This window comes from Neolamprologus multifasciatus, chromosome 17 (assembly GCF_963576455.1).
Source record: "Neolamprologus multifasciatus chromosome 17, fNeoMul1.2, whole genome shotgun sequence".
NCBI lineage: Eukaryota > Metazoa > Chordata > Actinopteri > Cichliformes > Cichlidae > Neolamprologus > Neolamprologus multifasciatus.
The window spans coordinates 3,725,962-3,868,731 of NC_140455.1; the positions used below are offsets into that span (position 1 = coordinate 3,725,962).

The following is a 142,770-nucleotide window of genomic DNA, read 5'->3' on the forward strand; positions in this document are numbered from 1 at the left end:
CGGCCCCGCTGGCCCTCGACACTGTCGGCAGATGACTGCGTACATTTCTGCTCCCCTCTGCTTGAGCAAAGAGCCCAGCGCACTCACTCTGTTCCTGCCTTTTCATTATATCATGTCCATGTGACACGCTCAGGCCTCAGTCGATGGAAACTTAAAGGGACCTCCCACGTGATGGCGCGCTCACGACAGAGAGCGCGTCCAGGAGAATTAAGAAATAAGATGCAAGGCAGCAGGAAGCAGACCCGCTCGGGCTGGTTAAGGACTAGTTTGGGGGGTTTGTCTGTTTTTTATCTGGAAGGTTTTGCCGCCGGCTCTAATGGTCGTTGTAGTAACGTCGGTCATCTCTAACAGTAACGATGATGAAGATAAGTTGATGCTGCTGCTGATGAAGACTATGATGAAAATAGAGCGTGGTGTTTTATTGTAACGACAATGACAACTGCTATAGTCAGACAACCATTTGTGGTTATGATGATGATGATGATGATGATGACAGTGAGCCTGTAAAAGTTGTGATGATGATGATAAAGATATGAAGATAACTACATTTATGGTCGGACTGGTGAAGATAACGATGATGGTCGTGGTGATGAATGTGAGAATGATGATGATGATGAAGATAATCCTCACTGGTTATAATAAAGATGATGATGATAAATAAAATGATAGTAAAGAGAATCCTTATTAGACGTGACGATGATGATGAAGGTAGCCTTAATGAACAGGCTGATGCTCTTTGTTGGCTTTTTTTCCCATCAATGAGCTCATGGCCTGTATGACGTCATCACAGGGTGACTAACGTTGTGGGGAAAACACCTGATCTCATATCAGAGGCCGATTACCGAAACTGGATGTAAAACTGTGTGTGGGCAGAGTGACACTTTGTGTGAGTCTATTTACACTGACGTTACATTTAGATTATTTTACATCACATTTGCATTTTGTTTCTTTTTATATCCTCTGTGAATGTGTTAGCATGGCTGAATACAGGGTTCAAATGCCTCATCAACACATCTGACTGAAAAATCTAATGTCGTGAATATAAACAAGGATGTTTTTGGAAGCTGAGGCTACGGTCGTAGACTTCAGAGCTGATCTGAAAAATACTTTTACTTTTACCACAGATCAAACTGCCACGTCAAAGGGTCCCCTCACGGTGACATCACCCCACTCTACCACTGTGGACCAAGAGACAAAAAAATCGTTTCTTCCTTGTTAATTACAACTGAACAGCAGCCGTGCCCAGAGCGGCTGGACCGACATTAAAACTGAAGTTATTCAATAAAGTTATATTCAAAAACAAAATGAACTTTTCACATTAAGAGATGCACCTCATCAACCTGCGCCAGCTCTAAAGGCTTTAAACCAATAATCCATAAACTGGTGGATGACTTCACTGTGGCCACAGCCATCCTTTATATACAGTCTATGTTGCTTCTTACCAAGGCAGCAGGGAACAGTCTAACAAAGCCTGTGTACAACAAACACACATTTACTCACTGGCGGTTTAACGCAGCGAGGCATTAACACGTCCTTAAGGGTTTCACTGAAGAGTTGTTGGGAAGCAAAGGCCGAGGAACCGCAGGATAATGAATACTGGATGCAAACAAACCTCGAGACAGTGCTAACGTCTCTTTGTCTGCTTAATGTTGGCTGTAACACATTATGAGCCGTCACTTTAATGGTTATTCCACAGTGGTAAACCACGTCTCACTTGTGTTCCCAGTTTACATCCATGCACAGGAAACGAGCGTCCTTTTCCATTTCTAGTAAGTGGAAGTAAGGGCTTGCCAAGAGCTGGAAGACACACTGTTATCACTCTGCACACCATCATCAAGCCTGGATGGAGTCCACGTGTGGACGAGTCATCAAACACTAACACGTTTGCTGAGATTTGAGAAAATATTCCAAAGACAGACTGGGCCGTGCTGGGTAGCCGTGGGTTTCATTTAGCACATCTTTATGTCTTTAAAGCATGTTTTTGCAGAGTTTGATTTAATTCAATTGCTATAGAAACCAATAATGTAGAACTCAGTGCCTTACACTGACTTCAGGAAAACTAAAACTGTTGTTAGCTCTATTATCTCCTGTTCGCTGCTCATCTTCGGTGCGTGTGACCTGTTGTCTCTGCCTTCTGTAATGTTGGACTCTGCTGTCAGTGGATGGGTGAACACTAAGGACAACAATGAACTTCAGCCGCGTATCAGATGCTCCGTGGTGTTGTTGAGTATTGGACTAAATTATAAACACAGGTTGATAACGGTATCGTGTATCGCAGCTGCCACAAGGTTAGCGAGTGCAGCAGATTAGGCTCAGTGCATACGGCTCTTTGAAGTCTATGTGCGATGTGTGATGGAGGGACTTGGCGGCAGTCGGGACCGTGTGAAAATACCAGAAGTCTGAGGGTCTCTGAGGCTCACAGACCCCCTGTGGTTTGAATTAGAGTGGATTACAACTCTCAGCAACAAAAGACACGTCTCGGCTCCCCCTCTGCGCTCGTCTCAACGAGTGACATGGCGTCAGAAACGTGGATGCTTTCATGCAGCAAAGCCACAGCGCACTGCGAGTCCAGCAGCACGTCCATCGCCGTGTGCACACTGCTAACTTTAAACGATCAGGCCGAAACTCACAATCGTTGGTTCGTTTATTTTAAGTAACCAATCTAAGATGAAGCATGAAAGACGTGAAATCAGCTGTTGAAGCAAAGCTTTAATTTTCACTTTTATGAACTTATTTAAAACGTTTTATTTCAAATACATCATATAACTGTTACGGTCCAGTGACCCAGTGTTTATTTCCATCATCATCATTATTAATATTAATCTTGCTCGCTTGCTTACGTCGTGTGTATAGTTTTGTCTTATGTGTGATTCCTCCCAGCTGTGCTCTGCTCCGGTGTCCCATTCCCTGCTTATCCCTCAGAGTATTTCCGCCCTGTGTTTGGTCCTCGCTCCACGCTGTGTGCTTCTCCTTCCATGCTTCCCTGAGATCCCCGTCCGTAGTTTCCAGGTTTGTCTTTGTTATTCGTTTCTAGTTGTGGTTTTGTAAAATGATGCTGCTGCGATGAAGCAGCCTCTTTTAGTTTATTCCCCTGAGTGTTTTGCGTTTGGGTCCCACATCCCGCCCGTCACACGGCCGTATCAAGACAATAACATCATCGCAACAATTTGCATTGATTGTTTTAGTCACCGTTTAACTGTCGCTCAGGAAATGAGCTTCGATTTCTTTTATAAGAAAGAAAATAGACTGAAAACACTTGAATTGCATGATAGGAAGTGCATGCTGCGACAGCTGAATATCAACTCAAACTAATATGGACAATAAGACAACGTGTGGAGTGAATAGGGAACAAAGGGGGAAGAGGACACAGCTGACTGATATATGCAGGGTTGGTTAATCCACAGAAGGGTTAGCCAGGCTGCCAGAGGCGAGAGGACTCATTGCACCGACTGTTTGCTACAGAACCATGTGCCGAATGAGGCACATATGAATGCTACAGCTTTCCTTCTACATATGCAGGAGCTGGAACAGCTCAGCAACTGGTTTGAAGGTCACTGGTTCAATCCCCGACATTCTCCAGCCCATGTCTTGAAAGTGTCCTTGGCAACATACTGTTATCCCCGATGAAGTGTCCCAGTATGTGTGTAAGTGTTAGAAAAGCTTCTGTGTCCATGGATGAATGTGGCTCGCAGTGCAAAGTGCTGTTCAACGTTCAGCGAGAGCAGAAGAGCACTCTGTCTGCACAGTCCCGTGCACTGTGTCACTGTCAGGCCTGAGATTTGGCTTTAAAAAATCTTCGATAGCAACAAATTATTCTGGCACAACTTCACCTACGTCCAAGGTGCATGGAGACAAACATCTGATGACGTGAAGACTCTTAAAGGAAGAGGAAACAGCTTTATCAGGTGACCAGCGCTTCTCACCAGCCCAAACTATTCGACCATTCGTAGATCTGGAGTGTTCGTTGGTACAAAGTGAGTATTATGATGGTTTCACTTTGATCTCACATTTTTACAAAGTGTTGCTCTCAGGTCGGCACAGATATCTGTTAAAACAAGCATCCGGTTGCAGAACTGAGCTGTCATGTGAGATTTTTGAGTGCGCAGTGTGTCTTCAGTCAACTGACAGTAAAATGTCCAGTTGCAGCAGAGACAGCTTGTGGTGATCCAACATAACCAGTCAAGAAAACCAGTGTTGACGTTATGGCAGCTGTTACTAGTTGTATGTTAATTCGTGGAGGTAATTTACACAATCAACTACATACTGGCTTAATGACAAGATGAAAAAAGTCGAGTCATCTTCTTTCCAAGTGTATGCTGTAAATTAGGAGGCTGAGTACGCTTTGTCTAACCGGAATAAAGCGCATTAGTCACCAGATGACTCACCACTCTCTAAGCTAGAATGACTTCACATATAGTAAAACAGTATCTGCTGTTTGAAAAGGGACACTGCTGTCTTTGTCTCAAAAAGGAAACACTGCAGTCAACTGTATGATACTGTATGATCGGCTCATTATTTCTGTGGGAGTCATTATTCTATTTATATGTATGTATTCATTTGAAACCCCTACTTATGCATCAGGTTTAAGGAGTTTTGGTTAACACTTCCAGTAGCTGTGTGTGTGCAGCTGTGTAATTAGGGCTGATGTACATATTTAGGAACATGCTGACGAGAGATTGGGAGGAACAGGGCTGTAGAAGATCATTTTTGGGCCTGTAGCCTCAAAGCACATTAATGTGATGGAGGTATTGTTATTATTTTATTATCATTCGCTTTTTATGTTTTATCGATTGAAGTTAACATGTTTCAGCTGAAATGATATTTGGAAAAAAAATGATAATTTTTTAAATACGAGTTTTGTTGCGATGAATATGAAGAGCTGACGTGATAACTGTATCGTGCAGTGTGTGCAGGAGGCTTCGTAAACAATACAAATATGTGTACTGTCTCTTTAAGAGCTGTCAATATTCGCTCCTTGCTAACCTCTCGCTGTCTGTTATTTTCTGCAACAAGATGGCTGTCGCTGCCGAGAGCAGAGTCCTCACTTTCAGCGTTTTTAAATGGAGCTCTTACTCGTCTACATATTTACCTGAGTGAGTATCTTTCCCATCCTCTGGCCCAGCGTATGCATTAGGTTTTGCGGTGGAAGGTGGTCTTTTGTCATCTCGGCGCACTTGTGTTTCTTCCACCCTGCGCGACTGGCCTAGCTTGTCTGCGAGTCAAGCAAGCTAGCGCTAGCTACCGTTTGGGGCGTTTGGTTTCGGATATTTAGCCGCCCGATAATGATAACGTTGTTTTTACGCTAAACGTTTGTTGGAAGCAATAGCTTACGATGTTACTTTCTGTGTGATGAAATGACGCTCAGTAATTTCTGTGAAATGTGTGGGTAACTAAGGGGCAGTTTCCCACTTCAGTGTAGGATGTCAATTGGAGCGTTATCTCAAAACGTAAACAAAGCAACTGAATGGTGTATTGTTCTCTTATAGTTATATTATTTAGAGTGACAACCCCGAAAACTTGGCATTGGAACACGCCCAGATTATTCTTTGTTACTTCCGTTGTCACAGCTGTATAATATTTTACGCTTTGATTACGTAGTGTACACTTCGGTATCTTAATACGTGAAAAACGAACGTCCACGTTAGCTAACTGGACTCCAGAGCTGAAGTAGGCAACTGGCTGTTGTTATCTAACCATGGAGCTTTGCTTTAGCAGCTATGCTAATGAGCTTGGCTATCTGAAACTGTTGCAACGAAAGGAAAACTTACTTATCGCTCACGCCAGCACCATTGTTATAATCTAATATAAACGAAGTCACCCATAGTTTCGCGGCTTTCGCCTGTTGCGGGTTCAGCACTCAGTAAACAGTTCAGCAGTAGCTGACTTGATGCTAGTTGGCTAACAACAACAGCTACCTAAATGAGCTTTCTAACAGAATGTAGCGTGACTACAAGAAAGTAGTTTTGTTATGTGATAAATCTACCGTCATAAGCTTCCAGGACACACAACCTTGCACTGCTGTCTTTCCGCGTTTTCTGCTCACTTGGTGGGATGGTATTCCACAGTGGGTAAATACTTGTCTCGTTATTTTGTTTAGGAATATCTTGGTGGATAAACCTAACGATCAGTCCTCCAGGTGGTCTTCTGAGAGCAACTATCCTCCACAGGTAGGTTCATTTCTGGTTCAGATGAGCTTTAATTTTGTTGACCTGGAACAGCAGTTGTCCATGAAAGTCGTGATTTGTGTAGGTTCATAGGGTCACAGTTCATGGGTCACAGTTCACGGGTAATTGGCTTGGCTAATTAATTAACATTAATATTTTAGAGAGGGGTGGATCTTGTGAAGGTGCATAAACAGGAAACTGTGCAGTCTGCACAGAGAGGCCAATGGGATCGAGAAACCCTTTGCTTTACTGGGAATGCTCTTAATTCTTTGGGAAATTTTGACATTTTAAGATGGGGCATTTGAAAACATGTCAAACACACTTCTGTGTCACGTCTGTGTTATTACTCATACAATAACCAGTACTCCATTTTCCCATTTTCTGTAACCTTCTCCCGAAAAAAGTAACTACATGTCAGGTCACCGTACCTCAACAACTTTAACGGTTTGGCAGGTACTTGAACCTGTCGAGTAAAAGTAAGTAAAATATTCCAAAAATGATCATTAATAACAGTTTAATGTAGTCAAAGCTCAGCTGTGTTGGGAGGTTTGTAAGGGAAAATCTACCTGAAAAAGAAAGTGGAAGGTGTGGGTGCTGCCTCACCTTTGCCTTCTCTTCCTGTGTGCCCACCTTTGTTTGTTTGTTTTAAACAGGAAACACTTGTGGGAATTCTTCCTTTGCATTTAACTTAATGGGTTTTCATCAACTTCTGTAACTCCACTTGAACACTTACGTTCTTTGGCTCGACCTTGCTCCAGCTGTTGCTGGCAGACCATCATTCATCATGTCTGGTGCTTTTCCTCATTATAGGCTGTTAGACTTGTTTTTCTTGCAGATGTGACTTCTCAACAGTTTATGCCGTTTGTGTTTTACAGTTTAATAAAAATGAATCCAACGTTGTTCAGTAGAACTATTAATGTTTATTTACACAGTGTTGTTTTCTAACTGAATGGTAAAGTCATGTGCTTTCAGTTGTTTGGGGGGGTTGGCCTCGTTTACAGTGTCTTCCTGGGCTTGTTTATATTTTGAGTGCTCAGTACATGGGATATCTCAAGGCTGACCTTGATCTGCCTGAATGTAACATGGTTTTAAGCCAGGCCTCAGTTACTCAAGTTGATGTAAGAGTAGTGAGTGGATTAAAAGCTTCTCAGCAAGTGTGAATGTGCCTAAATGTGATATTTTAAAAAAGTCACAGTTATACACAGACTAACTGAAATAATAATGCAAAAGGTTGGACAAAGATAAGAAACATCAAGTGGATGTTTGTAATTCATAGTAAGGAGATGAGATGCAGCTCTGTCATCAGCTTTTACTTTAGGTCAAACAAATGTAACAATGTTATCAAAAAGGACGTTTATTTTGTCGATTACAAATAAGATGATAATAAAGTGAATAGGAATTGTCTTGATATAAGAAAAACCTAAAAAAAAAACCAAACAGTAATGTTTTAATACCAGATGAGACAAATATGACATTTTTGGCAAAAACGATTCTATGTTTGGGCAGAATGAAGGCCAGTATCTAAACTTCACATGTGAAGCATCATGGTCTGGGTCTGTTTTAACTAGGCCTGTGCGCTATGACCAAAATCTCATATCCCCATAGAAGACATTTATCGCCCCGACAACAATATATGTATCACCAATTTTACATTTTCTGTAAATTCTGTGGATCCCGGGCAGCTCGACTTGTGTAAAGTGTGTATGTGTCGTGTAGCTGGAGTCGAGTGTTTTGACTGTAACGGGCGCCATTTTCTTTGTATTTACTACAAAGCGTGCTCTAACCTTTGAGTCTGAGGTTTATTTTGAGCACCTGACGGCTCTTTGTTGCTTCTCATCCGTAAACTCTCTCACATGATTCTACCGTAGGTGTAAGAAAAGGTTTGTCGTGTTTGAGTCTGAGGTAGGGCTGTTTGATATAACGATATATATCTGATGACGATATAAAAACATCGTTTCATTTTACGCTGTCGTTTGTTTCGTGTGTCACAAAGTAAACTGTTTACAGCAATATTTTTTCATGTTTTGATGTCACTGTAGTTATTATTAATTTCTTAAAGTTCTCTCTTTCTCTTATATTTAATATAACCACACTACGGACGGACAAGCGCCTGTTTTTATGAGTTGTCGTTAGCAACAACGACGGTAAAACCACCGCGTGTCCGCTTGTTTATGTTCCACATAAACCTTTCACAATAAAGCTCAAGATCCTGTTGAGACTTTTCAAAATAAACGGAATCACGTGAAAGAGCAGATTATTTATGGATGAGAAGTAAAAAAGACGCCAGGTGCTAAAAAATAAACCTCAGACTCAAACGTTAGAACAGGCTTTTCCCCGCAGCACGCCGTGTAATAAATACTCACAAAGAAAACGACGCCGTTACAACTTATGTCTAAAAATGTATCGTTTCATGCATCGGTTAAAACACTCGACTCCAGCTACATGACGCACAGCTGGAAACACTTCACGCAAGTCGAGCTGATTCACAGAAGTTACAGAAAATGAAACATTTTTGTGATTTATATCGTTATCGTGACGATAGATGTCTTATATCGGGATATGAGACTTTGGTCATATCGCACAGCCCTAGTCTGAGTTGGGGTTTGTTTTCCTGCATAATTTTACAGTTTTCTGGTCCGTGTCAGACTTTTCATAAACAAACCATGTCCATGTTACAGAGGGAGCCCTCGTTTAGGAGTAAGGTTAGAGAACTTTAAGGAATGAATGTAGCCACTACGGTGACCATCAAAACCATGAATAAAACAAATGATAGCGTAATATGAAACAACAGACGTTTTCACATCGTCTTTAGATATATGTCGTTCCTTAAATCAAACAGCCCTAATTTTAACTATGACCTGGATGACTGAGAGCCTACACAGACGGTGTAGATAAGCTACTCTTAGTTACTCTCTTATTTCCCAGGGGGTTACCACAGTGCACGGATCCCCATTTCGCACCAAATACAACCTTCCCATTTATCCAGGTTTGTGACGGGTCCTAGGACAGCAGCACGACTCCAGGAGGCTTCGTCTTTAAGGCTTCAATTCTGTAGAAGTTCTAGTAATTCCAAAGAGTTCACTAACTTTATCTTGCAGCTGTACGAGGAGGTCCCACCTAGCAGTAAGCAGCAACAGCAACTGTTTACGTTCACAAAAGTTCGCCTTCCTCTCTCTTGAACTCATTGACTCTACAACCAAACACTGTCATAGATAGTTGCACGACTTTGAGGTTAAATCTGAAAGTTTGCATTGACTGACAAGAGGAAGTGAAACATTGCAAAACAATGGTTAACCACTCACTTGGAGGACTGAGCACCCCAGACTCAAAATACTCTGTTTCTAGTACAGCAGCTGGGTGTTACGCAGGCTTCACAAATTCTAATAATTCTGCAGCTCAGGTATGTCCTTTAAATGAAGGAAACTGCAGGAATCTGACTGTAATTTAGAGTAAGAGGTGTTTGGATGGTAGAAAACTGCTGGTTAAACACTTGATTTGTCAATCTAAAGTAACAATCCCCATGAGAAATGATGCAGAACCTTTCTTTCCATTTTTGTATAAGACGTGGAGCATAAACTAGTTTTGGGGCATTCTGTCCTCCCCCTGGGAGATTGCATCCTTGCCGATGGGATCTGTTCATAAAGAAAACAACACGAACATTGTTCATTTGTGCTGCTTCTGAAAACCATATGATCGAATCCCAGAGTGGAAGCATTTTCACACGAATCCACACTGACAGCAGCAGGTCGTGTAGCTCACCGTCCAAAACCTTCAGCGTTGGGATACGTTTTTAACCCTTTAACCCTTTAAAACCGGTCGGAGCGGGCACGCTCTGTTTTGCATAACTATTTTTAAATCCCGGTAGCTCTGCAACCACGTGAGCTAGCGCAATCATTTTTTTTGCATATGAAACTGGAGGAGTTGTACTTACATCTTATGCCATCAGCTTGTCCTCGGTCACAGTTTCCTTCCACATATAGTTTTGCAAAAACTGCATAAAAAGCACTTGCAGCAACAAAAACATAATATTCCAGAAACAGGCTTTGCCGATCCGATCAGCTGTTCATAACACTTCCTACGTCCATCAGCGCGAACCGTAGCATATCCGCCATGACCTGCCCGAAACCGGAAGTGACGTCATTTTGCGGAAATGTAGTTTTTTTTTTTTTTTTTTTTTTTTTTTTTTTTTTTTTTTTTTTTAAAACCATCTCACCACCACCTCATGAGCCTATACTGGTGTTTTTAAAAGTTATGTTTGACTTTATGACTTTCTGTGTGGTTTCTGGGATGCTTAGGACTCATATTGCTGCTGGAAATAGTTTATTTTGATGCATATGCTGCTTTTTTGCAAATTTGCATCAATATTTATTTTCGTTTTTCCTGCAGTATATAAAAATTGGTGTATTTCAAAAATAAAACTATGAAGACACTCAAAATAAATTTCCTGTGGTGGGAAACTATTTTGTGCAACTTTTTTGTATTTACAGTTTTGAGGGATAAGTTTTTGTAGTTTTTTGCAATTTATGTAATTACTATGCACTTAATGCAGACATATTATTAAAATTTAGGCTGTAATGGTTGTATTGATGTATATCAACTTGAAATGCTCCCAAAAATGGCTCCACAGCATGTAAAAATATAATATAAGCTCTGGCGGACTTGGTTCTATGGTAGGTCTTAAAGGATTAAATTCAAATTGGTGTCATTGTCCAAAACATGACGTTCAAATCAGTAGCGTACCCCCACCTCCATCGACTAATTAAAAAAACTGTGTGACAAATTACTGGTGAGTAAATTATAACTTGGATGTGAGTCGTCACGGGAGGGTGATGGGAGGAGTCATCACATGTTGTCTCATTACAAACACAAAATGGAAAGTCACTCAGTGTTGCTACTTTATTTACCGTGAAGGTGGGGAGTTTGTGTTCATTTCAGATTGATATCGATGCTTTTACAGCGGATGTGAACATGTTGGTCTCTGTGGATTTAAACGCTCTCACATTTCCTGTTTAATCGGTGCCGTGGCCTGTGGCCATGGGTGGATTGTCATTTGATGTCTTGGCTTGTTAGAGCACCAGTGACACGTGGATGCAGTTCATAGTGTACTGCCTGATGTAGTCGTTTAGATAATGAGTGAATCCCTTCACAGCGACTGGGCAGGCATAATTGCAGGCAATTTCCTGGAGCTGTCAACAAGCACTAAACACATCATAACTCTGCTCTGTGCTTTCAGTCTGTTTCACCTGTCTTGATCTCTTTCCACAGTTTTTAATCTTAAAATTGGAAAGGCCTGCAATTGTTCAGAGCATCACCTTTGGGAAATATGAGAAGACTCATGTGTGCAACTTGAAGAAGTTCAAAGTGTTTGGTGGGATGAGTGAAGAGAACATGACCGAGCTTTTGTCCAGGTGAGATGCCCCTCAGGGTAACGTGTTTCTGTGTTTGTCTGGTCCTGTAGTGTCTTTATTAGTAGACACAATACCAGGAGAATGACAGTGCCATCAGCGCTCTCAGTTGTGGCTGTTGAGACGACTTCTAGTGGACAGAAATTCACTGGTTGAACAGATTTTTTTTAATTGGCTTAAGTAATAAATTGCCTCGGGTGTTATGGTGAATTTGAACTTCAACAAATACAAATTCAAAGAACAGGATTGTAGTAGTTGTAAATGTGCAACTTCAATTGTTGCAAATTGTTTCTGGAGAACCTGCAACTGGCAAATGAGTCCATCCAGCTGAAGAGCTGCATTAGCAGGCTGCGTGTTTGACCTGCAGCTGCAAGGCCACACATGAAGTCCAGTTAGCTGCCAGAGGTGGAGGCTGTCCAGCAAATGGGTTCAGTCGTATCTCAACTCACCAGTAGGATTTGTGAAACAGCTGTGTCATCTTGATCGTCTCTCTCCATCTGCCAGTGGCCTTAAGAATGACTACAACAAGGAAACGTTCACCTTAAAGCACAAGATCGACGAGCAGATGTTCCCCTGCAGATTTGTCAAAATAGGTGAGAGCAGTTTGGCACACTTTGTGTTGTCATGTGTTTGTTGCTGTTAACACTTGTTTGTTTAACTTCAGTGCCTCTGATGTCTTGGGGTCCGAGTTTCAACTTCAGCATCTGGTACATTGAGCTGCATGGAATTGAAGACCCAGATGTGGTGCAGCCCTGCCTTAACTGGTATAGCAAGGTAGGCCTCACCTGGATGTTAGAGGGGGGGGGGCAGAGGTGGAAGGGTGGATTCCTGCGTAATATCAGCTGGAATGAAAACGTCTGGGACGTCAGAGGTGCTGATTACAAGATGAAGTACATTTAAAACCCACAAACTCAGTTTGTCTCTGGGACAGTTTCTTTAGTTGCATTCACATAGTTTCACTTCTGTCTTAAATTCATGTGTTGGATTCCATGTAATTTATGAATATCATAGTTTATTACTTAATTACAAAAGATAGTTTGGCCTCTGTGGATTTTAGGCCGTGCCTTTCAAATTTAAACAAAGAAAAACTTGCTTTTATCTGCTGATTCGAGTTTAGGCTTAAACTTCTGTTCTAATCCTGTAAAATCAAAGAGCTGCAGTTTCTTTTGGTTTTTCCTGTCTGTCTCTGGACATTTCCTGTGATGTCTCCAGTGTCGGTTGTCGCCATTTGCTTCCACACACATTGCAGTTTGCGTTTTGTTAGGACTTTAGATATTTTACATGAGACTTTTTCTCAGTCCTCCTCCTCCTTTGACGGTTTAGCAGAGCCGAGCTGGCAGCCTCCTTTACTTTTGTTGTCTTAAAATATCTCCAGACTGCTGACAATTCTCGTCGTCCGCCTACCTGCTCACATAAGTTAATGTTGCTGTAAAGTGGTATCGTGTGGTCTCTGTTGTACACGTGTTGCTAGTTTAATCATTAACTTGCATATGATGGAGCCGGGACATTATAACCGTGCTTCTCACGACCATCATTTCTTGTATATTTTACTACAACATGAAGAACATAAAAAACTGTACCTGCTACTGTTCACGTCCAGGGAGATTCCTGGAAACAAAGAACAACAAACGGCTGAAATGTGTGGTGCTTTTGGGGCGATGTCAGAGTAGTGACCAACATTAACAGTGCTAACACAAGCCCCGTAACCATCAACATATCTGTGCATGTGGTTTGTTTTCCAGTTTACTTTAGTTTACAAATTATAGCCGATATACAGCTGTTTCTTTAAACATCTCCGAGTGCACCCAAATGCTTGATGGAGCTGCAGAAGCTGGTGTTAGCGTAGCATTACTCAGCCGGATGGTGGACGTGTTCATGCTCATGCAAGTTAGTCGTGTTTGAGTACTTTGCTCGCACTTTACATCTGCACAAGCAGCACACTGCTTTGAGTGCATCCTTAGGTTTACCCCTTTCATGCAAAATTGGCGACTTTATATATTTTTTAATGCTGTCAGTGTTAATGTGCCGTCATCACGACTAACACGATTAATAATTAACCCACAGACGGAGTCAAAATCCCCAAAATGTCTCTGTTAACACATTTCAGGCAGTTTGTCTAAAGTTTGTTCATTCTGCGCTCAGATGGGGTGTGTATTTATTTATTTATGTTAAAAAAATAACATAAAAAGAAGCTATAACTTAGATGTTGTCTTGTTCAGAGTTGGCTGAAGGACTAACGACATCACACACAAAAACAGAATTTCCCAGAGACGAGATGTTCCACATATTTTTGATGCTGCCTCCTTGTGACAGTACACAGCCACAGCATGGTTCAGTGCACACGCTTTGTGTAGGACCAATGCACAGATACACCGGCCCCTTAACAATGGCAGAAACATTTAACTAACTGTATGAAGCAGTCATGCACGTTCTTGAGGACGACAGTAGCCGCTGCTCTGAACAACAGTGTCCTGCAGGTTTTGGCAGGCTACACCTGTCGGGTGTTTGCATGGCCGAGCGGCTGCATCTAGTCCTCCAACTGTAAAGCATCCGGAGCGGTGGTGCAAAGCACCCACCCCTAGATGCTATAGAGCAGCGGACACGTGTTCTCTGGAGTGATGATTCAGGTTTCTCCATCTGACAATCTGATGGATGAGTCTGGGTCGGTGGTTGCCAGGAGAATGCTACTTGTCTGACTGCGTTTTGCCAAGTATGAAGCTGGGTGGAGGGGATTGTGGGGCGGGACTGTTGGCTCAGCCCGTTAGTGAGAGGAACTCTTAATGCTTCAGCAAATCAAGACACTCTAGACAATTTCATGCTCTCAGCTTTGTGGGAACAGTTGGGGATGTCCTGTTGGAACATGGATCAGGGAGTTTGGCCTACACAGGTCCTGACCTCGACCCCAAAAAAGCACCCTTAGGATGAGTTGGAGTGGAGACTGGGAGCCAGGCCTCGTCCAACATCAAGGCGCTTCTGGAACACGATGCTCATAACCACCGTATGGATTAAGAATCGAATGTATAATGTAAATACTAGACTGGTGGCATCATGCGCTGCGTTTTTGTTTGTTTTTAAAAGCTTTGAGGCGTAATACTCGAACCTTCAGTGTCTTTTGGTTTCACACATGTTCGATAGACCTGATGCTGTGAGTCAGGTGTGGTCCAAGCATTCGTGCAGTGATTTGAACTCCTCAGTTTGCTCTCCATCGTGTCCTTGTAGTACCGAGAACAGGAAGCCATCCGCCTTTGCCTGAAGCACTTCCGACAGCATAACTACACAGAGGCCTTCGAGTCGCTGCAGAAGAAGACTCGAATAGCTCTGGAGCACCCCATGCTAACCCACCTGCACGACCGACTGGTGCTGCAAGGAGACTTTGATGCCTGTGAGGAGCTGATAGACAAAGCTGTGAGAGGTATGCAGCCAGTGTTTGTTCTGACTGAGAGAAAATGGGATTACGCTTGTTTTCTTTCTAATAATGATTTTTATTTGATTCATGTGTCCTCTTGCTAGATGGCTTGTTTAACCAGTATATCAGCCAGCAGGAGTACAAGCCCAGGTGGAGTCAGATCATCCCCAAATGCAACAAAGGTACAAGCGGCCAAGACATCAACCGAGACGACATGAACAGTGAGCCCATCTTTCCGTGGGAAACGTTCCTGTTTATCACACGTTTCAATACATGCTGATAACTTTGCCACCTGTCTAAAGCAGCGCTGTCTTTCTTGTCTGTTTGCTGCCCCGCCCATCCCTTCGCTCCACGCCTCACCTCTCTCCCCCCACGCTCACACTCCATCTTTGTCTTTTCCATGCTCTTTCTTCTTTGCAGGTGACGGTGACGACAACAGGCCGGGGATGAGGGGAGGACATCAAATGGTCATTGACGTCCAAACTGGTGAGACCCACACAGCGCACTGTTATGTGTCCTCCTGTGCACACTGAGCTCGCAAAGCTCTGCTGCTGTTTAATCAAATGAACCCTCCACAGTTCCTCCAACGTTCTCCTTCTATTTGTAAAAACACATTAATCACTTTTGTTTCGACAAACGGCTACTTTTTAATGAATTACTTTATTTGAACCCTTGGATCTGACAACATTGTTGGTAGTGCACTTCCCTGCTGGCTGTCAGGAAAAACCAAAGGCTGCATTGTTAGTGTGAGACTGAGTGATGTAGTGTCTGCAGCTCGTGTATGAGCTGGGAGAAGGCAGCACACACTGACCTCTGTGTCCCACCACAGGACTCGGTAGCAGAAGTTGGTGCAGGACGTCCCCAGTATCGTTTAAATTCTCGTAATTTTTATTTTATTTTATTTAGAATTTCTTGTCAAGGAGTTTGTTTTATTTATTTAAACACAAGGAAGGACCAGTTAAGCTATGGTGTCCCAGTCCCTGATCTGAGTCCCTGTACTGGCTGTTGGGATTTGTACTGTACATTCGGTTATGATGAACCGCTCTCTATTTTAACACAAGGCTTATCTGGTAAATGTTTACGGCATGAAAGGGACAAAGGGACAGGACACTTGGTTATGCAGGTTTTCCTGAGGTCTCTGGATGATGTGCAGCATTTGTTGTGGTTGTGTGGGAGGCTGCACTGATTGTGTTTTAGTGAAGCCTGTTGGTTTGGACATTTTGTTGTCATTACAACGATTTACATGAAACGAAACAAACACAAAGAAAAACTCTGAAAGAGCTTTTAGAAAGCTTTCACAAGACGACAGTTTAAAAAACGACAGTTTGGCTGCTCGGAGGCAAAACACAAAGAACGCAGTAGATTTTTTAACAATACACTTAAAAAGTTGATGAATATATTTTACTCAGTAATTTAACAATAAATTTATACCATATAAAATTATATTTCTATCACATGAACCTCGAGTCCTTTCAGACAGTTGCCACATGGTGGGAGTTATTATAGCGTGACACGTGGAAAGCTGCAGTTAATAGTAGGGCTGTGCGATATGACCAAAGTCTCATCTCCCGATATAAGACATCTATCGTCCGATAACGATATAAATCACAAAAATGTAACATTTTCTGTAACTTCTGTGACTCTCGGGCAGCTCGACTTGCGTGAAGTGTTTCCAGCTGCGCGTCATGTAGCTGGAGTCGAGTGTTTTAACCGATGCATGAAACGATACATTTTTAGACATAAGTTGTAACGGCGCCGTTTTCTTTGTGAGTATTTATTACACGGCGTGCTGCGGGGAAAAGCCTGTTCTAACGTTTGAGTCTAAGGTTTATTTTTTAGCACCTGGCGTCTTTTTTACTTCTCATCCGTAAATAATCTGCTCTTTCACCTGATTCCGTTTATTTTGAAAAGTCTCAACAGGATCTTGAGCTTTATTGTGAAAGGTTTATGTGGAACATAAACAAGCGGACACGTGATGATTTTACCGTTGTTGTTGCTAACGACAACGCATAAAAACAGGTGCTTGTCCATCTGTAGTGTGGTTATATTAAATATAAGAGAAAGAGAGAACTTTAAGAAATTAATAATAACTACAGTGACATCAGAACGATGAAAAATATTGTCATAAACAGTTTATTTTGCGACACCACGAAACAAACGACAGCGTAAAATGAAACGATAGATGTTTTTATATCGTCATCAGATATATATGGTTATATCGAGCAGCCCTAGTTAACAGTAATGTGATTTAACAAAATACAAACTAACACCTGAAACATGTCAGCAGAAACCAGTTGGTCTTACGTTGAGCTGAGGATGTCAGCAGCTCTCAGCTCCCACGCCAGCTGGTTGAAGGTTGCATTGCAAACATGGTGCCAACCAAACTAAACCAATCATACTCATGTCCTGCTGCCTTCATCTAACAATACCTGCAAGAAGATGGACTGACAGGAAGGCACGGAGGCAGAAATGTTGATTTGCTCTGTAGCTTTAGCTCGGCCTCTAGATGACGATACAAAATAGCATTTTTGTTATGCACTTTCAAATGTTGCTTTATGGCAGAATTATTAATTATTGGATATAATTACATATATTTGCCTCATTCCAAGTTTCCAGGCTTACGTACACTCGCTCATATACGTCGGCCCTCTGCCACAGATGCTGATATGCTTAAAAAGAGCTTGAATAGGGGATTTCCACTTTATATGAAGCAAATACATCATGATCTCATGGTGAAACCACGTTTTATAAACACCCTGCTCATATATTCCTTCTCTCTCCCGTCACCTTTGTTATGTTTTTGACAGCTTAATCGCCCTTCTGGCACAAAACGGGCTATTTAACAAAGCCGTTGCTTCATGAGCTGCGTATTTACCTCCACACAGTGTGTCACTTCAAAGGGAGAATGTGATCTGAAAGCACTTTAAATCCCAAATTCCTGCTAATCCTTTACACAAATCAACCGATTGTTAGTCGTTTCCAGTGACTCATAATGCTTTGTGTCTTTACAACTCGTTCTCGCAGCTTCCTACATCTCCCATCTGCCTGAGCCACACTGGCCTGAATTTGACCCAAAGTTTCACAACAAAGAGCTTTAAAGAGCCACGCTACATTGCAATGCACCATCTCTTGGCTTGCTTGTCAAATCATGGAAAATGTAGCTTTAGCTTTGCCCTGTAAGCGAAAGCATAAATCATCCCCAGGTTTGCATGCTGACCCCGTCTGACCGAAGAGTCCGCTGTGCAGAGTAGACCACCGTTTGAACCCCCACCACCATGTGTTATTGATAAAACGTAGTTCTGAACAGAGACTTGTGATGGTGGGTGCTGTGAACTGCAACACAGATGCTTATTTAACCTCCTAGGACCATCCACATATGTGGACGTCACATTTTCAATTCAATTCAATTTTATTTATATAGCGCCAAATCACAACAAAAGTCGCCTCAAGGCGCTTCATAGATACAGAGAAAAACCCAACAATCATATGACCCCCTATGAGCAAGCACTTTGGTGACAGTGGGAAGGAAAAACTCCCTTTTAACAGGAAGAAACCTCCGGCAGAACCAGGCTCAGGGAGGGGCGGAGCCATCTGCTGCTACCGGTTGGGGTGAGAGAAGGACGTCATTTTGGGACGTCTAGACCAAAATACTTAATTTTTCTCTACAAGGGCCTGATATGCACTTACGAGGACGTTATGCTGCCACTGTTCTATCAAAATTTGTGGATATGTGGATATATGTGGATATATGATCATATGTGGATCTCATTTTTCTCAGGAACATAAATTAGGTAAAAATCTGGTGATTCTGTGTTTTTACATTCTTTAGGTCCCAATCAGCCCAAATAGCAAAGACAAATTAAAAATGCTGCCATGAAAGAGTTCGGGTCTTAGGAGGTTCAGGGAAAAACAACAACCTTGTTTGCATGGTTACAAAAGGCTCAGTGCTGGTCGTTTCTCACCCACAGAGACGGTGTACCTGTTTGGAGGCTGGGATGGGACACAGGATTTGGCCGACTTCTGGGCCTACAGTGTGCAGGAGAACCAGTGGGCCTGCATCTCCAGAGACACAGAGAAAGAGGTGATCAGACACTCAGCAGTGTTTCCTGATTGATCACGGTCTGGTTGTGTCACTGTTAGACACACGTGTAAACATGTCTCCTGTGTAACAGAGTGGTCCGAGTGCTCGCTCATGCCACAAGATGTGCATCGACTCACAGCGGCGACAGATCTACACGCTGGGCCGTTACCTGGACTCCAGTGTCAGGAACAGCAAGTCGCTGAAGAGCGATTTTTACCGCTACGACATAGACGCCAACACCTGGACGCTACTAAGCGAGGATACGTCGGCCGACGGAGGGCCAAAGTTGGTGTTTGACCACCAGGTAGCTGCAAAACGATCTCTTACACTCCACTTTCCCTCCATATTCAACATCCTTTGTCCCGTCCACTCACCGTTTAGACGTTTCGACTCGTTTTAGAACTAGACTCTAGTTCTAAAAGTTAAGTTTTAGTTAGTTTGACTCCAGTTCTTTAAATGTACTCACTGCATCTTCAGCGCCTGCCATTCATTCAAACCCAAGTCTTCTGTTTAGCTTCTGCTGGTTTTCTCCAGTTCTCATCCACTTTGCACTCTCAGTGTAGACTACATGTTTCCCGTCATTGGTTAGGAGCTGGTGATGACACAGTGTGGTTGGTGTTAGTGAGTTTGACAGTTCCACACACCTTTGGCGGGTGGTGCTCTCCATTTTCACACTGGCAAACCTCAGAGAAGTGACGGCCCTGTAGTGGAAGCTGATCTCTGTTGGGGTGTGCCGATGTGCCCCAGACATCGTGTTTGTCCATTGTGTCCAAAAACCACAACAGGTGCCTCCACTCTGAACCAACAGGTGTGATGGAGGGACCGTGTGTAGTCTGAACCTGGCTTAAGTTGAACAGCTCAAGGAGAAGCCTTACCTTCGCTGCTTAGTAATTGCAAATCTTTAGTTTTAGCTTTAAATGTCTTTAATTTTTGTTCGCACATTTTTAAACATTTCCAACCTTCATGTAAGTGGAGTAAAAGTATGTTTACAGTAGGTGTTCACTCCGTGACGTATAAATAAATACAACTCTTGTATTCGGTGCATCGTTTCCTGGCATACGAGACAAAAGGATTCAAAAATGTTTTCATCAAACCTGTACATCAATAAAGACCACAGGGGGAAGGGTCGGTGCACCTTGTGTAGTTTCTTTGTGTATGTCAGATAAAGGAAAGTGGCACAGCTAATGTTAAATATACATTGGTTTCATTTCACTGCTGCGTTGGTTTAGTCTTGCTGCCACTTTTAGCTCCAGCAGAAGTCGACTTCAGACCTGCCCGAGCTGAAAACACGAGCAGCTCTTTGTGGTCGTACTTGTGCGGTCTGCAGCTACTGTTGGCGTTCATGTTTGTTTGATCGACAAAGCTGTGACGTCCACGTGACCTCACAGTGGAGACTTGTCTGTGACTCTCCTCACTCTTTGAGACGCAGCGTTTGATGCTGCAGCTGAACTATTTTTAACATCATCCAAAAGCAGCTCTGAGATGTCACCTTAGGGTGAAACTACGGCAGATGTTTTTCACTTTGGACCAGGGATGCTGCTGGTGACCAGGAAGCATTCAGGCATCAAGTTAAACTTGAAAACCAACCATTTTAAACCATTTTCCACATTCTTGCTGCTTCACTGCGCAGCTCCTCACATCCTGCATCATCAACATCACATGTTATACTAAAATATGATATGAAAGTGTGAAAACAGCTTAACTTATTATTAAAATATACCAAATATAGATCCGAAAAGTCCTAAATATTGATAAATCATCCATCCATTTGCTCCCACTTATTTTGAAGTCTTGGGTGCAGCAGGAAGCCCAGACTTCCCTCTGGGCCCTCCTCCTCCAGGGAAACATCGCCTAGGCCAGTCGATAGGTGTAGTCTCTCCAGCGTCTCCTCCCAGTAGGATGTGCTGGGGCTGAACCCAGGAGTTGACAGCCTTAGCCTTAGAGGGCCTATCTCATTCTGATAGTGTTAACAATATCAGCCTATTAACAGATTAGTTTTTTTAAACAACACCATCTGGTGGCAGATGTCTGCATAACATTCAGGACAATAATTGACCAGCATTGGGCATCAAATTAAAATTTTAACAGTTAGATTAAACGACTCGTAAGAACAGCAACGAGCAACTGATTAGTCGTGCAGTCGCACACATCCCCACTTTGGACATTTGTCGTGTCCAAGAAAACACGAGGCGGTTAAAAAGCTTCAACTCAACAAATGCAAATGGAGAAAATGTAATGAAGGAAGCTTTGATTTCATCTGAAGCATTTAAATCAAACTTGTTTCAGCTCAGAGATGCATTTTGTATTTATTAACAGTGACAAACTGCTCTTCCTGCAGATGTGCATGGACTCTGAGAAGCACATGATCTACACGTTTGGGGGTCGGATCCTGACGTGTAACGGAAGCGTGGACGACAGCCGGACGTCGGAGCCGCAGTTCAGCGGCCTGTACGCCTACCACTGCCAGCTGGGGACGTGGAGCCTCCTGCGGGAGGACTCGTGCAACGCTGGCCCAGAGGATGTTCAGTCCCGTATCGGGCACTGCATGCTCTTCCACACTGTGAGTGCGTCATCGGATCTGTTTCTGAGGATAATCCCATCGGCGACTGACTTTAATGTCGGCCATTATTTCTGTTTCTTCGCCAGAGGAACCGCTGCCTCTACGTGTTTGGTGGTCAGAGGTCAAAGACGTACCTCAATGATTTCTTCAGTTACGATGTGGATGGAGATCACGTAGAAATCATATCGGATGGCACCAAGAAAGACTCTGGGATGGGTAAGAACATGTCATATTGGATGATGAGGTCCACTGGTTTATAAAGCTGCACACAGGGAGGGACGACACAGATCAAGCTATCGGTAACAACACATACAGGTGGCCTGTAATCAGACATTTTTTTACACTCCCTTGTTTCAAAAGTGGTGATTTAGATTTTAGTGGAGTCCCTTATTAGTCACCGAGTGTCAGTGACGTCACATTTTCAGCTCGACTCACCTGAACAACGTACTTGGTACCATCACTGAGAAACCCTGAAAAGCATGTTGAGCCAAGGTACCGTTGGAAAAGGGGCATTAGCTGTTTTCTTTGAGAGGAATCACAGATCCTGTATTCAGGGCAGTGCTCCACTTTAATCGTATGTTAGGGGTTTGTCCCAACCCTGAAAACGAGGCGCTACTGAACACATCCCTGGAAACAAATATCACCCTTTTATTAAATTAAGCTAACTAGCTCGCTAGCTTCAGTTCTGAAACGTATTGATAAATTCTTACTAAAAACCTACAGCTGTGTTTGAGAGCACTCCTCTCGTGGTAGATCTTCATTTGCACTTTTGTGGTAGCTGCCTCGTAGTCTTCTGGGCTCTGTTTGACTCAGCTACATGAATAATGTGATCAAATGATCGAGGCTAACAGATCCTGTGAGCTATCAGAACAGAGATGACGATCGTCTGGTTAAGGAGCTCCACCACTCTTCAGACACTTCCTGCCAGTGCCACTTCCACTAAAATGTCTGCTACAGTCTGAGCTTCACCTCAGAGCCAGTATAAATAGACCTTTGTCTACCCACCACTTACCTCTGTCTTACCTCTGCTGGAGCGATCATCAAATCTGTGATGATGCGCAGGAAAGAAAAATGTGAGCAGGAAAGAAAAATGTGAGCAGGAAAGAAAAATGTGAGCAGGAAAGAACCGAAAGGATTTGATTATGAAGCCAAACACGTCTCATGTTGATGTGAGCTCAGCACTGAAACACCAGCTTGTCCTGTTGTGCTGACTGGTAACTGTGGACTATATAAAAGACGTCGTTTGCAAGGTGAAGCTAACACATTCAGTTCTTGAAGTTGTTGGAGGTTTTTGTTTGTTTGGTTGGGGTTTTGAGGGCAGTGCAGGCAGGTTGGTTTGTGTGTTTGCTGATGTTTGCTGAGCTGATAGAAACGTTTACAATGACCTGACAAACAGAAAACGTCACTCCCTTCATGCACGCTCCTCTTCAGTATCACCAACTAGCTGAACTGCAGTCACAACATATGCACATCTGCACTTCTTCCAGTGTTGTGTCAAAGATACGTTCCAAAACACCAAAGCGGCCGACCCCTGACTGTGACTCTTCATCTGTGTTTATGTGACATCCGCTGCTGAACACACCTGAACACACCTGCCTTTCATAAGGCCCAGAGGCCTGAAAGAAGTCCAGCCAAAGTATAAGAGCCTGTTTAAGGAGTACAAAGTCCAGATATGTGTTTAAGGAGTAAAAGTATAAATAACTTATATTATTACCACTCATTGACCCAGTATTGGCTCCTCTCACAGAGCTTTACAGTCTGCTGCTCTGTCGGAAACATCATTAATAATTCATTAAACACACACTGGTTGAGTTTCACACATTTAAATGCACTGGTAGTTTTCCAGAAATGAAATCAGCACATCACCACAGCATGAGTCAGCTGAGTGCTGAGCTGTCAGCAGCTTATTATGAGTTTCATGCCCATCGTGTGAACAGTTGCTGCTGTGAGCTGAGCTGTGGCTGCTGGACATTTAGCATGCGCTGCATTAGACTGACCTGCCAGCGTGTGAACTTTTTGTTATAGCTGACCCAGAACTCCACATTTGTGCTTTTAATTGAATTCGTGATTTTATTAAACGGCGCCGTATGAAGATGTAAACAACGTGTGCTTCAGGCCTGCAGGCAGACTCAAGCTCCTCGTTTAGGATCTCATATCATAAACCGTGCACAGTTCCTCCTGTGCATGCTTCAGGTGCATGCTCCTGTGCATGATTAGAGTCTGCATCTAATCATGTAATCTAATCATTGATCTGCAGAGACCCCGCCCCCCGTGCTTGTTTAACCTGGCTCGATCCTTGAGCCCGCCGTAATCGTAGAAGATCAACAGTGTGTGTTGGGACGTGTGATCACACCGAGCTGCATTTGCATGCTGTTCATTGTTTCTTTCTGTGTCAGTCCTTGTTGCCATGGTGCTCGTTGCTATGTTGTTGAGTAGTTTCCTTTGATAGCCCCTAACGCTGCCGCTTTCTTTCATTTTGCTATTATCAGCATGAAATCCTGACCTGATTGAGCTCAATCAGACCTGCAGGAGGAGTAAATGTGTTTCTCTTTGACCATCTGGTTGCTCCTCTTGTGTACGCAGTGCCGATGACGGGCTTCACCCAGAGAGCCACCATCGACCCCGAGCTCAACGAGATCCACGTCCTGTCCGGCCTCAGTAAAGACAAGGACAAACGCGAGGAAAATGTGCGCAACTCTTTCTGGATCTACGACATCGCCCGCAACAACTGGTAGGAGACGGAGAGATAAACACTCGCTTCGTCCTACTAAAAGCTTCCTCTGATCGTAACCACAACAACACTCACAGGAAGTACTTTCACACACCAGCTCTTTGTAGCCAAGATGTTCACCACAACACACAGCAGAGCATGCGTGCAAACACTACTCGTGTGCGCTTCGCACTCAACGTTTCTATACAAACGTCACTGCAGAGTATTTCACGACCTCTCCACACACAGCGCTCGTAATCCCTGAGAGGTGTGTGTGTGTGTGTGTGTGTGTGTGTGTGTGTGTGTGTGTGTGTGTGTGTGTGTGTGTGTGTGTAAGAACAGGCTGCAGGCCTCCGTGTTCCTGAACATTGAGTTCAGTAAATGTTCTTCTCTGTCCAGTGAAATCCTTCAGTGAGACACTTGCAGCATCATGTCAGGGTTTTAATAGTTTTGCAATTTTCATTAGTTTTTATTTTTATTTAGTTTTGACTTCAGATTTTCAATTTTATCAGTTTTAATTAGTTTTTACCAATTGTTTGCTAGTTTAGTTTAGTTTTTATTTTTTGAAAATCCTTAGTTTCAGTTTAGTTTTGATTAGTTTCAGTTATAGTTTTAGTTGTGTTTGCAATAATTAAGTGTAACAAAATCCCAGTTTCATCATATCAGTCATTCTGCTCATCCTTGGGTATGTTGCTATTCCAGCTACCATACTGCACCCTGGACAGGTCGCCTGTCTGTCGCAGGGCTAACACGCAGAGACAGACAACTCACATTCCCACCTATGGGTTCTTTAAATAAATAAATAAAGGCAGATGAACAACCATTGATACCAGGCAACTATAAAATGTATATCTTGGCCCCAATGAGACTATTAACTCTTGCAGCACCGGGTGTTCGTAATTTTGGTTCAAGTGAATTGATAAACTTTTTGAAGGTAATTGACTCACACAGTTGTGTAGATATCCCCGTCCTGTTGTCTCGGGATGCATCACGCTGCCTTGCCTGGGGTTAGCTTCTGTTTTCTGGGGATGAGGGTTGAGTGTGCTCCCTTACCTTCTCAAGCTAAGCTAGGTTAGCCTTCTTGTGTGAGCTTTTCAAGTGCACTTTAAGGTTTGTGGGATTTTTTTCCCTTTAGAAATGTCCCTCATAATTTGTCTCTTTCCACTACAAGACATTTGCTTTATCCAAAACACAGTCATATTCAAAGTAATCCCAAATTGGACTCTGGCTCCCGACTTTTCCTGACATGATTCTGCGCGTGGATGGAGCAGCGACACAGACGACTCGACTAACGTGCTGCCACCTGCTGGCATAATGAGACACAGCAAGAAAAAAATCTGGAAACTAAACTTCATTTTCACCCTTGACTCTTGTATGACACGCACACATCTATGAAAACTAAACACATTTTTGCTATAAATTCAGTTAATTTTAGTTAGTTTTGTGAACACTCATTATAGTTTTAGTTAGTTTTCCTTTTTTTGTTTTTATTTTTATTTCCGTTAACGAAAATGTTTTTTTCACTTCTAGTTTTCGTTATTTCGTTAGTTTTCGTTAACGATGATAACCTTGCATCATGTGAGGGACTCATTTCTTTTAAACGTTGGGGCGTAAATATTTTTCTGAACTCGATCAAATGGTTGTTTGAGGCTTCACACTTGGTTTTATGATTAAGGTTTAGGTTGGAGTTGTGGGTTAATGTGACTGGAATAATATGCAGTGTTGTCAATAATGTTTCTCACAAACGTGTGTTTGTGCTGTAACAAACAGTTGTTCCTGAGGGCTTCAGGAAGTGTTGTGTATCTTTGATGTAAATTGTGCGTGTGCTCCTGCTCAGGTCTTGTGTGTACAAGAACGATCAGGCAGTGAAAGAAAACCCCAGCAAGGCTCTGCAGGAGGAGGAGCCATGTCCACGCTTTGCTCACCAGCTGGTCTACGATGAGATGCACAAAGTAATTACACTGTTACACAAACACAGCCCAGCTCACTGTCCAGTCACACATCTGGCAACACGAAGCGCTTGTGTAGAGTTTCAGTGTTGCAAAAATTCAGTTAATGATGCTTTAAACTGTTTGTCGGTCGTTCCCCTTTTCCTTAATAAAGAAGGAGAATCACTATGAACAAACAACTGTCACTTGCAGAATGATTTACGCAGCTTGACTGAAGTCCAGCATTTTTCCCTTTGACATTCTGACCGATGTTAACCTAACAACAAGTCTGAACTTTGACCTTTCTTTTTATTTGAAATGCTTCAAACTGTATTGTAAAAGTGAGACTTCCTGTGCAAACAGACAGCAGGTAAATGTGAAGGAAGTGTGGATTAACAGTGGAGTGGGACGAAGCCTCGTACAGGCCTGGTCGAGCCTACAGATCAACATGTATTTTAGAAGCTAAATTCAGAGCGGTGTGTTTTATTCATACTGCAGACACCAACAGGCAGATTTATCTTGTGCACATGTCTAAAACATACTAAAGAGTGAATGATGAATGTATCTTATACTTGTTTGTGTGTTTGCAGGTGCATTACTTGTTTGGGGGAAACCCCGGGAAGTCTTGTTCTCCTAAGATGCGCCTGGATGACTTTTGGTCCCTCAAACTGTGTCGGCCCTCCAAGGAATACCTGCTGCGCCACTGCAGATACCTCATCAGAAAATACAGGTCTGTGCCTTTAAAAGCTACCAGCAGCCATCAGTGTAGTCTACACCCTGAACCCTTTACCTTAGAGCAGGAATGCTCAGTAAGTATCCATCTCTGAGGTGAACAGTTTAAGTTTAACGTGGAATCTTCTGGATTTCTCTCACGATCTAAGAATCTCATGTTTAATTTTTTTATTAAACATGAGTTTAATAAAAAAGGGTCCTTTTGTCCCTCTGTGGGGGGACACTCCCACTAGGGTTATATCTGGGACTCTCCACCATTTGACCTTAGAACTGAAGAAGCCTCTCGGATGAGAGGTGAAACGTCTTCAAGTAACTTAAAGAAGTCCAGACGCTTTTCTTTGCAAGCTCCTTTGACTACGATGACCTGGATGACTGAGAACCTTCACAGACATTAAACATGAGATTCTTCTTCTGCTTTCATATTATTTCTTACTTCACATATAAGCTGTTTGTCACTCCCAGCTGCAGCAGAGAGCTGCCTCTTTCATGAACCCAGCACTCCTGGAGGGTTTCTTTCTTCCCGCTGTGACCAACGGGATAAACTAACAATAAATAAGATTTGTTAATTGCTTCATTTATAATTATAAAGTTATAAATTGGGGCAGCTTTTGTGACTGTGGTGACATGATTTGCATACGTAAAGTTAAAAAGAGTAAGTGTAACTGTTTTCAGTAGCAGGAGCAATGCAGAGGTGCAGATCTGTGTGAGAAGGGAGGAGTACTTCCTGTCTAGCACCTTTGACTTGACTCATCTTTGGGAATCTAGCACGCACTCAGTTGCTTTGCTTCTGTTGCCATCAAGTTGCCAGTAGCTGTAACTGCAGCCTCCTCTGCTGGTGTTCATGCCATCACTGTGTGCTGGTTTCACAGGTTTGAAGAAAAAGCCCAGTCAGAGCCACTGAGTGCACTGAAGTATCTCCAGAACGACCTGTCTCTCACTGTAGACCACACAGACCCGGATGAGACCAAAGAGGTACAGGATTCAACTTAAACGTCAACGTTTGTATACATCCCAGTCTTTTAATGCATTCATATATGAGCAAATATTAATATTAAAAGTAGTGCTGTCAAAATTAACGTGTTAAAATTAATCCGCCATCACGGGCAACGGGATTACAATTTTAACACACCTGGAGTGCAGAGTGACTCAAATCCCTGCAATGTTTCTATAAACATTTGGGGCAGTTTGTCCAAGTAGAGTTAGCTTCACACGGGCAGCTGGTCTGTAGTGACGCAGCTGAACCAATCAACTCAATGTGGAAGATGATAAACGCCCTTCGGCCTCTCCACGGGAGATTTGAGCATTAAAACAATAAGATGGAACAGTCGACCCTCATAAGAAGGAATTCTGTTTTCACCGAAGCGCTTCCAGCTTTAAATGTCACATTGACTCGAAGCACACGTTAGCCAGGATGCTGCTAGCTCTTTGGCTAACGCCTCACCCAGCTTGGACACTCGCGGAGCGTCGGGGCCTCAGGAAGTCGACACATCGACTGACGTCAAGCAGAACAAACTGCAGAGCCGTTAACATCACTGAGAACCTTCACACAGCTTTGGTTCCTCGTTCAAGGACTGGAAGCCTCCCCAAGAGTGACAGAGAGAGGACACATGTTTACAGTTTTTACATGAATGTTCAACATGTTTAGTGCAGATATTTTCCCTTTTTTCTCGAGTCTGTTTGCTCATGCAAAATGAAACGTGATTAATATAGAATAAAAATAAACGATGTTTAATCATTAATCAAAGTTAATCCACAGTTCCCCTGTGATCAATCTGCATGAGCATTTGAATAGTTTGACAGCACTAATATATATTAGTGTATACTTCCCTGTTAGTATATTGGAACTGCATAAATGTCAGTTACAAGCTTAAATATGAAGTTGAAATGTCATTGCAAACAGCCTATATGATCAAGTAACTGCGATTAATTGCGATCTATTGACAGCACTACTTTAAACACTTGCTGGTTTGTGAGTAATGCAGACGTTAAGCCTCTGCTGCAGTTTGCAGGTTCAGTCTGTAGACAGATGTGAGCTCAGGTGTATCCTGCCCTCATCTGTATTCAGACCGTGCAGCACCTGCTGCAGCAGGACTCGCTCTGATCAGTGCGTTTGTTCGTTGCTGTTGAAAGTTTAAAGTGACTCAGACGCTCGTTCTGTGTGCTTCAGTTCCAGCTGCTGCCCTCGGCGCTCTTCAAGTCCAGCTCTGACTTCATCCCTCTGGGTAAGAACCTGTTCAGTGTTCATAAAAGCTCTGCACACATGGGAAACATCAGGTTTATAGTCTTTATAAAAGTGTGACAGAAACTGCAAGTGGAGAGGTTTTCAGAGTAAAAGTTGCACTTAATGAAACAAGTTGGTTGCAACGCTGAGGCACAACTTTTACTTTGAAGGCAAATGGTCTTCGTTTCACAGTTCCACTCCTGCGCAGAGGGCCAACCAGTAGGGGGTAGGCATTTTTCCCTAGAGACGAGTGGTTACCATGGGATGGGACCATGGGTCACTGACTGGTTTACAGTGAGACTGAAGCTTTACCAGCGACTGCCACTCACAGTCTGCTGGATAATAATCTCTCTTTTCCCCTCATTGGTGCTCGTTATCGTGTCTCTGGAGAATGATTCATTGATTGTCACATGTCCAAAATGCTGGACAAGTTAATGTCACATGGTCACAAGTCATGTGTCTGCAAAACCTCAGTATTTCACTTCAGGCAGCACTTTTGTTCAGGTCGATGAAGGTGCAGGATTACTAGATCTCTGCACAGTCGGTCTTTACTGGACACTGACTAAAACCAGCTGGTGACAAACGTCATCAATAAGCTGCTGAAATGATATTTGATTGCTTCCTGTCTGTGTTTCACAAAATACTGATGATGTGAAGCCATATATGTGTCTAAATGATCACTTTGAGAGGTTGTGCTGAAGCCTGACTCTGTGCATCCACACAGATGGTTTACAGTCAGCATTCAGACGTTTCTGGACCCGGCCTGAGGAGCAGAAAGCGTCCGCGCTCTGCTCTGTACATGCATCACCTGCGTTTTCTTTCTCCCCCTCAGGTTTCTCAGACATAGACCAGACGTACGCTCAGCGGACGCAGCTCTTCGATACGCTCGTCAACTTCTTCCCAGACAGCATGACTCCACCTAAGGGCAACTTGGTAGACCTTATCACGCTCTAGCCCCTCCCAGCCTGCCGCTCGCCACACTGCTCTGACTGACAGAGACCAGTTATTTTTCTATTCTGGAGCGCCCCCTGCTGGTGGGATTACACTTCACCCTCCTCCACCCCACTGATCTGCTGCTATCACGGGCTGCATTATCATGACGATGAGGGCAGCAAACACACACACGCTGCTGTCCTTGTTGAATACGTGAAATTTCTACAACAGCCTGAGGGTGTGTGTGTGCGTGTGTGTATACACGTGTGCTTTTTTCCTTTTGTCTTGCTGATGAAGACTGCAGGAGCATGCCAAGCCCAGTGCATCACTTTTGTTTTTGTTTGTTTTTTGTTGTTGAAGCTAAACAAAAAGAATTTGCACATTTGTTTGCGGTCTTTTTTTGCTGACTCTTCTTCGATCTGTGCTTTCAGACTCACCCACACATGTCCATCCACATGTTTACATCTGAGGCCAGTTGTTAAAATTGAAGATTGTGTTGTTTTTTGTTGTTTCTCCTATAAAACCACATGTCAGCGTCATTTTAATGAGTCGGTAAGCTGGCTTTCCTGCAGCACCTGCCCCTATTTATGAGCGCGACGGCTGCACAGGCTGAAAAAAGTCCGCAGTTTTAAGCATCGTAGGAACATTAGAGGAATGATTCTATGAGATAAAGTTTAATATATATATTAAATATATAGGTATATAGGTTTTGGTTGCTATCCCTGTAAAACTGGCTGATAACAGTGAAATTATTGGCCTGTCATTTAATTCTGAGTGGATGTACAGAATATGTAAATATACATACAGGAATTTGCTCCAAGTGTCCTGGACTCGTGTGAGGTCCTGCTCTTTCTCCCCATCCTTATCAAAAAATGTCAAAAACAAAAAAACATCAGGGTCCAGTAACTCTGTGGCTCTGGATTTAGCTTTTACTTATTAAGGACAGTTTGAACGAGGCGTGAGCGAGGTGCTGGTGCCAGTTATCCAGCTGGTCCTGTGCAGAGTAGCTGTTTTCAGTTTGGCAGCGTGTTCCTTCACTGGGAGGATGAAGGTCTGGTTATCAGTCAGTCACATATACAATCATGGAACTTCCAGCTTATAATCTGTGTTGAATATTAAAGTCTGGGTTATCAACTTTTCTGTACTGATAATGATTAGTGCTGTGAGCGTTAATCTCATTAAAATGACGTTAACGTCATACCTGAATTAACGCGGCAAATCTCCATTAGCGAGTTAGCGTGGCTCGCCCCGTGCGTGGGGCTGGACAGCACTAACCCGTTAGCGTTAACTCGCTAACGGAGATTTGCCGCTTCATTAACTTAACTCACAGTACTAATAGTAACTCAACTGGGCTGCAGTTATGATTTTCATGACTAATCTCATCGTGTAACCAATGAGCTGCTGGCTCGGCCCAAGAAAACGGAGAGCAACTTAAAAAAAGAAGCACAAACGGGTATCGCTAATTAATCTTGTTGATTGAATTCCTGTGGTTGACCTGGACGTGCTGCAGTTAGAAACGATCCTGTTCAGCAGCCTGTTCTTCAGGCCTTTGTAACTTCTTTCAGCTTCCAGCAGAGTCTGTGACATAAATGCATGCTGATTGGTCAGGTGGCAAAATAATGTGCTGGGGTCACCTTTCCCACCTTTTAAACTCCTTTGTTGTCGTGAACACACACAACCTTCCTGATCATCGGCTGCGGTACCTCCTGATCACACAAACACAGATCCTGAAGCTTTGGGAGCTTCTCGTTGTGCGATTAGCCTCGCTGAGGACTCCTCGGTCCACTGCTAACGAACAGGCGCATCATCAGATCATGGAGACATTTCCAGTTTGTAAAACTTATTTTCATTATCCGCCTGAGACTTTCCTACCACCCATGTTTAACACACAGACCTGATTGTAACCTCACATAAGGAGGGAAACATGGAGCTGGGAAGTTTGGATAAAATGCTTTTGGAGGATGTGGAGGGTCAGAGTAGCTGGACATGTGTAGCAGTGTTGAAATGGACTGAAGCAGTTTGGCTGTGGTAGCTGCAGTTTCTCTGTCGCCTACTTTCTCTGAGGGGTCCGTGTGTCATGCAGGTGCTTACTCCCCATTCGCTTTCCTGTTTGCCGTCTTCCCTGACTCAGTCAGACTCACTAATTGTATTTCACAGGAAAATGTTTGCTTATATTTCTTCCAATGGTTTGTTTCTGATAACTGTGATGCAGTAGAGCACTACAGGCGCAGTCACACAGCTGCTGGGACTCTTGAGCACCGTCCATCGAGCGTATGCCGTACTTGAACAGACTTCCTGGGAGATTGAAAGAACAGCACAGTTTAACGAAAGAGTGGATTCTTTTACAGTCGTGTAACGCAGGCCAAATTTACGTTTCACTCTTTTCCTCATAGTTTGAATCAAAGATGCCAACTGAATCAATCTCATCCATCGGACACATGAATTATAGATAATGCTCTTATTTTGAAATTAAAGAACCTTAAGAACTTTTTTGTTTGTTTTTATTTTTTTAATAAACTTTCATAATTGACTTTTCTGAGCTGTGGGGCTTAGTGTTAGTCAGCTGTTAGTCAGCTGATGCACGGCAGTGTTCTTGCTTCCTTTGTGCTTCACACTTACAAACACCTGGATTTGTCATCACCTGCTCGTTTCTTTCGTTGCTCCAAAAAGTGTTTTAAAATATGAACAAATCAAATTCATTCCTAAAATGAGAGCAGTGAGTAAAATTATAGCACACTCGACCATAAAGTTCCCGACCTCCAAACAGCGTGATGATAACATGAGTAACTGCTTCCATTGACTTCCTGCTGCTATGACGACGTCAGTAAACAGTAATATTTCCTGCCTCGGAGGATACCACACTACATCTGTGCACTACATGTGTTGATGGAGTGATACACTCTAACAGGAAGCTTCACTTGCAACACTGTTACGAGCTTTGTAACTGTTAACATAGCATAGTTTTCTGGTTGCCTGGCAACCATAATGGTAGGACACTTCAACAGGGTGCAGTAAATGAATAATATTAATCTGAGCACAGCTTCTGTACAACCATAATAAGTGTTTGCCCACAGGAACATAGCCACTGCACCACCACACAGATGAGTTTGGAAATGTATTGATGTTTTTGGGTGGTGTCAGGACACCTGCTAAGCAGCTGAGCCCCTAACTCGGCCTCACCAGTATACAGCTGGGACGAGCTATGTTGTCATGGAGAACGTGTCCATAAAGGCCAGAGGTTTCAATGCTGTAGAGATGAACGATGGCGAGTGTGTGGAGACAGGCCTGACTTGGTGCTTCAGGCCTGAAAGTTGATGTTTGGTTTTACAGATTAAACAAAAGAGACAAAGATTTCGTCTTTGAGCGTTCGGACAGACCGGCCGAGCTGCTGCTTCCCTCCACACGTTGTGTCAGCTGTTCTTACACGATGTATGGTTTGTAACAAATGGCCTACTGTGTGTGTGGTCACGTTAATGACTAACCGAGGTGATCCTTTCAGCTTCTGACATCAACACACCACCTACAGGTCTCCATGTGGAATTGGTATCCAGTTATTTCAGCCACGACTCCTCACTGTTCACCCTTTTATTCCTTCTATGGACCCTTCCCAGGATGCAGATGCTCTGTTCTATGTTCACGTGGGACTAATCTCAGACAGGTAGCAGGGATCAGCAGCAGTGGCCTAAACTGAGGAAGTGTAACCGTTTACACTAATAACTCTTTTTGTGTGCTAATCTGTTTGGGACGAGGAGAAATGTGAAGAAGTAAGAAAATGATGACATTTTGATAACATGCAGGGCTCACCACACTGGCTGTAGCGTTAGTTTTGTGTTCAAGACTAATTCAAAGCACCTTTGTAAGAACACACAATGCCAAATACGACTTTTCTTTGTCTTTCTTTGGTGGGACTCAGGAGTTTTAAAGCTGGTACTCTGGATTACAGTGAATGTGTAGAAAGCCTTGTAGTATTGCATTGTATGTACTGTATATAATGAATAAAGATTGTATTTTGTTCAAGTTTTCCTAACTGCCATCTTTGTGTGGTTCATTTCAAAGGAAAGTCTCCAAAGTGGGAAAAAACGCTTTATTTTCAAACCTGAACAGAATAACAGTCGAGACCATCCATGCTGTACAGCTTCCAGTGTGTCAGACCCCTGCTGTTTGCCTTCGGCAGCAAACAAACCATAAATACACAAAATCCTGGTACAGTAATGTACGTGAAAAACTATACACAACTATGATAACAGTGGCAGACGCAAACAATCACAGCAGTCACGCAAACGTACTGGCTGGACTGGAGAGCCCAGTGTGATTGAGTCACTTGTACATAATATAGGTTGAAGTGAAAGTAAATATATATTCATGGAAATTATCGGACTGATGAGAATTTCAAAATAAAAGTGTTAAACTGGGGTTCTGCTGTGAGGGTTTAGCCCACAAACAAAGAGTGTGCAGCTATTTACAGCGTGGCTCAGCTGACTGAGATGGGCGCACATCTGCTTACTAATAATGCAGCTAACAGCGTGTAAAAGGTTCTTTACGTGTAGTTAAAGTAGTTTGGCATGATTGTGTTTATTGGACAACAACCACACTTGACATGGTAGAGTCCAGCATGAGCAGGTCACCATGAAGAGTGAAATTAGATTTCAGGGTAACAACTTAAAACTCACTAACATAAAAAGATGAAACGACTTCATGGCTCTGCTATGCAAACGCAAATACAGGATTTCAGATGAACAGAAATGACGCCTGTTTGCATCAGAATGACTTTAAAGGACAAGAATTTGTCGTCTCTGGCTTTCCATACACGACAGAGTCAATATGAGGCACTTTGGGTTCAAACCGGTCCTTTCTCCGCCCAGTACAAGCAGCATCTCTGTGGCCATGTCCTGTCTTCTGTGGGGTTAGTGCACAGCCTCTATCTTTAAATCACTGGGGGCTTTAAAGCGCCCCCGATCACATTTCTATGTTAGTAACTCTAGAATGGTCAACGCAGATGATGTTCCTCAAGAGCGAATGCAAAGTGATTGGTTTGTTATTGCCGCTCCTTCGTCAGATGCAAGAAAACACTCAAAAACACGTCACAGTGTGCGACCTCTTTGTTAGTACAACAACGAACAGAAATATGTGTAAAAACCGATATGAAAAGTTGTGCTCGACAGGAAGTCACACGTATGGAAAAGTGCAGCATAAACATAACAGTGATTGATGTTTCAGTTTACAGTTCGCTACATCGAACCGAGCAGCTTCTACACGCCACGCCGTCACCTGCTCTGGAGGAAGTGTTGCCTGGCTACAAGGGCATGAGAGACAAGAGTTTAAGATGCGTGGGTATAGTTCGATTTGTTGTGGCGTTGTGACCCGCCTGTGGCCCGCCCCTCTCCCACCCGTCCTTACAGGTGGGTGTCCTCCTCTTCGGGGTGGTCCTCTTTCGACAGGTGGTCCAAAGGTACCATCCAGCTGTCGTTGAACTCTCCGTTCAGCACCATCTTCTTCTCCAGCATCTCCGGCTGCACTTCCATCACTTCCAGCGTGGGGTTGTCGTGGTAACCGTTTTCTACAGTGTGCAGCTCTTCTGTTAGGTGTTGCTGTGGAGATTGAGACATGCCCACTGTTACTTCCTGTTACACAGACCCAGTCGTAAAATTCATAAACTGCCATCATGATGAATCTGAGTGGAATCGAACTGCGCTCACACGTCTGTTGTTTAACTTCTAAACATACAAAGTCCACGAATCCAACAACTATCCGTGGATGAATCAGGGATTCAGGCTACCACAGCTTTACATGAATGCACTGCACGATACGACACTTTCCTTTTGGAAAAGTATTTGGGCACAGAAGGAATTTTGGCTAGAAGAAGAGGCCAGAATCAAAACAGAGAAAAAGGAGGCCTTTGCTCCTGCCCAGTCCCCACACGGTCATATGTCCTAGAAAGTTTTCTCCACAGAATATTCAGACCAATTAAACACCGAGTTTTGATCCTGACAGTTCTGAGAGTGTCAGGCCCCCCGCAGGTCACCGCTGCTGGAGCTCCTGTCAGCTGTTTGCAGTGTTGGGGAGTAACGGAGTACATGTACCGCTGTTACGTATTTAAAATACAAAATATGAGTAACTGTATTCCGTTACAGTTACCGTTTAAAAAGGTGGTATTTAGAATACAGTTACTTTGTTGAAATAAATGGATTACACGGCGGTACTTCCCTGTTTCATATTGTGGCGGGTCAGGACTGTTTGGGTTTTGTTTGACAGCTACGTTCTGTTGTTCCAGGCAGTGTTACGGTTGCCATGGTTACAGGGTGACGCTCTCTCTCTGCGTGTTTCCTGGGTGAGAGAGCGCCTGTTGTTGTTGTTGTGCTAAGCTAACAGGCAGAATGCTACAGATATAGCTCTAAAGAATGTAGCATCATAGGCAGTGTAGTCCGTGCTGCAGGGAGAATGGACTGCCATACCCGTTATGTGTCTGTGAGCGAGGGAGGGAGAAAAAGGAAAAGTACGAGCTGTCATCGAGCAGAAACGGGAGCTGGAAGCATGTAAATATAATAATAACCACTGCAGCCAAGAAGAGAGCCTGACGAGCCCAGCTGTAAGTAAGCTATTAAGACTCGACTGTACACCGTGTTCGTGTTTTCCTCTGAAACAATAAGTTCTGTTGGAGCAGCCTTTCAACGCCTCTCTCTGTCTCTGCTAGCAAAGTTGACCCAGACAACAAAGTAAAGCTAGTTTTCAGCTACGAGCCGACACAGAACCCACCGTATTAGCCAGAGGTCCCTTTACTACGGTTCGGAGCCGCGGACCTTCAGTAACAGTAATAAATCACAGCAATAGTACATTCATGTAGTTGTAAACAGCATGATAATATATTAAGTAATCCAAAGTATTCAGAATACGTTACTCTCATTGAGTAACGTAACGAATACGTTACGTTAGTAAAATTTTACTTTTAGCCACTGAACTATTCTACTGAAACGATAGTCCCATGATATCGACACAAAATTTAAAAAAAGGAAAAAGAAACAGATTGTGAATTTGAGGGGGTGAAAAATCAGGGGAAACAAAAAGCCCAGAATCCTAACCTCTCTGCTTTTTAGCTTCCAACATGTGTTAAAAAGTACCAAATAAGCTGAAAAGGATGGGAATCAAATCCCTATCAGTGGCATTAAAGCATGAACCAAACCAGCAGGGACGAGAATACACAGATTCAACACTGCAGAAGTTAAACATGAATCGATGTGTCATCGTTTTTCTATCTCCGGTTAGCTTCATGGGACAGAAGATAGTTCGCTGTGCTTGTGGAGGCTGCACTACTTTTCTGATAGCTTTAGAGAAAAATTGAACGTGTCCTCAATTTGAAAGGTGCCGTTGAAATAATACCATGTCTGGAACAACCCAGGCCAGCGCTCATCAGAGATTTTATAAGTACCTAATAAGCACATATGATTGGCTGCTGTAGCCTTGAAATGTGAAGCATCTGAAACATCTCTTTTCCCGTTTCATCATCTCTCTTTGAAAGAGGTCAGATTATAAATGACGAAACAAAGCGAGCAGCTAATACGTTCACTAGTTCTGGAAACTCAGACTATAATGGAAGCATACTGGGGATACTGGGATTGGATGTCTCTTCTTACCTGGTTCTCATTGTACGGCTTGCGGTGGTGGGAGGCGCAGGCACCGAGGATGACGATCATGATCAGAAGGGCTCCACAGGAGGCCAGGATAGCGATCAGCGTTTTGTTATCTGTCTTTACCTGGTCTTTCTAGGAGAGGAACAAACAGAGTAACTAGTTGCTGCAGAGGCCGAGGGTCCGAGGCTGATCTAAAGAGCCGAATCCTCACCTGGGTGAGCTCGTCATAATACTGCTGCGCAAGGCTTTCGTTCACTGAAAGATCAGGATCACATTGATTGATTTGCAGAGAAAAATAATCTGCATTATAACCTCAGTGAACGTCCCTTTTCTGAACGGATATTTTTTACCTTTGCCATTTATCTCCACAGATCCGATCTTCACTGACCCGTTTTGGACGAGCCAGTTCAGGGTGCAGGATCCGTTGTCCATGCTCTCCATCAGCCTCTCGCACACTTTCCTGAAATGTTTCTCCTCATCTTTTTCCTTGGTCTGCGTAAAAATGACACGTCTGTAAACGCCGTTAAACAAAAACACATTGATGCGCGCAGCACACGTCCTTTTTGTTTCATGAACCAGAAAGCGCTCTACGCTGCTGCGCTGCCAGAGGGAGGACAGGAAGGTCAGAGGCCACAGCCAAGGCCGTATTTTCCTGTGTTGTGATGTGTTGCTTATTTCTGGTGCACTATTAAAGGGCACGACTGAGGGTCAAAGCTGCTTCAAAAAGAGTTGTGGGAACAAAGGAAACTAGAGAAAGGCAGGAAGGGTTCCCACTAAGACACTTTTTCCACCCAGTGACTGAAATGGTTGTTTTGTTTTAATAGCAGGCTTCACTGCTTCACTCAGACAAAGCTCGCACGCCTCACAGATCCACCCAGCGCCTGTCTGACATTTCAAATATGAACACAATCATCAGCTGTTGAATCTCGTAAAGTTTCGAGGCTCAAAGGTAAAAAGTTTCAGTAATGCCTTCAACTCCTCGAAATGCAGCATGTGACATCATCCTGTGCAGCCACAGATCCCTCAGTGATTCGTTATTTTACTCTCTCACACTTTAATAAACTCTGCCCTGCACAGGTGACGACACTCTGCAGGCTTTAAATGGATCAGAGCGAAACAAAATCTTACCTCCACGTCGCCTTTGTGGAAATACTGCAGAGACAAACGAGAAGCATCTCAATCAAAGACGCTGACATTTAGATGCAAGTAATAATGACAACATGGAAGCTGTGTGTGCTCCACGTCAGTGCTTACAACAAACTTCTGTGTGGATGTTGGGGTCTTGATAGTGGCCGTGGGGGCTTGCACGGCTGAATCTGTAGTTGTTGTATGAACTCCTTTTTTCACACTGGAGGAGGTGCTGGAGGAGGTGCTGGAGACCCCTGGGTTTGTAAGCTGAGTGGTCCCTCTGGCCCCTCCAGGTACTCTTGTAGATTCAGGGATTTCGTCGTCGTGGTGATGCAGATGCTTCTCAGCCAGCTGATCAGTGACATCTACGTCACATTTTAGGGTTTGGAGAAAGTATTAAAAGAACAAAATACACCACAGTCAACACCTCCTTTAATTCTCCAGCTGCTTGAAGAGCTGAGCAGACGGACCAACAGGGTCAGGACTGTGTGTGGTCTGCGTCACATCAGGTAACAAATGCTTAAAGTAGGAACTCGAATAATAATAAAAATGCGTATCATGAAAGAAGGAAATACTGCTTCCCCCAAAATTACTAAGAAATTAAGAAGCACTTAAAAGTACGTAAAGTGCAAATTGTGTCTTCTTCCCTTTAAACACGACGTTAAAATCATCCACGTGGCACCTGAAGCTGCGTACGCCGCGCTTCCACGTGGATCTTTAACCCTTTTCACAGTCGTTCACATCCAAGTTTTCATTTCCTTGGAGTGCAGTTTGAAAGCCTCTGCAGGCCATCACAGTCTCATTATACTAGTTTGGTCAGGGTGAAGTATTTGTTGTGGTGTCTCAGATTCAGGGGACAAACGTCCTTACCTCTGGGAGGCGTCTGTCCCGCGGTCACAGTGGTCACAGCTGGAGCCCTGGATGGTGGTGCTGTTGGGCTGTTTGTGCTCTCGCGCCGCTCGTTTGCTGATGACACATTATATGGTGCAGTGATTTTACTGGACAGAGGATATGGCGATGTCGTTACTGTGGAGGGCTTAGTGCTCAGCGCTGATTTGGTGGTGGGGGTAGCGACTGTTTTTGATGGGGCTGGCGTGGGTGTAGCAGCCAAGGTTGAAGTGGTGACCGCAGTCGTAGTCTCGTTAGCAGTACTGGTGGGAGGAGTCAGAGCTGCTGTGGTTCCTGTTGCTTCTGCTGTGACTGTGCTCTGAGTGGATGCTGGGATCGTCTGTGTCGTCTGCACTGCTGCGCTCTGTTGGTCGATGTTGTTCTGACTGGTCGTGACTCCTGTTGCTGTTGTTGCTGACACAGTTGTGGCTGCAGTCTTTGTAGGTGTATCTGAGGCAGCAGCACTTGTGTCATTAGCAGGTGCATCAGTGGTTCCCTCTGCAGCAGTATCTGCATAGCCGCTGTGACACAGGAAGCCTGAGGAGGAGAAGACACGAGCTGTTACCTCCACAGCACAGCTGCATGAGGCATCAAACCCATCAAGGGCACAGACAGCATCTTATAGACTCACGGACACGGTAGTTGTAATCGTCACTTGGGGGCAGTACAGTCATATTAGTGCACACAGTAGAGAACTGTAAGCTAATATATTGGAGTATCCAGAAAAGTTTACCTGTATGTCTATTTTAGTCTCCGCCTACTCTGAAGACAAATGTTTGGACCACTTCCTGTCGCGGTCGGTCTGCTCTTTGCTACTGACCACGTGGTCTGGTTGTAATTTCATGAACATTATCTGCTGCTGGCAACGAACGAGAGACTGTAAAGCAAAATAAAAGTACGCATCATAAAAGCTCGAACATTTCTTCCTCTGTTGTTGTTCACAGTGATGGATCCTCACTGCAAGAATCAGCTTTAACTTCAGAGCCTCTCCTGAGCCGAAGCAGCTGCTCCTGGGTTTCCTGCTGTGCTGACAACTGTAAGTTATCTTTTTCTCTTGCTCTATTTATAGGACAGGATGCTGTACACAATAAACTTGGAGGCACCACACCCTCGACCACAGCCTGTTTGGTGTGCCCTCTGCGGACACTCCTCAGCACCAAGAAAACAATGGCCGTATACACCCTCGTATGACCTCATGGCACCTTCACTGCTCAGCCACCACACATCTCTGCTGATACGTGCAAACACACAGACAATGAATGAGAGACCAAACTGTCCTAAGTAGACGAGACATGAAACGAGGGGCTGACTCGTGGTTTAGTTGTTATTATTGTGTTTATTATTTAATGTTTGAGCAGAAAGCTCGTGGCGTTTGTACGCTCACATCCAGCTTTCATCCAGCTGACTCCTCTTCAGCATCGTCTCTGCATAGAAACTGAGCAACATATTTCCTTCATATTGCAATATTGCATCTGTGTTTCAAGCTTCTTATGTTTCAATGTAAGTTTAGTAACAACAAGCAGCTGCTTTATACTGTAAGATGAAGACAATCCTGAAAACCCATCGATCAGATGACTCCTGAGCCGGGCGACGGTGGGAAGGATAAACTCCCGTTCAACAGGAAGTAACCAGAACCAGGATCAGCTTGTGGGTTAGAGGAGGGACGGGACAAAGGACAGACTCTGGGAAAGATGAATAATACCTCATGATTAAATCCAAACTGGTGCATAAACAGACAAACCAGTAAACCTTTTACAGACAGTGCACGGCCCATTTCCCAGACAAACGCATCATCACGTTAATGATCAGTTTGTTTGCTTCATTCTGAAATATTGCTGAACATATAATTTTGTGTGATAACATCAAGCAGATGTGAGCTGTGCAGTCAGTTTACCATCTGCTGCGACGTCTCGGTCAGACGGAGGCTGGTCGAGCCGAGCCTGGCCTGTCTCTGTGCACCACGTCTCCTATCAGCCGCTGCCTGTTACACTGTTACTCAGAGACTGAGAGTGTCAGCGTTATCTGCAGCTGAGTCTCCTGACAGCAGATAACCTGCTTTTCCTTCACTGGAGTTCAGAGGCTCTCCTAATAGATGCTCGGATGTTTTCTTTGTGTGGCAGAAATTGATCCACAAATACAAACATATCAATCAGCTGAACCACTGTTACATGAGTCAGAGGCGCCCCCTCCCTGTGTGCTGTCTCGTTGGTCTTGACCCCGCTGACCCCACCTGTCACTGAGGTATCTGCTTCGTAACATGCAGCAGCAGCTAATCCTGCTGTTATCTGCACCACGCCTCTGTTCACCTCACCACACACACCACCTGTTCATCACATTTAAACATCCACACAAAGAGCTGACACATGAACCCCCAACGCTAGCTCACTATGTCAAACGATCTGCTCATTTTATTCATCAGATTTTATTAAATATAGTATTTTCTGTCATTTCATGATAAATACTAACTAACGTCTCTAAAAAGTTGAGACGGAGCAACAAGATGAGAGAAAGCATGTAGTGAAGAAGCAGGACGACCTGATTGGGTTTCCTGCCATCGTAGAGATGGGAAGATGCTCACTGAACTAAACTGCATCTACAAATTGTGGAACTGTGTAAAACTGTGAAGGCTTTGAATGTCTCGTCATCTCCAGCACATAATGTCGTCTAAAGATTCACGAGACCACGAATGGTCATGGGACAGCAGCGATCTCCAGGACTCAGGAGACATAAAAACACGACTGTCATGGAAATCGTTGCAGTTTGACAGACCGGCCACAAAAGAAGCCACGTGTTGATGTAAATAAGAAATCAACCGTCTGCTGTGGAGCAAAGGTTATTTAAACTGGACTGAAAACTATTCTGTCGCTGAAGCTCGACGTTTCTCTTTGAGAGAACATAGACGGTCTGTCCTCAGGACTGTAGACTTTACATACAGTGAAGCTATAAATACACTGTTTTGTATTAAATGCCACATTTTGTGTTTATATAAATAAAATGTTACAAACTGTCACTTTCATTTGAGCAGCTCTCAGTAACAGAAGTCCTTTTCTGAGCTTGGACACTCGTCGAGCTCTGAATTTTAAAACATCACCTCGATCTGTTTCCTGCGAACATCGTCCATCGTCTGACCTTTCTGACCTTTCCGATCTGAATTTTGTCCTGACTTCCATCAGCCAGCTGACTCTGCTTCAGTGATCTCACACTGTCAGACATCACTGGGCGTCAGACAGCAGCCTGTGTGTGAAACAGTGTTGGTCAAGTTACTTGAAAAAAGTAATCAGTAACTAATTACTGATTACTTCCCCCAAAAAGTAATCCCGTTACTTTACTGATTACTTATTTTCAAAAGTAATTAATTACTTAGTTACTTAGTTACTTAGTTACTTTTTAAAAACACGATTTACAACCTGAATAGGTGATAAAGTGATAGATCTTCAGCCCAATTCTACTTTTTCTACATAATCATCATACAAAATGTAATCAAATGGAAAAGTCTCTTTTTAAAACTTGTTTTATTAGTTTTAATCTTTTAACTTTATGCATCAAGCAAAAATTTAATTATCTGCAACATTCTCTGACTGGAAGAAATTTGTTCAATATTTAAACCTATTTTCTGCACATTCCAGCACATAAAATAAAATATTTTGTGTGTTTACACTCAGTCTTTCAAATAGATGCAAGTAAAACACAGCAGAAAATAAATAAAGTCAAAGACTAGCGGTCCTGTTGCTCTATTTTCACCTGTAAAGCAGGAGTGAGGCAGGCGGAGGGTTACCCTGGTGCAGGTGTGCAGCGGTCAGTGGAAGAATCCGCGAGTTTCTCTGTGAGTTTCCCATTACGTCGTAGCTACTCGGTGCTTGCTCAGAAGTTTAGGGTTTTTTTTCGCTGTAAAAAGAAGTTTTCTTCCCACGCACAACGGACACTAATGTTTTTGTCACTTTTTATGGAATCAAACTCAAAGTAAGGTCAGTACTTCCACGCTTTAAACGCTGCACGCTCATACTCTCTCTGCACTCGATATATGATCCATTGTTGATCTGCACACAGCTGTTGTCACGAACGTCGCACTCGCTTACGTCACTGTCATGAGACATTCTCGCAAAAAAATCACGGTTTTAGTAACGCAGTAACGCAGCGTTCCTACGGGAAAGTAACGGTAATCTAATTACCGTTTTTGCAATAGTAATCCCTTACTTTACTCGTTACTTGAAAAAAGTAATCGGATTACATCTCTGGCTCTCCTGTTAGCGCGTGGACGTCAGAGCTATGATTGTGTTTGAATGCAGCAACACGAGAGATCGTAACTTAACTAGTTAGTCAGGTTAAATCAAACCAACAAATCGTCCATATCTACTTAATTAGCATTCACTGGTTCCACTGGTTTGGAACGTTACAAGTAACGCGTTACTGCCCATCTCTGGTGGGAAACGACCTGCTGTCCTTTCCCTGCCTCTTCTTTCTGGCTCCCTTCAGTGAGGCAAAGCAGCTCAGTGATTTGGGACTTTGATCAACATCAGTGTATGAATAGATTTGGGTTACAGGAAACCATGAATCTGTCTGTGAAGGTTCTCAGTCATCCAGGTCATCGTAGATTCACGAGGCCACAAATGATTGTGAGACAGCAGCGATCTCCAGGATTCAGGAGACATAAAAACACGACACCAGCGCGGCTGCAAAGGAAGAGCGCGATCGATCAGGGCGGCTGCAGACGTGTTTTGTCTGCTGACCGTATGTTGATTTTTAAAGCCAATATTAATTTAGCATCAGTTTAGGAACATTTGTACTCGGATACAAACATGTAACGGTCTCATGCAGCTCCTTCTTCCTGAGTCTGTTCCAGGAAATGGGAAGTCTGAAGCACATTATTCCCTGAGGTGCTGCCTGAAGCTCACAGTAGTTTGAGATGTTACCAAAGAGCCAAACACCTTGGTTAAAACGCCTTGGCTGGGTTAAACCTCTGTCCCGTTCTCATCCCTTCAGCAGGTCATCTGCTGCTTTGGGCTCAAAGCGTCGTTTTTACCACAATAATGTTTTATTTAGTAATTAATGTGACTCTGAAATCTGGGTGTAGCATCATGATTGACAGCTGCAGAGAAACCTCCGCCCGTCTTTACTTCTGTTTACATAAAAATTCAGTTTCAAACGGACAACATGAGAAAAACCAGCAGCCGAGTCATCATCTCGCTTTTTCTCTCCTTTTCATTTGTAAAGTGAGGAAAGGAAATGACTTGGCGAAGCGCTTACAGCAGCGGTCGTTCGCTGCTTATGATGTTTTCATTTGAGCACACGACTGAAACACAGCCTTCATCTCTCTCCACTCACTCCTGGCTGACAAGTGTAAAACATTTAATTGTTAAATAACTATTTATTAAATAAGTAGCTAACATTAAAGGGTGGTGGAGCCATTCTTTTAGAAATGGAGCAATGAGACAGTATGAAAGCGCCTCACCACACAGAAAACGGCTTTACTGGCACATTGTAGATAAAATATTAACGGTCAAAGCAGTCTTACATGGATCAGTATTACTGCTCTGAACTGATTGTAAATGTTATTTATTCTCTTTAATCTGCAGTAGTGTTTAATATTCTGTGATCATGTTTGTTGGCTGTAAGGACCACATGTCTAAAAGCAGCTCTTAATGAGCTCACACAGTCTACACGCTGTTTTAAACGGTGGGTTCAGAGTATTAGAGCCTGATCTTAAGGATTAAAATAAAGAGAAAGATTAAGGTGGTGTAACAAAACAAAACAGGAAACTTTATTTAACCAAGTGATTTATCAGAGAAATCAGTTCAATCAATTTGCTTGTTTTACTGACCCAAACATGTCATCAAGACAGGAAGGAGTTAATAAAAACTTCTGTCACCGAGGCTCCGAACATAAATCTCAGAGTTTCCTCGATGTTTCCACAGATGCACACGTGGTAACGGAGCAGAGCCACCATTGGCTCGTCCACCATGACGGCCTCCCATCATTCTCCTGTTAAAGATCAGAGCTTTGGCCTCGACAAACAACCAGCAGTGATATAAAGGATGATGCTAAAAGAAGGTTCATGCTGTTGGAGATGAAACTGGGGGTTTAAATCGTCTGTGGGTGGTGCCTGGCACCGTGTCCAGCGCGTCTCCGCCTCTCACCCTACGGCAGCTGTGATTGGCTCCAGCCCCCCCCCTGTCATCACAAATTTGATAAGCTGAAGAAAATGGATGGATGGTCCAGAATGTGTGTTTATCGTACTAATGATAGGAATTAATTTTTCTATTCTTAAAGTAACAGAAAGCTTTCATTCAAAGTTATTATGTTGCTGTATCAGGAGTTCATTTTCACTGAATGTGCTGTCGTCTTTGAAACAGCTGATTTATGAAAACGTCCTGAGCAGCTGCTCGAGTTTGTGTTCCTGAAAACACTGATTTCACTTCACTCTGTATTTATTTATATAGCAGTAGGGATGCAACGATACCAATTCTTTCATACCGATACTTGGATCTGAGTACTTGCCGATACTGAGTACAAAAACCGATACTTCTACCACACACACACACACACACACACACACACACACACACACACACACACAAATGCAATGAATTGGAAGACAGGTTTTATTTTATTCTCTGCCGATAAAAAATAAAATCTTAATAAAAATGACCACAAAAAAGATTTCAAGTGAAAAATAAGCACTTCTGTTAAATTATTGCAGAGTCTCCACATTGTAATTTAACAAAATATCACTGAACTATTGGCACTGTCTCGAGCTTTCAGAATAATAAATAAACACTTCTGTTTGGAATAAAATAAATACAAATTAGGTTTGAGAATAAAATAAACTTTTAAATTGTTGCAGAGTCTCCATATTGTAAACAAACAAACAAACAAAATAACGAAATATTACGTATTTATATAAACGTATTTGGCATTGACGAACTCCCCATCTGCCCGTGGATCATCAGTCCACTGTGCCGTTAAACCGAGGACTGACATCGCGCACACACTGCTTGTCTTTACCTCTTCAGAAAGTTTTGGCACCATTATCTCCCTGATGTGTGGGCGGCTGGGAATTTCATATCGCAGCTCGAGTATGCTGAGAAGACGGTTCAATCCTATGTTTTCCACGACCGGCATTGGCTGGTCATCCAGAGCGATAAAATGAGTCAGAGTCTCTGTTATTTTAACTGCCTGTGGATTTTCTCTTGACATTTTTCATCACTTTTCCAAAACCTGAGTTAAAGTTGGCTGTTCCACACTGCTGACATTTTGTTTAGCCTAGCTACAGCAGCCTCCAGTTTCTCTTTTTTATCTGGAGCTGCCAGTCTCACTCGCCTAACCCTGTGCCTGTTTAGCGCGGGATGTCCCCCTAGTGGCCAATCTAAAAAACTACAACAGAAATGACAAGCCACCCTCTGATTAATGAAATAAGTTGGTATCGGTTCATGGTATCGGTTAACTTTTACGAGTATGAGTACACACACATTTTACAGTATTGGCCCCGATACCTGACACCATCCCTATATAGCACCAAATGAAAACAACGCTTCAGGGCGCTTTACGTTGTAGGGCACAGACTCGACAGTAATACCGAAAAACACTCAAGCCAGCACTTGGCGACAGTGGGAAGGACGAACTCCCTTCAAATACGTAGAAACCTGTGGCAGAAGCAGGCTCGGGGAGGGCAACCAGCTGTGGGGGGGGGGGGACAAAAGCCAGAAGTACATACACTTTCCTCTGTGGGCTGAAACCAGCAGGCTTTTGTGTGAGCGTCAGCTGTTGAGCCAGCTATTGCTCCATCATGCCGAGCTCCGACTGTAAGCTCAGCCTGAGGTGAACAAACTGAGCCAATAAATGAATGTGGCTGTCACTCCATCACTCCAAAACGCTGGTGAGGCAGCGCTACCCCATTAGCTTGTTGACAGTCCACACAAAGGCGCCTCGTTCGGTCGCGCACGGATGAGCCACCTCCTCGCCGCAGCTAGGCCCCCCGTCTGCGTCCTATTGAGAGGTGTTTCAGCTCTCTGTGGGTCTGGGGTGGGCTGCTGGTGGTGCGTGGGTAAGGAAGCGAAGGGAGTCCCTCTGCTTTACGTTACTGAAAGGAGGCGAGAAGCTGTGAATCGAAAAGCACTCGGTGAGAATAAAAGACAGAGACGAGCCAAAGGGAGGAGGGAGGGAAAGGGTGAGAAAGAGGATGAGATGAAGAGCGGTAAATCCACCAGCCACATGGTAATGACTGACCACACACACATTATCCACAAACAACACACTCCCTGCCCTTGGAAACAGACTGGTATGTGTGTTTATACAGACGTGCGTCAGCTCCTGTCACATGTGAGCACACATGTCCTGTAAGCATGTCTGAAGCCTCCTCTGAGGTCAGAACATGACTGAAGACCAGCTGAAGGATGCGTACATGTTTATGTATCCTCAGACCAAACCTTTAGTCCAGGTGTGACAGTTATAATGTCATTAATGACACCGACTAATGACCTGATCCAAAATATCCCTAATTTAAAAAATCCATTATCAAATAAACTTAGTTTTGGGAAATAATGCATATTATTATTATTTCTTTTTCATTTACTGTTAATGATTTAAACCAGGCAAGCGAATCAGGCTAAAACCAGAAGTTTGATCTTGATGAGCAGAAAGTGAGGGTGTTTCTTATTGAAGGAACAAATATTTTATTAGAGGGTAAATCACAAACAGCTAACGGAGCAACAGCAATTTTGTGTTTTCTCTGAAAGCTGAGACGCGAGGGGAGTGCTCGCAAACTGATGAGGCAGACGAGAACAGTGCTGAGACAGTAAGGAGTGAAAGACGAAGAACGAGGAGGAGGAGAGCTCACGTCCTTGATGGTACCAGCCACAGGGATGATTAATGGACACCTGGGTGCCAGCGGAGGGAAGGAGTGCGCTCTGGAGGTGAAGCTGCAGCGATGGGCAGTTATGAAAGTTACAGAGTCAAAGTTCCTCCCTGATAAAAGCTGCGTGTGGCTGCCAGAACGACTGGAGAGTAGAGCTGCTTTCAGACGCTGGTTAGCTGTTTCTATTTCGTTTGTGAGGAGTAAATGTTATGACTGAGAGTTTACGTTGATGGTGATACAAGTTTATATCTACAAAAAACTCATGTCTTTACATGTTTATCACCAGCAGCCTTTTACCTTCAGGCTCAGTGGGTTTCACACCACAGGATGACACTGGGAGGACATCTCACTCATTTCTTGTGAGCAGGGACCGTTTCCAGCAAACGCAGGCATGTACAAAATATATTCATCTAAAACTAAATAATAAAATACGTCTGATGAACAAATTCAGAATGACAATAATGAAAAAACCTGAGAGTGAACTTTGAGCTCACGTTTCAACAGCATGATCGCATGTTGGGAAAGCGCTCTCCTCAGTGTTGGTCAAGTTACTTGAAAAAAGTAATCAGTAACTAATTACCGATTACTTCCCCCAAAAAGTAATCCCGTTACTTATTTTCAAAAGTAATTAATTACTTAGTTACTTAGTTACTTTTTAAAAACACGATTTACAGCCTGAATAGGTGATAAAGTGATAGATCTTTCAGCCCAATTCTACTTTTTCTACATAATCATCATACAAAATGTAATCAAATGGAAAAGTCTCTTTTTAAAACTTGTTTTATTAGTTTTAATCTTTTAACTTTATGCATCAAGCAAAGATTAAATTATCTGCAACATTCTCTGACTGGAAGAAATTAGTTTAACATTTAAACCTATTTTCTGCACATTCCAGCACATAAAATAAAATATTTTGTGTGTTTACACTCAGTCTTTCAAATAGATGCAAGTAAAACACAGCAGAAAATAAATAAAGTCAAAGACTAGCGGTCCTGTTGCTCTATTTTCACCTGTAAAGCAGGAGTGAGGCAGGCGGAGGTTTACCCTGGTGCAGGTGTGCAGCGGTCAGTGGAAGAATCCGCGAGTTTCTCTGTGAGTTTCCCATTACGTCGTAGCTACTCGCTGCTTGTTTGGAAGTTTAGGGTTTTTTCGCTGTAAAAAGAAGTTTTCTTCCCACGCACAACGGACACTAATGTTTTTGTCACTTTTTATGGAATCAAACTCAAAGTAAGGTCAGTACTTCCACGCTTTAAACGCTGCACGCTCATACTCTCTCTGCACTCGATATATGATCCATTGTTGATCTGCACACAGCTGTTGTCACGAACGTCGCACTCGCTTACGTCACTGTCATGAGACATTCTCGCAAAAAATCACGGTTTTAGTAACGCAGTAACGCAGCGTTCCTACGGGAAAGTAACGGTAATCTAATTACCGTTTTTGCAATAGTAATCCCTTACTTTACTCGTTACTTGAAAAAAGTAATCAGATTACATCTCTGGCTCTCCTGTTAGCGCGTGGACGTCAGAGCTATGATTGTGTTTGAATGCAGCAACACGAGAGATCGTAACTTAACTAGTTAGTCAGGTTAAATCAAACCAACAAATCGTCCGTATCTACTTAATTAGCATTCACTGGTTCCACTGGTTTGGAACTGGGCGCACAACATTGTGGAGCCCCACCCATCTATTGGTGTGGATGGGCCGGACGCTATGGCGGCAGCCTTAGGGCAGGAGGCGAGGTCCACTCAGGACAGGTCGCTAACACAGACAGACAGTACCCCACTGAGTGCCTGTCTTTGCACTGTGGGAGGAGCCCGAGTACGACACAGACACAAGGAGAATGTGCTTCACGCAGAAAGGCCCGATTCAAACCCAGGACCTTCTTCAGTTTGTCTTCATGTTAACATTCATTCGAACTGAAACCACTAAGACTTAAAAACAGCTCTGTAGAAAAAGGCCTGATTGCACCAGGGTGCTCAAGGTCATTTCCTGTCACCACACCCTCCTTGGGAACTGGGATGTTGATAAGGTATTTTCCCCCCCTTCTATTGTTACTCGGCTTTCTCCCGTCGACTGGCTGCTGCAGACGTCAGGCGAGTGTGCCAGGCAGGCAGCTTCTTCGCTGGTGTTTGACTCAACCTGGAGCCCCGACTGTCTGCTCTCGTGTAGGAAGTTATAAAGGAAAAGCAGGTCTGAGAAGAAGTGAGGAAGTCCTCGAGCAAACTGATAAGAAATGATACCTTCTTCTTCAATTCCATCTTATTTATTGAGTAAGCACTGATATCTTCAAGTAATAAAATGTATTGTGCAAGTTATTTTTCAGGGGAGAAATCACACTGATGATGTAACGTTTCAACATCTTCTCACGCATCAAATATGACACAGCTGGTGTTAAAGGGTCAAAGAGCATGGCAGCATTACTGTACAGGCAAAGCTGCGTTGGAACAACCCCGTCATACCAGCTGTGAAGCTGGTGGAGAGCTGATGATGTTTGTTTGCGCCCTGCAGACTCCACTACATCTATTATCAGTCCCGTAGGACAGCGTCATCTGTCCCACAGTGAACACTCGGCACAAACAGGACAATGATTCACCAGCATCAAATTCAAATCTGCAGCTGACAAAGAAAAGAATCAAGGTGGTGCAACACCCCAAAGTCCAGGCCTCCACCTGATTGAAATGCTGCAGCGGGACCCCAAGAGAGCTGTGCATTGATCACTACCCACAAAGCTCCATGAAATGAAGGAATATTACTTCACGTTACCTCTGCTACAGATTGTGCTACGAGCTGCTGAATCTCAGGGTTTTCCCAGTTCTTCGGTTCCATTTAGTGACTCCAGTGAAAACGTTTCTTTCTCACATCACTGGGCCGAGTTTTCATTGTGGTTCATATTCTGGAGTTTAGTTTCACTTAGTGTTCAGAGAGTTTGTTTAGTTTTGATTCATTTCATTGTTAATTCAGGTCTTTTTAAATATAATATGCTCGGTGTTTGTCAGCGGCAGACCTGCACTTAAAGGTCAGTGATTCATATTCATGTAGACGCTCCCATCCTGCAACGTGTGGCCACAGCAGGCTGCTCTGCATGCTTGAGTTTTACATTTTGTGCAAACCACAGCACCACTGAACTCTCATATATGTATAAAAACAATAAGACATCAGCAGCGCTCACTATGAGTGATCTCATAGAGCAGAGAAAAAAGCAACAGGTCTTGCACATGTGTGGAACATTTACTTACATGCACAGAGTGTTAAACAAATAGACACAGGTGGCTGTTCACAAGCAGAGAAACATGCAGCGTTTATCTTTAGAGAAAAAGGTGCTGACAGCCTCCAGGTGGAGCTTTGGGGCTGTGTCGCTTACTCTTTTTCACACGCTTACAAGAAAGAATTAAATAAAAGCCTCCCGTCTGAGATCACCTACTGCAGTAGTGAGAAAGCAGCAGGTGCGTAATTAAAGAAAAACACTTTTGTCGTCTTTCAGCCCTGGAGGGGGGTCAGGGGTGCCACTTCATTATTCAGGCTCCTTCTGTGTCTCTGCAAAGCTCTGAGTGGACTTTGTGTGTCTTTGGAGGGAGGGTGAAGCAGTGGTGAGTCCTCGACTGTGGGGGGTGGAGGGCAGATGTTTCAGATCTGAGCCCGAGTTGGTCTGTGTTTGTGACTGTTTTACTGCAAGTTTCAGACAAACATGGTGGGAAAACGGAGCAAAAGAAAAGAGCTCTTATTATTAACGCTGATGCAGAATCTGAGTTTGAAATAAAAAACATCTATAAAAAGGCTTAAAGTGTCCGTGAGCCCAAACTTCTTCATCTGTCACTGTTCATTGATCCTGAGCTCGTGCACACTTTACACTTTTCTAGTTTCTACATTAGAGTGTTGCAGTGTTTGTGTGATATTACTACCTAACCATAACCTGCATCCTATATATGGTAAATGGTCTGTATTTGTTACAGTTTGTTGTTTTACACATGATATTGATCTGGATGCCCGATATATCAGAGGGGATGAGAAGAAAGATTAGAAGTCTGTCCTGCTTGCTGCACAACAACATTCAATATTTAGTATTTACTGCTGTTTACACTTAGCTAGATTAATGCGATGGTGTTGTGTTTAGTATGTTGCTTTGTTTTTTTTTTTGCTTGTTTTCTCTTCTTTTTCTCTCAACAGGTTATCCCGGAGATATTTTTTCCCCCTCTCTCACTGTCCCTCTCCCCTTCTGTTTTTCTTTTCCTTCCTCTTTCTTTCTCCCTTTCCTATCCCTCACTCATGTCTGTCCCGTCTGTAACAACTGAAAATAAAATAAAATAAATAATAAAAACAAAGGTCGATCAAATGGACCAATACAGCAATGCCATGAAAAAAAAAAAAAAAATTAGAAATGAACTGGCATTTATGTAGCTACAGCGCGCGCACACACACACACACACGAACATGTTTTTTGGGATGAATTTACACGACGAGGGGAAAGAAACAACTCTGCAGTGCCAACACGAGTAAATAAAATGTTGGATTGTGACGACGCTGTTTTCTATTTTAAAGGCTACACAAGACTTTTGTGGAGATGCTGCACACTTCCACCTACAGACGACTGCAGTCAGTAATTAAGACCTGACCTCAAATCAGAAAATGAGAAACAGGTTTAACTAACAGAGTGGAAAGTTAATGAAACAGCCAGGATTACTTCTGCTTTGATGCTAATAAGTTTATTCCACTGATTTCACATCTTAACCTCGTAGCTGTACTGTGTACTTCATGTGCTCCATCACTGTTAAGGCTGATGGATTTATTTACAGTAAAAGAGTCCAGCACGTTATGCACATGCAGACAACTTTACATTTGACTTCTGTGTTTGGTTATCATCTACAATTTATGTTTCCTATAACTTAAGCATGGCTTTATTAATTTTACCAGTTAGAAGTAAAAGGAGCAGAGCTTTAATAGCTCACTGGTTCATCACTGCACTTAACCACCTCCACATATGTAAGGGCTGATATCAGGCCCTTGTAGAGCAAAATCAGGTAAAAAGATCATTCTTTGTTTTTACATTCGTCAGTTTCCAATCAGCCCAGGCAGCAAAGAGAAATTAAAAATGCATGCCGTGAAAGAGTTTGGGTCTTAGGAGGTTGAACAAACAGACAGCAAAACTTTAAAAAACATGTCACACAGACCACGGGGACCCAGCACCTGTTGCTGCAGCACTCTTTCACGCACAATGAAGCGATAAAGAGACACAAATGACAGAAAAGCTGAACAAAGCAGTCTAGCTGTCTGATGTGAACGCGTGGGCTACTCACCGAGTAAAACTATCAGCCACTTGATCCGCAGAGTCGCTCTCATCCTGTCTCTGATGGTCTCTTCTCCCGGATGGGTTTATCCTTCATGCAGCGCTGCGCTACAATCCCTCACTTTGTATTTGAGATGTTGCGCTAATGGTGAAACTGAGTCCTGCAGCCGGCTGTCACGCCTTTCTTCTTGAATTTCTATCTCAGAACAAATGATGGCGCCCCGCGTATTGTAATTTTCTTCTTCTTCTTTTAAACTGAAAGCCAAGAATGTCTTTGTGTGTGTGCACCGCGTCTTTCTCCCCTCTCACTCCACAGAGTCGGGGATTTGGGGGAAGAGTGTTTCTGTGGTCTCCTTGGCTGCACCGTTGTTCCTCAGGCTCGCTCTCCCTCTCTCTCACTGCTGTATCGTCAGCTCTCTTCTGCAAAGTGTTCAGCTGTTTGCAGACCAGAAGCACGGCCCTGCCTCCCTTATCATGAGAAAACAGGGGCAGGTCCAGTCCCACAACTCACCGCGTCTCCTGACACTTTGGATAACATAGGAAGCAGTGAGACAATGTGTTCCACTGGCTTTGATTCATTAGTTAAAATGATCTAAATTGACTGGAGGACGCAGGGTGAAGTCACACATGCAGCCGGATCAAAGGAAATGCCTGCTTGTATTCACTGAGGGGACCCTGATTCTTGTCTGTGTGTGTGTGTGTGTGTGTGTGTGTGTGTGTGTGTGTGTGTGTGTGTGTGTGTGTGTGTGTTTTGCCCAGCAGACAAGACTTGGCCACCTCTTGGACTGAAAAATGAAACCTGTGCCACGAACTGCGATTCCTGGAGTGTCTACTGAGGCTGGCTGTAATAAAAGAACAGTTTATCTGCTTAAAGTCTTTGTTGGTTTATTAAAGGTCTACATAAACTCGCTTAACTGATAGTTGTTTTGAACACCAAATAACACCAACAGTTGAACATTGTTGTAAAGTAAATATTCTAATAGAGAAATATCAGAATCCGAATACTTTAAGACCGTGAGATCTTCAACGCACACCTCCAGCAGAGCTTCAACAGCATTCTGAGGGGACTGGGGACATTGAGTCCGAATGGACCATGTTCAGCATCTCCACTGCTGAAGCTGCTGCATTGAGCTGCGGTTGCAAGGTGGGTGGTGTCTGTCGTGGTGGTAATCCCCGAACCAAATGGTGGACACCAGAGGTGAAGGGAGCCACCAGGCTGAAGAAGGAGTCCTATCGGGCTTGGTTAGCCTGTGGGACCAACAGGCCAAGCAGAATGCGGCTCGGGAAGTGGCTGAAGAAAAACTCGGGTGTGGGAGGAGTTTGGAGAGGCCATGGAAAAAGACTTTCGGACTGCCTCAAAGAGATTCTGGCAAACCGTCAGGCGTCTCAGGAGGGGAAAGCGGTGCTCTACCTGCACTGTGTATAGTGCTGGCGGAGCGCTGCTGACGTCGACTGAGAAAATTGTCAGGCGGTGGAAGGAATACTTCGAGGACCTCCTTAATCCCACTGACACGTCTTCCGAGGAGGAAGCAGAGTCTGGGGATGAGGGGAATGACCCGCCAATTTCCGGGGGTGAGGTCACTGAGGCAGTTAAACAACTCTTTAAAAACTAACTACAGCTGACCAACTACAGGGGGATCACACTCCTCAGCCTCCCTGGGAAAGTCTATGCCAGGGTGAAAGGAGAGTTTGTCCGCTAGTCGAACCTCTGATGCAGGAGGAACAATGCGGTTTTCATCCTGGTCGTGGAACACTGGACCAGGTCTTCATCCTCTCGAGGATACTTGAGGGTGCATGGGAGTTTGCCCAACCAGTCTACATGTGTTTTGTGGACTTGGAGAAGGCATTTGACCGTGTCCCTCGGGGTGTCCTGTGGGAGGTGTTGCGGGAGTATGGGGTGACTGGCCCATTGCTACGGGCCATTCGATCCCTATACAACCGTTGCAAGAGCTTGGTTCGCATTGCCAGCAATAAGTCGGACTCGTTCCCGGTGGGTGATGGGCTCCGCCAGGGCTGCCCTTTGTCACCGGTTCTGTTCATAATTTTTATGGACAGGATTTCTAGGCGCAGCCAAGTGGTGGAGGGCTTTCACTTCGGTGGCCTCAAAATCTCATCTCTGCTTTTGGCGGATGATGTGGTTCTGTTGGCTTCATCGGGTGAGGGCCTCCAGCTCGCACTGGAACGATTTGCAGCCAAGTGTGAAGCAGCGGGAATGAGGATCAGCACCTCCAAATCTGAGGCCATGGACCTCAACCGGAAAAGGGTGGAGTGCCCACTCCGGGTCAGGGACGAGACCCTGTCCCAAGTGGAGGAGTTTAAGTATCTCGGGGTCTTGTTCCTGAGTGATGGGAGAAGGGAGCCGGAGTGTAAAAGTGAAGCTCTCAATTTACCGGTCGATCTACGTCCCTACCCTCACCTATGGCCACGAGCTGTGGGTAGTGACCGAAAGAACGAGATCGCGGATATAAGCAGCAGAAATGAGCTTCCTCCGAAGGGTGGCTGGCCTCTCCCTTAGAGATAGGGTGAGAAGTTCGGCCATCCGGGAGGAGCTCAGAGTAGAGCCGCTGCTGCTCCACATCGAAAGGAGCCAGCTGAGGTGGTTCGGGCATCTGACAAGGATGCCTCCTGGGTGCCTCCTAGGTGAGGTGTTCCGGGCATGTCCCACCGGGAGGAGGCCCCGGGGCAGACCCAGGACACGCTGGAGAGATTATATCTCTCGGCTGGCCTGGGAACGCCTTGGTGTTCCCCCGGATAAGCTGGAGGAGGTGGCTGGGGAGAGGGAGGTCTGGGCTTCTCTGCTTAGGCTGCTGCCCCCGCGACCCGGCCCCGGATAAAGCAAAAGAAGACGGATGGATGGAGAATACTTTAATAATTTACAATTAATTCAATTCAATTCAATTTTATTTATATAGCGCCAAATCACAACAAAAGTCGCCTCAAGGCGCTTCATAGATACAGAGGAAAACCCAACAATCATATGACCCCCCTAATTACATGGGTTACAGTTGCTCCAAGACAATAACAGTAACAGTAAACCCCAATAATCAACAAAACCTTATGAACAAGCACTTTGGTGACAGTGGGAAGGAAAAACTCCCTTTTAACAGGAAGAAACCTCCAGCAGAACCAGGCTCAGGGAGGGGCGGGGCCATCTGCTGTGATTGGTTGGGGTGAGAGAAGGAAGACAGGATAGAAGACAGATTTAAGAAGAGAGCCAGAGATTAATAGTAACTAATGATTAAATGGAGAGTGGTGTGCGTAAAGATGTGAGTGAAGAAGAAACACCCAGTGCATCATGGGAATCCCCCAGCAACCTACTGCAGCTTAACTAAGGGAGGATTCAGGGTCACCTGGTCCAGCCCTAACTATATGCTTTAGCCAAAAACAAATAAATAAATAAATTTAAAAAAAAAAAAAAATATATATATATATATATATATATATATATATGTAAATGTGTATATATATATATATATATATGTAAATGTGTATATATATATATATATATATATATATACATTTACATATATATATATATATATATATATATATATATATATATATATATATATATATATGTATGTATAGTTAACTGTGATATAAAAAACAGACTTTAAAAACTGCAAACACTGATCAGCCAACTGCTTGCCTTTATTCTTATTCAGCATTCTATCAAAAGCACCGGACCGTGATTATCACTGCCATTCTCTCCCACTGTGGATCTAAAAACACGTTTTAGTTGTTTTTGTTGAAGCGGAAGTTTTAAAGAATATTTATTTGGTCCCTTGGTGTTATCGTCCAATAGCACTGACTCTAGAAAGGGTCACACTGGTCCTGCTGGTGCTGTGTTTGATGTTTGGATTCAACTCTGGCAGCTTGTTGGATTCTTGCCCTACTGGAACCCCGGAGTCGAAGTAGCCACGATGACGAATATTTACAAAGGTTCCAGGAATTGCTTGCAGTAAACTTTTACTATGCCTCCATTCATAAGAGTCCAAATCTGTCTTGAATGGCACTGGATCTTATCCAGAACCTTCTGTGAATGCAAAATGAAACTACTACAGTGTAAACTAACTGTTGTGACAGTGCACTCGGGTGTGTATGATGACTTATTCCACTCTGAATGTGTCGGTTTTATGTGGAAGTGTAAACTGTCTCTTTTATGTTCTTTAATCTGCAGTTTCCAAAAGATGACTTTCATTTAATGTAAGAATTTTCTGATCACAGATCGAGTCCTTCACTCTGGTTCCACATGTGAAGCACATGTTAATCTTTGATTTCCCACAATGTGTTGAGCAGTGAATATTAAAATCCAATGGTCTCTTTTGGTTAAATGAGGAATTAAGACATTTACAGAATGAGACAAAATGGAAAAAGAACAAAGTCAATGCTTCCTGTCTGCTTTTAAGATTGTGATGTTTGCTCATGACCTGAAACTCGAGGAAGAACGAAACACTTTTCTTTCACAAACTGTCACAATTTCAAAATACTTTTAATTTTAACAAAGTGTGATTGGTACCCCACAACTGCATCCTGTTCAATCTTGAGTGGACAAGCCTGAATATAATCAAATTATTGACATTTGGCCGTATGCACAGCTCCACTGCACACTGTGGCATGCTCTCATACTTTCATCTGCCCATCCGACTGTTTCCCCACCAAGTTTTAAAGCTCTTTTTCAGTTTGTTGGTTCTGATTTACTGATTATCATAAATGACTCCCCATCACCTGGTTTTCCTTCTGTTTTAAACATGCAAACTCCAAACTCCAAACTGATTTATATCCAACATTTTAGACAAACCTTTGGCCACTCGTGGGAAACACTTTGGTTCTAATGTAGCACTTTTTTACTCTACTTGAGCGCAGTATAGTACACAGGGAGCACATTCATTCATCTTTCTAGCTAACATTAAAATGAACAGAGTTGAGAGCCAAGAATCAAACTACCAACCATCTGACTCTTAGATGTCCTCCTCTCTACCTCCTGAGCAGCAGCCACCCCATTATTCAGCTGATTACTATTACAGCTCAGGCATCAGTTACAGTAATGTTACCTAGTAATCCCATTACACCTGTCCTTACACAGTCTGGCCCTGCCTCTACCTGTGACATGCTGCCTAAGTTCTGGCATGTTCTTGTTGCCTTTTCAGTCTGAGCTCAGCAGCTCTGGAGTCTCCTGGCTGACTCACGGATATCAGTATGTTGCTGTTTTTCTTCTCTTTTCTTACTCGTTCACATCTTAAATAGTTCTTCGTGTCCTTTGTATTTGTTTTTAACTTCTCATATTTGTTGCATTCATTATTGTTAATCGTTTTGTAACTGAAAAATGAAGTCAAAGTAAACCTTCAGGCTCTGCCGCCTGTTGATGGGAAGCGTCTGTGAAAGGAAACGCAGACAGGAGAGATAAGATCAGGGGTGTGGAGGTTCTCAAGGGTGCTTCCTACATGGAACATTTACAAGTCATTAATGAAAAGCCTGAGCATCAGAGACACAGTCACTAATCAGGAGTCACGCTCGGACTCCCAGACAGTGGAAATTACACTAAATGATGTCAGGATTCAACTGTGTGAGTACGTGTGTGTTGCTGTCACTCCTGTGAGCTGTGGTGTATCCTGCTGTTAGCCTGTTTCTTCATGAATATTTACCTAAAGACACAGAGAGCTGTCAGTGAGGGGAATCTCAACCCCTCCGATCCCTGTATGTATACAGCACTAAATCACAACAGCAGCCACCGTATAATGTAAGACGCTACAATGACACAAGACAGTGTGATGCCTCCGCTACACTCTGGGCTGAGTTGTGCCCTCAGGGTGAAAAGTCCCTGTTAGTCGATACAAAGTTGCTCTGACTGATCGCCTACGATGAAACGTTTCCATGCTGGTAGAGTTTCTTCCAGGGTGTTCACACAGTGATGGGGCATTGAATTACTTCAGCAGAGGTTCCCCGTACACCGACTGTGACCAACCAGTAGATCTCAAAGTTAGTGTGAGTAGATCATATGACAGTTTTCTTTTTTTAGATTTGAGTCTGTCCTCTGTGCTCCCTAATAAGGACAACGTGGTTTAGAAACTCCACCCTCTTCTATGGGACAAAAGTCATCAAGTACATCCAGTTTATATCTACCAACGACAGGATATCAAGCATGTAGAAAGGATGCAACAGTGACCCCCTATGAGCAGCACTTTGGCAACAGTGGGAAGGAAAAACTCCCTTTTAACAGGAAGAAACCTCCAACAGAACCAGGCTCAGGGAGGGGCGGGGCCATCTGCTGTGATTGGTTGGGGTGAGAGAAGGAAGACAGGATAAAGACATGCTGTGGAAGAGAGACAGAGGTTAATAACAGATATGATTCAATACAGAGAGGTCTGTTAACACATAGTGAGTGAAGAAGAAAAACTCAATGCATCATGGGAATCCCCCGGCAGCCTACGTCTATCGCAGCATAACTAAGGGAGGATTCAGGGTCACCTGGTCCAGCCCTAACTATATGCTTTAGCAAAAAGGAAAGTTTGAAGCCTAATCTTAAAAGTAGAGATAGTGTCTGTCTCCTGAATCCAAACTGGAAGCTGGTTCCACAGAAGAGGGGCCTGAAAACTGAAGGCTCTCCCTCCCATTCTACTTTTAAATACTCTAGGAACAACAAGTAGGCCTGCAGAGCGAGAGCAAAGTGCTCTAATAGGGTGATATGGTATGGCCAGCAGGTGGATGAGGGAAAGGGGAGGCAGGAGGAGGGGAGATCCGAGGCAGCCGCTGGTCCGAGTGTCAGGTGAACTGAACTTCAGGTAAGAAGTTATGACCTGCAGTCTGTCTGGGTCAGATATAAACCAAGTTTAGGTGGAGTTTATTCTCGTTATGCTGACTTTTTCGTACTGCTACTAGCTAGCATGACGGAGTTTCTATACAGCTGGGTGGTGCTATGATGTTACTGATAGTGAACTTTATTTTGTTCACAAGGTTAGTTAGTAGAGTTTCCAACCGTCCCCTAAAAAATGGAATCCTCTCGCATTCAGAGAAAATATTACACGTTTCGTGTTGAGGTGAAAAGGAGCAGTTTGTCCCGGACTTCAGCTACTGTTGCTACTTCAATCATGAAACTGATCAATGATCAGCTGATCGGCTCTCTAGTTTGTTTATCACTTTGCGCCAGAAAGAGGAAACCAGCGGCTGAACAACAGCAGCACGTTTAAGCTTGATCAGCTGTTGTTAGAATTTATTTAATATTAATTTCTAGTATCAGCTGATGTTTGCTGGAGCCACAGCTGTAAAGCTGCTGGTCATGATGTCGGTTTGTTTATCTGGTGAGAGGGAAACATGAAGATGAAACCAGGAGATGTCCTTACTGAATCATCAGAGCTGAACAGGTGATGGAGAAACAGGTTTACCTTTTAGGTGACATGAATGAGTTGAAGGGAAGTTATGAACTGTTTCTGAGAGACAAATAACACCAGGATCCTTTTCTAAGTAGCTGACAGCTGGTAACTGTGCAGGGGCGGGTCTAGCAAAGTGTTGCCAGGGGGGCAGGTAGGGCATTAACAGGGAGAGGGGGGCACAAAGAAATACTTTTCTTTCTTATTCTCATTTAAAATGTCTAGCTTTTAATAAATAATTATCTGAATCTTACAACAGACGATTGATAGATTGATGCATATATACCATCAGAACAGTGAACATCACTGTCACAACAGCGTTTGTTTTCATTCAAAGGCTTTATGGTTTTTCCTATAATGGTCAAAATGCCCGGGTCGATTTTTTGTCCCAGTCCAGCCCTGTATGCAGCTCATCTGCAGTCTGCTGTTACCTACATCTTCCTATTCAGAAGGCAAAATTTCCGAGTTCTGAGTACAATCAAAGCACCACGACTGCAGTTTTTGTGTTGGATGTAAAAGGCGCACATGACGCTGTGACGTAGGCTAGAATCATGGCGGAGGTCAACGACGGCGTGGGATTTCTCTCGTGGAAATATGCAGATTTTTCCTTTCTATTGGTAGGTGGCACAGAGCACTGTGCAAGTAAGCAAGCTAGAAGACTGTCAGTCTGGCTGGTATCCAGTTACAGAAGCAACACATTAACAAAAGAATTCTGAGTAAAACCAAAGTTACTTTCCCTAGTAACTAGTTACTTTGAAAGTAATGAGTAACTTGAAGTAACTGGGTTACTTTTGATTGAAGTAACTAGTAATGTAACTCAGTTACTAATTTAAGGTAACTTACCCAACACTGCTTGTATGTTTGTCTAATTTAGCCAGAACATAGTAAAACTTACACTTTCCCTCACTCTCCTGCATCCTTCATGCTGCAGTCGACTTAAAATAGAATCGAATAGAAAACAGTTGTATTTCCACTGTCTGCCATCAGACGAGCACTGGCCAGCTGGCAGTCATGCTCGATGTTAGCTTTAGCATAGGTCCACATCGCTGTGCATCACCTCGGTGTGGCCTCAGAGAAACACTCATTCATGCTTCAGTGAGTGATTGTGGTTGGGGGAAAGGGAAGGATGTGTCACACAGCTTCCTGACTGTGGTGATTTTCTCTTGTCACTACTCTGCCTGCTGTGATCTAAAAGTTGAAAGGATGTTCTTTATCCACTTTGATGTTCACTTTAGTTCCCTGCAGACTGCTGATCATAACCCATCTAAAGCTGAGGAGGCCCACACTGTTGCTGATGTGTGAGGACTGCAAAAACCAGATAAAGCATTGAGGGTACCGTGTTGTTTCTGTTACGCTACGACAGACATTAAACTTCACTGGAACTGTGATATTTACTGTGATATTAACACGGACATATTGCCATAAAAATTTGAACAAAACTGACTCTTCTCATCTGCTGGGCTGAAGTAAGGCTATTACAGATGGACACGAGCAGAGGAAGTCTTCAGTTATATAAACTGTGGTCTTGATCTAAATATTCCCATTTTAAGCTTTAATTCCAACCTGATTATGAATGGATCATGGGAACAGTTTCTGACCTCTCTATGTCTGTGTTCCTGTCTTGTTTGCGACTGTCACAGCTCAGTTATCCTGTTTCAGCTGTTTCATGGTCTTGGAGGGTTGTGACTGACTGGTGTCCACGGTGGCGTCTCATTCAGAGTCAGCCCTTTGCTGATGTAACAATGTGGTTAAAAAGATGAAACACGCCTAAAGATGCATCAACTCTCCCAGTACGAGTTGAACAGGAGCTTCCTATTAACAATTCATTAAACATTAGACTTTCCTCGGATGTCATTCCCATTTTAGTGCACCGTGTTAACTTTCTCCAGTGGCATTTCCACTCAGGTGTGTTTGTGGGAGTCAGTGAAAGCCCGCTGTCTCCACCATCCCTGCCTCCTTCAGTGTGCAGACAGCCTCTGGATGTTCTGCTGCTAAGAGAAGAAGAAACACTTGTGAATGTTTGCGTGTGATGATGTGTGATTTTGCAGAGCAGCCCAGCTTTGCTGAATCCCAGGGTGAGAGATGCTGGCATGGCGCCCGCGCTCTCACGTCCGGTGTTTGGAATTCCTTCGCCGTGAGCTCAGACGCCCTGTGCCGACCGCCACTCTCCACGTTTTGTCCTGTCTCCGGGCTTGGAGCAGCTCCACTCGCTCCCTCCCTTGCCTCATTAGCCTGCTACAATGAGGTGGGCATTCCAGGAATGTGGGAGTACATTTTTCCTTACTCCCCACCAGTAACCTCCTCAGCACCTTCTGGGTCTCCTTTAAACACTCACAGTCTGATTCATACCCCCACCCTCCCATCCACTCCCCTGCATCTTGCATAGCATCCCTCTCACACATCTCCTCTTGCCCCCCTGGTGTCCCCCATCTCACCAGGCTCAAACCTCCCACCTCGGTGCTGCTCCCTGCTTCTCTCCAGGGCTATCTGCTTTCTGACATTCTCTTGAGACATGGTACCATTCACAGGGAGATAAGATGCTAATCCTCCCCGTGATTTAAGGCATTCTTTGCATCACCTTTGAGCAGATTGATTGTTTACCAGTGCTCTCTGGACATGTTTCTCGTTGCTTTTTCTTGAGCAGATAAGGTGTGCGAGCTAAATTTCAATCAGTAAAAAATATGAGGAAAAGGAAATTAATCACAGAAGCACCTGATTGTGCAAGTAGGCAACACGAAACACTTTCACAGGCTTGGAAAAGTGCAGCGACCCCCTCACAGCCAGGTTATTTTTCCTGATAATTGTTTTATGTCACATTTTCCATCCATAGTTTTACCTAAAATAAATCAAGTCAATGACAAAATCAAAGCAAAAACCATTCCTGGACTGCTAGAGTGAGACGATCCAGATGCTCTGGTGATGATGAAACGTTTCTTTCCAAACCACAGAGGATAGCAAATCACCCGCCCCCCTCACTTTGGTGGATTGTCATATTCACAGCCGAGCCACTGACAAAAAGATCTGTCAATGATCATGAAGTGATGAGGACACGGTTTCCTTCCTGTGTCAGTAAGAGTGGACACTGGGGTCGAGGCTGGTTGAAATAGAGAGGGTAAATGGGCCGGAGCAGCTTATGGTCCCAGTGACTCGCTCCTCTGACACATGCTGCTGATTTGTTCTTGTTTTGTTACGCAGCCTTTCACATTCTGTTTAGGTCACAGTTCTCTTTTACTTTTGAAACGTTTTTTAATATTTTGGAGTGAAATAAAAAACTTTCTTTAAACAACATGTCTGCACCCAGAGCTGGGCAGTAACACGTCACAAGTCATTTCAATTCAATTCAATTCAATTAAATTTTATTTATATAGCGCCAAATCACAACAAATGTCGCCTCAAGGCGCTTCATAGATACAGAGAAAAGCCCAACAATCATATGACCCCCTATGAGCAGCACTTTGGCGACAGTGGGAAGGAAAAACTCCCTTTTAACAGGAAGAAACCTCCAGCAGAACCAGGCTCAGGGAGGGGCGGGGCCATCTGCTGCGACCGGTTGGGGTGAGAGAAGGAAGACAGGATAAAGACATGCTGTGGAAGAGAGACAGAGGTTAATAACAGATATGATTCAATACAGAGAGGTCAGTTAATACATAGTGAGTGAGAAAGGTGACTGGAAAGGAAAAACTCAATGCATCATGGGAATCCCCCGGCAGCCTACATCTATTGCAGCATAACTAAGGGAGGATTCAGGGTCACCTGGTCCAGCCCTAACTATATGCTTTAGCAAAAAGGAAGGTTTTAACCCTAATCTTAAAAGTAGAGATAGTGTCTGTCTCCTGAATCCAAACTGGAAGCTGGTTCCACAGAAGAGGGGCCTGAAAACTGAAGACTCTCCCTCCCATTCTACTTTTAAATACTCTAGGAACAACAAGTAGGCCTGCAGAGCGAGAGCGAAGTGCTCTAATAGGGTGATATGGTACTACAAGGTCATTAAGATAAGATGGGGCCTGATTATTTAAGACCTTGTATGTGAGGAGCAGGATTTTGAATTCAATTCTGGATTTAACAGGAAGCCAATGAAGGGAAGCCAAAACAGGAGAAATATGCTCTCTCTTTCTAGTCCCTGTCAGGACTCTTGCTGCAGCATTTTGGATTAGCTGAAGGCTTTTCAGTGAGTTTTTTGGACATCCTGATAATAATGAATTGCAGTAGTCTAGCCTGGAAGTAATAAATGCATGAACTAGTTTTTCAGCGTCACTCTGAGACAGGATATTTCTAATTTTAGAGATGTTGCGCAAATGGAAGAACGCAGTCTTACATATTTGTTTAATATGTGCGTTGAAGGACATGTCCTGGTCAAAAATGACTCCAAGGTTCCTCACAGTGTTACTGGAGGCCAAGGTAATGCCATCCAGAGTAAGAATCTGGTTAGATACCATATTTCTAAGCTTTTCAGCGCCGAGTACAATGACCTCAGTTTTATCTGAGTTAAGAAGCAGAAAGTTAGTGGCCATCCAAGTCTTTATGTCTTTAAGACATTCCTGCAGTTTAACTAATTGGTGTGTGTTATCTGGCTTCATGGACAAATAGAGCTGGGTGTCATCTGCATAGCAGTGAAAATGTATGCTATGTCTTCTAATGATGCTGCCTAGGGGAAGCATGTATAATGTAAACAGAATTGGTCCTAGCACTGAACCCTGTGGAACTCCATAATTAACCTCAGTGTGTGAAGAGGACTCTCCATTTACATGCACAAATTGGAGTCTATTAGATAGATATGATACAAACCACTGCAGTGCAATACCTGTAATACCTACAGCATGTTCTAATCGCTCTAATAGAATATTATGGTCAACAGTATCGAATGCTGCACTAAGGTCAAGAAGGACAAGCACAGAGATGAGTCCACTGTCAGAGGCCATAAGAAGATCATTTGTAACCTTCAATAAAGCTGTTTCTGTGCTGTGATGAACTCTGAAACCTGACTGAAACTCTTCAAATAAACCATTCCTCTGCAGATGATCTGTTAGCTGTTTGACAACTACTCTTTCAAGGATTTTTGATATGAAAGGAAGGTTGGAGATTGGCCTATAATTAGCTAAGACTGCTGGGTCTAGAGATGGCTTTTTGAGTAAAGGTTTAACTGCAGCCACCTTGAAGGCCTGTGGTACATAGCCGATTATTAGAGATAGGTTGATCATATATAAGATCGAAGAATTAATCAATGGCAGGACTTCTTTGAGCAGTTTTGTAGGAATGGGGTCTAAAAGACACGTTGATGGTTTGGAGGAAGTAATTATTGAAGTTAACTCAGAAAGATCGATTGGAAAAAAAGAGTCTAACTTAACATCAATGGAACTAAGAGTAGCTGTAGATAATATTACATCTGTGGGATGATTATTGGTAATTTTTTCTCTAATGATAAAAATTTTATTTGTGAAGAAGTTCATGAAGTCATCACTAGTTAACGTTAAAGGGATGGTTGGCTCAAAAGAGCTCTGACTTTTTGTCAGCCTGGCTACAGTGCTGAAGAGAAACCTGGGGTTGTTCTTATTTTCTTCAATCAGTGATGAGTAGTAAGCTGTTCTGGCTATGCGGAGGGCTTTCTTATAAAGCAACAAACTATTTCTCCAGGCTAAATGATGATCCTCTAAATTTGTGACACGCCATTTCCTCTCCAGATTACGAGTCATCTGCTTTAGGGTACGTGTTTGAGAATTATACCACGGGGTCAGGTACTTCTGATTAGAGACCTTAGTTTTCACTGGAGCTACAGTATCCAGAGTCGTACGTAGTGAGGAGGTGAAATTATTAACAAGATAATCGACCTCTGTTGGGGTAGCGTTCAGATAGCTGCTCTGCTCTGTGTTGGTACAGGGCATTGACGATGATAACAGTGGCTGGATTATATTCTTAAACTTAGTTACAGCGCTTTCAGAAAGACATCTACTTTGATAAAGTCCACTCTCCACTGCTGCGTAATCAATTATTGTAAATGTAGATGTTATCAAGAAATGATCAGACAGGAGAGGGTTTTCAGGAAACACTGTTAAATGTTCAGTTTCTATGCCATATGTTAAAACAAGATCTAGAGTGTGATTAAAGTGGTGGGTGGGTTCTTTACATTTTGAGAGAAGCCAATTGAGTCTAACAACAGATTAAATGCCATGTTGAGGCTGTCATTTTTAGCATCTACATGGATGTTAAAATCACCCACAATAATTATTTTATCTGAGCTCAGAACTAAATCAGATAAAAAGTCTGAGAAATCAGACAGAAACTCTGTGTAAGGCCCAGGTGGACGATAGATGATAACAAGTAAGACTGGTTTCTGAGTTTCACAGCTGGGGTGGACAATGTTAAGCATCAGGCTTTCAAATGAATTAAAAGTCTGTCTTGGTCTTTCATTAATTAATAGACTGGTGTGAAAAATTGCTGCCACACCGCCCCCTCGACCTGTGCTTTGAGATTTCTGGTAGTTAGAATGACTCGGGGGTGTTGATTCATTTAAACTAACATAATCATCCTGCTGCAACCAGGTTTCTGTAAGGCAGAGTAAATCGATTTGTTGATCAATTATTAAGTCATGTACTAACAGAGACTTGGAGGAGAGAGACCTAATATTTAATAATCCACATTTCACTGTTTTACTCTTTGGTTCAGATGTGGATACTGTATTGTTCTTTCTTTGTGATTGTTTAAGTTGTTTGTTGCTGGTTTTTAGTTTGTTTTTTGTCTTTTTGGAAGCAGACACAGTCTCTATGGAGATGGGTTTTTCAATTCAATTTATTTACACAGCGCCAAATCACTACAACAGTCACCTCAAGGCACTTTATAATGTACAGTAGACCCTACAATAATACATGCAGAGAAACCCAACAATCATATGACCCCCTATGAGCAGCACTTTGGCGACAGTGGGAAGGAAAAACTCCCTTTTAACAGGAAGAAACCTCCAGCAGAACCAGGCTCAGGGAGGGGCGGGGCCATCTGCTGTGATTGGTTGGGGCGAGAGAAAGTAACGCATTACTGTAATCTGATTGCTTTTGTCAGGTAACGAGTAATGTAAGGGATTACTATTGCAAATAAGTAATTAGATTACTGTTGCTTTCTTGTAAGCACACTGTCACTAAACCGTTGTGATTTTGTTTGTGAGAGTGTCACACGAGTGTGCGACGTCCGTGGCAGCAACAGACGTGTGCAGACCAACAATGTAGCCAATATGGAGCACAGGAGAGAGTACGACCATGCAGCGTTTAAAGCTTGGAAGTAATCACATTACTTTGAATTTTAGACAAAACATTAGTGTCCACACTCTGCGTGGGAAGAAAACTTGTTACAAAAAATGAAACTTCAAATCTGTGTAACTAAGTAACAAATTACTTTTGAAAATAAGTAACGGGATCACTTTTTTGGAGATGTAATCAGTAATTAGTTACTAATTACTTTTTTCCAGTAACTTGCCCAACACTGTGTGTACCTGTGTGTCCTTGGACCTCTTACATGAACAGAGCAGGATTCAAACAGCTGTTCATTTTCATGGTAAGTTTATAATCTTATAGTTGATGTTATAAAGAGACCGTACTGTATGCCATAACGAGATCCATCCATGTAACAGACATCTTTGGACTTCTTTATAAGTGCGTGATGTCTGCTTCAAACCACAGTCTAAACACACACATCCAAACTGGCTGTGTGTGTGAATGTGTGTGTCTGGAGCTTATCTCTGCTGTCATAGAGTGAGAGGTGGGTACAGGACAGGTCACCGCTCTATCACAAAGCATTAAAAACTGTGTTGGGCTTGTGGTGATGTTATGCTGCAGAGGGTGGCCTCCCTGGACTCCGTGTTTCTGCAACTTCCTGTTTTAAACAAACATATTCTGTGTAATAAAGCGAATACAGTGAAGGGACGAGAATTACAAGAACTCAGGGGACAGATTTCCAGGTGATTTATTTATTGATGTATTTATTTTTCAGTTTGGATCAAAACTGATTAAAACCCCAAACAAACAGAAATTCAAAAGAAACCAAAATGTTGTGTCTGGTGTTTCTGCAGCCTTTGACTCTGTAGATTCTTCTAGGACTCACTGACTTTCTACCAGCCTGCGGAGAGTTCGGCCTTCAGGACTCACAAATGTGACAAAGCTGGCACACTGGCCTGGTTATGATGGATGACTGGGTCACACATAAGTCCAAACCAGGAAAGGGAAGTTTACATCCCACGTCAAGCCAAAAGTCAGCTGACGAATCATTTTCAGGTTTCTGTCTTTGTCTGTGTCCTAAAGGAACCTTCTCCATAAGCCAGGTCAAAGAGGAATCTATGTGATTATGAAGAGCAGCACAGTGTAAAGGACACTGGACACCATTGAGATGGGGTCTGCATCCCAGGCAATCATACTGGCAATGGCAAAAATCATATTTATTTTTAATTCACTAAATCATTAATTATTAATTTTGTAATTATTTTCTCAGTTGTTTTCTTTGATTAAAAACAGGCCTTAGCAGCAGAGTGTGAGCACTTTGAGTGCAGACAGCAGAAAAGCAGGAAATAAGAACCAGTCAGTGCATTCGTGCTTACAGAGGAGACGCTGGCTGGGATGTACACAGTCAGTACCTCATGCTTTCAATGATTAAATGCTGATAGACCTGCATCGGTGTGGGTGGTGACGAATCTATGAGCTGTTTCAGTCTGATGATATTAATACTTTCCTAACTGCAGTATCTCAGTCACAAACTGGTCTCTTTCAAGTAATGCTTAGTGAATCTCTCAGGAGCACAGCAGTCTTTGAAAATGAGTTTAAACATAATTACTTTGTTTATCTGTCCTTCCTGCAGGTTTCGACTCTCAGTAAGAATTTTACAATCTGCTTAATTTTCATCCTCAGAGACTTTTCGTTAGGGTGAGGGATGATGTGTGCACTGCAAAGCTTCCATTATTTGTTTCTTTGCTCTGCACAGGATCTCTCGTGTGGGAGGAGGCATGAGAGTAATGATGCAAGGCAGAACCCCCCACACCTTGTTATCAGGAGCGTGGTACCAAGTGGAGCTGCATGCGTAACATTAACCGCGTGTGTGTGGAAAAGATTTTTTTGGAAAAGATTTAGTGTCAGGGGGTTCTGCTCCGGGTAAACGTGTCCTTCCTGTGATTTGTGAAAAGCTTTGATGATCTTTTAAGCTAAAACCGTGCAAACATCTTTGCTTGCAGAATAGACGGGCAGGACAAGGGGTCGAGGGTTAAAGGGAGGAAGGAGCTGACGTAGGATAAGCTAAAAAAGGAGTGGAAGGATGGAGAATGTGTGTGTGTGTTTGTCCTGAATGAACATTCTCCAGATGCAAGGTCTGAGAGGACGCTATCAGTCTGTGGAGCCTCGGAGGCATGAGCGACAGCAGGGGTCCAGCTTGAGCATGCTTCAGTGTGAGATAGAGCTTATCTGCAGATGCTGCTAAATGGGCACATCTCTGAGTGACACCACCAAGTGTTGACCTGATCCATGAGCACGCACAATGACCACCATGTACGTTTTAATGGGAATCCAGCTCTTTAAACAATACCTTTTTTTTTTTTTGCATTTGAACAAATGTGTCTTGCAGCAAAAAAGGTTGTCTCTGTCCAAATATTTATGGACCCGACTGGACTTGACTCCCCATTCAAAGAGCTTCCCTCTCTGTCCAGGTCGTCCACAAACATGCATAACACTGAAAGAGGGGTCACTGCACAGTGTAGCTGGACTGCTTCTCTATTGCAGCATAGACTCAGCTGTTGTTTGATTTCCTCAATTTCTACCCAGTTGGTGCTGAACTGCATACACTGCATCATTGTGCGGTTACACCTGATTCCTGGGGTGGACCAGTTTTTGGTTTAGAGTATGTTGGGGTTTGAAAGCCACAGACATCCAGCATTAAAGAAAAAACATCTCAGCTGTGCTGATACTTTTGACACATGCAAGTTCACATTTAGCAGTTATCCTTCTTCTCTCATGGATCGTCTGGAGGCACGATCTGATATCCTCGTGTTGGTGTTGTTCCCAGATCATCATACTAAAGGTTGTTCCAGGATCAACATTGCAAGTGACCAATCAGAATGTTGTGATGTCATACTTTTGCGACTTCGGGAAAAACTGGCGTAAAACAAAAAACTGTACCTAAGCTGCGAAAAACCGCCTTTGTCCGCCGATCAACGGACCCTAACCCTGACCCTTTAATAAACGCTAAGCAGAATTGATATTGTCCTTGCAACATTGGAATTTCATAAATGCACGAATGGGTTGGTGCGCAAAAGAATAACGTCACAATAATGTGATTGGTCACTTGCAATGTTGAACCTGGAACAACATTTTCATGATGATCTGGGAACAACACCAACACGAGGATATCAGATCATCCCGTCTGGAGCAGGGGTGGGCAACTCCAGGCCTCGAGTGCCGGTGTCCTGCAGGTTTTAGATCTCACCCTGGGTCAACACACCTGAATCACATGATTAGTTCATTACCAGGCCTCTGGAGAACTTCAAGACATGTCGAGGAGGTAATTTAGCCATTTGAATCAGCTGTGTTGGATCAAGGACATCTAAAACCTGCAGGACACCGGCCCTCGAGGCCTGGAGTTGCCCACCCCTGGTCTGGAGCATTCTTTAGGCAGCTTCCCAGCTTTGACAAATATCCAGCTGGGTAACCACATTCACTCAGGTCCTGTTTGATATGATGCTGTTCTGCTTCCTGTCAGCTCTGTCTGTGGGGATGGTGTTCCCTCTGTAATGGAGCTCCTGATGAGACCCGATCTGTACTCCAGTGGATGATGACAGTCAAACCACCCAATTTCCTTCAGACCGATTTCCTTCGGGGCCAACCTTTGGGATCAATAAAGTTTATTGAATTGAATTGAGTTGAAATTAAAAACCTTGACTCTCATCAAAGTCTGCTTTGTATTTGAAGATGGATGGATGATCATGGTGAAACATTTATATCACAGTTTGCATAATGTTCGTTTTCTTACAGTGTGACAGCAAACACGGGTCACGGTTAGGCTGAAAAAGACTTTCTAATGTGGCATTTTGTTAACGCTGTGAGGTCCAACCTCAACATTAACTCGGTCTGTGTCTTTGCCAGTTCTGACTTCTTCTCTTTCTATATCAGAGCTGATGTGGCAGGAGGAATACTCGTTGTTTAATGTCTTCAAATGGATTAAATTCCAATAACCTGAAGTCAAACTATTTTTAAAAAGCGTCAGTATTTCAGTCCTTTGATAAACTGGGATGTAACATCACATTTCTCTGCAGTATATTTAGCATTTTGAAAACTTGAACTTCATTCTTCTTCCATTCTTAAAAGATTGTTTGCTCTTATTTATGGTGTCTGAAGTAAACGGATGGGTGGAGGGTGGAGGGAAGGATGAACAGACAAATGGGTAAAACTTTAGAAAAGGAGGAAAAGGAAAGGGAGGGGACTAGGTTGTGCTGTTGTGTGTGCACAGATCTGGGAACAGCTCCTTAGACAGACGATTGCTATGCAGCCAATTCGTAATGAAAGTAGGAGCCTGTCTGTGTGTCAGTCAAGCGACATGAGAGTCTGCGGGTGGACACTGAAGTATGCCGTTTATTCGTGGAGTGGGAGCGGCTCAGGAAACAGAAGCTTCCTGGGGAAAAAGACCAGGGGCAATCCCTTCAATTCTATAGGAGGAAATGAGCCACGTGGGCGTGGGTCTGATGTAGACAAGCCCAGGGGCCCTAAGGTGGGCCCACCCACAGGAAATATGAGATTTACATGAGCTTTACATGTATACTTAGTTATTTATCTTATTGGGAGTAACTGAGTAGTCTCCGAGTAACGTAATGTGACAGATTCATCTTGATTAAAAAAAATTGACGGGGTAAATGGTACTAACTTTTACTCAAAGCCCAGTGTAGGACGCTAAATGATCATTTCATTTTGATTTTAGCCCGACCTTCTTCAATGCCAGCACCATTTCCAGTTGGCAAAGAATTCCCAGAAGAGAAGAAATGCAACAGAGTGATTGGTTGCAAACGCAGCATTTTATTACAGCACAATGCTCAAATTCAGTTTTGTCTTTAGAGGAATTCTTTCATAAATATATGTAAAGGCAGACTCCATGGCTAAGCACTTGGTTTTATACTTTGCGCTCGCTACAAAGTCGCCATAAAGCCTTGGGTCAGTCCTCTGTACTCCTTGTCGTCCCCATCAGTGATGAGGTGACTATTGCAGAGTCATCAGAGAACGTCTGCAGGAAGCACTGGGTGGAGTTGTGGGAGAAGTCTGCAGTGTAGATGGTGAAGAGGAACGGAGCCAGAACCGTTCCCTGTGGGCCCCCGTACTGCTGACGACCCTGACACACAGCCCTGAGTCCTCACATACTGTGGTTGGTCGGTGAGGTAGTCCAAAATCCAGGTAGTGAGGTGATGGTCCACTCCAGAGTTCTCCAGCTTGTCCTTCAGGACTGTGGGAAGAATGGTGTTGAAGGTACTGGAGAAATCAAAGAACATGATTCTCACAGTGCTCCCAGCGGCCTCCAGGTGAGAGAGGGAGCGATGTAGGAGGTGAATGACGGCATCATCCGCTCCAATTAGGGGTGGGTTTTTATAATCGATTTATCGATTAAAATCGATTCTGGCTTGGATAACGTAAAATCGATTCATTAAAATCCTGAATCGATTTTTTAATATAAATTTATTTTGCCCGAAATGCCAGAATCTCTGGTGAAATCTCACAAAATTTCAACAACCACCAAACAGCTAAGACAGTAAATGAGAGCAGGAACATGGATTCTGCACAAAGACGTAAACACACAGCGGAACCCACGGATTGCGCTGTGTGTTTAATCAGTGAGATGTCGCCTTTCTCACCTGACCGCACAGACACGGTCGGGGCTGAAAGCCGACAGCTCGCTGATTCTGATCTGTCGGCGGTCCGCGTTTTGTGTTCACGCCCTTTATGCGCTGATTCTAAAGCTGTTAGTTTGATGTCTCTCCAAACAATATTGACCGAACCAGCAGCAAAAGAAGATCCAAACTACACTTCACATAAACATCGTCATGAATTCACTCTGACTTTTGCTGTTTTGCTTCAACCACGATGCACAGCTCTCTCTCTCTCCCCCTCTCTCTCTCTGTACTGTTTTCTGCATTATTCGCTTGCTTGTTACACAAGTCTACCGTTGTTTACAGGCTGTCTGCCGATGGGTTTTTTTTTTTCCGTTTTATATACTTCCGAAAAGAAAACCTAATTTCTGCCGTTCAATACTGAACAAACTAGACTAAACTTAGAATTATGCAAAATGCAAAACGCTCAGCCGTGTCTCTAATAAAACCTCTGTAACTTCAGAGGTAATGTTCATGTGTTGATTAATGGTTTTCTTTCGTTTTTGATCTACTGCAGAAAATGTTTATAAAATCCAGGCCAGGAAAAATCTCCTTCATGTGTTTCTGTGTTTTATCTTCAGCTACTTTGACACAAAGGCCTCTGCTGTGATGCTCACACCTTTGATAAAGTGTTGGTGTGTCAGCTTCCTTTTTATAGATACAAAAATATGTAAATGTACTAATCTGAATTATAATATTTCTGACTGTCAAAATTTCCCAGATTCAAATCAAAGTGAATCGAATCGAATCGAATCGAATCGAATTAAATCGAATCGTGGATCAAATCGATTCGGGACCTTGTGAATCGGAATTGAATCGATTCTAGAAATCAGTGATGATACCCAGCCCTAGCTCCAATGCCAGGCTGGTAGGCAAACTGAAGTGGGTCCAGTGATGAGCTCACCATGCGCCGAATCTGAGCCAGGACCAGCCGCTCCAGGGTCTTCATCAGGTGGGATGAAGAGCCTGCGGTCTGTAGCTGTTGAGGTCCTTGGGGCGTGATGTCTTTGGCACCAGTACCACACAAGAGGTTTTCCAGAGCTGTGGAACTGTCCCCAGTCTCAGGTTGGATATGTGCTCCATCACCCCACACAGTTGATCTGCACAGGACCTAACAACCTTTGAGCTGATACCATCTGGACCCGCTGCCTTCTTGGCTTTAATCCTCCTCAGTTCCCCCCTAACCTGGATGGTTGAGAGAGACAGGCTGGAGCCTTGTGTTGGATGCTGTTGGAGGTGTGGAGTAGTGAGCCAGGTGTGTGGAGGACGTGTGAAGTGGCTGAGGTGTCAGGGGTAGAAGCAGTGGGGGTGGGTGAGTCTGCAGCCGATGTTGAAGACTGCATCCTGGATGAATCAAAGCAGAATCAGTAGGAACCTGTAGGAAACTAAACAGAAGAAAGAAGAAGAGAAATAATAAGTTAACATAAACCAGTGACTCCAGGGCCTGATCAACCCTGGCAGGGCCTCCTGGGATGAGGGTGACTAGTGATAATGTCCGAAACACCCAATGAATCCAAGGTCCACTACTGATGATGTGTCCCAAATTTTTAAATGATAACCTAGATCGATCTCTAATCCCTAAACCTAACCAAGGAAGGAAAATGGCAGATTAGCCTGGGTAAAAGACCGAAAGTTGAGGCACACAACGATGTGTTTCTGGGCTGCCTTTCCTCATAACAGCCATCCCTCAAGAGTCTCTCCATCTAAAGCAATGCTTTATCAGGGACTGTAACATCGAGTCCTTTTTACTGAATCAGATTACTTTAATAATCCACAGGCAGGAATATGTGTAATCTCAGCCTCTCACTGAGCATGCTCCTGTGAGTAGCCAGCACCTCATGGAGTGGGTGGGAGGTGTTATCCAGCATTGTCCTTATCTACACCACCCTAACGGAGCCCAGCTCCATCCCCACAACATTATTGGCCTTACAGATCAGTTAATTTAGTCTGTTGGTGTCTGTGACCCTCAAGCTGCCGTCCCAGCATGCAACAGCATAGAGGATCGCACTGGCCACAACAGACTCATAGAAAATCCTGATCATTGTCATTGAAAGACCTCAGCAGCCTCAGAAAATAGAGACGACTCTGGCCCTTCCTGCAAAGTGCTGTAGTGTTTTAACCCAGTCCAGTTTATTGTCCATGTGTACTCCAAGGTATTTATAGTCCTCCACAATGTCCACGTTGACCCCCTGGATTGAAACAGGGGTCAAGATTTTCCTGGTCCTCCTAAAGACCACAATTAGCCACATTGAGCTGCAGATGATTTTGCTCACACCACGTGACAAAGGGTTGGTAAGCTGAAGGGGACCCAGATGTTGTCTTACTATGGGTCGGAGCTGGTCAAGGATTTTTTTCAGGGTCTTCATGATGTGGGAGGTCAGTGCCACAGACCTGTAATCCTGGGACGTGAGGTCTTTGGTACAGGGATGAGGCATGATGTCTTCCACAGCACTGGGGAGTGTGGTGTAGCATAACTTAAGTAAAGTAAGTAAATAACATTAGCAGACGATTGAAGTTCTTTTAAGCATACTTTATTGCTGGCATCTCCATTTTACCATAAAACAATCAATCAGGTCTGCAGAAATCCCACTTGCTTTATACAGGACTGCCCACACCTGACCTCGTTAGTCCCTACCATTGAAACAAATGGGTCAGACCAAACAATACAAGTCTAAACAAAGAACAGGAATAAGATTATGCATGAAACTCATTTACTCAGCTAAATGGTTTGTAAAGTAAAATACTGCATACAATATATCTCAAAAGGCTACTTTAAAGAAAACAAACAATACTATACAAAATGAAAAACCCTCCATTTGGTTACACCCAGTGATGCACTCATTGACCTCATGACTCTATATAAACAGGAAGTAGTGGGCGGCCCTTCCCATACACCTGTCTCACATATAGGACCTGAATACACAATATGGACACCATGGTAAATATAACCAAAGCAACATAAAGAAACATAATTTACCAGACATTTGCCTGTAAACAGAAGAAAACTCAGATGACCTGATGGTTAGTAGTGTTTGCTTTAAAACACATGCATGGATGTAAAGGATGTAACTACTGCTACCACAAACAAAACCCGGGATAGTGTGTGTTAAGAGAAGTTACACCAGCAATGTCTAAATTAAAGCATTATGGCTGACTGTAAAATAGCAAATAAATAAATTATCAATATGGTTAAGGGACAAGTGGTAAATGAGTTCATGCTAAACCACTTTGTCACAGGGAGGAAGTATGAACGCATGCTAACGGCTAACAGCTCAATGTCTGTGCTGCAGAATCGTTTTTTCACAGTGATGTGCCCGGAGTTACACCATCTGTCGTTCACAAACACCGTCAGTCCCCCTCCTTTCCTCTTACTGCTCTCCCAACACATATCCACCCCTCGATCCGTCAATTTACATCTAATATGCACCAAGAGGAGGTAAGCCTGCTAGTACAAAATGGCTCCGTGCCCTCTGTGGATATAGTCTATAAAAAGGAGGGAGAGGTTAGGAGTGTGAAGCAGGGCTCCCTACAAAGAACCTGTTTTACCCAATCAAACGCCACCTGCCACTGCTCGGTCCACTGGACCACATCTGGACCCTTTTGGGTGAGGTCAGTGTTGACCAGAGATGGGCAGTAACGCATTACTTGTAAGGGATTACTATTGCAAAAACGGTAATTAGATTACTGTTACTTTCCCGTAGGAACGCTGCGTTACTGCGTTACTAAAACCGTGATTTTTTGCGAGAATGTCTCATGACAGTGACGTAAGCGAGTGCGACGTTGGTGACAACAGCTGTGTGCAGATCAACAATGGATAATATATCAAGTGCAGAGAGAGTATGAGCGTGCAGCGTTTAAAGCGTGGAAGTACTGACCTTACTTTGAGTTTGATTCCATAAAAAGTGACAAAAACATTAGTGTCCGTTGTGCGTGGGAAGAAAACTTCTTTTTACAGCGAAAAAACCCCTAAACTTCCAAGCAAGCACCGAGTAGCTACGACGTAATGGGAAACTCACAGAGAAACTCGCGGATTCTTCCACTGACCGCTGCACACCTGCACCAGGGTAACCCTCCGCCTACCCCACTCCTGCTTTACAGGTGAAAATAGAGCAACAGGACCGCTAGTCTTTGACTTTATTTATTTTCTGCTGTGTTTTACTTGCATCTATTTGAAAGACTGAGTGTAAACACACAAAATATTTTATTTTATGTGCTGGAATGTGCAGAAAATAGGTTTAAATGTTAAACTAATTTCTTCCAGTCAGAGAATGTTGCAGATAATTAAATTTTTGCTTGATGCATAAAGTTAAAAGATTAAAACTAATAAAACAAGTTTTAAAAAAGAGACTTTTCCATTTGATTACATTTTGTATGATGATGATGCAGAAAAAGTAGAATTGGGCTGAAAGATCTATCACTTTATCACCTATTCAGGTTGTAAATCGTGTTTTTAAAAAGTAACTAAGTAATTAATTACTTTTGAAAATAAGTAATCAGTAAAGTAACTGGATTACCTTTTGGGGAAGTAATCAGTAATTAGTTACTGATTACTTTTTTCAAGTAACTTGACCAACACTGGTGTTGACCTGGTCAGTTCTGCACAGTTTGGGATGAAGCTGCGTAGTACCCGATCAGAACAGTCTCATGGGAAGGATGTAATTGGTTTTCTTCTTAGGACCATTACATCCTTCTGCCCACCTCCAAAGTGGTACCCCAGGTACCGTACCTTTCTCTGTCCAGCAGCCCACTTCTTTAGGTTCACTCTGAGCATCACCTCCCTGAGAGACCCCAGCACCGTAGCCACCTGCCGCATATGCTCCACCCAGGTGTCGCTGTGGATGTTAACATTATTCGGCTAGGCGGCTGCCTTTATAAAAAAAAAGTCTAACTTCTGAGCATCCTGTTAATTACCTAGAGCCTTTCATTGTGACATTTTCAGAGCCTTAAATTAGCCAATCTCCATTCAACCACGTAATATGTAATTGCTGGCTTTATTTTTGAATAGTTAGAACAGAATCCTGTTCAGTTCCTCTCACTATCCTTCAGCTCTTACTTTATAAATGAGACTTCAAAACAGAAATATATACTCAATGGCCAAAAGCATGTGAGAACACACTACACTGAAGAGAGCAGCAGAAAAGGACTCGCAGAAAAGAGGATTAACTGAAAAGCTTTATTGCAAGAAAACTCAAAATACAAAACCTCAGGAAAGAAATGAAACTACGCTGCTACAAGGAGGACACAGAAACTAGAGAGCAGAGAAACCAATAGCAGACGATACAATAGAGACCAGAGGGAGACAGACAATATCACACACGAGGAGACTGTAGACACGCCTGGGTAACACAGCTGAACAGAATCAGACACACAGGGGAAGCAAAAATGAACATAATACGTATGAGACGGGAGACTAAACACACTGAGTCAGACTGACAGGCTTGACACTAAGACGAGAGATAATCAGACATGAGATACTGGGGGAGCGGCACAAACAAACTCTGTTGCAGTTTATTTCACACCTCAAACCTTTTGCAAACAATGAAACAAATAAAAGTAAACTGCAATGAAATAAGCTACTACCTCTTTTAGGCTACGTCCACAGCTACATGGATGTTTTTGAAAACGCAGCTTTTTGGGCCTTTCGTCCACACGTACACAGTGTTTTGGATCACTGAAGACAGAGACGTTTCTGTCACACAATGTGTGCGCCTTGTTTGATGTCACGCTGTGCGCCACGTTATCATAAGATGAACTTCTACAATGGCGGATAGAGACAAAATACTGTTGCTGTTAATCTATCTGCAGTTTCTGCTCACATAGACACACAGTTACTGTCGCTGCTTTCAGAAAGCGTCAGAGTGAACTTTGTGGCATCGACACACAGACGCTCTCACAAACAAATCCCGACGCCAACGAATAAATGTCATTTTTTTATTAAATTTGCTGTGTGCATTTTGTCCAAAGCTGTGAGTCCACACAGCCGCACTTCACAGCGCCATGAGAGCCTGTGAGATAATAAAATACAGTCTTTAGTCATTAACATCTAAATGATGAAGGCACTTGAAAAGTAACACAAAAACCTTTTAGAAGTGCTTCAGGTTTGGTGAGGCGCCCAAATGCTGTTTTCTTCCCACGCACAACGGACACTAATGTTTTTGTCACTTTTTATGGAATCAAACTCAAAGTAAGGTCAGTACTTCCACGCTTTAAACGCTGCACGCTCATACTCTCTCTGCACTCGATATATGATCCATTGTTGATCTGCACACAGCTGTTGTCACGAACGTCGCACTCGCTTACGTCACTGTCATGAGACATTCTCGCAAAAAAATCACGGTTTTAGTAACGCAGTAACGCAGCGTTCCTACGGGAAAGTAACAGTAATCTAATTACAGTTTTTGCAATAGTAATCCCTTACTTTACTCGTTACTTGAAAAAAGTAATCAGATTACAGTAACGCGTTACTGCCCATCTCTGTTCTTAACAGCGTTTGACTTCGTTTTTTTATCATTTACACGTGGACAGAATTTTTTTAACGAAAATTTCAGTTTTCAAAAATACTCATGTACTGTGGGGCAAAAAAGTATTTAGTCAGCCACCGATTGTGCAAGTTCCCCCACTTAAAATGATGACAGAGGTCAGTAATTTGCACCAGAGGTACACTTCAACTGTGAGAGACAGAATGTGAAAAAAAAAATCCATGAATTCACATGGTAGGATTTGTAAAGAATTTATTCGTAAATCAGGGTGGAAAATAAGTATTTGGTCACCTCAAACAAGGAAAATCCCTGGCTCTCACAGACCTGTAACGTCTTCTGTAAGAAGCTTTTCTGTCCCCCACTCGTTACCTGTATGAATGGCACCTGTTTGACCTCATCATCTGTATAAAAGACACCTGTCCACAGCCTCAACCAGTCAGACTCCAAACTCCGCCATGGCCAAGACCAAAGAGCTTTCGAAGGACACCAGGAAAAGAATTGTAGACCTGCACCAGACTGGGAAGAGTGAATCTACAATAGGCAAGCAGCTTGGTGTGAAAAAATCAACTGTGGGAGCAATCATCAGAAAATGGAAGACATACAAGACCACTGATAATCTCCCTCGATCTGGGGCTCCACGCAAGATCTCATCCCGTGGGGTCAAAATGATCATGAGAACGGTGAGCAAAGATCCCAGAACCACACGGGGGGACCTGGTGAATGACCTGCAGAGAGCTGGGACCAAAGTAACAAAGGTCACCATCAGTAACACACTACAACGGCAGGGAATCAAATCCCGCAGTGCCAGACGTGTTCCGCTGCTGAAGCCAGTGCATGTCCAGGCCCGTCTGAAGTTTGCCAGAGAGCACATGGATGATACAGCAGAGGATTGGGAGAATGTCATGTGGTCAGATGAAACCAAAGTAGAACTTTTTGGTATAAACTCAACTCGTCGTGTTTGGAGGAAGAAGAATACTGAGTTGCATCCCAAGAACACCATACCTACTGTGAAGCATGGGGGTGGAAACATCATGCTATGGGGCTGTTTTTCTGCCAAGGGGACAGGACGACTGATCCGTGTTAAGGACAGAATGAATGGGGCCAAGTATCGTGAGATTTTGAGCCAAAACCTCCTTCCATCAGTGAGAACTTTGAAGATGAAACGAGGCTGGGTCTTCCAACATGACAATGATCCAAAACACACCGCCCGGGCAACAAAGGAGTGGCTCCGTAAGAAGCATTTGAAAGTCCTGGAGTGGCCTAGCCAGTCTCCAGACCTCAACCCCATAGAAAATCTGTGGCGGGAGTTGAAAGTCCGTGTTGCTCGGCGACAGCCCCAAAACATCACTGCTCTTGAGAAGATCTGCATGGAGGAATGGGCCAAAATACCAGCTACTGTGTGTGCAAACCTGGTAAAGACCTATAGTAAACGTTTGACCTCTGTTATTGCCAACAAAGGTTATGTTACAAAGTATTGAGTTGTATTTTTGTTATTGACCAAATACTTATTTTCCACCCTGATTTACGAATAAATTCTTTACAAATCCTACCATGTGAATTCATGGATTTTTTTTTCACATTCTGTCTCTCACAGTTGAAGTGTACCTCTGGTGCAAATTACTGACCTCTGTCATCATTTTAAGTGGGGGAACTTGCACAATCAGTGGCTGACTAAATACTTTTTTGCCCCACTGTATGTGTGGACGTAGCCTTAAATAACAGAAATACATCTTTATGGTGTCATTATTTTACTGCAGTTGTTTTTTTCCTGTGTAATAATTTTCAACACATTTTTCAAAAATGCCTCTCTGTGCAAAATGGGTTCAACAACATAAACGACTGTGAGATACTGTGTGTCCGTGATTTGGGCAGGGGCAACATCACAGCATCACCCTGACATTATGTGTATCCTCCTGTAACTTTACTGTATAAAGAGCAAACATCTCCAAAATGTCAGGAGTAATTAGTCGTTATAAGAATTAAAAATGCAGAGAGTGGATATTGTTTGTCCGTGATTTGGACAGCGCAGCTGCTGCCGACGCAGGGGAAATAACTTCTGTCGGGGAGACCTACCTTGGTACCCGCGTGCAGGTGAAGACGAAGTCAGGATACGTCATCATATTTTCTAGTCTTTGACTTTAAGGAAGCTCGTTTTGAAGCATATTTGGTGATGCTTCGTCTTCTGCGCTGTGTTTGTGTGGGAGCCTCGTCAAAAACATGTCCATTGTGCTAGCAGTGTCCAATTCATACTCAGCATTCAAACCCCCCCTGCAATGGACCTGACCCCCCACTTTGGAAACCACCGAGTTGTACTAACTCACCTGTACCAACTTTGCTAAATGTTCTCTGACTCCTTTTGTTAAAGTTAAGCCTGTCAACAGATCAGCTGCACATTCACCTTGCACACTGCTCATTACCTCAGGTTGTTAAATTATTTTCCAGTCACTCAAAACCAATTTGCACAATTATTTTTAATAGGTTTTTGTAGGTATTTGTGTGTGTGTGTGTGTGTGTGTGTGTGTGTGTGTGTAGAGTGAGATTTTTCAGGCCATGCATCCATGTTTGACAGGTGATATGTTTTGTGTGTCAAAGTTTTCCTTCTGCATACTTTTCCAACTCAGTTAATCTTGGTTTCCCTTCTAGGAAAGATGCTGGACAAAGTGTAATCTGGCCTTCCTGTTACTGATTGTTACCCGTGGTTTACATATTGTTTTAAGCCCTCTGTGTGCCATGGTCCTGGGTCTCAGCCCCAGTATTTTGAGCTTGTTCTTTCTCGTACTTCTGACTTGGTTATTTTGTAGTTCTTGGTTTCTTGTCTGGTTACTTCCCTTTCAAACCCAGTCTGTCCTAGTCTGTCTCTGTCTCGTCATCATCTCCTGTCAGTTGTGTCTCCATGTTCCTCTTTCTGCCTCCTCAGTCGTGTCACCATGTCTGTCTGCTCTCTACTTCCTGTCTCCATGCTAGTCAGGGGTACCTGTCTTGCCTACAGAGGTAGGAAGTAACAAAGTACAATTGATTCAGATATCTAAACTTTACTTGAGCATTTTTTTCTGAATACATTTTACTTTTACTACATTTGTAAACAAACATCTGTGCTTTCTACTCCTTACATTTAAACATGCTCATTACTCTTGTGGGTCTGGGTGGAGTTATACCAGCTTGACACAACGAACGCGATGACCACAGCATCGTAGTTTGTTAAATGTCCTTAAATTTACAGTTTTAAAGGTTTCTGCAGCACACACCGCTCTCCCCTCCTCTCGTGGCAACATCCTTTAAAGAGGAAACATGATTAGATGATGAGGTCAGGTGTGTGAGTCAGCCTCCACCACACCCACTGCTCCCCTGCAGCTGAGCCACAAACCCCACACTTCCCTGTCTACCCACACCACTTCATAGGTGTTTGCCACTTGGTGAGACAACAGAGTGGAGTCTATCCACTCTGTTGTACAGGCGCTGCTGGCTTTGCTGGGCCTGAAGCAAAGTTTCTCATGATAACCTTCCCAATGTGTAGCTTTAAAGTCTTATTCAGCCGCTCCACGACCCCCATCAGTCTGAGGGTGGTAGACGCTGGTCCGAACAGATTTAATTCCCAGTAATTCATACAGTTCTTTTAGTGTGCAAGACATGAAAGAATTGTCCTGGTCAGTCAGTATCTCTTTTGGGATGCTGACTCAGCAGATGACCTGAGAAAACCCCCAAAAGTTGACTCTGTTCATCTGGATGTTTTCAGTGGGAAAGAACCTGCAGTCAGCTGAGACTGAAGAAGTCACCTGGATGAGTGACGAAACGTTTCTCCCACTGAACATGTCCAGATGAACAGAGTCAACTTTGGAGGTGCTACATAAGAAGGCTGTGCCATATCGTCCTCCCCAGAGTGTCGGGCGACCCCATGTCTCTGCTGAGTGCAGCGAAGAGCTGCACACCAGTCGGGAGCACATCCCCGGCCACTCTGTCCAGAATATTAATGGGTGTGTCAGGCGTGAGCTAACTGCAGCCTTTACTCTATGTGTTGCTCTTGTATTTAATTTGCAGCAGCACTTTGGGATGTTTGTGTATTTCCCCATGCAAGCACCTAACCTCCATCCATTCTGCCTCCAACACTTCCCCGGGTCGAACCAGGGTTTGCATGCACCCCGTATCCACCAAGTCCTGGCGTATATCGCCTTGGCAACTCACCGATGTATGTGTCACGGGTGTATACTAGAAGGGAAACCCTTTCAAATGGGAAGAGCAGCAAGGGATGATCACGGCATGTGAAACCCAGTTAAAATAGTTAAAAAATAAATACACTTTATTTAAAAATAAAAATACCCTGATCAGTGAAGGGAAGAATTAAAAAAACAAACATAAAACTCAGCACAATAAAAAAAAAAGAGCCTCAGTCAGCAAGCTAAAGTCCCAAGGGTCCCAATCGGGCTCCGCCACACTTCTTGGCCATTAAGGGTCCGCCGAGTCCACCAGTGGGAGCCCAGCCGACAGCGTCCTCCATTGTCTCCTCTGTCACACCGCTGCCGCTAAGCACAGGGGAGCAGTGGCAGTCAGCCTTCTTCATTTCCTGGGGTGTCCTATGAATCTTAACAATTACCCTGCGAGGGCAGAACTCTAAACTCTGCCCGCCGCTGCTACGTGCTCGAATGTATGGTTGGCGTCAAACTGGCGTCCTTACTGCCATCCTCCGGGCCTCCTTAGCAGATTTTCCTGTTCTGGCTTTTTACAGCAGACGACCTTCAAAATATTCTGCAGTCGAACAAAAATGGAAGAAAACCATGAATCAACATGTGAACATGACCTGATGCTGCTGAAGCAAAGTTACAGAGGTTTGATTACAGACACAGCTGAGAGTTTTGCAGCTTGGCAGGATTTAAAACAATTAAGTGTCTTCGGTTTTGAAGAACAGAAATGAGGCTTTCTTGTTGGAGGTCATATTTGGAAAAAAAAAAAAAGCATTGCTGTACACAGCTGTAGACCGGTGCGTTATAAGCACCAAAGCACAATAAGCAAGCGAATAATGCAGAAAACAGAGATTTTTGATGGTAAACTGGTCTCTGAGTACACTGAGAGAGAGAAAGCTGTGCAGGAAGTAAAAGCACGAGGCAGAGGGAAGTCATGTTTGTCAAACGTGACGCGCAGTTTTGATCTTTTGCTGCTGGTTCAGTGAGTTTTCAGAGAGTGACCAAACCTGTGAGACGTCAATTTTAACTGCATCCATAGTTACTGTTTGGTCACTTTGATGGACAGTTCAGGTTAATGCGTTAGACTGAGTTACACCATGGCAGCGCTGTTTTAAACCAGATTACAAACTGAATCTGGATTACTTTACCTCTGAAGAAATCCTTTAAAACAAAGGCCAGTTCTGTGACTGTATCACTTCCTGTTTTACTTTGATAGTCTTCCGTATGGCACGTGAGCTTCCAGCTGTATGTTTCCCAGTTAGTTTGCAATGTTACTGTTTTGTCTACTCCACCTTTTGTGAGCTAGCTCAGATTTTCAGTTTGCTGCTTTATTGCATTCTGGGTCACATGACCCTTACATGACACTGTACTTCTATTTATGTGTCTTATTTCTCACCTCACAAAGAGCGTTTTTCCTACCGTTCCACTCTTTAGTCGTCCACTTCAGTTATTTTTTTCTGGTTTTTCCTTCTGGTGTTAAAGAGCCGTGTAGTGCATACTTTGAACATTTTTAACTTGGTGACTCTCACTGGTACATCTAGATTAATGCTAGCCTTCATCAGCATCTTTTTTGAGCCAATATTGAGGCCAATATAAAAATAATTCTTTATATAAAATTTACGTAGAGGGAAAATTGAGAATAAACGCTCCAGAAGATATTACGACGTATCTATTGAGATCTTATTTGTCTGTCACTAAACAGTACAGGAAAAACAGAGAAACCCAAGAAACTGACCTGTGCAAAGGTTAACTCGTCATGCAATAATTCACCACAGCTCAGTGCTCTGGCCCCCACCTTTTTTCCATGCCGTCTATCTCACGGTTAACTATTAGTATGAGCTGGATGGATAATATTTTACATTTAAATCTTCATTGCTCAGCAGAATTAAAATGTATTTAAAGGATGCCGAGGTTTGCTTTAGTCTCAGATCGATCTCTGTATGGTGACGTACAAAAGTCTGTCTGACACCAACTGCTGACATTTTCCAGGATCATTGTCAGAACGTTCACTATGACTTCCAAATCCAAGGCTAGTGTTCCAGGTGACGAGGCGTCCTCATCTCTGCTTCTGTCGTCTCCACCTTATCAGCGCCTGATCACCAAAGAGGGATGCTGTGCTTTTCGTGTCCCTCTGTCTTCTTCAGGCTCACGGAGAAAGTCTTTGCGCAGAGCGTGGCTGCTGGCCATGCAGGACCTGTGGGGACTGCTGGTGAATCTTCGCTGGAGATGGACTCTTCTGGCCTTCTGCAGCTCCTTCGTGGCTCACTGGTTGTTTTTCGCCTGTCTCTGGTATTTGTTGGCTCATCTGAATGGAGACCTTGATGTGCAAGATCACGATGCCCCACCACAGGGGCATGTTGTCTGTGTAAAGTACATTACAAGCTTCTCTGCGGCCTTTTCTTTCTCTTTGGAGACACAGCTAACCATCGGTTACGGCACCATGTTCCCCAGTGGAGACTGTCCCAGTGCCATAGCGTTGCTAGCTGTACAGATGCTGCTGGGGCTCATGCTGGAGGTATTTATCACAGGTAAAGCGTTCATTAGTTATTCTAATTCTAGTTTTAACGTATAAATTGTAAGACAAAAGAGAAGGTAACAGTTTTTTTACTTTGTAAAAAGTAAATGACATTTACAATTTCATTTTTTTTTTTTTTTTTTTTTTTTTTTTTTTCCTGCCTGTCCCATTTGGTTCTTTAGCCGTCAGAATTGTTGTCTGAAGACCAACAAGGATACCCAATGGATTTATTTTGCCAAATGGATCATCATGGCATTGCCGTATTGGTCCATTTGATCGACCTTTGTTTTTATTATTTATTTTATTTTATTTTCAGTTGTTACAGACGGGACAGACATGAGTGAGGGATAGGAAAGGGAGAAAGAAAGAGGAAGGAAAAGAAAAACAGAAGGGGAGAGGGACAGTGAGAAAGGGGGGGGAAAAGAATATCTCCGGGATCACCTGTTGAGAGAAAAAGAATAGAAAACAAGCAAAAAAAACAACAAAACAAAGCAACATACTATACACAACACCATCGCATTAATCTAGCTAAGTGTAAACAGCAGTAAATACTAAATATTGAATGTTGTTGTGCAGCACGCAGGACAGACAGCGCACAATGTGCTTTGAAGTAGCAGCCAAGAAAGGTGTGATTTAAGTCTACGAACAGTGAACACCCGTGTGCACACCTGTGTGGGTCGGCGCGCTTGTATTCAAATGGTTTCCCCATGTAATGGTCTGCAAGAGGATGTAGTGAGCCATAGCCCTGTCCCCCAGGGCATGAAGCAGGCATGGAGGAGATCCAGGCCCCAGACATCCAGAGGCCCCAGAGTGCAAGAGCCCAAGGAGGACCACCGGAGGGGCATCCGTGCCACCTTCATGGGAAGGGCTGAGGATCCCCAGATGAGGGGTCACCCAGTAGCCACCGGGCAGAAACTAGAGGGGGCTGCACCGGCGTGCCCGCCGGCTCTGCCGGCAGCCAGCTGTGCCAGAGTGAACCGAGCCGCAGGCACAGAGGCCGGAGACCCGAGGGCCCTCCGCGCCCCGGAAGAGGCCTGACCGAGCAGCAGGCGCCAGGCCCCGCCAAGTAGCCACCGGGAGTGAGCTGGCACATGACCTGAGCGCCCAGCCCCGGACACCAAGAACCAACAATGCACCGACCCTTGAGGGCATCAGTCACCGGCAGGGAGTGTGGTGAGGGGAGATAGGCCTCCACACTTAGAGGGCCTGGGAGTTCCCAGAGAGGTGGAGTCTAAGACCCGACCTGACATATAGACACAGACAAACAGGCACACACAGACACAGACATACATTCCCACCCTCATGCACACATATACAAACACTCAGCACTCACCCAACGCTGGAATAAACGTAAATGGACATGTACACACAATCACACTCCTCAAACATACTCTATACCCCGGGTCCAGGTATCCTCGCCCCCAGAGGGGGAAACGGCACCCAGACCCAAGAGATGTTACCCTTCCCTCCGGGGTGGAGGCAAGCAGACCACCCCAGACTCCGCAGCAGCAGGGAGGCCAATCGGACAGCCAGCATCTCTTCCCAGCCCTCCCGCCCCGATGGCTAGCAGAGAACGGGGGGGTGTTAAGACCCCATACCCTCCTCCTCCCGTTCAAGTGTAGTGTTGCTGCGTGTTGCTCTAAAGTGTATTTAAAACACGGGAGAGCATGGTGCTGCTGCCAGAGAGCAGCAGGTGTTAGCACGGCCCCTCCCGAGAACCCTCAATGTCTACATGGATTTAAAATTGAGAGGTGGGCACCGGCGCCAGAGGTAGGTTTGAATACACAGACCGTCTACTGGACGCCGTTAACATGCCCACCCTCAAGGCCCTATATATATATATATATATGTATATATATATATATATATATATATATATATATATATGTATATATATATATATATATATACATATATATATATATATATATATATATATATATATATATATATATATATACATATACATATATGTATATGTGTGTGTGTTATGAGAGTGTAAGTAATGTGGATGTCTAAGTTGTGAGATAAAATTGAGGCACAGGTGGCCAGAAGAGGACAGAGGGGGGGGGGAATGTCTCCCCTGCACCCTGGTGACACACCCGCACCCCAAAGCCCTACCTGTGTGGGTGGGTGTGGTGGAGCGGGAAGAGGGAGGCAGCCGGGGATGGGGAGGAAAAGAAGGGAGGGGAGGGTGTCCCTCCCTAGGGCCAGCTCCCCCGCTGACCCCAATAGGCACCCCCGTCCTCTGGTATCCACCAAGGCAAGGGAGCCCAGGCCCATCCAGACCGGGGCCTACGGCAGCAGCACCGCCAAGCCCCACAGGATCCGGGGCAGCCCACCCCACCCCACCGCAGAGGAAACTGTACCCACCCCAACATTCAATCATCTACCAGACTACACAAGACACAGACACCCAGGTTAAGTTTATTCTCCACCTCTCCTATGTCTCTCCCCCACCTGCAGAGTGGACTCCTGCAAAGATGGAACAACCTCCCTGCCAGTTGAAGAGCCCCCCGGTTAGGCCGATGCACAAGAGGCCCCCTGCGCCAGGGCTGAGCCCCCGTGCACCCACCCGCCCACAACCTCGGCGACACACCGACGAGGACCGAAGCCCCCAAGGCCCAGCCAGAGCCCCAGCACGGAGGCGAAGCACCCCCGAACCCCAAACCCCCACGCCCGCCCCGGATCCACTCAGGGGCAGCCAGGCCACCAGGCCAGTAACCTACGTCCGCCAGCACAGACCATCCTCCAGCCCCGCTGCACGCGGCCACGAGGAGAACAACCTCTGAGAGCGACCAGAGCCACTAACCAGGTTATGAACACAACCCCCGGGTTAAGCCCTCCAGGGATAACGTCTCTAGGGGTCCTCCAGGTGCCCTAAGCCCATCCCAACCTCCACATCAACCACAATAGCCAAGGCGGGACCAAACCACGACCCCCCACCCCCGCTAGGTGATGGAGCCGATCAAAGGAGCCCAGAGGGATTGATCTAATGTGGTGGCAGAGGCTATATCGAGACTAATGTGATCTATTAGATAGTTTCTATATTGGCTAGAATTAAGATTATTTTTATTTTTCCAGTTCATGAGGACCGTTTTCTTGGCGATGCATAGGGCAGTAAAAACCATGTGGACTGTATTAGTTTCTGTAGTGACATCATCCAAATTTCCCAACAAGCATACTAAAGGGGAGGTTGGAATTTTACATTTCAGACACTTTGATAAGTCTTCACATATCTCGTGCCAAAACTTCTGCACTGGTGGACAGAACCAAAGAGCGTGGATGTAATTGTCTGGTGTATTGCCTTGACAGTGTGAGCAGTTGTTGGCGGATGTAAAGCCCATCTTGAACATTCGATGACCTGTATAGTGCACTCTATGCAGTATTTTGTATTGTATTAATTGCAGATTGGGATTTTTAATCAATTTAAAGGTTTTTAAGCACATCTGAGACCAGACGTTTTGGTCTAAGCTGACTGATAAATCTGCTTCCCACTTTGCAATAGGAAGGGATATTGATTCATCTATTTTAGAAAGTGTTCTGTATATTTTAGATAATAGTTTGGGGGATTTAAGAGTAAGAAATTGAACCACACTTGGTGGTGTTTGTAATTCAACTTGACTGAGGTTAAATTTCTTTTTTACTATGGATTTAATTTGTTGATATTCTAAAAATCTTTTCTTGTTGATCCCATATTGTGTAACTAGTCTGTCAAATGGAATAAATTCTGTTCCCTGCAATATATGTTCTAAGTATTTAATTCCTTTACAACTCCATTCTGGGAAATTAATCATATTATTGTTTTGTAATATGTCAGGGTTATTCCAGATAGGTGTACGTTTGCATGGGATTAATGAAGACTCCGTTATTTTTAGAAACTCCCACCATGCTGTCAGAGAAAAGCTGATGTTGATGCTTTTAAAGCATTCATGTCTTTTGATGTTTGAGCTAATAAATGGTAGGTCTGAAATCTCTAGATCATTGCATAGTGCCTGTTCAACATCTAGCCAGGGCTCATCTAAGAGGGTACATTTTAACCATTCTGAGATGAACTGAAGCCTGTTGGCTAAGAAGTATTGGTGAAAATTAGGCAGATCTAATCCTCCTCTATCCTTGGTTCTTTGTAGCGTTTTTAAGCTGATACGCGGGGGTTTATCTTTCCAAAGGAATTTAGAAATATGTGAATCCAGAGATCTGAACCAATCTTGTGATGGTTTGTTGGGGATCATTAAAAATAAGTAATTTATTTTTGGCAAGATCATCATTTTTATAGTGGCGACCCTTCCCATGAGTGATATGGGTAGAGATTTCCATCTAGTCAGATCGTCTTCTACTTTCTTTAGAAGTGGGATGTGGTTTAATTTAATTAAGTCTGAAAGCTTAGGAGAAACATTAATACCTAAATATTTAATATTTCCAGATTGTAGTGGGGCAGAAGATGAATTATGGAAGGAGCAGTTAATGGGAAGAACTGTAGATTTTGGCCAGTTAATTGAATAATCTGAAACTCTTGAAAACCAGTTTATTAGAGTAATTACCTCAGAGAGGTTGATTTGTGAGTTTTGCAGAAAAAGCAACACATCATCCGCATAGAGACTGATTTTATGTTCTACGTTCTTACATTTTATGCCCTTAATTGTTATAGCCTGTCTAAATGCTGCTGCTAGAGGTTCGATAAAAATTGCAAAAAGTGAAGGGGAGAGTGGGCATCCCTGTCTGGTGCCCCTCAGGAGACAAAAGCTGGAGGATGTCTGGTCATTTGTTCTGATACGAGCTGTTGGGGAATTGTATAATATTCTTATCCAATTTATGAAAGAGTTTCCAAAACCAAATTTGTGTAAAGTTGCAAATAAAAATTTCCATTTACAATTTCAGACGATTAGGCCTTTTCATGACATCTTGCAATGATTTACTCGTAAAAAAGGGCTTTTTGAAATTTTCCTCATTAATCTGAGTCTATGGTAGCAGTGTCAAATCAATGCCTGTATGCTCAAATACAGCACATCTGAAAGAGGCATGAAAAGAATCAGGACTTTATTTCAAAAGTGACGTCACTGTGATTTTATTTATTAATATTTAGTTCAGTAAAAACGTTATAAAAATGGTCACTTTGTTAATTTCACTTGCTTTGAGACAGCAGATCAAATCATCGCATAAGCATGCTTATTTATTCCTGATGATGTCACAGTATGACATATTTGTTCATGAATGATGTCATTGTCTTAACATTCAGGTGCATTTGTAGCCAAGCTCTCCCGCCCCCAGAAACAAGCAGGAGCCATCGAGTTCAGCCCCCAGGCAGCGGTGGGTCAACACCTGGGCCAGACGTGCCTCATGGTCCGAGCCACCAATCTGCTGAAGCGGCCTCTGCTTGATGTAAAGTTGAGTGCTGTGCTGTACAAGTGTGAAGGTCAGGCTCTCCACCAGACCTCTCTGGACTTCTATTTGGACCATTTGGGCCAAAAGGCATGTCCTTTGTTCATATTCCCACTCACCTTTTACCACCCCCTGGAGCCTCAGAGCCCGCTCTACCCAGCCCTGTGTGAGGGGTCCTCCACTAACTTTGAGTTGGTGGTTTTTCTGTCGGCCTTGCAGGAGGGAACTGGTGACTCATGCCAGAAGAGGACCTCCTACCTTCGCCAAGAAATCAAATTAAACCACAGCTTTGCCCCTGCTTTCAGGATAGACTCCCGCGGGAGGTACACAGTGAGCACCCAGCACTTAAGCACAGCCCCTTCAAATGAGCCTGTGAACAAAGACTCTGTAGTGCAGATCAACAGTGATGGGATGGAGTAAGGATGCTGAAGGAAATCTCAAGAGATAGTAATTTTCTTTTTTCACAGGAGGTATTTCACTGAATCTTGTAAACATTAATATGATTAAGCATTAAAAAATCAAGTGCATGTCAGACCAGTGTCAGTACTGGTGCAGGCTCCATCACCATCAAGTCCTCGGTGCAAAACCTAAGGAAGCGTGTTCCTGAGGTCCATATGTAAAGATTTTGTACTTGTAGGAAAATATCTGGAAATGTTATGTTTGTGCATCCATAATGTGTGTGTTTGTAAAAATAATTACACAATGTGCTTTTTTATTGTTGTTTAGGTCTGTTTGCGTATACAAAGCAAGACAATAGCTGCGTTCATGTTCCGTGTTTCAACTTGCAAGTGCAAGAGTGACTCGATTTTCTTCCTTTCAGCTGATTGGTCAATGTCACGTCAGTCACAAATGTAACAATCCAATCAGAGAACAGATGGGTTTGACTATCAGGGTTGTGCTTTACTGAGCTTCAGGTCTGGGAGGGTAATACAGTTTGAAGCTGGATGATGGTGACAGCACTTCTGCGGCGTGACTCACAGCACTGGTCCTGGGTCACCCCTGACTTTGTGACCATTGGTATACCACAACCTAATCCATGTGGTATACCAATGGTACACTGCTCCCACAAGTTAAGGGACGTAGCTGTCGCTGTCCTCCAGCTTCAGACTGTTTTACCCCGCTGACAGCCGAGCCCATCTGTTCTCTGATTGGACTGTTAAATTAGCTCCCCTTCTGATTATGCCAGTAACTCGGGCATATTACTGGATAGCTCGTTTAAATTTGCTAAGTGTTTGCTGTACTGAGGTCCAGTTTTCATCAGCTGCGCCTCATTTCAAAGGCTAAGCGCTATATGCCGCATAAAGACCTGGAGAAACGTATTCACGCATTCGTGACTTCCAGGTTGGACTACTGCAACTCTCTTGACATTGGCCTTTCCTCCTCCCTTCTCCTTGGATTGCAGACTGTCCAGAATGTAGCGGCACGCCTTTTGACGGGCAGCAGGAAATTTTCCTCCATCACTGCTGTTCTTGCTGGCTTGCACTGGCTGCCAGTTAAGTGCCGTATTCAATTTAAAATACTACTCTTCATGTCCAAAATTATCAATCATTTGGTGCCGAACTACCTCAATGAGCTTCTTAGGTTACACACTCCTGTCAGAGCACTTAGATCTGCTGCCCAACTTCTTCTGGAACCTCGCTCTCGGCTGAAGTCTGGGGGCGACCGTGCGTTTGCTGATGTCATTATCATTTAAAGCCAAAGTGATGTGGCTCCATAGCACCATATAAATAATACTGAACTGAATACATCACCACAAGCCATAAATGAAAGTGTTACACCTACAAGCAGCTGTTGTGTGTTGGTTTCCCAAACAGTTATCTCTGCAGCACGAGTGCAACACTAGCAGAATGTATCAGCACATTTCACTGAAGATGTGAAGTTTAATGTAAAAAAGGGGAAACAAAGATAAATAATATGCTAATTTTACTTTGAGAGCAATTAAAAAACGTAGAAATCAAAGCAGAAAACTGTATTTTTTAACTGTGTAAGGTTATAAATGAATGTCTCCAAAATATCGGAATAAAACAAGCATCTGTGTACTGTGCTGTGCAGAAGTGTTGAGTACTGATACTGAGTCATATTTTTAAAGTGGTTTTGAGCAATATAAAATAATAAAAATAGTTTTCCAGGTTTTATTTCCCCAGTATATCTTTGAACACTGGCTGCTTGTTCACTCTTTTCCAGTCCAGTCCCTGTGGCTGAGCTATTTCACAGGAAAGCATTTTTTAATCCATTTAACACTAATCTGTAACTCTGTTAATCAAAAAAGGCACCTAAGTCAAGGAATTAACAGGAGTTGTATCAACACACAACACAACTCAGAAAAGAACCAGTTTTAAATGATAACTTTAGGCACTGCTAACAGCCTGCTGCAAAAACAAGTCGTTTGCTCCTCTTCCTTTAGTAAATCTAAGACAAATGCCCAGGTTAACACAGTTTGACAGACATAAAATAAAACTTCTGTAACAGAAAAGAGCTATTAGCCAAAAACCCGACATAGCTCAGCATGGTTGTGATTTAAGGACAACATGCAGTATCACCTGGACATCACCGGACAGATATAACACAATGCAAAATCTTCATTTAGGCTGAAAGCAAAGTGCAGACACTCAGAATCCATGAAAAGGAAACAGCAAACGAAATGCTTTGATGTAGAGGACACAGGGGAAACAACACTATGACAAAAACAAGGACAAAGGAAGGACTGCGTCTATAAATAAAGATATATTAAAACATGTCAAAGTAAAGTGATCTTTCTCCTTTCACCTCAGACGGCTCGGTCATGCGGCTCCTCACCAGTTTGCATCCATACATACATTACTGCACCAACTGCTGTAGTCAACACTCAACTTCAGCTGCCATACAGTTCAACCTGCCACTGGCTCTGCTTTCAGTTTCTCTGAGATTAGTTACAATTTGCCCTTTTATGGAAACAAAAGTATCAAAAGCATCAGCAAATAGTTATTATATAGGGAAGTGTGACAACAACAGAGAGGCCTGGTCGAATCAAACAGGAAACATCTTTGAGAAACTTTTTAAACATCTTTGAGAAACTTTTTAAAAACTATTTTTTTCCAACTCTCCTTATTTTATTTTTCATTAATATTTTTAGCCACTGACAGTTAACCTTGTAACACACTGCTTGAGTCTTTCAATTCAGTTGCTTTTTGTTATTAATATGTATTAAAATACATTTTAAAAATAAAGATGTAGGCTGTGTTTCTGTGTTGATACATTATATTGCCAAAAGTATTCATTCACCCTCTTAAATCATTGATTTCATGTGCTCCAATCACTCGCAACAAGTGTATCAAATCAAACACCTAATCTGCTTCTACAGATACTTGTGAAAGAAATGGGTCGCTCAGTGCATTCACAGACGGGCGCACCACCGTTTGTCAGGATGACAAGCTCATCTCAGTTCATGCTCATTTTGAGAGGACGTGTAGAAATCTTTATTAGTCCTTTATTTATCCAGGTAAAAACAATCTCATTGAGATTAAAAATCTCATTTCCAAGAGAGACCTGGTAAAATACACATACCACATAAGGTTGTGAAATAAAGGTTACATAAAAACAGGGATGGAGCAACCAAAAATGTAAAAATTAGAGCTGCCAGCGTTAGAATGACGTTAACGCCTACCCGCATTAACGCGGCAAATCTCTGTTAGCGAGATAGCGCGGATCGCCCCGTGCGTGTGGCTGGACGTGGTTAGCTCATTAACGTGTAGCGCGGTTAGCCGTGCAGCCCCACGCAGGGCGATCCGTGCTAACTCGCTAATGCAGATTTGCCGCGTTAATGTGGTTATGGCGTTTTAACAAGATTAACGCTGACAGCACTAGTAAAAATCTATTAAAAATGAACATTAGAAAACAACTCCTACCTCAAGTTTAAACATTCATGTTTATTTTCCCAAATGTAAAGTACTCTCACTGATAACTACACACTGCTGCAATTTCTTCTTCCAAACATGTCCAACATTACTGAAGCCGTACACCTGATATTTCATCTAGACTCACACTGAACTCTGTAACATAATATATGAACATTTATCAACTTATTTCATTTGTAACAGCAGTTTCACATGAACACACACGATGTCTCCTTCCTTCATCTTCTCATCTTCTCATCTTCTCTCTCTAATACAATCAGCAGTGAAGGGGAAACAGATGAATAACTTTGTCAGTCTGACAGGTTTGCTGTATGGTAGAAAAAGGACTTCCTGAAACAGTGAGTTTATTAACAGCAGAAAAACAAGGTGCAAAAAACAAAACACAATTTCCCAGTGTTGATAGTTCCAGAATAGCCCTTTATTGTCATTGTACATGTGCAGCAAAGTTGTGGGTTCTCCACACCGACTGTGCCAGGAAATAGTGGACCACAGGACTAAAGAGAAAACAAGAGAAACAAATACTAAAAATAAAACAAAGGCACACAGAGAACAAAAAAGGTCGGTGGTTCGATCTTGCGCGTGCGCAGTGTGAGAAGCTGCGGTGACACCCTCACGGTGGACCAAGCGATTGATGATTGGGAGCTGGTCGTGAGGTGTTAATCGCTTCTCGTTACCCCACGTATACTACACAATGCACAACGCACGATGAAGGCCAGAATCGGGCCGATCACCAAAACGGTTGCACGACTGAAAAATGGGCCAAAAATCGCACAGTGTATGCCCGGCTTTACTCAGACCATGGCTCAGATTGGTGTGAGTGTGTGTGTGTGTGAGTGTGTGAGTGAGAGAGAGAGAGAGAGAGAGAATAGTGTTTGTTAACAGTTCGAATGGTTCAGGGGAAGAAGCTGTTTGTGAGTCTGGAGGTGTGGGACCTGACTGACCTGGTGCGCTGACCAGTGGGCAGTGGGCCAAAGAGGTTTTCCTGAGACAGGAGGATCTGGTGATGGTCTCCAGGGATAGCAGAGGGCAGCCAGTGATTTTTGGGAGCGGTGTTAATGAGCCTCTGTGCAGCCTTCCTGTTCTCAGTTGTGGCCCCTGAGTAGCAAACATCCAGGCAGTAGGAGACTGAGGAGCGATAGAAGGCCAGCAGCAGCTTCTGGTCCAGAGTATTTTTTCTCAGGACATGAAGGAAGTGAAGCCACTGTTGTTCCTTCTTTAACAGGGCGATGGTGTTGTGGGTCCAGGTGAGATCAGCAGAGAGCTCCAGATGCAGTGATTTCGTCAAAAATATTTACAAAAATCTTAGTACTCGCTCCAACACTACCCACAGGTTCCTGGACAGAGGGTTGGCTTCCTTCACAAAAGAAACACAACACAAATCACCTGCTGCATGTTGTCATTCAGCAATCCGACATTCACCGAAGCTCAGCTACTCTTCTAAACAGCAACGCCTTACATGATCATCAGCAGGTGTGTGATGATCATCAGCAGGTGTGTGATGATCAGCTGGTGTGTGATGATTAGCAGGTGTGAATGATCAGCAGGTGAGAATGATCAGCTGGTGTGTGATGATCAGCCGTTGTGTGATGATCAGCCGTTGTGTGATGATCAGCCGGTGTGTGATGGTCAGCTGGTGTGTGATGATCAGCTGGTGTGTGATGGTCAGCTGGTGTAAATGATCAGCAGGTGTGTGATGATCAGCTGGTGCGTGATAATCAGCTGGTGTGTGATGGTCAGCTGGTGTGTGATAATCAGCTGGTGTGTGATGGTCAGCTGGTGTGTGATAATCAGCTGGTGTAAATGATCAGCAGGTGTGTGATGATCAGCTGGTGTGTGATAATCAGCTGGTGTGTGATGGTCAGCTGGTGTGTGATAATCAGCTGGTGTAAATGATCAGCAGGTGTGTGATGATCAGCTGGTGTGTGATGATCAGCTGGTGTGTGATGGTCAGCAGATGTGTGATGGTCAGCAGATGTGTGATGGTCAGCTGGTGTGTGATAATCAGCTGGTGTAAGTGATCAGCCAGTGTGTGATGATCAGCCGGTGTGTGATGATCAGCCGGTGTGTGCAGCTTGAGAGTGGGAACTCTCTTCATGGTCCTGATGCTGCACAAAGTCAGGAACACCACACACACACACACACACACACACACACTGAGGAGGGACAGAAAGAGAAACGGCAGGTCAGGCCAGCGAGGACACATCACTATCATCACTCTGATTAAAAGATGTAATCTTTATCTTTTTAATGGCTCATAGTCCATTCTGTCTTCAGTCTTGTTTCCTCTGTTTTCTTTTGAAGACAAATAAACAGAACACAGTTGATAAAAAGTGATCTTCACAGCGGACTTCCAGGATCCATCATTGAACCTTTTAAAGAGGTACAAAGAGGGCGTGGCCCACAAAAAAGAAGCTACTTTATTTGGAAATGAGTTCATGAACTTCACTTCAAGTGAAGGTAGAGACACAAATCTGAACTACACAGTGTGCTGAGGTGCACCTGATACAAACTTCATGTAACTGATGAAGAGTTTAACACAGCTGAAGAGGTTCACATCTCAAAACAACTTCGTCCCATTGGGATGGGCTACCTGATGAGATATGCTGAATGGAAAGCTAGCTGAAAAATAATTTAGCGCACTCATTTAAGAAACCTAGCAGGTGCTACTTTAGCCATTAAAAGAACACAGTGCCCCCTGCCCCCTGAAAAGAGCCTTGAGACTGTGAGAGTGGAGCTGTGACCGGGGTGGTGGTCCCCATCTTTAAGAAGGGGGACCGGAGGGTGTGTCCCAACTACAGGGGGATCACACTCCTCAGCCTCCCCGGGAAAGTCTATGCCAGGGTGCTGGAAAGGAGAGTTCGTCCGCTAGTCGAACCTCAAAAACAGGAGGAACAATGCGGTTTTCGTCCTGGTTGTGGAACACTGGACCAGCTCTTCATCCTCTCGAGGATACTTGAGGGTGCATGGGAGTTTGCCCAACCAGTCTACATGTGTTTTGTGGACTTGGAGAAGGCATTCGACCGTGTCCCTCGGGGTGTCCTGTGGGAGGTGTTGCGGGAGTATGGGGTGTCTGGCCCATTGCTACGGGCCATTCGATCCCTATACAACCGTTGCAAGAGCTTGGTTCGCATTGCCGGCAATAAGTCGGACTCGTTCCCGGTGGGTGATGGGCTCCGCCAGGGCTGCCCTTTGTCACCGGTTCTGTTCATAATTTTTATGGACAGGATTTCTAGGCGCAGCCAAGTGGCGGAGAGCTTTCGCTTTGGTGGCCTCAGAATCTCATCTATGATTTTTGCGGATGATGTGGTTCTGTTGGCTTCATCGGGTGAGGGCCTCCAGCTCGCACTGGAGCGGTTCGCAGCAGAGTGTGAAGCAGCGGGAATGAGGATCAGCACCTCCAAATCTGAGGCCATGGTTCTCAGCCGGAAAAGGGTGGAGTGCCCACTCCGGGTCGGGGATGAGTTCCTTCCCCAAGTGGAGGAGTTCAAGTATCTCGGGGTCTTGTTCGCGAGTGATGGGAGAAGGGAGCCGGAGATCGACAGACGGATTGGGGCTGCAGCTGCAGTAATGCAGACGCTGCACCGGTCCGTCGTGGTGAAGAGGGAGCTGAGTGTAAAAGCGAAGCTCTCAATTTACCGGTCGATCTACGTCCCTACCCTCACGTATGGCCACGAGCTGTGGGTAGTGACCGAAAGAACGAGATCGCGGATACAAGCGGCGGAAAGGAGCTTCCTCCGAAGGGTGGCTGGCCTCTCCCTTAAAGATAGGGTGAGAAGTTCGGCCATCCAGGAGGGGCTCAGAGTAGAGCCGCTGCTGCTCCACATCGAAAGGAGCCAGCTGAGGTGGTTTGGGCATCTGACAAGGATGCCTCCTGGGTGCCTCCTAGGTGAGGTGTTCCAGGCATGTCCCACCGGGAGGAGGCCCCGGGGCAGACCCAGGACACGCTGGAGAGATTATATCTCTCGGCTGGCCTGGGAACGCCTTGGTGTTCCCCCGGATAAGCTGGAGGAGGTGGCTGGGGAGAGGGAGGTCTGGGCCTCTTTGCTTAGGCTGCTGCCCCCGCGACCCGGCCTCAGATAAAGCGGATGAAGATGGATGGATGGAGTTAGAATAAAGTTACGTTGCACAGAATTTGCAGAATGGGCTGGAAAAACTCAGGGAACGTGCTAGCTTCAGTGCACAAAGAGGGAAACACATCATCATGTAGCAATTTCAAATATCCAGTGGCCTTGAGGTTTCCATTGATGAAGAATGGACCCACTATCGTTGTGCCCCATATACCACACCAAACCATCACTTTTGTTGTTCCAACAGTCTTGGAGGGATCCATCCAATGTGGGTTAGTGTCAGACCAATAGTGGTGGTTTTGTTTGTTAACTTCACCATTCACATAAAAGTTTGCCTCATCACTGAACAAAATCTTCTGCGTGAACTGAGGGTCCTGTTCCAATTTTTGTTTTGCCCATTCTGCAAATTCTGTGCTGATCTGGGTCATCCTCGTTGAGATGCTGCAGCAGCTGGAGTTTGTAAGGGTGCCATTTGTGAGTAGCTAATATCCGCCAAAAGAAGTTCGACTAATGCCACTCTCCAGTGACATGCGGCGAGTGCTACGCTGTGGGCTCTTGCTGAATGAAGCTAGGACAGCCACTGATGTTTCTTCATTAGTGACAGTTTTCTTGCGTCCACATTTTGGCAAATCCAACACTGAACCAGTTTCACCAAACTTAGCAAGCAGTTTGCTAACTGTAGCATGGGAGATGGGTGGTCTCGTAGGGTGTCTTGGATTGAAATCTGCTGCAATGAGCCGGTTACTACGTTCACCAGATATAGTATGCTGAGAAGACGGTTCAATCCTATGTTTTCCACGACCGGCATTGGCTGGTCATCCAGAGCGATAAAATGAGTCGAGCCTCTGTTATTTTAACTGCCCGTGGATTTTCTCTTGACATTTTTCATCGCTTTTCCAAAACCTGAGTTAAAGTTGGCTGTTCCACACTGCTGACATTTTGTTTAGCCTAGCTACAGCAGCCTCCAGTTTCTCTTTTTTATCTGGAGCCGCCAGTCTCACTCGCCTAACCCTGTGCCTGTTTAGCGCGGGATGTCCCCCTAGTGGCCAATCTAAAAAACTACAACAGAAATGACAAGCCACCCTCTGATTAATGAAATAAGTTGGTATCGGTTCATGGTATCGGTTAACTTTTACGAGTATGAGTAGACACACATTTTACAGTATCGGCCCCGATACCCGATACCAGTATCGGTATCGGTGCATCCCTACTCATAATAAAGAAGTGTGAAAAACATGAAGTCAGGCAACAATCAGCTGGTCCTGATGTTATTAAGAAGACAAGGATGAAACGGAGATTCTGGGTTTATCTGGGTGGGCTTACCCCTCACTCCAGCTAGTTGTGCCAAATGAATTGAATTCTCACAAGACAGCAACAGGGAGAATTTCATAGCCTCATCGAGGAGGTGAAGATGTTTAATGACCACTTTGGTGCATGTTTGAGCTCTTTTTGGCAGAGTTGGGAATCTACAGCTAAGAAACCGTAAAGGATTATGTGAATGTGTGCTCGTCAAATTAGAGTTTCTCAGAGTATTTTTTGCTATAACTTCTCTTTTCAGATGAATGCAAAGTTAAAGCGTATTACCACGGTGCCACTGCTGCCCAGATTTCTCTCAAAGACAGATGTGCTATCTGCCAAACTCATACAGCTGTTTAAAAAGCCAAGATTATAGGACATGAAGAGGACTGCAGAGTGAAACACATGGGCCAGGTAAAAATACTTGTATAATTTGGATGAGCTTGATGTGTAATCAGGGAGCTCTGCGTTTACCTCAACAAAGATCTGGATGATTTAGTGACAGAGTGTGTTATGAGCATTAATATAGAGCATCAGTACTTATTTTATATGCCACAGTTTCACTTTTTAATAGACATATTTTCAAAACATTATCTACTGGGGTCTTGCTATTTAAGATGCTTTATAAGCTTGTAGAGTTTGTAAAACTTATGGATGAAATACTGCGGTTAGATCTGGGATTTGGATCTCCACCATAGGTGCATCTACTAAAAACCTCAGACGAATCGGAGTGACCTCAACCGGAAGGTCAGAGGTCAGGTTTACTGAGCGTCTTGTGAAATCGATACCATGGGTGTTTCTACAAGGAGGCTGAGGGACAGCACTGGAGGACATCCATATTTATTTTAGCTAAGATGACTCAAAGTAAAATGATTAGCTTGCAGCGGGGATGTCAGAGTCATTTACCAAACACAGCCCATTTTTTTTAATGTGAGTCTGGTGAAATTCAACAGTTTATTCAACAGTGTTTGCTGTCGTAAATGAAAACAAATGTGTCAGCATGATTTAAACTGTAAAAAACAAATATGTTCAATTACAGAAAAAGGTTTGTTAATTCAAAGAATGTCGTTTAACTGTAACCATTGTGAAAAACAAATTTACATCAAGTCCAGCTGTGCGCCAAGCAGCGCAGGACCCAGACGCAGGACTGGGAGATGAGAGATGCAGTAGTGATGCCCAAAGGCCTGCGCCCTGGAAAGGGGGCGTGCCCAAAGGAATCCTGTGTCGAGATCCTTATTGGTTAAAGAATATCACATGGCCACAGATAAATGACATAACTGCCTTGTTATGTTACTCAAGCTGTTGAAAAAATGCGGGAATTCAAACTTTGAACTGGACCTGAGGTTCTGAGGATCACCACGAGCACATTAGGAAGCTCCCCCCAAAAATATCAGCTGTCAGGGAGCATTTTGACATGTTATCGCCCAATAATAACACGAGCCTTAAATCAGTCTCAGACAGGCTGGTTAGTTAGAGGTGTGTGCATGTATATTATACAGGACCTCATATGCGTATTCTGCAATTGATACATCATTATGTTTATATATTCAAACTAGGAACTATGGAGAACACACAGCTAGAGGGGACGTAACACAGAGCAGAGAGAGGCGCACACAGTGTATACACAGCAGGAGATGAGGACACACAAAACTGAACATAACATACATGACAGGAGACTATCAAAATAAAGCAGGAAGTAACACACACTGAGAATCAGACTAAGACGTGTGGGTTTGGCACTGGGACCGAGGGAAACACAGAGAGGCGACAGAAACCGGTACGTGGCCGGGGAGACCGGAGGAATAACCAAACACTGAGATGATACTAAGATGAACAAATCAGCACCAAAAATGTAAATAGTAGACTGTAAGCCCGCCCATCCAAGAAAACCCAAACAAAAAACAGGAACTTCCATCCATTCGCTTCCGCTTCTCCTTTCCAGGGTTGCTGGAGCCTATCCCAGCTGTCACAGGGCGAGAGGCGGGTACACCCTGGACAGGTCGCCAGTCTGTCGCAGGGCCAACACACAGGGACAGACAACCATTCGCACTCATATTCACTCACAGATTCACACCTAATGGCAATTTAGATTTTCCAATTAACCTATCCCCACAAGCTGCATGTCTTTGGACGGTGGGAGGAAGCCGGAGTACCCGGAGGGAACCCACGCAAACACGGGGAGAACATGCAAACTCCACACAGAAAGACCTGATGGTGGAACTGAACTCAGGACCTTCTTCCTGTGCAGCAACAGTGCTAACCACCGTGCTGCCTATTTATTCCCTAACTACTGTGGTGCAGTATGATTGGCTGTAGGGGAGCTCCATCATCTATGGACATTATGTTATCGAGGCTAACTTTAACAACAGTGATGTGCGACACAGGTGAGTAACCAAGTAAAATTCAGGCTGAGCTGACACTTTGTACAAAAAGCATCAATGTGTTTGGAAAATCAAACACATTATAAATGACGCCTTCATAACAAATAAAAGACTCGTTACATTTACGCTTCAACACTTTTGAGGGGAGTTATTATTTCACGTCACTGCGGGCCTTCAACCATGAAACCGGTGTGATCCTGAACATAAGACATGAAAGGCAGTGCTAATGGCGTATCAATAACCAGGCATTATTACATACGAACAAGCAAAAACATATTTATGAATACTTTCAGCACCAAAGTGGGCCGGTGGTGTTTTTCTCCTTTAAACAAGTGTACATGTTAATAAGTTATGTTTGCAATACTTCAGCATCTAGTTAGCTACGGTGGCCCTGAGAGGCCAAATGGACTGCAACTTCCCCAGAAACATTTCTGTTGTGCTTTGTGTGCTTTTGCAGCGTTTTTCTTTTTGCAAGTGTTTTCGGAAGTTGCAGTCCGTTTGGCCTCTCAGGGCCACCGTAGTTAGCCCTACGGAAGAGGAGCGAGTACTCGGAGTCCTGCATGTTGGATCCTAACCTGCCTGTTGCAGCAGACAGTCAGATGTACCTTCACTGCTGCCCACATAGCTGCCAGCTGCCTGTTAGGCTCTGGAGTTTGTGCCTAAAAGTGCAAACTGCAGGTGCTTTATGTGATGAAATAAAATTCAGTCTGAAACATCGCTTTTCAAATTTTATTCAAAGGATTTTTATGACATTAAAGCACATGGTAAACTGTCAACTTACAAAAGAGCTGCATAATCTAGTAAGACAGTAACAACACGGCTCCTCTTGATTCAAACAGAGAAGACATGAAAAAAAAAGCATCCAATGCAACATTTCCCTTTGTAACCCCGTCCATCCCAGCCCTGCCCCGGAAAAGAGGAAGGAAAAAAAAGCATAAAAGCAAACACATTAACACGAAAGCACAAACAGGAATTCATCACTAAATCATGTACGAAGACTAGCCTTTAAAATAAAGCCTTGAATTTCCCAGCTGCTCTGGAAGCTCCAAAACATCTGGAACACTGCAACTAGAAACTACACTTTCTACTAAACAGGTAGTGGCTTCTCTGTACATGAGGGACTCTGCAACACCCCCTGCTCTCTCTCCGATAACCTTCACCCGTCGGCCGGGTCAGATGTCATCGGTGATCGGAGAGTGTGCACGGAGCCGCGGCGTTCAGGCTGGGAGTGATGGAGCCTCGTCATGAGAACTGGATCTGCTGTACAGTGGGAATCTGGAACAAAGAGAAGCGAGCATCAACAACAAAATTCCACTTTTCACGAAAAACAATCACAAGATAAAGAATCAAAGACCACGAGACAACAAACAAACTATAACGAGTACTCGGCTGTGTCCACACACTGTAAAATGTATTCAGGCACATCTGTGCAGAGTAAGAAACCTGTCATCTGCTTTAGCTTCAAAGAGTTTTCCAAAATTAGGATAAAACAATCCAACTACATGACTGATGTGTTTCCTCTTAGCAGCAAGATAAGGGACAAAGGCACAGCACTTATGTGCTTTACCTGTTGATATGATGTGGTGTACACCATAACGTTCTGCTGCTGACCATCTGCTGTGATAATCCCAGCTGGCAGTGGATTTGCTGATGAGAGAAAAGAAGTGGAATTGATTAGGACGGTTCATTAACGGGGAGAGCTGCTTGTGTTTCACTTACTGAAGCTGTCCTCTGAGAGGTCCTCACTAAGGCCTTCTCCCACAGTCACACCTGCCATTCCTTTCTCCCCCTTCATTGCCTGGAAGACAGCAGAAAACATTTCACGTTATTCTGTGCAGTGCTGCGAAACACCAATCACACATACAGCATTTAACCCTTTAAGACCGACCATAGAACCAAGTCCGCCAGAGCTTATATTATATTTTTACATGCTGTGGAGCCATTTTTGGGAGCATTTCAAGTTGCTATACATCAATACAACCATTACAGCCCAAATTTTAATAACATGTATGAATTAAGTGCATAGTAATTACATAAATTGCAAAAAAGTGCAATAAACTACAAAAAAATCTGAAATCGTTTTTGTTTTTTTAACATATATTTCTAGTTAGAGAAATTTAAGAGGCTTATCCCTCAAAACTTTAAATACAAAAAAGTTGCACAAAATAGTTTCCCACCACAGGAAATTTATTTTGAGTGTCTTCATAGTTTTATTTTTGAAATACACCAATTTTTATACACTGCAGGAAAAACGAAAACAAATATTATAATGCAAATTTGCAAAAAAGCAGCATATGCATCAAAATAAACTATTTCCAGCAGTGCAATATGAGTCCTAAGCATCCCAGAAACCACACAGAAAGTCATAAAGTCAAACAGAACTTTTAAAAACACCAGTATAGGCTCATGAGGCCCTGATGGTAAAAAAAAACTACATTTCCGTGAAATGACGTCACTTCCGGTTTCGGGCAGGTCATGGTGGACATGCGATAGTTCGTGCTGATGGACGTAGGAAGTGTTACAAACAGCTGATCGGCAAAGCGTGTTTCTGGAATATTATGTTTTTGTTGCTGCAAGTGCTTTTTATGCAGTTTTTGCAAAGCTGTATGTGGAAGGAAACTGTGACCGAGGACAAGCTGATGGCATAAGATGTAAGTACAACTCCTCCGGTTTCATATGCAAAAACAATTATTGCGCTAGCTCACGTGGTTGCAGAGCTACCGGGATTTAAAAATAGTTACGCAAAACAGAGCGTGCTGCTCTGACCGGCTTTAAAGGGTTAAAAGAGTAGAAGCAGCCAGGTGTGTTTGATTATCTGATCATCAGCGAGCAGGACCGCTGCATTTAACAGTCATTACAAGTAACGACATTAACTAATTAACATGGCAAGAACCCAGAAGGAACTACAAGATGATTTAATTACCAATTTCTAAATAATATCTCATCTATAAGCTTACATGAGAAAACGCTTTAATCAGCACACACATTCCAGAAATGACCACGGCTTCATTCACAAACATTACTGCTACTCGAGTTGTGCCCTTTATGGATGCCCTGATACGACTTTTTTCATTGCTTAACAGCATCTATACCAATCCCTCCACTTGCACCACTTCAGTATTGGTCAGAAGAATCCAAGTAGCTGTGCAGACGTACATTTTTCAAGCTAATTAATCAGATTCTGGGTAATCAAATTAGACTCCAAATAAAAATCTCTGACTGTACTGGTGACACCTGTGAACACAGCTGCCTTATGGTGCTGATAAATTGGACTGTTGTGAATCACACAGGTCGATAAAAAGGACATAATAACTGTATGTGATCATCAAAGCTACTTGCATTCATAGCTCTCGTGACTTTTGAGAAGTTATTTGAGTTATTCGGGGAGTTTGGATCCATCAAACAGCAGTGTTAACAATGAAACAAAGCCTGAGCAGTAAGCGATCACAGCAACATGACTTCAGAATCTCAACTTAAATATCCAAATAAATGGAAGCTGCGCCTCACCTCTCTGAACTTCTGCAGGTAGAGCTTCAGTGGATCCACATACATGTCGAAGCCCAGCGTGGACATGGCGAACAGGATGTCCTCCCCATTGATAGTCTTCCTCTTTTCCTGGTGACAACGCTCACTCGCCTCAGATGTGATAAAGCTGATAAACTCGCTCACGCACTCCTGCACACACTCTTTGGCATCTTTTGCAATCTGTGCAAAAAAGAGATGCAGACATGAGGATTCAAAGCTGGCCTTTGGAAACTGCATCAGGCCAAAGAAAAGTAGTTAAAACGAATCCTGTTCTTAGCGTTCGTTTCCATGTCTCACTATGTGATGTGTCTCCCTGAGTACTCCTCATATACTTTGAAGCACATCTTAACTTGCTATATGACAGAGGGGTGTCAATCCAGGACATGAGCTGGTCTTCACCTCTCACCTTCGTCTGGTTTTACAGCCTGGATGTCTCCACTTCAGCTCAAGCAGTGCTGGCACTGGGTCCTCACATGGACAGGTGAGCTGCTGGCTATTGCAGTGATTGCTTGAGATAAGCTTGTCTGGCAATAATGGAGTCTCCATTTCCCAAAGTGAGACATCCAAACGACCGCTAGTCAGTTCAATTCAATTTTATTTAGACACTGACAAATCCCAACATAGACCACATGTCCATGCTGCTGATCCCTGCATACACTGCCCCCCCCTCCACCAGCCACAAAGACTGTGAAAACCTGTCCAGAAGATGCATCACATCAGCTGCAGGACTGTGTTTGAACACCTGGACCTCGAGAGCCCACATCAGTGCTCTCATACATCAACTTCTGTGTCAACAGTGTCACTGTGGACAAACGTCTCCAACCAGAAACCCTGGATGACTAAAGAGGTCCAGCTGAAGCAACGTGACTCTGCCTTCAGCTTGGTGACAGCATGCAGTACAGAGCAGCCAGATCTGAGCTGAAAAGAGGGATCAGAGAGGCCGGGGGGGTCTTCACTAAGATCTTCACTGTCCCAGTCCTGCACCCTGCCGTGCCTAAAGTCGGCCACAATCGTCTCACTGCCAAAGCGTACCAACATCAGCAGCCTGGACGACTGCCGACCAGCTGCTCTAACACCTGTTATAATGAAGTGCTTCGAGAAACTGGTCCAACATCACATCATGTCCTGCCACATGCAGAGCTAACAGATCAACTGAAGATGCCGTTGCTACAACCAACACACCACCATCTCCCACCTGGAACAACAGGGCCGTTACGCCAGGCTCTTTGTTGACTTTGGCTCTGCTTCTAATACGATACTCCCCGACAGACTAAACTGCTGGATATCGAACTTCCTCCGACCATCTGCTGCTGGATCGGAGACTTCCTGTCAGACCGTGCACAGCGAGTTAGAGTGGGGCCTCAGCCTTAACACGGCTCTCCACAACTCTGTGTCCCCCACTGTACACTCTGTGTCAAGATGTTATCATCCCCACCCAGATGATACCATCTTGGTGGGGCTCATCTCTGGGGGCGACGAGACGGCGTACAGAGCTGAGGTTCAGAGGCTGTCAGATGGGTGTGTAGACAACAACCTGGACCTCAATACCACCGAGACAAAAGAGCTGGGAGTCGACTTTAGAAGGAGGAAGTCTGAGCTGCATCAGCATGAATGGTTAGTGTGTGGAAAGGGTCTCCAGCTTCAAGTTCCTGGGTGTGCACATAGACTCAGACCTCCAGTGGAGCTCAAACACCTCAGTGGTTGTAAAGAAGGCAAAACAGCATCTCATCTAAAGGAGCTGCTGGTCGTCTTCTGCCATTGAAAGTGTGCTGACATCCTGCATCTGTGTGTGGTTCTCCAGCTGCACCATGGCACACAAAGAAGCACTTCAGAGGGTCATTAATGTGGCCCAAAAATCACTGGACATCCTCTTCCCTCGCTGAATGGTAAATGGCCTGTATTTGTACAGCGCTTTACTCAGTCCCTATGGACGCAAAGTGCTTTACACTACATTCAGTCATCCACACACCCATTCACACACACCCTGAAGGACTTGTACAGCACTATTGTACTAGGTATGACTGTGCACTGACATTAAAGAGTGATCTCCTATCCCTAACGATGGCTGTCAAAGTAGCATGAGTGAGACATCTCACCAGACGGCCCTTCTTGCTGGGGCAAAGCTAGAAGAGGTGCTTATCGTAATAGTGAAAGCTATTTAAAGGTGGCCAGGATGAAAGTGAAGCTGAGGAGGTTAAGAATCTCTTTGTGAGCTCAATAACATACTGTGTGAAGGCGTTATTATTTCTGTTTTCTTCCCTTTCATCCCTCACAAACCTTTCCAGTCTGAGGAACAGCATTCTTCATGATGCGAGCCACATTAGCAATGGGAAGATATATGTCCTGTTCCCTGTAGTTCTCCTTACTGCTGCCGTCTTCATGGTCATTCAGATTCTCATCTCCATCATCTATGAAACACACAGGGAGTCAGCTCTATAAGAACAAAGCTAAAATGCACTTCAATGAAGATGATGATTTTATACTGACGCTTTGTTTTTTCCTCACCTTCCTGAGGCTGGAGAACATAGTGACTGGAAGCCATGTACTCCCCAGTGATGCCCAGCTGGGAGGCGTCGGTGGTCGAGCTGTCTCCGTCCATCTGCAATACCACACAGCTAGTTATTTGGAGCTGTAGCACTACAGTAAACCTATGAAGCCTGAATGTAGCCAGCTTCTTAGAGCCACACCTTAGGCATGATCTGAGTTATTTAGAAGGGTCCCAGCACGCATGCTCCTCTAGGAAGGAGATGTTTTCCTTTGGGATTCAGCCACATGCTGTTTTACTATGCTCTGAGCCATGAAACAGAATAAATAATGCCTGCTTGCTGTTTTTCTCTGTAGCTACACTGTGACTCAGACTGACCTAGATATGTCTGACATGGGTGAGCACAAAAGAAAGTGCAGCTATGACCTGTTAAACAAACCATTTATCCATTTATTGATCTTTTGTTTGACAGTAGCAGACCTACTGTTGCATTGAGTAGGTAAGGTGTTGTTTAAATGAACACAGAAGCTTTAAAGTAATAATATTTTTAAATGGATCATGATAATGATCAATGCTGACTGATTTGAGCATTTTTATCATAATGTTTTAGGCCATATGTCAAACCCTGCAATCAACAGCGAAACATACATCAAGGGTTGAAAGATCCCTGGTTTGATCCCGGAAGGAGACACAAATCCCTTTGGGCTTGTGTCAGGAAGGGCATTAAAATAACACCAACTAAAAGAAGCTGTTACTGTAGCGACTCTTTGTAAATAAGGGGGCAGCTAGCTTTAATTGTTGCAGGTTAGCACGCTTTAATTTTTTTTCTTTTATTACGTATTAATTAACGAGGTCATTCAGCTATTCAATCAACTGGTAAGCTAAAGGCAAAGGCTACTTTATTATAACATCGCATCTATCAGGGAGAGAAGGCCATCGCAATGTTTTTATAGCGTAATACTAAGTCATTCAACATTTCAATGTACACTAAATATCAGTAGCTCTTATTCTGTGGAGGCAACCTAGCCGTTAATAGTGCGCCAAACGTGTTTTGTGTTGTCTCCTAATCCTGATACATGCGTGTGTTTTTGTTTTCCAGCAGACTGACTTGGCGGGTTTGTTGCTATTGCGTCTTGGTGCTTGTTTTAGAGGGTTTATCTGCATCCTGAGTTTCTACTAACGACTAGCTTGGTTAAGTAGCGTATTTCGCTACTCAGACGTGTATAATGAGGAATGCCACAATAACAGCGCTCCCTCATACTGTGCGCACTTTTATATCGGCCTGTGTGTTTGCACTGAGAAATGTTTAACTTGGCATGACACAGCTAGCTACCCACTGGAACTGTTAGCATTTATCTGAAAGGGAAAACGTAAAACAGCTGTAAGCCAACGGTGAGGCCAGCTTACGTTAGCCACATGCTAAATACACTGGCATGTGTTTGGCTACCGTGTGGTAAGTAGCGGTTATCATTTGTGACATTTTTAGCTAATGTTAGCTAATGTTAACCCGGGGATGGGGTTAGCCCGTGGCCTCGCCAATATTGGGGAAACCAGTGCTTTTAACGTAATGAGGAGAAGCTTTCCAGTGGACTGTTACCTTGAGTAGTTAACCCTATTCAGGCACTGAGTGTCCCTTAAATACATTCTCACTGCAGATCCAACGCAATTCGCGTCCGCCTTGGCCTGTTCTTTGTGGTGCACAGCATAGCAAGACGTGACCAGGGCCGAAATGTTTAGTAGTCATTTTTAAACTTTCACCCGCTGGATACTTCCTGATGAGCAGCCCTCATTCACCCAGACAACAAATAAAAAAATCAGACAGAGACGGACATTTCCATTCGAGCTAACGAGAAATCGGTTAGCAATCATTGGCCGGAGCCAGGAACAAACCTGCAATGAAGCCCTGGTTGGTTACCTTCCTGAGACGGCTGTTTGGTTGGACAGAAAATGGCTGCAAAAGGACCAGTCCCAGCGCGGAGCCGCGGCTGCAGTACCCCATCTCAACAGTAGAGGCCCGTGCTGCGTTCAGGACCTTCAGTACCGCACAAGCCCAAATCTACATAGGAATGGTAGTTGGTACTGTTATCGAAAGTATATGTCCAAGAAGAAACATAAACGAAGTAGAAAACCCTTACATCCTTAGATAAAGTACACATTGGTTATAATGGAATATAATGTAATATCACAGAAAATGTAGTTCCTACATTTACGGCAGCAAATGAACGCATCTTGTAGCGCGTTGATTTCCAGAAAACGTCTACGTGGTCTGCCTACCGCCGCTGGCATATGGTATAATAAATTAATAAAAATAAAAAAAACAAGTAAAAAACGAACAAACACACACACACAAACCCGAAAAAAACAGCCACTCGGATTTTGTTTTAAAGCGGTTGAAAGGCGCAGCAACAGTAATAGTTCCAGACATTTCTGACTGAAACAGGTAGGCTTTTTCATCTCGGGGAGCATTTGGTCACTATATGGTTGTTTGTTTTGTGTCTGGGGCTTTCGTATGTAATGGTCATTTCGTGTGCACTTGCTCAGAATCCCCAAACCTTGTTTTACTGCTTAGTGGCGGCTGCTGAGTTGAACATGTTATTCACAATTTTCACCACAAGATGGCGCGACAGTTAAACAGTCCATTAAAAAACCCCAGGTAGAGCTATGATACTAATTAGTTCTGATCAATTCTGATTGAGTTTCATTTAATAGAAAAATATTACCAAGGGCACATGTGGTTTTTCTTTTTTTGAGATATGTCTTGCTTTCTGCTTTCAGATAAACTAGACGAGAAAGAAGGCGGAAATGCATATACTCACAGATATTTATACTCTTTATACAAATTGTTTTATTGAAAAGTTGAATTGTAAGATATTTGATGTTGTTATCCTAGCTATGTATACTATAGCTTCAAATGAAGGCTAAAAAAGGAGACTTCATAAAAACTGGAGAAGGTTGGAGAACAAATTTATTACTTACAACATACCACTATTAGGAACCTTTGCAATGACAGACACATTATTAGGATTTGTGGCATTGCTCACAGATAATGTGGAAAGTCCTGGCTCTGCAAAGTTAAAGTTTAAAACTTCTCATTTGGATTAGATGTTGTTCAGCATGATTGTTGTGACCTGGCCTAACTACCACTGTGACTGTGTATTTCCAATCCCAAAGAGTCTGATGTAAGCGGTGGCATGAGGTCAAAGGTGTTAGATGATATTTAGTCAAGAACTCAAAGATTTTCTTCTAGAATATTTGCAACATCGTGCTGTACCAGAGAAAACACAGCATCTCAAAGTCTCCCTCTCCCTCTGTCTCACACACACACACACACACACACACACACACACTAGATCAGCATTATAGACAAAAACTAGAGTCACACGTCTGGGAAAAGGAAACTTTCATCTAAGCTTATGCTATAAACTCACACACTTCAATGAGGCTACAAGCCCACATGACTTTTAGCACAGATAAAATATCTGTAATGTCTGTAAACATGAAACAAATGAGACGTCACGGGTCTTCAAAGACTGACTTAATGAGTCACTATACAGGGTGGGCCATTTATATGGATACACCGTAATAACATGGGAATGGTTGGTGACATTAAAGTCCTGTTTGTGGTACATTAGTATATGTGAGGGGACAAACTCCTCAAGATGGGTGGTGACCATGGTGGCCATTTAGAAGTCGGCCATCTTGGATACAACTTTTGTTTTTTCAATAGGAAGAGGGCCATGTGACACATCAAACTTATTGGTAATGTCACAAGAAAAACAATGGTGTGCTTGGTTTCAATGTAACTTTATTCTTTCATGAGTTATTTACAAGTTTCTGACCACTTATAAAACGTGTTCAATGTGCTGCCCATTGTGTTGGATTGTCAATGCAACCATCTTCTCCCACTCTTCACACACTGATAGCAACACCGCAGGAGAAATGCCAGCACAGGCATCCAGTATCCGTAGTTTCAGGTGCTGCACATCTCGTATCTTCACACCATAGACAATTGCCTTCAGATGACCCCAAAGATAAAAGTGTAAGGGGGTCAGATCGGGAGATCTTGGGGGCCATTCAACTGGCCCATGACAACCAATCCACTTTCCAGGAAACTGTTCATCTAGGAATGCTCGGACCTGGCACCCATAATGTGGTGGTGCACCATCTTGCTGGAAAAACTCAGGGAACGTGCCAGCTTCCGTGCATAAAGAGGGAAACACATCATCATGTAGCAACTTCAAATATCCAGTGGCCTTGAGGTTTCCATTGATGAAGAATGGACCCACTATCGTTGTGCCCCATATACCACACCAAACCATCACTTTTGTTGTTCCAACAGTCTTGGAGGGATCCATCCAATGTGGGTTAGTGTCAGACCAATAGCGGTGGTTTTGTTTGTTAACTTCACCATTCACATAAAAGTTTGCCTCATCACTGAACAAAATCTTCTGCGTGAACTGAGGGTCCTGTTCCAGTTTTTGTTTTGCCCATTCTGCAAATTCTGTGCTGATCTGGGTGATCCTCGTTGAGATGCTGCAGTAGCTGGAGTTTGTAAGGGTGCCATTTGTGAGTAGCTAATATCCGCCGAAGGGATGTTCGACTAATGCCACTCTCCAGTGACATGCGGCGAGTGCTACGCTGTGGGCTCTTGCTGAATGAAGCTAGGACAGCCACTGATGTTTCTACATTAGTGACAGTTTTCTTGCGTCCACATTTTGGCAAATCCAACACTGAACCAGTTTCACGAAACCTAGCAAGCAGTTTGCTAACTGTAGCATGGGAGATGGGTGGTCTCGTAGGGTGTCTTGCATGAAATCTGCTGCAATGACCCGGTTATTGCGTTCACCAGATATCAACACAATTTCAATCTGCTCCTCACGTGTTAACCTCTTCGACATGTCAATGGCTGTGAACAAAGAGAAACTTGTAAATAACTCATGAAAGAATAAAGTTACGTTGGAACCAAGCACACCATTGTTTTTCTTGTGACATTACCAATAAGTTTGATGTGTCACATGGCCCCCTTTCTATTGAAAAAACAAAAGTTGCATGCAAGATGGTCGACTTCTAAATGGCCACCATGGTCACCACCCATCTTGAGGAGTTTGCCCCCTCACATATACTAATGTGCCACAAACAGGACTTTATTATCACCAACCATTCCCATGTTATTACGGTGTATCCATATAAATGGCCCACCCTGTATAACAAATGCTTATTTCTAAAACTCCTCATTCCTCAATAATCATTCTGTTCTCTCCTTCTCTTTTGAACACCTCTTTTTAACTTTGATTACTAAACTTAATTTAAAATAACACTGCACTAGCTAAATACTCTATGAGCAAGCTCAGAAAAAGTATTTTTACACATTTGTTTAACAGGTTTGCAGGCACTTTATACAACCTACGTACATATACTGCATTTAAAAAAGGTTAGTCACAAGAGTGTTATCAGATCCAAGGGTTCAACTCACCTCAATCAAATGAGCCAAATCACAACAACAGTCAACTCAAGGTGCTACCCTACAATAATACAGAGAAAACCCCAACAATCAAACAACCCCCTGTGAGTAAGCAATTGGCAAAAGTGGGAAGGAAAAACTCCCTTTACCAGGAAGAAACATCCGGCACAACCAGGCTCAGCGAGGGGCGGGGCCATCCGCCTGCAGCCAGTCGGAGGTCAGGGGGAGGAAGACAGGATAAAAGCCGCGCTGTGGAAGAGAGCTGGAGATGAATAACAGCTAATGATTAAATGCAGAGAGGTGTGTAAACACATAGTGAGAGAAAAAAGGTGAGCGAACAAGAAGTGCATTATGGGAAGCCTAGTTCAGCACAGCCTAGGCCTAGTGGTGTAACTTGGGCTGCATCCACACTAGCCCGGATAAATTTGAAAATGTCGTTTACGTCTGAAAACGCTCCGCGTCCACACTAGCGTTTTCAGTCGTCTTCACAGAGTTGTGCGTCCATATTGAAACGGCCGTAAACGCTTACATTCCAGTCCTGCGCATGAAGAAGAAGACTTGACCTGCCTCATTTCTGTCTGCCGTTTATTTACTTTCCGGCTCTTTGAAACGTGGCGGCAGAATGTGGACGAAAAGCAGCGAGTTTTTTAAATGGACTAACAATGAGGTGGAGTTGTTGCTGCGAGTAACACAAAAGTACAAAGTTGCAAAAGCGAGTGAGAATTAAAGACTTTGTAGCATGTACAAACTGATATTAATCTTTAACAGGGCTGTCAAAATTGAGAGCAAACAAAACAACTGCTGTATAATGCCCTCCACTATTTTAGTTTAATTGGTCACATGACTGCATCACATGACTAAAATGTGTCATTGTTCTCGAAAGTCTGCATTTTCCCTGTCCACACTGCGATGTGAAAGCACCGTTTCCAAATGTTTTCGAGAGCGTTTTGAAAACGCTGCGTTTTTCTTCGGGAAAAACGCCGTCTCAGTGTGGACGGGAGGCCAAAACGGAGAGAAAACAAGTGTGGATGTAGCCTAAGGGAGGGTGTATTGTGACCGGATCCAGCCCTAACTACTGTAAACTTGATCAAATAGGAAAGTTTGAAGCCTAATCTTAAATTTAATCTCATGAATGGTTTCACAGAACAGGGGCCTTAAAGCAACATGCTCTATCTCACAGCCTACTTTACCCTAGCAACCACACAGTACCTTCTATAATTACTATTCCCAAATATCAGTCATTATAGGACTACTATAAGGCATAGATCGCTCTCCTTTTATTCATATTTGTGCTTCCCCACGTTCCTTTGTATGCATCCAGCATTAACTCCTGCTGCGCTCCCAGGAGTTAGAGGACACTTCACCAACTGCACCTCGTAATTACTGCTAATCTGGTCAATGAATGCACTCTTTGCCACGGCCCAGCTCAGATAATTATCATATTAATGGGATTCATGGTAATGGGATGATGTGTGAGCAGCTCTCGACAAGAGTGGAAATGAGATGAAGGGACAAGAGCTGGGACTGTTGAGAAGGACAAATGCTTAGGCCGTTTAAATATTTAATTTCTCTCCTTCAAGTTGCTCTCTGTTTTCCTCTCCTCTTAATCATTCAGGAAGCTGCAGCGTTGGGGAAAAAGGTGCTTGTCTTTGACCTCATGACCACCACTCCAAGAGGCACCAGGGGCGAGTGCTTAGTTTTTTGAACCAGAGCTATGGTGATAAATATTAAGTCCTTTCCTTTCCTTTCCTTGGCTTTCCTTTAAAATTGGGAGCTTTGTCGTTCAGGATTGACAGCATCAGGACATTTCAACAAGCGGCATCGCTGCTGGGAGAGGCCAAGACTCTATAAAATATGGTTGGATGTTTAACCAAGAGAGAATGTTTGTGAAACAGAATATGTTTTGGTTTTAAATGGTAAAATGAATTATTTGACCCCATTTGTCATTCAATTATAGATAAGCACTAGATTTGTTTATCGTGCAAACATTACAACTTCACATGAAATACAAGCACTTGAGTTCTTGCATAACTATGTGTAAGTCCAAATGCAAACATCCAACTCTTGATTCATTTCAGTGTGACACACCTGGGTGCAGTTTAGAGCTGAAGAGGGCGCTGCAGAGCTGTGGAGTCACTGTCCTCAGTGCTCATGGAGAGATCGCAGCACCTCATACTGTCACGGTATCTGTTAAAATACATTCGAACTTTGATAGAATCACTGCAGAGAAATCATCAGTAAATATAAATGATGTGCTGTTTAACAACAACAACAAAACAAACAAGCAAACAAAACCCCGGATGGTTTCTGACATTTGTCACAATTTTATTATTACATGCTCAGTGCCTAATAAGATTTCTCATACTTTCAAATATTTGTTGACAGTAATGAATTGAATTGTGTGTAAAGTTGAAAAATATATATATTTGAAAAGTGAGTTTTGAGAGATTTTTGCATTTACATCCATGCACTGGTAATATGTTTGGACCACCCTCCAGTGGCCACTAGATGAACTGCAGCACAGAAAGATTGTCTGTAGCATTAATGTGCTGACTATTTATTGCTGGGAAGCCAATTACCTCACTGGTTGTCGATATTAGTAATTTCTATTAAAATATAAAACTTCTGTTGTAATCTAAGCTGCTTTCCCAATTTCCAATTCCCAGTTGTTTAAGGTGCAGATATGGATGTGAGAAAAAGCCACCTGACAGCAGACCTCAGTATCTTGAGAGGTCAACTAACATCTCTACAGAAAAAACATCAAAAATGTATTGACCATCACCTTAAAATACCTTTCCTTCTGTCCCCAGTCCAGCCTCACTCCCAGTCGAACCCTGGTGGTGGGCGGGTCTGTTGAGGGATTGGAGCGCGCTGGCTTCCTGTCCGGTCTCAGACTGGCGGTCACCGTCCTGCTGCAGCCTGGCCTCCTCCCAGGCTTAGATCAGAACATGGCAAATAAGCTCTGAACTATCTGACTGTTGGAGGAGTGGACTTCCTTTATCACTGTTCTCTCACTGAGGTATATGACGATAACAATATGTTAATTTTCTGTATAACAACACATCATCAAAACTTTCGACGCCTCTCCTTGTCTCTTAGGTAGAGCAGACGTTGGATGTATTTTAGGGTATGGTGAATTTTTTTAACTTATTAGAGTTCAGTTTTATTAATAGCAACAAATCACAACAGTCACATCAAGGCACTTTATATTTTAAGGTAAAGACCCTACAACAATACAGAGAAACAGAAGATCTATTATAGGTTATATTCTAAAATTGCTGCTTGAGATCCTAAAAATAGTCCTTCTAACTCTGTTCAGTTCGAGGGATGTTTATCTGTTTTCTTAGAGAATTTTACACAGCAGACATGTAATCAACCCAAATTATGGCCTAAATACATCCACGGTTTAATATCTGCAAAGAACAAATAATGGTGGAAAGTAACTGAGCAATCGAGTACTCGAGTACTGTACTGCACTACAACAGTGACTGCATGGTGTAGTGGTTAGCACATTTTCTTTGTATGTGAAAAAGTCCCTTGTTCAAAACTGGAGGAGACACAAATCCAGCCTCAGAGCGTCAGAAGCTTGTGCGCTGCGAGTGCTGGTCGCAAGCCAGAATCAATTCAATCCAGTTTTCTTCATATAACCTAAAATAAAATCAGCAGTCACATTAAGGTGATTTATATTGGGTCAGAAGGACATACTGCGATACTGTCAAATCAGAAAACTACTGTAAAATCTCAACTTTTGCAACAATAAATGTATTTAGCCTCAGAGGGAAGAGGGACATGTGATTTTACTGTTAGAAACACTGAGTTTGCCCAATCACCAATTTTTACACTTTCTTGCTTTAACAACATTAAGAAGGGGTGTGGCGCTTTCCTCTGATGATAGAGACTTGGTAGTAAAAAGTACGGAGTCTGCTATTGGTCAGTGTACAGTGGATCTCAGATACTGGCTTGGATTTATATAGTGTTGTTCAATTCAATTCAATTCAATTTTATTTATATAGCGCCAAATCACAACAAATGTCGCCTCAAGGCGCTTCATAGATACAGAGAAAAGCCCAACAATCATATGACCCCTATGAGCAAGCACTTTGGCGACAGTGGGAAGGAAAAACTCCCTTTTAACAGGAAGAAACCTCCGGCAGAACCAGGCTCAGGGAGGGGCGGCCATCTGCTGCGACCGGTTGGGGTGAGAGAAGGAAGACAGGATAAAGACATGCTGTGGAAGAGAGACAGAGATTAATAACAGATACGATTCAATACAGAGAGGTCTGTTAATACATAGTGAGTGAGAAAGGTGACTGGAAAGGAAAAACTCAATGCATCATGGGAATCCCCCGGCAGCCTACATCTATTGCAGCATAACTAAGGGAGGATTCAGGGTCACCTGGTCCAGCCCTAACTATATGCTTTAGCAAAAAGGAAGGTTTTAAGCCTAATCTTGAAAGTAGAGATAGTGTCTGTCTCCTGAATCCAAACTGGAAGCTGGTTCCACAGAAGAGGGGCCTGAAAACTGAAGGCTCTCCCTCCCATTCTACTTTTAAATACTCTAGGAACAACAAGTAGGCCTGCAGAGCGGGAGCGAAGTGCTCTAATAGGGTGATATGGTACTACAAGGTCATTAAGATAAGATGGGGCCTGATTATTTAAGACCTTGTATGTGAGGAGCAGGATTTTGAATTCAATTCTGGATTTAACAGGAAGCCAATGAAGGGAAGCCAAAACAGGAGAAATATGCTCTCTCCTTCTAGTCCCTGTCAGTACTCTTGCTGCAGCATTTTGGATTAACTGAAGGCTTTTCAGTGAGTTTTTTGGACATCCTGATAATAATGAATTGCAGTAGTCTAGCCTGGAAGTAATAAATGCATGAACTAGTTTTTCAGCGTCACTCTGAGACAGGATATTTCTAATTTTAGAGATGTTGCGCAAATGGAAGAACGCAGTCTTACATATTTGTTTAATATGTGCGTTGAAGGACATATCCTGGTCAAAAATGACTCCAAGGTTCCTCACAGTGTTACTGGAGGCCAAGGTAATGCCATCCAGAGTAAGAATCTGGTTAGATACCATATTTCTAAGCTTTTCAGCGCCGAGTACAATGACCTCAGTTTTATCTGAGTTAAGAAGCAGAAAGTTAGTGGCCATCCAAGTCTTTATGTCTTTAAGACATTCCTGCAGTTTAACTAATTGGTGTGTGTTATCTGGCTTCATGGACAGATAGAGCTGGGTGTCATCTGCATAGCAGTGAAAATGTATGCTATGTCTTCTAATGATGCTGCCTAGGGGAAGCATGTATAATGTAAACAGAATTGGTCCTAGCACTGAACCCTGTGGAACTCCATAATTAACCTCAGTGTGTGAAGAGGACTCTCCATTTACATGCACAAATTGGAGTCTATTAGATAGATATGATACAAACCACTGCAGTGCAATACCTGTAATACCTACAGCATGTTCTAATCGCTCTAATAGAATATTATGGTCAACAGTATCGAATGCTGCACTAAGGTCAAGAAGGACAAGCACAGAGATGAGTCCACTGTCAGAGGCCATAAGAAGATCATTTGTAACCTTCAATAAAGCTGTTTCTGTGCTGTGATGAACTCTGAAACCTGACTGAAACTCTTCAAATAAACCATTCCTCTGCAGATGATCTGTTAGCTGTTTGACAACTACTCTTTCAAGGATTTTTGATATGAAAGGAAGGTTGGAGATTGGCCTATAATTAGCTAAGACTGCTGGGTCTAGAGATGGCTTTTTGAGTAAAGGTTTAACTGCAGCCACCTTGAAGGCCTGTGGTACATAGCCGATTATTAGAGATAGGTTGATCATATATAAGATCGAAGAATTAACCAATGGCAGGACTTCTTTGAGCAGTTTTGTAGGAATGGGGTCTAAAAGACACGTTGATGGTTTGGAGGAAGTAATTATTGAAGTTAACTCAGAAAGATCGATTGGAAAAAAAGAGTCTAACTTAACATCAATGAAACTAAGAGTAGCTGTAGATAATATTACATCTGTGGGATGATTATTGGTAATTTTTTCTCTAATGATAAAAATTTTATTTGTGAAGAAGTTCATGAAGTCATCACTAGTTAACGTTAAAGGGATGGTTGGCTCAAAAGAGCTCTGACTTTTTGTCAGCCTGGCTACAGTGCTGAAGAGAAACCTGGGGTTGTTCTTATTTTCTTCAATCAGTGATGAGTAGTAAGCTGTTCTGGCTTTGCGGAGGGCTTTCTTATAAAGCAACAAAACTATTTCTCCAGGCTAAATGATGATCCTCTAAATTTGTGACACGCCATTTCCTCTCCATATACGAGTCATCTGCTTTAGGGTACGTGTTTGAGAATTATACCACGGGGTCAGGTACTTCTGATTAGAGACCTTAGTTTTCACTGGAGCTACAGTATCCAGAGTCGTACGTAGTGAGGAGGTGAAATTATTAACAAGATAATCGACCTCTGTTGGGGTAGCGTTCAGATAGCTGCTCTGCTCTGTGTTGGTACAGGGCATTGACGATGATAACAGTGGCTGGATTATATTCTTAAACTTAGTTACAGCGCTTTCAGAAAGACATCTACTTTGATAAAGTCCACTCTCCACTGCTGCGTAATCAATTATTGTAAATGTAAATGTTATCAAGAAATGATCAGACAGGAGAGGGTTTTCAGGAAACACTGTTAAATGTTCAGTTTCTATGCCATATGTTAAAACAAGATCTAGAGTGTGATTAAAGTGGTGGGTGGGTTCTTTTACATTTTGAGAGAAACCAATTGAGTCTAATAACAGATTAAATGCCATGTTGAGGCTGTCATTTTTAGCATCTACATGGATGTTAAAATCACCCACAATAATTATTTTATCTGAGCTCAGAACTAAATTAGATATAAAGTCTGAGAAATCAGACAGAAACTCTGTGTAAGGCCCAGGTGGACGATAGATGATAACAAGTAAGACTGGTTTCTGAGTTTCACAGCTGGGGTGGACAATGCTAAGCATCAGGCTTTCAAATGAATTAAAAGTCTGTCTTGGTCTTTCATTAATTAATAGACTGGTGTGAAAAATTGCTGCCACACCACCCCCTCGACCTGTGCTTCGAGATTTCTGGTAGTTAGAATGACTCGGGGGTGTTGATTCATTTAAACTAACATAATCATCCTGCTGCAACCAGGTTTCTGTAAGGCAGAGTAAATCAATTTGTTGATCAATTATTAAGTCATGTACTAACAGAGACTTGGAGGAGAGAGACCTAATATTTAATAATCCACATTTCACTGTTTTACTCTTTGGTTCAGATGTGGATACTGTATTGTTCTTTCTTTGTGATTGTTTAAGTTGTTTGTTGCTGGTTTTTAGTTTGTTTTTTGTCTTTTTGGAAGCAGACACAGTCTCTATGGAGATGGGTTTTTGGGTGGGTAGCAGGAGGAGAGAAGCTGCAGAGAGGCGTGTAAGACTGCAACTCTGCTTCCTGGTCCCAACTCTGGATAGTCATGTTTTGAGGGGTTTAATAAATTTGTCGATATTTCTAGAAATGAGAGCTGCTCCATCCAAAGTGGGATGGATGCCATCTCTCCTAACAAGACCAGGTTTCCTCCAGAAGGTTTGCCAATTATCTATGAAGCCCACATCGTTTCTGGGACACCACTCAGACAGCCAGCAATTTAAGGAGAACATGCGGCTAAACATGTCACTCCTGGTCTGATTGGGGAGGGGACCAGAGAAAACTACAGAGTCCGACATTGTTTTGGCAAAGTTACACACCGATTCAATATTGATTTTAGTGACCTCCGATTGGCGTAACCGGGTGTCATTACTGCCGACGTGAATTATGATTTTATTGAATTTACGTTTACCCTTAGCCAGCAGTTTTAAATTTCCTTCAATGTCGCCTGCTCTGGCCCCTGGAAGACAATTGACTATGGTTGCCGGTGTCTCTAGCTTCACATGTCTGAGAACAGAGTCACCAATTACCAGAGTTTGACCCCCGGCGGGTGTGTCACCGAGTGGGGAAAAACGGTTAGACACATGAACGGGTTGGTGGTGTACCTGGGGCTTCTGTTTAGGACTACGCTTCCTTCTCACCGTTACCCAGCCTTTCCCCAGCTGCTTGGGGTCTGCCGGGGAACAGCTAGCGGGGCCTACGCTATCTTCGGCTGCACCAGCTACAGGGGCCTGGCTAGCTAAGGGTGAGAGCAGGGTGCAAAGCCGAGTCTCCAATTCAGTAATCCTGGCCTCCAGAGCTGCAAATATGCTACATTTGTTACAGATATCATTACTGCTAAAGGAGGCCGAGGAGTAACTAAACATCTGACACAATGAGCAAGAAAGTGCAGAAGGGACAGGTGAAGTAGCCATGGTGCTAACGGGTCGGCTACGAGCTAAGCTAGCGAAACAGTACAGAGACAGTGAGTGAATACTATAAATTAGGTAGTGAGTACACAGAAAGTGTGCTTCGGATGAAGCACGTGAAGATTATACTGTGAAAAAAGAATGTATTTAAAAGTTGTTAATTAAACTGCTAAGCAAATAAGCTACTCAGAAACACCACTGTGTTTGAGCAGGAACAGGAAGCGATACTATACCACAGAGCGAGCGAGCGAACACCAAGTGACAGCGCCACCGACAGCCAAGACAGCCAGTCTAATGTGATTGTTTTTTGGCATTTGTTATATAGTGTCAAATGACAGATTGAGAGGTTTGTTAAGGCTGGTTGTTTGTGTGCTTTTTTTTTTTTTTTTTTTTTTTTTTTGGATCTATTTGTGCCAGTGCTTAAACCATTGCTACTCCATGGTAAATGCTCTTAGTTATTTTTCTTATAAGAATATGTTCATGAGTGCTAATTACTCACATGAAAGTTTACATTTTAAACTTGTCCACAAACTTGAGTCACTCGCCACCAAATCTCAACGACACGTGGTTTTGTTTGCACCTCTCATAAAAAAGGGAAAGAACACAAAAAAAATCTAGTTATATTCATCCTTAACAGAGCCTTGAGAATTTCTCATCGACATTCTCGAAGGCCTCCGTCGAAGATTCTGTTGATGTTTCTTCAGGTTCTCCTGGTGTTTCTGGCTTCTGCAGTGGAGGTCCTTAGCATTTTGCTCATCCAGGTAGAAATTGGAGCAGAGGTTACAGAAAAGCCCCATTTTTTGGACAACATGCTCATCACCAAGGGACGCATCAGCATCCAAGTTGTCTGTGACGCGAGGAGACTGAGAACAAGATCGCTTTGCTTTGGGTTCAATAAGTGCTCTCTCTTGTTGCTGACCACTCAGAGCACTTTGGACCACAAACCCCCATACAATGCTGTGCATACTTGAAGAACTTTATCTTTTTAACATCCAGGGCCAGCTTAGAATCATCAGGTAACCTAACAGGTGTCTCTGGACACCTGTTAGGTTACCTGTTATGCATCCTCACTGGATGCATCACCACCTGGTACGGCAACAGCACCGCTTACAACCGCAAAGCTCTCCAGAGAGTGGTGCGGTGTGCTGAACGGATAATTGGAGGTGAGCTTCCCTCCCTCCAGGACATCTACAGGAAGCGGTGCCTGAGGAAAGCGGGGAGGATCATCAAGGACTCCAGTCACCGCAGCCATAAACTGTTCAGACTACTTCCATCAGGAAGGAGGTTCTGCAGCATCCGGTCCCGAACCAGCAGACTGAGAGAAGCTTTTTCCACCAGGCCATCAGACTGCTGAACACCTCATAGACACCTCAGCTTCACTACTGGAACTTCAACATTATGCTCTACATACTGTATATAAATGCCACTTGTTTTGCACAATATCCAACTACCAACCTCTGTATATTTTATATATTTATTTTATTTTTACTCTATTTAATTGGTATTTCTCCAGCTTCTCGTGCTCCTTCTTCCTGATATTGCTGTCATTCGGAACCGCTACATCGATCACTACGGCCGTCTTCTTCTGTTTGTCTACTACCACTATGTCCGGTTGGTTAGCCACCACCATTTTGTCCGTCTGTATCTGGAAGTCCCACAGGATCTTAGCTCGGTCATTCTCCACCACCCTTGGGGGCATTTCCCATTTTGGCCTCGGGACTTCCCGGTTATACTCGGGACAGATGTTCCTGTACACTATGCCGGCCACTTGGTTATGGCGTTCCATGTATGCCCTGCCTGCTAGCATCTTACACCCTGCTGTTATGTGCTGGATTGTCTCTGGAGCATCTTTACACAGCCTGCACCTGGGGTCTTGCCTGGTGTGATAGACCCCAGCCTCAATGGATCTTGTGCTTAGTGCTTGTTCTTGTGCTGCCATGATTAGTGCTTCCGTGCTGTCTTTCAGTCCAGCTTTGTCCAGCCACTGGTAGGATTTCTGGATATCAGCCACCTCCTCTATCTGCCGGTGGTACATACCATGCAGGGGCCTGTCCTTCCATGATGGTTCCTCGTCTCCCTCCTCTTTCTTGGGTTTCTGCTGCCTGAGGTATTCACTGAGCACGCTGTCAGTTGGGGCCATCTTCGTGATGTATTCTTGGATGTTCCCTATCTCATCCTGGACTGTGGTTGCTATGATGATTTCTGATATGAGGTTCAGTTCTACGGTGGTGATCGCAGGGTGTGCACAGGTCAAGTGCCACTATGACCCTCCAGAAAATAACGAGGACAGGGGATGATCGTTCAGCTCTTTAATGGCAGATTTAGCGTGGGTGTGGGTATGTGTGTGTGTGTGTGTGTGTGGTTCTACAAACAGAATGGAAAAACAGAACACAAATTACCATCAAATTATAGACAACAATAATCACCATATAACATATTACAGCCACATACTTGTCTTATAGGCCCTTCTACTAAGCTGGCGGCCTTTACTTATAGTCTGAACCATATTTGGCAACAAAGAAAATAAACATCTTTCCATCACTTAACTCTTGTGCCCCACTCACTTATGATGCCAACTAAAGAAGGCAAATACACATAAAAAATCACCAACTCAAACCGAACTCAGTTTGGCCTAGGCGAACTTAGCTTAGCTTAGCCCGCTTAGCTTAGCGATAACTTAGCTTGTAGAAAATGTACAAACAGAGGATGTCCAGAGCGATAAAACATACAGCCTATCCTTCTTACACAAGAAATATCCTGTAGCTCACCAGTCTTGTGGACGCACACTCTCATTGAACCCACATAAACTGCTCCCGAGCATAACTTGTGATTCACACTGCCTCCATGAACATCATTTTTCATCCCAGTCAAAACATTACTCACAAAACGGCCGCGCCCTCTAGTGGCGAGGCAGAACTGCATCACAGTCCTGCCTTCAGAACAGTGGTGTTGACACTCACCAGTCCCTGGCCCCCTTCCTTCCGCTTAGCGTACAGCCTCAGGGTGCTGGACTTGGGGTGAAACCCTCCATGCATGGTAAGGAGCTTTCTTGTCTTGATGTCAGTGGCTTCTATCTCCTCCTTTGGCCAGCCTATTACCCCAGCAGGGTACCTGATCACGGGCAGGGCGTAGGTGTTGATGGCCCGGATCTTGTTCTTACCGTTCAGCTGACTCCTCAGGATTTGCCTGACCCTCTGCAGGTACTTGGTGGTTGCAGCTTTCCTAGCGGCCTCTTCATGGTTCCCATTCGCCTGCGGGATCCCCAGGTACTTGTAACTGTCCTCTATGTCTGCAATGTTGCCTTCTGGTACTTTGATCCCCTCTTTTCTGACTACCTTCCCTCTCTTTGTTACCATCCGACTACACTTCTCCAGCCCGAACGACATTCCGATGTCATTGCTGTATATCCTGGTGTTGTGGATCAGTTAATCGATGTCTCATTTACTCTTGGCATACAGCTTGATGTCATCCATGTACAGGAGGTGGCTGACAACTGCTCCGTTCCATAGTCGGTATCCGTAGCGAGTCTTGTCAATTATCTCACTGAGGGGGTTAAGGCCTATGCAGAACAGCAGTGGGGACAGAGCATCTCCTTGGTAGATCCTGCACTTGATGGTGACTTGTGCCATGGGCTTGAGGTTGGCCTCCAGTGTAGTATGCCACATCCCCATTGAGTTCCTGATGAAGGCTCTCAGGCTCCTGTTGATCTTATATAGTTCTCGGCATTCCAGGATCCAGCTGTGGGGCATTGAGTCATAGGCCTTCTTGTAATCAATCCAGGCAGTGCACAGGTTGGTCAGTCTGGTCCTGCAGTCTCGGCTGACTGCTTGGTCTGCCAGTAGCTGGTGTTTTGCGCCTCTGGTATTCTTGCCCATCCCTTTCTGTGCCGTACTCATGTATTGACCCATGTACCTGTTCATCTTAGCCGCTATGATGCCTGACAGGAGCTTCCATGTGGTGCTGAGGCAGGTTATTGGTCGGTAGTTGGAGGGGACCGGCCCCTTCTGGGGGTCCTTGAGGATCAGGACTGTCCGGCCTTTGGTTAGCCATTCCGGGTGTCTCTCGTCAACTAGCAGCTGGTTCATTTGTGCTGCCAGACGCTCGTGGAGTGCAGTCAGCTTCTTCAGCCAGTAGGCGTGAACCATGTCGGGGCCTGGTGCTGTCCAACTCTTCATACTGGAGACACTTTCTTGGATATCTGCCACTGTGATGGTTACTGGACCCTGTTTGGGGAGGTCGCTGTGGTCTGCTCTCAGATCCACTAGCCACTGAGCATTGCCGTTATGGGTTGCGTCCTTCTCCCATATGCTCTTCCAGTATTGTTCTGCCTCCAGCCTTGGTGGTGCTGTTCTCATATTGTTCCCCTGCCACTGAGAGTACACCTTGGCTGGTTCCGTGGAGAACAACTGATTTATTCTCTTGCCTTCGATCTCTCTGGTGTACCTCCTCAAGCAGCTGGCCAAGGCTGTGAGTCGTTGCTTGGCAGTTTCCAAGGCCTCAGGTATGGACAGCTTCCTGTACTTCTTAGGCACCTTCCTCATCGCGCCTTTCTGCAACTCCGATAGTTGGCTAACCTCCCTCCGTGCTACCTTGATCTTAGCCTCTAGCCTTCTTCTCCATGGAGGGTACTGCCCCTTGTTGCTGTTCAACTTGTAGCCAAGCATCTCACTGATCACTGCTGCCGCATTGTAGATCAGCTTGTTCAATTCAATTCAATTTCAATTCAATTTTATTTATATAGCGCCAAATCACAACAAATGTCGCCTCAAGGCGCTTCATAGATACAGAGAAAAACCCAACAATCATATGACCCCCTATGAGCAAGCACTTTGGCGACAGTGGGAAGGAAAAACTCCCTTTTAACAGGAAGAAACCTCCAGCAGAACCAGGCTCAGGGAGGGGCGGGGCCATCTGCTGCGACCGGTTGGGGTGAGAGAAGGAAGACAGGATAAAGACATGCTGTGGAAGAGAGACAGAGGTTAATAACAGGTATGATTCAATACAGAGAGGTCTGTTAACACATAGTGAGCGAGAAAGGTGACTGGAAAGGAAAAACTCAATGCATCATGGGAATCCCCCGGCAGCCTACATCTATTGCAGCATAACTAAGGGAGGATTCAGGGTCACCTGGTCCAGCCCTAACTATATGCTTTAGCAAAAAGGAAAATTTGAAGCCTAATCTTGAAAGTAGAGATAGTGTCTGTCTCCTGAATCCAAACTGGAAGCTGGTTCCATAGAAGAGGGGCCTGAAAACTGAAGGCTCTCCCTCCCATTCTACTTTTAAATACTCTAGGAACAACAAGTAGGCCTGCAGAGCGAGAGCGAAGTGCTCTAATAGGGTGATATGGTACTACAAGGTCATTAAGATAAGATGGGGCCTGATTATTTAAGACCTTGTATGTGAGGAGCAGGATTTTGAATTCTGGATTTAACAGGAATTTAACTGGATTTTTTGGACATCCTGATAATAATGAATTACAGTCGTCCAGCCTGGAAGTAATAAATGCATGAACTAGTTTTTCAGCGTCACTCTGAGACAGGATATTTCTAATTTTAGAGATGTTGCGCAAATGGAAGAACGCAGTCTTACATATTTGTTTAATATGTGCGTTGAAGGACATATCCTGGTCAAAAATGACTCCAAGGTTCCTCACAGTGTTACCGGAGGCCAAGGTAATGCCATCCAGAGTAAGAATCTGCTTAGATACCATACTTCTAAGCTTTTCAGCGCTGAGTACAATAACCTCAGTTTGATCTGAATTAAGAAGCAGAAAGTTAGCGGCCATCCAGGTCTTTATTTAGTGTCGGTAATCGTGGCTGTAGGTATTGTCCGTAGTGCTGCATTAACATCCTCTAGCAGACCTTCTGAGGGTACTTCACGTAATCTTTGTAACCGGCTACGGGGGTCCAGGTTTCAAGCTTGGCCATGATCCTATCTTTCAGGTAAGTTCCTCTCGGACTCAACGATCCTTCTCCTATCGCACTTGGGGCTTGGTACCCAATCTCGGGTGGGGGTGATGATATCTCCCCCCTGACCTGGCGTCCTGGCTCCCCCTTGCCGTAGCATTTATGTTGTACCTTGTCAATCTCTAGCTGTGAGAGCAGCCCCTTCTTCCGAATGTTGGAACACTGAGCTACTAGTTGTTTCGCCGTCATTGTGGATGTTGGGTATCGAAGAATCCATATGTCCCTCATCCTATTCATGTAGCCCCTTCCGCCAGGGTTACTTGCGTAGTAGCATTCCAACAACGCCCTGTTTTCTTCTCTTGCCCACCGATGCCTTCTTGTTCCAGTAGCCCACTTCTCGTCAGGGTGCCCTGGTTCCTCAACACCTGACGCGGACCTTGCTGATATTACCTTCAAACAAAGGAGAGTGTCTGGGACATCCGTCCACCCGTCCACCCGTCCACCCATGTCCATCTATTCAGTGTTCATGATTCAACTATAAGAAATTTACTGGGACAAAATAACATCTGCTGACCAATAACAAAGGTTTGTCTCACATTTGCTAAAAAAATGACTTTTGTGAAAATATCCTGTGAAGTAATGACAACAAGTTTAACTTTGTGGAAGATTCCATTTGTTTACAGCTAACACAGCATTTTATGCATTATAGCAGCTGTCAAACAGAATGTGACAGCATGATGGTCTGGGGAGTTTGGGACCTCGATGACTTGCTGTAATTTTTAAAACTATGAAATCTGCTCTCTCCTGGAAAATTCTGATAGAAAATGTCTGCTCATCAGTTTGTGCCCTCAAGCTCCGGCACACTTGGATTATGTATCAGCATCTGAAACGATCTGAAACATGCTGGCAAGTCCACCTCTGAATGGTTCAAGAACAAGAGAAGAAAATTAAAGAAAAATGAAGGTTTTGGAGTGGCTTAGCCAAAGTCCAGACTTAAATCTGATTGTCTGAATGAGATACTTTGGTCTGGCCTTAAACAGGCCAGTCACACTCAAAAACCCTCCACTATGGCCTAATAACCAGTTATTAGGTTTAAGGGGCGACTACTTTTTGAAATAAGGACAGGTAGGTTTGGATAATGTTTTTCCCTTACGTCATGAAATCATCATTTAAATACTGCATTTTGTATAAAAATGTTTGATGATCTGAAACATGCAAGTGTAACAAATATGCAAAAAAAAAAAAAGAAATCAGGAAGAGGACACACGTCAGCTACATGTGACATATACAGTACCTGCCTGATGTTTAGTGGATCTTTTTTCATCAAATAATACATTTGCATTGGTTTGACCACAGATGTGGGTTTCAGGCAACTTTAACACACAAGTTTTATGATGTTTTCGATGTATTCCTGTAGATCGCTTTGTTAAACACACCTTCTTTATCTGTTCAAAGGCTTTCTTCATGTTGACCAACAAGCAGGTTTATGATGCTCAGTTATCTTTAGCATAATTTAGGCCATTGTTCTTAGTGGACTCATATTAATTGTACTTAACATTATGTTTGCATTAACCTGCAATATAAAGCAGTTATGCATTTTATGATGAGGTTTAAAGGCTACAGAGATGCTCACATGTTTGTCAGTCTGACCACTACTGTAATGAAGGCCTGCAAAGCAACAAAGTGTAGTGTTAAATTAGTGGATCAGCCATGAAGCCAGTCAACTGCTCAGCAGTCTCTGCTGTCAGTGATCTCGGTCACGTAAGACATTGTGCTAAGTGGGTACTGCAAAGCTTCACCTGGAGATATTCATCTGATACTGGTGAAGATGGAGCATCCCAGTCAGGATGTCCACAAACGCATTAATGTCCATGAATGTGATAGCCCCTTCCTTTGGATAGATCTGGGTTGGAAACTGAGACAAGTCAGCTAATAAGCTCGTCACTCCTTAGACTTGGATCAATAACTACTACTGACTGTGTCATTATTTACATGGCGCAGCAGAAGACATCTACGTGGACCAGGTCATTCTGTGAGCTGGGCACGTTAATAAAGCTGCTTCTCTCTTCTGCTTTCATTTGTTAGCAGTTAGCAGTTGTGTATTCTTCTGGTGTCTGAACAAAATATACACGAGCAATATACTAGGAGAGTTCACAGAACCAGTACTGGGTATATTTTCTCAGAACCTCCACAATGTGCTTCCTCAACAGACAAAATGCACACAAATTCTGCATAAAGGTTGTGTTTGGTTCAAGACATTAGGCTGAAGCAGGTTACCATGTATCTGGGCAAATTATATACCTCTGGGAGGGGGGGGGGGTATGTACCATGTGGGATGAACCAACCTGTATCTGCCTGACTGAAGCTGGAGTTCGGGAGTTTGACTCTAAGGGGCTCCAGCACATTGAAAACATGATAGTATCTGACTTTATGTCATTGTGCAAGATACCAAAGATTCCCCTCAGTGCAGCCAAGGACACCAGTAACTACAAGGATAAAACAAGAAAGCAATTCGTTTGTTCACATGCTGGTGTGTCAGGGTAAGGTTTTCCTTCATGGATCAGTAGTACAAGTGTTCAAACCACTCAGCAAACTTCACGTTAGTAGTAACTTTAACACAGGGCAAAAAAAGCGGAACGAAAGGAGAACTCTGAAAACACATCAGATCTCAATGGGGGGGCAGATGGGTAGTTTCTCCTCCTCAGGATGAGACTAAACCTCCTGTATGGGAAAAAAAAGTCTGGCTACTTCCCAGGGACCAATTATTAGATTTTTTTGTCAACTCCTATTTGGGGAAGTTCATGTCAGATGAATTTATTCTACATTAATTTCATTTTGATTCTTTAAAATGGCCAAAAACTGGTCTAGTTTTGCCCAGTGTTACAATGATGGTCGGTAAAACGTGTATGTGGTAATGGCAGGATGCTGGTAAATGAGAGGGACCAGACCAGCGTGGATTAGATTTATGCCATTGGATCAGTGCAGCATGGATGCCTCTCCACTGCAGGCCTTTCTGTGCATTGTGGAAAGCTGCTGGTCATGTGACTTTATGGAGGGGAGAACGTCTTGGTACATTAAAAACAATCTCAACATGCAGTTTGTATAAATGTGTGATTTCTACACGTCTATCAAACTGATTTTAGAAGTGAGATAAATGTTGCATGAGAAACAGTCGGTATCAGTCTTTTGGTCACAATGCTTACGCTTCTGTACCCACTGTTCTTCTCACTCCACTGTACGCAGCCTTCGGTCTGTCTCAGGAGAAAGCCTGTAGGACATCTGGAAAAGCCAACACACAGCAAACACTCACACTAAAAAAAGCATATTTATTGCAGGTACCACAGGTTTGCATGGTCGGATCTTAACAAGGTTCCAAGTAGAGCTTTCAACATGCAACCAGAAGAAATGGGAGTGAGATAAAACAGCATGCAATTTATTGAAAACAACACTTAAACTGAAACAGGCTGTTTTACAACTGATCCGAAGTTTAGGACCACACCTCCAAAAAAGAAAAACTGTGGTAACCCAGTGGTTACCACACAGACGAGGGCCCTCAGTCATGCTCTCTGCATCATCTGGACATAGTCAGCAGCCGTTTGACGCCCCTGCACCTCCTGAAGCTCCGTTGTTCCACTGGAGGAAAAATCAATGCAGAAGAGCTCAACCAATGACGAACTGCTGTGCTTCAACAGGAACATGTGATTGGTTTCCATATTATGGGCCCCAATGCTGGAGATATCCTCTGGGGTTTTGTGGCAGCAGTGAAATGTTGTGTCACCTAAGAACAACTAGATGCTGCTGTGAGCATCCACCCCGATCAGCCCAGGTCAGTATTTTTCCACCACAACCATTTAGAAAGAACAACTTAATCTGGAAGCTATTAAGTAGGGATGGGTATCGTTTAGGTTTTATCCGATACCGGTGCCAAACCGGTACTTTTGAAACAGTGCCGGTGCTTAAACGGTGCTCAAACCGGTGCTTAAAGAACGGAGAACACAAAATTGGTCCAAAAACCTCTCATGTTTAACTGTTTTTTTGTAAAAAGATAACAATGTTAGCCTTTTCTGCAGCTATGGGGCATATATGGTATCACTCTTGGCTGGAAGCAGCTTAAACAATGGAAAAAACAAACTTTGTCCAAAAACCTCTCATGTTTAGCTGTTTTCCACTTTTTCTTTGGTCATTTTAGTCTTTTTGTCCAGGGTGAAGGGAGTATCTGCCATCAAACAAGAAGACAGCCGCATGTAGCTATGATGGTGTTTGCTAGTTCACCTTACATGCATTAATGTAATAACGTGGTTAGCCTACTCAACGTAAATTACACACGAACAACATTAAGCTACTCACGCAGAGAAGAACGGCTGCTGCTGCATCATCATCCTCATCATTTCTGCTACACTGGCAGGGCTAGGGCTACACCTGCAGTAGATGTGCTCGGTGTGAGGTCTCGCAGCAAGCTATCAAATACGGCGCATTTCTCGGCTTTTAAAAAAACGCTATGCGTCGCCAGGTGTTTCATCAGATTCGAGGTGTTACCTCCTTTGACAGCATCACAGTATCAGCTTAAAGCACTTGTTGCAGCTGCTGAGTTTGCATCTTTTGCTGTGAAGTACAGCAAGACTTTTGACCGCTTCGCCTTGGGCGTTTTTAATCTGTAGCTCTGCTCTAAAAGAACGTACGTACCTGGACCCGCCTACTATCCTCGGAAACGTAAAATGATTGGCTAGAATCTAAAGTGTATCACAGCTCAGGAAAAAAAAAAAGCACCGAAATGTGCGCTGCTTTTCGGTCTGGTTACTACCGTTTATGTCAGAACCGGTGCCATCATGGCACCAGATACCGGTACCCATCCCTACTATTAAGGCACCAAATGACAAACTGCTGCTCCTGACACCTGCTAATAATTTTTCTTAATAATTGTTGTTATTAATCCTCTGTCTTCTGCTTGATGTGCTGTTACACTTGGTTTTGAAGAGCTGTGCTGAGAGCTCACTTTGGAGATATGACAGTGTTCATGCCCTAGAAAAGCTCTGCTGTTTGGGGTCATTGCCACGGCAGCACATTTAAACGAGTTTCCCACTTTGGATGCAGCCAGTCTGAATTATTCATAGACAATATTTAATTAAAAAACAAAAACCTGTCGCTCAAGGCAGCAGAGATTGACCCCACAATACATGAGCCCGTAATAGTTAACCTTTTCAAAAGTTAATTAATAAGACATTCAATGAAATGGTAAATAGAGGTCACGGCGCCCGCCAGTGTCAGCTAAGACGCGGTTCGGGGAGTGATGGCTAACTATATATAGATCACCTCGTGGACTACGGATTGATTGCTCTGCTGTAATTACTGAATGTGACTGTGTGTAATGTGAAATGTGTCACAGTGATGAACCAGTAATAATTATGATTCGACGCAGAAGTCTGTCTGTCTGAAAATGAGCCAAAACTGCTCAGTTTATTTCATACACAGGTCGAAGGTCATGATTTAGGCTTAGATTCCATCTAAATGAGATGACATCATTGGTCTTTGCAAAAAGTGTGTTGTTGCAAAGACAAAGTGAAACATTTTCTCACTTTTAGGGACTTTGCAGTGGAGTGGTGCTCGCCGCTTTGACCCAGACACAGCGTCTGTGTGAGGCCTTGATGCTGAGAGGAAACTGCTGAGGTTAGCTCCCCTGCTGCGCGTCACAGTCTCTTACAGGACAGCACACGTTTGTGACCAGCTGATTGGTGGAGGTGGCAGAAAGGCTGGATGTTTTCACCTGAACCCTGACAGACAGGCGGGTGACGACTGTTAGTCTGCTGCTAACACACTCTCTCTTTTTGTGCGTCTTTTTTCTGTTTGTTTGCTTTTTTTATGAACTGGTTGCTTTGAGTATAACTTTAAAATATAAAGTCCCACTGAAGCATTTTTTTTTTTTTGCTTCGTTGCTTCAGGGAAGATAAGATGCTCCCTAAGGTTCTGCCTTTGAAAGCCTCTGTAAGCTTAAATTCAGTAGAATATTTTAAAGGCTGCAACATAGTGATAAGACTGGGATTTGCTGCAGTTACATGGAGTAAAAGCTCCGGCTTATACTCTGTGTTTTTATTGCCTGGTACGAGCCTCGGGGGTTTTACAGACTTAATTTCATGTAATGAACTAGACGGAAGATTATGGAATTATCTAAATTAATGGTATTCTTGGTGGAAGCTAATGCTATAGCCTTTAGAGTTTCCTTTTTTTACTCTTATTCCAACTCAGCATCACAGAGCACATCTGCTTTAAAGCAACGGCTGAATATTGGTGCAGGTCATTGAGTGAAGCACATAAAGTATCTCTCTGAAGAGTTCTTTCATCCCACATCACCTCAGGTCTGCATTTCGATTACATTTTTAAAAAAAGTACCTCTGTGAGCTCACAGCATGGACGTGTCCTGTGCAAGGGCATCATTTTCATTATCTTGGTGAGTTGCAGCCTGTCTCGAGTGCACAGGTTCAACATCCACTCCATGTTGTTGCACTCTATGATCATTGACGGCTGTGGCTCAGGTGGCAGAGCAGGTCAGCTACTGATCGGAAGGTCGGTGGTTCGATCCTTGGCTTCCCCAGTCTGCATGCCAAGTATCCTTGGGCAAGATACTAACGCAAATTACCCTCTGATGCGTTCATCGGAGTGTGGATGCATGTGAATGCAGGTTAGTTTGCACTTGTGTATACAGTGCTTTGAGTGCTCCGGCTATATAAGAATCAGCCCATTTACCATTGATGCTGAGTGATTAGATGCAGATTTTCTATTGCTATCCCCCTGACCACCTTCTGTGACAGACCTGCCTGCAAAAGATAGATACCCTCATTAGAACAAGTGCACAGGACTGCCTCTTTCTGGCGTGTGCTTGAAAATGCAATTAGAGCATAATTTGATCAAAGCAAAGCAGCTCCTATGACTTTGTGCAGGTCTCACAGCAAGGTGGAGATGCCATGTAGGGGTCTATTTATCACTGGCCTCTTGGCTTGGACTTGGTTTAAAGGTTTTGCCTGACCTTCTTACAGTATGCTCTTACTCCACTAGGTGGGACTGTAGCTGTATGACGTGAATGAAGCAGCTCTGCTTGCATTTAAGTCACAAACTAAAAAGCTGTACTGGTGGATTTCATGAGAAGCACAAGTCCTCATTATCAGCTAATGTCATTAATATATGAAACAGCGTTATATTGCTAATACAGATCTATTCATGTGTATAAGCAGTAGTTTAGCTTTGCAGCTCTTCAAGGTGGAGCCAGCTCTAATTCCACACAGCTCAGTAGTTTAGTCCAATGGTTTCCAGCCCAGGAACCTCCAAAGGGTCACAGGAGGAAGCTGCTGTAACATGATGAAGAGTAAAAGCACATCTGTGTGCTCAGATCCTTTTTTCTTTGCTTTGTGAAATACTCGATCATTTCAGCCTAAAACAATCATTTTAGTGCTTCTAGTTCTCTGTCAGAAAAACAAACCAATCAGCTGAGACATGACAAAACAAACTACACACTTTGAAAGCTAAATGACTGTTTTTGGATTTTTGTTATGTTTTGGCTGTTTCACATGTTGTGTTGTTATCACTGCTTCCTGTCTGGATGGTAACTTTTTAGACCTTGATAACTGGTTTGCCCAGTTTCACAGTTATTCTTCTATACATTTGATCCGTTAGTGACCTGCAGGCATATGTACTCCACACACTGCTCTTGTTCTCGTCAGTGTTTTCCTCATCGTGTTTGGCACTTTTTGGACTGTTTAAAGGCTCCTGTGTGCTCCTCTTGTGCTTCTTTGGCACACTGTTTTCGTGTTTTAACCAAAGAATTTCTATTTTGGACATTAACTCATTTGGTCCTTCTCCCTCTGAGTCATTATAGTTTAGCCCTCCAACAGCAATAGTGGAGGAAATACTCACATCTTCTGCTAAGTAAAGGTAGCAATACAATGTAAAAATAGTGGACTCTAATATAATTTGCAGCCTGTTTTAACTAAATGTATGCAAATCAAAATGTACTTGAGTAGCAATAAAAGTAAAAAATATTCACTGCAAACCAAGGAGGACCAATGTTGATGGATTTCTGCAAGACAACGAATAAACTATTTAAAAATTAGACATGACTGAAGAATAACTAATATTCTTGTTATTCTGGTGGACCTGGATGGGTCAGAGCCTTGTGCTATGATAGGTGATAGATTCACTTTTTCGAGGCTTCGCTTTCTGTGTTTCATTTAATTCCTTATATTATTAAAGTTTTAAAATCCTAATGTGCTGTAAAGTAACAAAACTATAGTTTTCAGAGTTAGAGCACTCACCTCTGCACTAAACAGACGTCACAGTGAAAAGCAGCATAAAGTGAAAAGTATACTGAACTGTAACACAGTGTACTTGGTTACGGTGCACCACTGCAGTATAGTCGACTAAAATGTAAGCTGACGTTGTGGATGTTCAAAGGAAGTTAAAATGACTGGATGCTGTTGACTTAATTTTATGTTATGCATTTCGGAAGGAAGCACTTTACTTTTTAACCCCACGATACATCTATTTAACTGATACAGACAGTTACAGGAGAAGAGCTGACACCCAAAGCACACCATCGGGGAGTTACATAGTGACTGATAGTTCAAATCAGCCTAATGGTGAAAATGTTGCCTACACGTGAATGTAAGAGGAGTTAAACGCTTCTGGCTCCGTGTGATGTTAGGTAACAACACGGGAGTGTCCCAGGTTCCGCTCCGGATTCAGCTCATCTTGTTTTACTAATGTAAAATCCATGTAAAATCGGAGTCTGAAGAGTATCAGCTTTAAATGCATGCTGAGTAGTCAGCACTCCTGTACAGGCCCAATGCTCCACAATGTTGCAAACGTTTAATCTTTATCGATTTCTGTTGAGACCGGTGATATTTTTATACTTTGTTCTCATTTTAAAAGTTTCCTTGTGTTGGTCACACAGCCACGACAGACACGGCACCACACCAACAAACAGCAGCAGGAATTATGCTCAGAAATTCAAGCGCACACGTGGACGCGCTCATTCGCTCCGAGCACGAACCACCCCTCTTTTAGCCCACAAGTGGTACGCTCCATGTTGGATGTGTTCAGCTCATTGACCGGCGGACAATCCTCATCAGTACCGCCAGAGCCCCGGAGCCTCCGACAGACCGACCCTTCATTCCCGCACAAAGCGCGCGGCATCCTCCAGCCTCTCCGTCCCGCCATGAAACAGACTCTGAGCGAACTGATGAGGATGAGCAGGATATGCCGGATGATATTTGCCACTTGTTTGGGATCCTTTATTCTGGTCATCTTTTATTTCCAAAGTATGTTTCAACCAGGTAGGATCTCGCTGCTCTTTCTCTCGGGTGTGTGAGTGTGTGTTGATGAATTGCATCCTGCCTGGTAACCTCCTGGCGCGCCGACACATCGATTTGTTCTGGCTGTACAGTAATGCGCCCGATAAATAATTGATACTTGCGCGATGTAAAGGCGTAAATCAACCAGAGTGAGTACGGTGGTTTAAATCAACCTTCCACGTGAGACCGGTCGCCTTGTTGCGCGTTCCGGCGTTTGCTGAGCTGCTCTTTTTTTGGTTGAAGTGTTTCTTGGTTTGTGTGTATGTGTGAGTAACCTGGGGCTGGCCACTCGCTTCCCTTCAGCTGACAAGTGGCATGGTGGCAGTAGCGGTGGGGGGGCTTTTTGTCTTCACAAACGCGGCTTGGCGATAGGAACTGGTGTACGGGGCAGCACTTGGGTCTGGCACGCAGCGTGGGCTGTGGCATTGTGCTCAAACCCTCCCCAGTGGTTCTCGCTGTCAGGAGAACAAGGAGTTACTTTCATGTGGAATCCATATCTAAAACGGAACTGTCTTTGGGGAGCGTTTAGGACGCGTGTCCTGTCTGGAGACCAGCAGGTAGTAATTTCTTGCGCAAGAAAAGAGCTCCTCTCCATCTCAGCGGGGGCTCGGTGATCGAATTTGCATCTAATTATGTTAAATTATGTAATCTGATCTATTGCTTTGCCAAATCTCCGCTGGCTGGATGGATGGAAGGGCCGTACAGCAGCGTCTCTGTGCGCCGAAATCACACAAGTCTGCGCGTCAAGCACAGGCGCAGCGACTATTCAGGCTCAGGGCTGCCGACCTGCTGCACAACAGGTCTACTGGCGCTCTGAACGGACGAGCAGACTTTCAGAGTATTTGCTTTCTCTTAATAAACTGAAGCACCAGGAATTTAAATCCCAGAAAAGTCCCGGTTCATTTCAGATTGACTGGATCAGGCTATGATACTTAAGGTTATAATAAACATCGAGATTTAATATCTACATGGGGTTTAATGCCACCATGTCCACTGGCGAGATCGTGAAGAGACGTGGGTCGGTGCGCAGGTAATGATTTGGAGACATCGTTGCTCTGTGTGGGTAATGGGGCTGCGATGAAACATGAGATAAACAGAGAAAAGCTGATATCATCCACGGGAATATGAAACTGACCTGCTGTTTGTTTCTGTACACACACTGCCACTGTGTGAGTCACCGGTGCAGGTGCTGCTGCCATAGATGGACAATCATTTCTGTTTCTAATCTGCTCAGAAATATTACCACAATACACTTACTTATATATATATAGATTAAAGTGTCACTGATTTAAAGGATAACCTGACAAAGATGGCACCAGGTGACATTTTTAAACATAAGGAAAAAACACAAATACAAGTGAACACAGCAGTCAGACTATATGACATAACACATTAGGCACACAACTGTTTCAAATGAATTTCATGCACCTTTCAAACCGACAAAGTGTTCTTTTAAAATGTACATTAAGTCATCCACAATAACCAGCTGTGGCAACGCATCCAGTCCAGTAAGGCTAAATGCCAGTTCTGTTACTTAGAAGGAGAGAATACATTTTATTTAGGCCTCTGTGTTAACGTCTGATCTATAATTAGGTCTAAATACTACTAAATATTTGTCAACAATTCTATTTCAACCCCTTGACCACACTGTAAAAACAAATCCTAATATAAAAGTATTTTACAGTTTTGTTCTGTTCTTCTAGAACATCATTAAATTTACATCAATAGACTGATTTCACATTTCACAGTTTAAATTAACGTAAAATCACTGTAAATGTAATAAAACATAATTTTCTTGTTTTTTAAATGTATCTGTCTGTACATGAGCATATTTAGATTGTTAAAATAATTCACAAATGCATCATGATTTCACAAATATCTGTCTGTTATTTGAAAGATTGAACTGTTAAATTCAAATGTGATGCTATGGAAAAATATATAAAATGATCCGTATAAACTTTTTTTCCATCAAATAATTATTATTGTTATTTAGGGCGATCGTGGCTCAAGAGTTGGGAGTTCGTCTTGTAATCAGAAGGTTGCCGGTTCGAGCCCCGGCTCGGACACTCTCGGTTGTTGTGTCCTTGGGCAAGACACTTCACCTACTGGTGATGGTCAGAGGGGAATAAAGTGGAATTGTAAAGTGCTCTGAGGGTCTCAAAGAGCGCGATATGAATGCAATCCATTATTATTTAAACCAACTGTTAGCTGTATATTTCTGTACATTTACGTATTATTATTCATATTGCCACATTCATTGACCTTGTTTACAGGTAATTTCATTGTTTGATCACGTTAAAATGTTCCTAATTTAATGTTTAAAAGCACTTGAAAAAGGCAGAATCACATGTAAAATTAGGGCAACAAATTGTATTTTCATTACTGGAAATAACTGTATTTTCATGAGTAAGTTATTTTCTGTTATTTTACGGTATTATTTTGGCGCCCCAGCTGCTGGAATATTACTGTTTTTTAAGATGATTTTACTAACAGTGCAGTTTTGTTCTTAGAAAGAGCAGAAACTGTGAAAAATGGGTTGTATATAAAACTGGTCCAACTTTAGTCTGCTGGTTACTGTGACACTGAGCTCTGCTTAGTTATGATGATTTCTTATTTTCATCCAAATTGAAATTAAGCAAAGCAGTTGTTGGTCATAGCTTTATAGTTAGGAAGGAGTCACACATGGAATAAAATGCAAAGATTAAATTCTACTCAAACAATAATGCAACAGTTATGACAATGATGATGCTAAAATGATGAAATGATGTGTCTTTATTAGGGATGGGTATCGTTTAGGTTTTATCCGATACCGGTGCCAAACCGGTACTTTTGAAATGGTGCCGGTGCTTAAACGGTGCTCAAACCGGTGCTTAAAGAACGGAGAACACAAAATTGGTCCAAAAACCTCTCATGTTCAGCTGTTTTTTTGTAAAAAGATAACAATGTTAGCCTTTTCTGCAGCTATGGGGCATATATGGTATCATTCTTGGCTGGAAGCAGTGCTTAAACAATGGAAAAAACACAAACTTTGTCCAAAAACCTCTCATGTTTAACTGTTTTCCACTTTTTCTTTGGTCATTTTAGCCTTTTTGTCCAGGGTGAAGGGAGTATCTGCCATCAAACAAGAAGACAGCCGCATGTAGCTATGATGGTGTTTGCTAGTTCACCTTACATGCATTAATGTAATAACGTGGTTAGCCTACTCAACGTAAATTACACACGAACAACATTAAGCTACTCACGCAGAGAAGAACGGCTGCTGCTGCATCATCATCCTCATCATTTCTGCTACACTGGCAGGGCTAGGGGCCAGGACTCTCCTCTTCGGGTTTTTGGGGGATGTTGCTAACTCCGGGTCGAT

The 142,770-nt window shown here is 43.5% G+C and overlaps 5 protein-coding genes and 1 long non-coding RNA gene across 11 annotated transcripts in view; 3 read left to right on the forward strand and 3 right to left on the reverse strand.

The window, feature by feature from the left end:
• The window catches only part of LOC146498744 (uncharacterized), a 193,763-nt gene extending 190,943 nt beyond the window's left edge, over positions 1 to 2,820 (reverse strand). Inside the window, exon 1 of the long non-coding RNA XR_014870417.1 lies at positions 1 to 2,820. This exon is cut by the window's left edge and continues 8,803 nt beyond it. This is a non-coding gene — a long non-coding RNA (uncharacterized LOC146498744).
• A 2,139-nt stretch (positions 2,821 to 4,959) lies between these two features.
• On the forward strand, positions 4,960 to 88,429 carry mkln1 (muskelin 1, intracellular mediator containing kelch motifs). 3 transcript variants are annotated; one of them, XM_085137635.1, is made up of 19 exons: positions 4,960 to 5,093; positions 6,098 to 6,167; positions 11,430 to 11,572; positions 12,074 to 12,162; positions 12,234 to 12,343; positions 14,789 to 14,981; positions 15,080 to 15,196; positions 15,396 to 15,461; positions 18,944 to 19,056; positions 19,148 to 19,360; positions 21,395 to 21,616; positions 21,703 to 21,832; positions 24,200 to 24,347; positions 26,164 to 26,278; positions 26,845 to 26,984; positions 27,856 to 27,958; positions 29,154 to 29,208; positions 30,040 to 30,196; positions 88,416 to 88,429. In XM_085137635.1, exons 1-18 carry the CDS (start codon positions 5,014 to 5,016, stop codon positions 30,159 to 30,161), a joined length of 2,229 nt encoding a protein of 742 aa, XP_084993761.1. In that variant the 5' UTR covers positions 4,960 to 5,013; the 3' UTR covers positions 30,162 to 30,196; positions 88,416 to 88,429. The 3 variants fall into 3 exon arrangements, with proteins under 3 accessions (XP_084993761.1, XP_084993760.1, XP_084993762.1); XM_085137634.1 differs by lacking the exon at positions 88,416 to 88,429 and having other exon boundaries at positions 30,040 to 34,167; XM_085137636.1 differs by lacking the exon at positions 88,416 to 88,429 and having other exon boundaries at positions 15,080 to 15,157; positions 30,040 to 34,167.
• On the reverse strand, positions 34,211 to 54,449 carry podxl (podocalyxin-like). Its single transcript, XM_085137638.1, has 8 exons — positions 53,926 to 54,449; positions 39,764 to 40,318; positions 39,020 to 39,258; positions 38,894 to 38,917; positions 38,116 to 38,257; positions 37,977 to 38,020; positions 37,769 to 37,897; positions 34,211 to 35,728 (listed from the first exon to the last, which is right to left on the reverse strand). The coding sequence occupies exons 1-8, from the start codon at positions 53,966 to 53,968 to the stop codon at positions 35,534 to 35,536; spliced, it is 1,371 nt and encodes a 456-aa protein (XP_084993764.1). The 5' UTR covers positions 53,969 to 54,449; the 3' UTR covers positions 34,211 to 35,533.
• Positions 86,080 to 95,732, forward strand: LOC146498750 (inward rectifier potassium channel 13-like). The gene is made up of 2 exons (XM_085137639.1): positions 86,080 to 87,332; positions 92,556 to 95,732. The coding sequence occupies exons 1-2, from the start codon at positions 86,816 to 86,818 to the stop codon at positions 93,116 to 93,118; spliced, it is 1,080 nt and encodes a 359-aa protein (XP_084993765.1). The 5' UTR covers positions 86,080 to 86,815; the 3' UTR covers positions 93,119 to 95,732.
• Positions 95,733 to 105,050: 9,318 nt separating this feature from the next.
• On the reverse strand, positions 105,051 to 112,367 carry nfyba (nuclear transcription factor Y, beta a). 3 transcript variants are annotated; one of them, XM_085139007.1, is made up of 7 exons: positions 112,236 to 112,367; positions 110,366 to 110,459; positions 110,138 to 110,268; positions 107,843 to 108,040; positions 106,055 to 106,133; positions 105,903 to 105,982; positions 105,051 to 105,610 (listed from the first exon to the last, which is right to left on the reverse strand). In XM_085139007.1, exons 2-7 carry the CDS (start codon positions 110,457 to 110,459, stop codon positions 105,578 to 105,580), a joined length of 615 nt encoding a protein of 204 aa, XP_084995133.1. In that variant the 5' UTR covers positions 112,236 to 112,367; the 3' UTR covers positions 105,051 to 105,577. The 3 variants fall into 3 exon arrangements, with proteins under 3 accessions (XP_084995133.1, XP_084995134.1, XP_084995132.1); XM_085139008.1 differs by lacking the exon at positions 112,236 to 112,367 and adding an exon at positions 111,943 to 112,228; XM_085139006.1 differs by lacking the exon at positions 112,236 to 112,367 and adding an exon at positions 110,548 to 111,927.
• A 26,561-nt stretch (positions 112,368 to 138,928) lies between these two features.
• Positions 138,929 to 142,770, forward strand: part of chst11 (carbohydrate (chondroitin 4) sulfotransferase 11) — a 102,180-nt gene continuing 98,338 nt past the window's right edge. The window contains exon 1 of one of the 2 annotated variants that reach the window (XM_085138996.1): positions 138,929 to 139,376. In XM_085138996.1, coding sequence (XP_084995122.1) covers positions 139,142 to 139,376 — 235 coding nt within the window. In that variant the 5' untranslated portion in view covers positions 138,929 to 139,141. Of the gene's footprint in view, positions 139,392 to 142,770 lie in introns of both variants that reach the window. The other variant, XM_085138997.1, reaches the window with a different exon arrangement.

Coding starts and splice junctions, on each gene's coding strand:
- mkln1 (XM_085137635.1), top strand. CDS start 5,014: ATGGCTGTCGCTGCCGAGAGCAGAGTCCTCACTTTCAGCGTTTTTAAA. Junction 6,168..11,429: donor AGAGCAACTATCCTCCACAG/GTAGGTTCATTT, acceptor CTCTTTCCACAG/TTTTTAATCTTAAAATTGGA. Junction 19,057..19,147: donor CCAGAGACACAGAGAAAGAG/GTGATCAGACAC, acceptor CCTGTGTAACAG/AGTGGTCCGAGTGCTCGCTC.
- podxl (XM_085137638.1), bottom strand. CDS start 53,968: ATGAGAGCGACTCTGCGGATCAAGTGGCTGATAGTTTTACTCG. Junction 40,319..53,925: donor GTGGCTGATAGTTTTACTCG/GTGAGTAGCCCA, acceptor TCTCCTCCTCAG/GCTTCCTGTGTCACAGCGGC. Junction 38,021..38,115: donor TGTGGAGATAAATGGCAAAG/GTAAAAAATATC, acceptor CTGATCTTTCAG/TGAACGAAAGCCTTGCGCAG.
- LOC146498750 (XM_085137639.1), top strand. CDS start 86,816: ATGACTTCCAAATCCAAGGCTAGTGTTCCAGGTGACGAGGCGTCCTCA. Junction 87,333..92,555: donor GCTGGAGGTATTTATCACAG/GTAAAGCGTTCA, acceptor CTTAACATTCAG/GTGCATTTGTAGCCAAGCTC.
- nfyba (XM_085139006.1), bottom strand. Junction 110,269..110,365: donor TGTTCTCCAGCCTCAGGAAG/GTGAGGAAAAAA, acceptor TGTGTTTCATAG/ATGATGGAGATGAGAATCTG. Junction 105,611..105,902: donor ACACCACATCATATCAACAG/GTAAAGCACATA, acceptor TCTTTGTTCCAG/ATTCCCACTGTACAGCAGAT.